This window comes from Delphinus delphis, chromosome 2, assembly GCF_949987515.2.
Source record: "Delphinus delphis chromosome 2, mDelDel1.2, whole genome shotgun sequence".
NCBI classification, from domain to species: Eukaryota; Metazoa; Chordata; class Mammalia; order Artiodactyla; family Delphinidae; genus Delphinus; species Delphinus delphis.
The window spans coordinates 116,661,700-116,805,878 of record NC_082684.1 but is presented as its reverse complement, the minus strand read 5'-3'; positions in this window follow the sequence as shown (position 1 = coordinate 116,805,878).

Below are 144,179 nucleotides of genomic sequence, written 5' to 3'. Positions count from 1 at the left end.
GAAACAATGGATAGAGGGTTAAAGTAGAACATTGGAAACAACAACTAACAATCCAGAATTCCCTATCCAGCAAAAATGTCTGCCAAGAATAAAGTCAAAATTGACTTTTTTAGTAAAGTAAAAACTAAGAGAAATTATTGCCAAGAAAACTGCACTACTAAAAATGACAAAGGAAGTGTGTTAAAGTTGAAGGAAAACAGGACCAGATGACAACTCGGATCTTCTATAAAATGATGAAATTTTTGAAAAGGTAAAAAATTGGGTAAAAATTTAAAAAAAAAAACAACTTTCTCTCCTCTGAATTTCTTTAAAATACATAGGGCTGTTTAAAACAAATATTCTTATACAGTATTCTGGAACTTACAATGCATGTAAATGAAAACTATAGCATAAAGGACAGAAAGGGGTGGTCAATGAAGCTATGTCATTGCAAGGATTCCACATTTTCTATGATGTGGCATAATATCAAATCTTAAAGATGTAGCATGTAATCCATAGAAAATTTACTAAAAATTAGTGCCAAGATGTATACCTAAGGATGTATCCAATACACATATTAAAATGAAATTTTTTAAAATATGCAATTAATCCAAAATAAAGCAGGAAAGGAGGAAAAAAAGAATAAAACTTTTTTTAAAAAACAGGAAACAATGAAAACAAATGGTAAAATAAAATTAAATATTCATTAAAAATAACAGACTAAACAATCTAATTAAAATGGACAGAAAATGAAGACCTAACTAGAGGTTTTTTACAACAAATGCATTATAAACATAAACACAGAGATAGATTGAAAGTAAACAGATGGGAAAATACACAATCTAAACAATAAACATTAGGAGGTTGAAGTGGCTATGTAAAATATCAAATAAGCTAGATTTCAAGACATAAGTGGGTTATCAGAGATAGAGTGGTACAGTTCATATTGAGAAAAGGGTCAATTTTCACAAATGTATATGCACATAGCAGCAAGACTTCAAAATACTGAAATAAAAATTAACAGAATTAATGGGAGAAACAGAAAATTCCATACTCATATTTAACAATTTCCTTTCAGTAGAACAAATGGACTACAATACTGTAAATAAAAGATGTGAATAATAATATCAACTATCTTAACATATTTAAAATTTAAGAATACTATATATCAAGACTACTACACATGTACACAAACACACATACATATTTAAAACTCACAAGGACTATTCCCAAGATAGACTACATTCTATATACTGGGCCACAAAATAGCTCTAAACAAATTGAAATCATACAAAATATGCTCTACAACCACAATCTAGGAAAATGCTTAGTATTGAAAACTAAAATAAGTAAATAACCAAAATAAAATATCAAAATAAACCCATAAGTTAACAAAAAATTGCAAAAGAAGTTATAAAAAATCTTGAACTAAATTTATAAAAATACACAAGTCAAAATTTATGAGATGCGACAAAAACAGCACCTCAAGAAAAATTTATATATAAATGGTTATGTTAGGAAAGGACACAGTTTTAAAGTCAACAATCTCATGTTCCATCTTAAAAGAATAGAAAAAGTAAAGTAAAACTCAAGTAAGTAAAAAAAGGAAATGATGAAGAATAGAACAGAAATCAGTGAGAGAGAAAATAGATTTTACAGAATAGAAAATAAACAATGAAAACAATAGAACACATTGGAAACATGTTAAAAACTTTATACCATAAAATTCAACAAATGTTGAACAAAATTCAACAAATTAACAGGGCAAATTATCATAGTGACAAATGATAAAATATAAAAAGTGAATATTTCTAAATCTATTTAAAATTAGTTTGTTATCAAAATCTTTTCCAATAACTGCAACATGAAGAAATACTCAGGCCCAGGTGGTGGTTTCATTAGTGAAGTCTATGATATATTTAAGGAAGTAAAAACACCAATCTTATGCAAACTCTTACAGAAAGTAGATGAGGAAAGAATATTTCATTTGTTGTTTTATGATGCCTATATAATCCTAATCCCCAAACTATACAAAGATATTACAAAAAAAAATACACTCATACACTCATTAAACCTCATATATTATATTGGCTAAAAATTAACAATATTAGAAAATCAATTAAGGAGTATATAAAGATAATGCATCATGACCACTGAATATACAAGTTGTGCAAGCCAGGTGTAACATTCAGCAATCAATAAACATAACATATAAACATTAACAAAATAAAATTTTAAATAGTCAGATGAACGCACTTAACAACATTTAATGCCAATTCAAGATAAAAATTCTCTTCAAATTAGGAATAAAAATGTTCTTGGCATTACAAAAGACTCAACCAACAAAATACCCTACAGGTAACATTATATATAATAGTGTAATATTAAATGCTTTACCCCTAACTTCTGGAAAAAGGCAAGAACATTCATTTACATTTCTACCTAATCCTTTTCTTATAACAAGTTTATTGAGATAATTTATATGTCATAAAATTCACTCTTAAAAGAGTATATAAAGATAATGCATCATGATCATACATATTGTGTGTCTGGTGTAACATTCAGAGTTACACCATAAAGACTATATAATTCATAGGATTTTGTACATTCACAGAAGTGTGCAACCATCACCTCTACCTAATTTTAGAACGTTCTCATCATTTCAGAAAGAAACTTTGTGTTAGTTTACTAAGTTTTCCATAACAAAATACCACATTGGGCGGCTTAAGCAACAAAAAGTTATTTTCTCATAGTCTGGAAACTAGAAATGCAAGATAAAGGTGTCAGCAGGTTTGGTGTCCTCTGATGTGTCTCTCCTTGGCTTGCAGGTGTTACTTTCTCACTGTGTCTTCACATGGTATTTTCCTCTGTGTACAAGCATCCCTAATGTCTCTCAGTATGTACAAATTTCCTCCTCTTATAAGGACACCAGTCAGACAGAATTAGGGCCACCCTAACAGCCTCATTTTAACTTAGTCACCTTTTAAAGACTATATTTCCAAATACGGTCACATTCTGAGGTCCTGGGGATTAGGATATCAACATTATGAATTTTGAGAGGGACAGAATTCAGCCGATAACAAATCTTCATAACTAATTAGTATCTTTCTTGATTCTGGTTTTCCTTCAGTCCCTGGAATCCACAAATTTATATTTTGACTCTATAGATTTGTCAAATCTAGGCATTTCATATAAATGGAATCATGGAATCTGTAGTCTTTTGTGTGTGGCTTTTTTCACTTAGCACCGTGTTTTCAGGGTTTATCCCTGTAGTAACACATATCAGTATTTTATTCCTTTTTTAGGGCTTAACAACCCATTGAATGGATACAGTACAATTTATTTATCCATTCATCAGTTGATAGATATTTGAATTGCTTCTATCTTTTGGTTATTAAGAATAATGGTCTTCTGAATAGTCATGATTTTTGTGTGGACATGCATTTTTTATTCTCTTTATATGTTAATTCCTTGGTCTTACGTTTAATATTTTGAGGAATTGCCAAACTGTATTCTAAAGCAATTACACCATCTACATTCTCACCAGCAATACATGAGGGTTTTAATTACTCCACATCATTACCAATACTTGTTATTGTTTGTCTTTTTAATTACAGCCATCCTATTGGGCATGTGTGAAGTGGTGTCTCACTGTGGTCTTGATCTGCACTTCCCTAATGACTAATGATGCTACACATACTTTCATGAATTATTAGTCATTTATTTATCTTCTCCAAAGAAATGTCTGTTTAAATATTTAGCTCATTTTTAAGTTAGGTTGTCTGGTTATTTTTCAGTTGTAAGACTTCCAGTAGTTTGGATGCAAGTCCTTTATGAGATATATGATCTCCAAATATTTTCTCCCATTCTATGCGTTGTCTTTTCACTTTCTTATCATGTCCTTTAAAGTAGAAAAGCTTTTAGTTTTGAAGTCCAATTTGTCTGTTTTTTCTTTTGTCATTTATGTTTCTGATCTAGGAAACCAGTGTTTACCCCAAGGCTCAAAGACTTACTGCTCTATTTTCTTCTATGAGTTGCATAAATCTTGCCCTTAAACTTAGGTCTATGATCCATTTTGAGCTGATTTTTTAAAATATAATGTGAGGTAGGTGTTTGGTTTCAAACTTTGTCACATCGATATCCAATTTTCCTAGCACCATTTGTTGAAAAGACTTATTACTTTGCCTTCAATTGTCTAGGCTCCCATGGAAAAATAAATGTAAGAGTTTATTTTCATGCCATTTATCTCTGTGTGTGTCCTTATTCCAGTATCATACTGCATCAACTGCCACAGTTTTTGTAGTAAGTTTTGAAAACAAGAAGCATGAATTTTTTAAAAATTATTTTGGCTATTCTTGGTGCTTTTCATTTCCATATGAATTTTAGGAACAACTTGCCAGTTTATACAAAGAGCATAGCTGGGGTAAGAGTAGCCTCATAGGACGAGTTTCAAACTGCTTCATCATATCCTAATTTTTGAAAGAGATTCTGAAGGATTTGAATTAACTATTCTTTAAACATTTGTTAGAATTCAACAGTGAAGGCATTTGTGCATGCGTTTTTCTCAATGGGAAGATTTTTTCTTTTATTACTAATTCAGAAATAATTTTAGAGGTAAATACTATGTTCTTCTATTTCTTCATCAGGCAATTTTAGTAGTTGTGTCTTTCTAGGAAGTCCAATTTTTCTGGCTATCTAATTTATTGTAAACAATGGTTCACCATATTCCTTTATAATTATTATTATTTCTATAAGGTTGGTAGTGACTTCCCACTTTTATTCCTAATTTTGTAATTTAAGATCACTTTATTTTTTCTTAGTAAATCTAGCTAAACTTTTGTCAATTCTGCAAATGTTTTCAAAAAATAACTTGATTTTGTTGAATTTTTCTGTTGGTTTTCTATTTTGTCTGTTAATTTTCATTTTACTCTTTATTATTCTCTTCCTTCTGCTTGCTTTGCATTTAGTTTGCTTTTATTTTTTCATATCAGAAGGTAAAAGTTTAAGTTAATGGCTTGAGGCCTTTCTTCTTTTTATATTTGGTGTTTACAGGTGCAAATTCACTTCTAAACCCTGCTTTAGCTGAATCCCATAAGTTTTGGTATGTTGTCTTGTTTTCTTTCACCTCGAAATGTTATCTAATTACTCTTCTAATTTCTTCTTTGACCCATTTGTTTTTCAGGAGAGTGTTGTTTAATTTCCACACCCTTAAGAAATTTTCAAATTTCCTTGTTATTGATTTCTAATTTTATTACATTGTAATCAGAGAATAAAATGCTTTGTATGATTTCATCTTTTAAATGTACTGAGATATTTTATGGCCTAAAATATGGTTTATTTCGGATAATATTTCATGTCTACCTGAGAAGAGTGTGTTTTTGATGTGTGGAATGTGTTATAGATGACTGCTAGGTCTGGTTGATTTATAGTACTTCTCGAGTCTTCTATTTTCTGTTTCATCTGCTGCATAATTGTTCTGTCCATCATTAAAAGTGGGGTATTTTAGTCTCCAACTATTATTGTTGAATTGCCTATATATCCCTTAAATTCTATCAGTTTTGCTTTATGTAGTTTGGGTTTCTTTTTATTTATGTATACATATAATTGTTATATCTTTCCAGTGGAATGATCATTTATCATTATAAAATGTCCTTTTTTTTTTCTATTCACAATTTTTCTCTTAAAGTCTACTTTGTCAATTAGTATAGATACTATAGACCAGCTGTCCCCAACTTTTTTGGCACCATGGACCGGTTTCATGGAAGACAATTTTTCCACAGACCGGGGTGGGGTGGGGCGGGGGGATGGTTTCAGGATGATTCAAGCACATTACATCTGTTGTGCACTTTATTTGTATTATTATTACATTGTAATATATAATGAAATGATTATATAACTCAGCATAATGCTGACAGGAGACGGAGCTCAGGTGGTAATGCAAGTGATAGGGAGCAGCTGTAAATACAGATGAAGCTTTGCTCACTTGCCCACAGCTCACCTCTTGCTGTGTGGCCCGGTTCCTAACAGGTCACGGACCGGTACCAGTCCATGGCCTGGGAATTAGAGACTCCTTCTGTAGACTATCTCTGTGACTTGGAGGAAGGCAAAGTTTTCTTAGGACAAAATAACAATTTAGACTTTACCATAGTTAAAAAATTCTGGTCATCAAAAGACACCACAAAAAGAATGAAGCAGAAAGACAAATTTGAAGAAAATATTTGCAAAATAAATATCTGACAGAAAAAGTCTTGAGTGTATATGTTACTGTTATAAGTCACTAATAAGAAAGCAAACGTCCAAATAAAAATAGGTAAAATATGTTAGCAGATACCACACAAAGGAAGATATATGAATTAGATTGCAAGAAAATGAAAATGAGTTCAACATCGTTAGTCATCAGAGAATTTCAAATTAAAACTATAAAAGATTTCAGTACAGGGCTTCCCTGGTGGTTCCCAGTGGTTGAGGGTCCGCCTGCCAGTGCAGGGAACGCAAGTTCGTGCCCCCGTCCGGGAGGATCCCACATGCTGCAGAGTGGCTGGGTCCGTGAGCCGTGGCCGCTGAGCCTGCGCGTCCGGAGCCTGTGCTCTGCAACGGGAGAGGCCACAGCAGTGAGAGGCCTGCGTTCCGCAAAAAACAAAAAAAAGATTTCAGTACACAACCAGCATATTGCCAAAATGTAAAAATCACTGACAATGCCAAATTATGGAGAATATCTTGAACATGACAGGAGTAAAAGGATAGACCCACGTTGGAAAAATTTGTCAGTTTCTTTTAAAGCTAAGCATTCATCTATCCTATTCTCAGGAATCCCATTTCTAATTATTCATCCAAGGAAAAAATATATAACTATGGAAAAAAAAAAACTTTTTAAAAGAAGGTTCGTATCAGCTTTATTGGCAATAACAAAAACAGTTCAGATGTCCATCAAAAGGGGAATGCATAAACAAAAAAGGAAAAAAAAAATGTTGCAACATGCAATGACATGCATATATCTGAAAAATAGAGAATAAAACAGAGAGACACTGAAGAGTTCCTACTGGGTAAAGATCCTGGAACTGAAAAAAGAAATATTGTCAGAGTAGAAAAAAAGCAGAATAGTAGTTCCCTCTAAAGGAGATAGAGTGGTATGTATGAAATTTCTCTGGTGATAATATCCTGTATCATAGGTGTCTTGTTTGCATAGGTGAATGTACTAGTCAGAACTCATCAAATGGTATGCTTAAGATTTGTGGGTTTTAATATATGTAATTTTTACCTCAAAGAAACTTAAAGAAATATTGAACTGTAGTTATCACATGATGAATTGTATAGGATGAAGTTTATTGATCAAAAACTTACTTTAAAATGCATGAAAATGACAGATGGGTTAATGAATGGAAGGAGGAATGAATAGATGTATAGATATGTAGCAAAACAAGTACCATGTTAAATGTAGAATCACATTAAGGTATATAGGTATTCACTGTAAAATTATTTTAATTTTTCTGTATTTAAAGTTTTTATAATATTTTGAAGATAAAAGAAAATACAGATCAGAATTTAAATTGCTCACAATATAGAAATATAGACTTCCAACAGAATAACTATAATAAAGTGATAAATGCAGAAACAGAAGTGTGTTCATTGCACAGTGTTGGCACAGAAGAGAAAGTTACTGCAGTTATAAGATTCCAGGTCTGGTTAGAGATGTGTGGAGTTCAGACAAGGTGTTAAAGAGTTTAGACTCTTATTCTCTGGTGATGCAGAGGAATTGAAGGACAACAAATCTTTCTTGGAATCCTCTCTTCTCCCTGAATCAGGCTTCTCTGGAGGACTGGGATATGACTATATGGCAGTCTCGCTTCTGCAGGCATGCATATATCTGTCCTGAAATTGGATTTGCTCACTGGATTATTTGGGGTTTCTGGAAAGGATCAGCTAACTACTCCAAAGCATATTCTAGGTGATGATTCCATTGACGGGGCTTGACCAGAACCACAAGGGTGTCCCGCTGCCTCTCAGCAGGACTAGGAACTAGTCTTCCCCATCATATGGAGAGAAGAGCAGTGGACATTGCTTCAGCATTATGATTGTTTCTGATTTTCCCAAAATTTTCACCATTTCCTCAAAACCTTTCCAGGATGGCTTACTAGTTACTTTTTGAAAAGTTTAGGCAAATGACATTGAAGGAGTGCTAACATTTTCAAACAGAGCACTCAAATTCTTAAATTAAAGAGAAACTCCATGATAAATTATGTAAGATCATTTTACATTCACCTGGATGAAGGACTAAATTAGGAACACACATCATGAAGAATGTGGCTTTAAACTGTTAAGTCCATTTAGGGAAAAAACATTTTTTTACCATGTGATTTAAAGTACAATAAATTTCAGAATGAAAACATGTGACTGTCATATACCATCAGGTGAAACATGGGTTATTCAGAGTCTAATGATATGTAAATATCCAAATGTGAATTAGAGCTCGATTAAGTACTTCCTTTAATTTTTCTAGAGTTAAGGAGGCAATGGTTTTTGGCATTCCTACTCTTTCAGGAAGAATAATGGAGGCATAGAAAAATACATAATGTGACAGTGACACTGAGGATTAATTTTGAGGTGACAAAATTAATGAAGTGACCTAATAACATATCCCAGGAAACACCCTGCTGTGTAATATTGTTTTTAGGCAATTCCAGAAAACATACCCATATTATACAAGGGAATAACTTACACTGTCTATGATTCCCAAGCCTTCAGCACTATTTGCAATCAATTTTGAAGACTCACTCATATATACAATATATTCACCAGTATACTGTGAATCCTGCCTGGGTTTCAGTGGCCTTTCTGATTTCCAAATAAATTCATTAAAATAACTAATATAAAATACATATAAAATATTAATTAGTGTTCTATTATTTAGTAAATCATCCCTAGCTATGAAACAAATGTGTGTGTTTCTTTAAAATATGTGGAACTCAATTGCTATTTCAACAACAGTGTAGGAGGGACTGAAGTGACCATAGCCCCTACAGATCTGAATGTGCGCTTGACTAAGGGGAAGACTGTAAACCATATGAGCCATCTCCTTGGAAATGCATCTTCCCTTGGGGGCTGATTCCTACATACATACTTAGGAGTTAATCATTTGCCATTGGCAAGAAACAAACGCAGCCATTTTCACACTGACATATAGTGTCTACAGCTCTATAGATTTTTCAAAGGAAATATATTCAAGCTCTATCAGACTGAAGACTGAGAAAATAATAATCATAGATTCTTCTCTTTAAAGCCATTTGTCCTCTTGCTCCTGATTTTCATCAATTCTCTGTAATTTTCACCCACTCTGTCTCAGGATCATGAGTTATCACTGGTTGCCACCGGAACACTTCAGGGCAATTTGTCTTATTGAAACATGGGTTGGCCTCATGGCTGTGAATAATCATTCACTCTCTAATATATCATATATTTTCTAAAATTCTCTCCCACCCTAAGAACGACATAATGCTGTCCTGGAACTGATGAAGCCAGGGATTAATTGTTTTTTGGTGGTTTGAAAAGTGCTTTAGTTATTTTAACATGTTGCTTTTTTACAAATTTGCACCAGATTAAAGGCATTTTCTGAAAACTGAATAGTTAAACTATGCTCTGTGTATGAATAAGCATCACTTTGGTGCAGATAGGAGGCAGCACAGGTCTGGAAGTGGCATTTGAGTAGACAAAGCTCCTGAATTGGATATGGCTACCTTTTCCTTTTTTTTTTTTTTCTGATGGATCTAGTTTTGCTGAGAATGAGTTGATTTGAAGGACTGTCACTTTGTTGATTCTATAAAGGTACAATGTGTTTTCTGTTCTGCTAACACTTTTATATTTAAGCAGTGAAACACCAGAGTTCTTAGTATGCTTTAAATGGCATTCCCTTATTTTCAATATATGAAAACAATTCCAATTTCAATAGTAAGAACACTGTATGATAGTGGGGGAGATCCTAGCCAAGTCTGAGGTACATTACAAAGTTTTGATAGTGCAAAATACATTTACAACATAATAGTGTTTTCTTCTGATTAATTAACTTTTCTTGGAAGATAGCATCTTAAAAGGCAAAACACTTGTAAAATATATTTAAAGGCCTTTGGACATCAATATAATTTCTTTAAGGCAACTGGTGAGTTAAATGCAAACACATCAGAAACATATGGATTGAATATTCCTCAAAGCTCACACGGGCTCAAGAGTGCTAGTGTCTAGCAAAACCCAAGACTGGTTTTGCCAAACACAAAACATTTGCAAAGTAGTCTGATATATTTTCAGCAACACTAATTACTAGATAACAATGGAAAAGCCCATTTTGATTATGAAACACACTACCACATTAATGGTAGGCAAATTCCGTTCAACATATATTTCTAATCAGCATGATATTTATCAGAATCAACTGCTGACATTATATAGATACATCTCCTTGTCACTAATAAGAACCACCAGTAGGACTGTAGGGCCACAATAATCAATGTAATTTGCAATGGGCAGAGGTAGCTAACAGTTGCAATGACTTTCAGATTCTCATCGGAAGACCTCGCCTTCACACTGAGGGTGTTAGAAGAGCCAGAAGCAGTGTACAACTGCAGTGGCTACTCCTTGATGGGGTAACCAAGCAGAAAGATGAACACAAGTGCTTCTATTTGGAGTACTATATTTAATGTTGTATCAGATTAAGTATTATTTAAACACTGATCTATAACTTTTAATTGTCATTATGAAGTACATAAAATCAGATAAGTTTTTCATATCAGAAAAAATTCAAAACCTGAATCTTCTGATTTTGAGCTGTGTATCCTTGTGAAAGTTACTTAACTTCTATGAGTTTCAGTTAATTTGCTACCAAATAAGGTTAATAATCCATGTAGAACACAGTTTTTCAAGGTTTAGCAATGACATCTGAGCTGTGCCTACCAGGGTGCCAAGGAACATGAGAGATTGCTCAGTCAATGGCTGCTCATGTCATTAGATGAGCTAACTTCCTAGGCATTAAAAATGAGTACACTCATTTTAAATTGGTTAAATTTGATAAATTATTTAAATTATCAGTACTCAATTACATATGGATATAATAGAGATTATCAACAAAATAGTAGTAATTATACTGTGTAAATTAAAGTCATTTAGACTGTTTTAAGTATTTAAAATTGCATAACAAAATTATTGCAATAATTATCTAATAACATTTTTGAGATTGTCATTTTAATAGGGTTCTATTTTTCAGCCCCATCAATGAAAATGGGTAAATATGCCACATCAGGTATTTACTACTGGAGATGAAAAAGGGAGGTGAGTTTATAATGTTTTCAAATATTACTATTGAAGTCATAGATTTTCCCTGGATCCTTTATGTTATTTTTATATTTAGATACAGTTATATGTTATATAACTTCAACTTGTCAGGCAATCATTAATTCAAATAAGCCCTTAATCTCTACAATGCAATATTGGCACAATACTCTCTCTCTCTCACACACACACACACACACACACACACACACACACACAACTTCATTTCCGCTGTTTGGCGTCCTCACTGACATACCAATTAAACAGCTCTTACAGTGATTTAAAATATACATGAAGTGAGCTGAAGAGAATACTTACTCTTCCAACCAACGTTCACATGACTCCTGTATTACTGCATTTTTTGTTCCTGAGAAATAGCTAAAGAAATTATTTTTAACTCCCAGGAAGTTTTACATGTGAATTATACCGGGGTTGTAATTTACTTATTATAGCACTCTTTTCTCATCTGAAATCTCCGATCAATAAAATGTTTTGATCCATGGTGGCTAATTTATAGCTTTTAAAAGAGAAGAAAACAAGAGAGTGAAAATGACATCTTAGAATTTTTTTCATTCACTCAGTTGGGAACCAGTTGATTCAGATGCAATTGAACTGAATACACAAATGAACTGGGCCTAACATGGCCTATAGGAGTGCATTTAAAAAAATGTGTCTCAGTGTATTGAAAACCTTTTAGTGCAAGGTAGGGGGTTCTCTGCCTTTTTCAAACCATGACCCCACATTCAGGCACACACAAGCAGCTCTCTTTAGATGTGCCGAAGAATCTTTTGTTCTCCCGGCTTCTCCAAAGACCTGTTCACAGAATCCTACAGTGAGACACAGAGGATGTCATGGGAATTAGCACAAAGGTTATGGGGTGCTCCTGGCACATGAAGAGGTCCTCACTGCAAGTGACAGAACAAATCCACTTCAACAGAAGGGAGGTCAGTGCCTGGGAATGGGTTTCAGCCCTGTGACACCCCTCACCCTGATAAGTTGCAACCCAAGGACCCTGAGATTGAGAATCTCCATGTCAGTGGCACCAGTTCCCTGGTTCTGACCCCTGTGATGGTCCCACAGTATGTGCTTAATTGCTGTTTGAGAAACACTTTGCAGCTGGCAACACAAAGTGTATGGAGTGATCCTCTATTCTCTTGTATTAACTATCTTCAGATTCTGAAGAGAAGTAAGCTTGGGCCTAATGTGAATATGGCCCCGATGTGTAAATGTGCGTGATAGAGGCAGCCCAGGCCTGTGTTTGGGTTTCCTGTCTTCTTTCATTTATGTATGTATGTGTATGTGTATTTATTCATTTTCTTTTCTAAATAGAATTTCTCCTGAGAATTAAGTCTAGCATCTGTTGGTGTCTCAGTATTTCAACAGGATGTGTGGGAGTGATCAGGACTCAGGCAGTAGGAGTGGGAGGTCAGCTCCAAATGCTTTTTCTGCAGGTTTGACTGCACATAAGATCACCCCAGGTTGCATCTTCGCTGTACTTACTTCTAACCCAGTCATTTTATGGAGGTGTTAAAAACATGTCTTCATGTTAACCGGGGCTGGTAAAGCAGAAAACCTGTCTTGGAGTCATTCTGTTTATGTAGTCAAAGCAGGTCATTACTTGGTGGTTAAAGCAAACCATTTTATTTCCCATATAGTTTATACTTTATACTGAGGGTTTATTTCTCACTTTTATTTCCATAACAAAATTGTACCTTTTATCTTCTTAAGAGTTAGGGCTAAAGCCTCCTTATAGTTGGGATGTGACTGGAAAGAAAGTTTTTTTTCAAACCTAACAATTTTACATTAGGACTGTGACTCCATAGAGCAGTCTGAGAAAGGAATGTAGTTGTATTGGAGAAATGTTCTTGCTCCTCATTGTGGAAGGCATGAAAACAGCTTTAAAAATCCATTTTGTATGCATGTACAGATTAGTACCCACATTGCTTTTTTCATCTGATTCTTGGCTATTTCCTAGTAATGTTAGATGTTTGTGTTTCTCTATACTCTGGAATCTTTTTTTTTTTTTGATACGTATTATTTCTTTCTTTATGGTAATAAATATATTGAGTATGGAAATATTAAACCTGTTCATCATGACACACACACTCTGAGCAAAGTTCTTTCCTCAAGGCATGACACTTGGGGAGAGGAGAAATCCCTGGGATTTGCTTTATATGTGAATATCTGTGCTGTTATCAGTGGAAGTAAAATAGTGGGCAGACCACATAGAGACATACTTACCTAGATAAGACAAAGGAAGGAACCAATGAAGAGTCGAGATTATTAAGAGATTACTGTGGTGCAGGCAATACTCTGAATTCAGAAGCAAACAAAGAATTACTAAAGAACATTCTTATATTTTGCAGTTTGTCTTTTGTCTTTACGTTGTGACTACATTCATACCTTATGAAAAACAAAAATTTTTTTGGTAGTCCTCTTTTCTTAACAAAAAATAAGCATTAAAAAGAAATATGCGGGGGGCTTCACTGGTGGCGCAGTGGTTGATAGTCGGCCTGCCGATGCAGGGGACACAGGTTTGTGCCCCGGTCCTGGAGGATTCCACATGCCGTGGAGCAGCTGGGCCCATGAGCCATAGCCACTGAGCCTGCGCGTCCGGAGCCTATGCTCCTCAACAGGAGAGGCCACGACAGTGAGAGGCCCACGTACCACAAAAAAAAAAAAAAAAAAAAAAAAAAATGTAGGTTCTGATGAGAACCTACTGTATAGCACAGGGAACTCTACTCAATGCTCTGTGGTGACCTGACTGAGAAGGAAATACAAAAAGAGGGGGATATATGTATATATATAGCTGATTCACTTTGCTGTACAGTATAAACTAGCACAACATTGTAAAGCAACTATACGCCAATAAAAATAAGTAAATAAATAATAAAATAAAAAAGAAATATGGTTTACATGCCAAGTTATTCAGTGACTGAATGTAAGTGAGACTTAGCTAAGAGTCTACAGAAGTGGAGGTGGGATGGGATCTCTTTAAGGTCTTCATTTACTAGTAGGTATGTATTGAAAGTAATATTCTTAATGCATATTGAGGCTCCAGTATTAAGGTGTATGTTCAAATCATTCTACATTCTTTCTATAGAATCTAGTATCCAAATCCAAGTCCTTGGAATTTTAACTTAGAAGTGGGGCTACTTTGTAAAAATGAAAAACGAATCAAAGCAAAATGTGAAGAGATACACAAATACAATCATCATCATTACCATCATCATTGCTATTGTTTATTTCTCCTCAATTACAAAGCCCTTTTCTATGAATGTTTTCTTCCTTAGTAATTATTTACTTGATAAAATGATTTTGGGATTTGTGTTTGCAGTCAAGAGGGAGGAACTCAGATCAGACTGATTCTCTCTCCCCATAAACCAAAAATAATAATTGAATAAATAAATAAATGCAAACTACTTTTAGCAATGGTTTTCAAGACATTGGACATCAGGCAAAAAGGACATTTACCCCTGAGAAATGGTAAGCAAAGGAGGTGAGCCCTATAATTGCTCAAGATCACTGACTTGAGAGAGTTTAGGCTGTGGCAAGGGGTGGTAGATTCCCTAAGTTAAGGAGAAGGACCTTAGAGTTCAGGGAAAACAGTATAGTTAGAATTTTGAGAATCAAGTACTTAACGGAGTATCCTTGAATATTCAGCAAAGTGCTGATCTGCCCATAAAACCAGGAGAAGATCCCTCCAAAGAGATTATAAGAAATAGATCATGGTGCCTAAACAGGGCTGGGAGTAGTTCCTATTTCCGTCAGCTACACAGGGCATTGGGTAGAGTATTCAAAAAGATCTTTACTCAGTAATGGGAAATAATTAAGCACAGACTGATAAAACTCTGATCCCACCTAACAAATGTTAAAATTAAGACCAAAAGGATCAAATGATTTCCAAATAACTTAACTGCATCCCACGGTAAAGCTCAAGAAGTTTATAAAAAGAAAAAAATATATATAAAGTACGAATAAAGGTAAAGTTTATAATGCTTGGCATCCAAACAAAGTTTACCAGTCATACAAAGAAATAGGAAACTATGGCCTAATAAAGAGAAAAAACAATCAGCTGAAACTGACCAAGAACTGATGCAGATGTTAGAATTAGTGTACAAGAACACAAAACAGCTATTTTAGCTGTATTCCATATGCTCAGAAGGTTAAGTAGAAACATTAAAATATAAATAAAACACCCAAATCAAACATCTAGTGGTGAAAACTGGAAGTGAGATTAAAAGTATGCTGTATAGTATTAACAACTGATTAGACATGGCAGAAAAAAAGAATAGTGAACTTGAAGGCAGAACAATAGAAACAATCCAAAAGGAAATTCAGAGAAAAATACAATGAAAAATTTAAAAATAGCATCTCTAGCTGTGGGTCAACTTCAAGCAGCCTAGCACACATCTAATTGGAAACTTCTATAGAAGAGAAGTAGGGGAGCCTAAAAAGATATCCAAAGAAACAATGGCAGAAATTTTTCTAAATATGATAAAAGTTATAAACCCATAAATGCAAGAAGCTTAAAAATTACCAAGCACAGGAAACATGAAGAAAACGACACCAAATCACGTCATATTCAAATTGCTGAAAATCAGTAAAGAAAGAAAATCTTAAAGTATTTAGAGAAGAAGTCACTTTAACTTCATAAGCATATGGATAAGAATTACACCAGATTTCTCCTCAGGCAAAATGCAAGCATGTAGATAGTGGAGAATCAAAGTACTGAAAGATAAAACAAATGAAAAAAGACCAATTCAGGCCCTTTCAGAGTTATACACAATAAACCAATAGAGAAAATAAAGTTGAATTGAAAAACACACAAATCACACACAAGAAGGCAATGAAAGAAAAAAAAAAGAATTAAAAGAGACCAATATAAATATAGTGAGATAATAGACTTAATCTAAACATGTCAATAATTAGATAAGTATAAGTGGTTTACCCATCCCGCTAAAAGGAACAATGTGTGAATGGATCAAAAAGTAAGGCAAGTATATGCTGACTGTAAGAAACATACTTTAAACATAAAGACACAAATAGTTAAAAGTTTAAAGAATAAAAAAGACATACTATTCTAACACTAAGAAAAAGAAATCTACAGTGATTATGTTACTATCAGATTAAGTAGACTTCAGAGCAAAGAGTATTACCAGGGAAAAAGAAAGCCATTTCATAATGATAAAGAGGTTAATTTGTCAGGAAAACATTACAATCATAAATATCTATGCACCTAATAATGACATTTTAAATAATCAAAGCAAAAACTTATAAAACTGCAAAGAGAAATAGACATCCAAAATAATGGCTAGAGATCTCAATAGCCTTCTCTCAGTTATTAATAGAACTAGATTTGCAGTCAAACTCTCTATCCCTGAGCTATACCCCTGTGGCCTAAAATAGATAGCTAGTGGGAAGCAGCTGCAGAGCACAGGGAGATCAGCTTGGTGCTTTGTGACCACCTAGAGGGGTGGGATAGGGAGGGAGGGAGGGAAATGCAAGAGAGAGGGGATATGGCAATATATGTGTATGTATAGCTGATTCACTTTGTTATAAAGCAGAAACTAACACACCACTGTAAAGCAATTATACTCCAATAAAGATGTTAAAAAAAAAAAACAAACCTCCCAGTGAAGCTCCAACCCCACCCCCCCAAAAAAAGAACAACTAGAGAGAAACCAGTAAGGATAGAAATAGAACCAAATTATCAACCCACGTATCCTAATTGATACTTTAACAGTAAAATACACATTATTTTCAAACACATGGAACATTTGTCAAGGTAGGCTATATTTTGAGCCTTAAAGATCTAAATAAATTTAAAATAATTCAATGCTAACAAAGTATTCTCTTTGACCATTGCTGGATTAAATCAGAAATAAATAACACAAAGATCTCTGGAAAATCTACCAAATATTTGGAAACCAAATAACACACTTCTAAGTTACTCATGGTTAAAAAGAAATCAAAGGGGAAATGAGAAAGTATTTTTAATTAAATGAAAATAAAAACACAACACAACATTTTTTTAGATGTTGCTAAATCAGTACTTATGGGGAAATTTGTATCACTAAATTCCTAATGTAGTGTTTAATGATTAATTATGAATGATTAAATACTAAATGCTTCTCACTAAGACCAGGAACAAAACGTTTTTCATTCTTACCACTTCTATTCAACATTTGACTAGAGGGTCTTGCTAGTGTAGTAATGTAAAAAAATAAATAAATAATGAACATCCAGACTGAAAGGGAAGAAATAAAATTCATTTTACTAAGCAATTAGATGAACAACTCTGTAGAAAATTCAATGGAACCTATAAAATAAAGTACTAAAACTAATAATTGTGTTTAGCAAAGTTGCAAAATACAACATTGTTATATAAAAATCAGTTTTATTTCTATATGCTATTCTATTTAAAGTTGAAATTAAAAAAAAAAAAAACACCATTTACAATAGCAAAACTCCAAGCAAAATCCTTAAGGATAAAATGTGACAAAGATGTGCAAAATCTATATACTAAAGAATACAAAACTCTGCTAAGAGAAATTAAAGAACAAATGGAAAATCAAGTTGTACACCTTAAATATATACAATAAAAGAAAAAATAGATGGGGACACATAAAATTGGGTCTGAAGACTCAAAATTATTAAGATGCTACTTCTCCCCAAGTTGATCTTTAAATTCAACACAATCTCATTCAAAATTCTAGCAGATTAGTTTTTGGTAGAAATTGGCAAAGTGGTTCCAAATTTATAGGGAAATTTAAAAGATCTAAAACATCTGAAAAATTTTGAAAAAAAAAGAAGTTGGAAGATTAACACTACCTGGTTTAAGACTTATTATAATGCAGTGGTAATTAAGACAGTGTAGTATAGGTATAAAGATAAACAGATACACCAATGGAACAGAATATCATCCAGAAATATATCACACATATATAGGGACAGCTGGTTTTTACAAAGATGCAAAGATAATTCAGTGAAGAAAATATAGGTTTTTCAACAAATGATTCTGGAGCAACTGGATATCTATGTGTAACAATAAATAATACAATATGTATAATATACCTAAATGTAAAACCTAAAACAACAATACTTCTAGACAAAACCAAAGGATGAGGGATTTAGTGGAGAGTGTTGTAAACCAGAAATTACAAAGTGCATGAGGAAATTATAAAGAATAATTATATTTTGTATTAGTCAATATAGATTTATGCAATTACCAGTGAGAGACTATAGCATGTTTACCCTTCAAATATATTGACACACTTTTCAAAGAAATTTAATTTAAGATAATGTTTGGTAGTGAAAATTCCAGGAAAAGCAAAGTGTGTTAGAATCTTTCATGATCCTCTTTGGATAATGGTGAAGTTTGTTATTATTTACTTTTTTTCTTTTTCTTTCTGTTTTGCAATTTAGTATTTAAAGGTGTCTGGGAAAATGGTTGCCCATGTTAGAGGTAGAAAGTTTTTATGATATATCGAAAAACCAATGAGTTTAGTGTTCCTTCTCCTTCAAGACTGAGGAGACTAATGTTGAATTAAAGCGAAAAAACAAATCTTGCATGAGCCATCCTTCCTTCTCTCTATCTATGTGTATATCAAACCACAAGTCCCAGTTTGGGATTTGAGGAGCTGAGAACCAACCCTAAAGATTTTCCAAGCTGCTTGCTCTAGGGAGACCTGAAATGTCAAAATGTATGTCATCTCAACTGTCGTAGCACATCTTGCTACAGACCATGTAACCTATGAGGACTTGCTGCCATGAAAGCCCATAAATGCTCCTTCTCTATGAATAACATCTCTCCAATTAAAGCCATCTTTACTAAGCCTGCTCATTTTCAGACAGAAATATCGATTAACTCACCTATAGTCAGTACACAGAAACATTCCTTAATGAGAATTATAATGACCTCTGAACTCTGCTCTTTAACCTTGTAATATACTCTCTCAATTTTTGGTTAAGCGGTCCAGTAGCATATCACCAGAGACAGAAAGACACTCTAGTTCTTTATTGTTGACAGAACACAGAATGCACAGAAGACATGCTCAAAGCCTCATTTTAATGGGGATAGAGTTGGGAGTGGTGAGTAAAAAGGTCACTTCTACGGAATGCTTTCTCCTTGTTTGACAGGGTCCTACTAATCAACTGAACATTATAGGGGGGCACTTGTCTATCAAATAATATGGTCACTAAGGAGAAATACTATCAAGAAACCACAGATTGAACTTTCAGGTTAACAGTTATTTAAGTTGCATAATTCTCTATTACAATGAATATATTATTTACAGTAAACCCCAGAATAACTTCCAGCTGCCAGGTATAACCTTAGATTACTGTTAGGGAACTGGATGCCATGCCAATAAATTAACACTGAAAATTCATGCACTGGACAATTAAGTTAGTACATCAACCCACTGCATCCTTCTCTCATTTCACTTATTTCAAATTTGATCACCATTTGATATATAAGGCATTGCTGACACAGGTTGCTATGATGCCAGTTTACCAAAGAGATCAGAAAATTTGTTTAGAGAGTGTACACACTTCTTCAAAGATAAATGCACACCAGAGAAAATCCTAACAGCTTTTAATTTCCATGCTTTTCAGTTTTATTGTTGTAAATGCAACTGTTTATAGGACTAATGACACAGGCTGGCTCTGTCAAGTCAATTACACCAGTAGGCAGTTGGATCAGATTCTTAACTCATGTTCCATTTACACTATGTGGATGTCTGATATTTGACTAAATTGAATTGCACCAGAGTACCATGGTGCTTTCCGTTCTCTGCATCTCTGAGCACTTTATAGAACAATGAAATAAATGATAATATGCTAGATTCAGGGTGGTGAGTGTGCACAAGCACGTGTGGATAGAGCTACACAGTGAGTAATAGTCAATGGACAGCTCGGTCTGTTATATTAGATGCCTCAACTACAGCAATATTCCATGGGAGGAACCTTATCAATGCGTGTGTCTGTGTGTGCACGTGCGCACACGCATGCCCTTTGATTTTTAGTTTATTATTGTTTTGCTTGTTTTTATAGGGTAGAGAGGAAGTGGGGTCAGTGAACAGAGAAAAAGGAGAGATTTGTGATGTCAAATGCTCATATTAGTGACAGTACAACAGGACTCTGGTAACGTCTGGGCAGATGCTGAGCCAGCTCCCCACGTACTCCTAAATGCCAAAGCACTTTGCTGCTTACTCACATCTAAGCATGCAATTCTGGCAATGAGACACCCAATGTGCAGAGATCTTGATGGTCCCAACTGATGCCAAACTGTGGGAAGATGCACAGTGCAGGGAGGGTTCCTTAGGAGCCTGCCTGTAGCTTGCTCACTTATTGCCTTCAGAAAATGTGCCATGATATTGTTACCAGGTATTGAAGTCTGAAATGTGGACCAGAAATGCTATGTAAATTATGTCCCTTAATCCCAACAGGAAACCTCAAGCAAGCAGTAACATTCACCATAATACATAAAGAACTGGAGATTCTGGGATATTCATTTACTTGCTGTAGAGCACCTGGCATTAGAACTTGAACCCAGATCTGTCTAAATCAAATCATATTCTTTTACCACTCTTGTCACTCAGCTTCTCCTACAAGCGTATCATCGCTCAGAACGTGGTTGTTTTTTAGGGCCAGAGTGCTTACAAAACTCACAACATCATTTTTAAACAAATATTCATTACCTTTGTTATTTTATTATATCAATGCAAATTAGATCTTATTTTTAAATTCTTTTTCTTCCAGTTTGTTGAGATAAAATTGACATACAGCACTGTGTAAGTTTTAGGAGTACAGCATCATGGTTTGACTTGCATACATCAGGAAATAATTACCACAATAAGTTTAGTGAGCATCCATAATAATTTTATTCTTTAAAGAGTACAGCATCTCTGCCCTAAAGTATAGTCAAAGAACAACTCGTTAAACCATGGTAAAATATATCCTAACTTATATCTTGGAAATAATTAGATAATCTAGACTCAATTGGAAAGATCTCATTTGGGAACTGAAATTCAATGATCAATTTGGAATTAATACTACTAATTGGAAGAAGTCACTCTTTTTTTTTTTTTTTTTTAATAGAATTACCATACGACCCAGCAATCCCACTACTGGGCATGTACCCTGAGAAAACCATAATTCAAAAAGAGTCATGTACCACAATGTTCACTGCAGCACTATTTACAGTAGCCAGGACATGGAAGCAACCTAAGTGTCCATCAACAGATGAATAGATAAAGAAGATGTGGCACATATATACAATGGAATATTACTCAGCCCTAAAAAGAAATGAAATTGAGTTATTTGTAGTGAGGTGGATGGACCTAGAGTCTGTCATACAGAGTGAAGTAAGTCAGAAAGAGAAAAACAAATACCGTATGCTAACACATATATATGGAATCTAAAAAAAAAAAAAAATGGTTATGAAGAACCTAGGGGCAGGACAGGAATAAAGATGCAGACGTAGAGAATGGATTTGAGGATACAGGGAGGGGGAAGGGTAAGCTGGGACGAAGTGAGAGAGGGGCATGGACATATATACACTACCAAATGTAAAATAGAGAGTCAGTGGGAAGCAGCCGCATAGCACAGGGAGATCAGCTCAGTGCTTTTTGACCACCTAGAGGGGTGGGATAGGGAAGGTGGGAGGGAGATGCAAGAGGGAGGGGATATGGGGATATATGTATAGGTATGGCTGATTCACTTTGTTGTAAAGCAGAAACTAACACACCATTGTAAAGCAATTATACTCCAATAAAGATGTTAAAAAAAGTATTGAAAAAGAATAGATACATGTATAGTATAACTGAATCACTCTGCTGTACACCTGAAACTAACACAACATTGTTAATCAACTATACTACAATATAAAATAAAAACTTAAAAAAAAGTCACTTATTAAGTTTTCAGCGTTTTATAATCCTAAGTATGTATGTAACTAGGTCATCAAGGTAAATGGACAAAATGCTAATTCTGTGTGTGTTCATCAATCTTGGGTTATAATTTATCTATTAGTTTGAACTAAAGGAAGAACAGCACAATCATTTTTAACAATAATAAAAGAAAACCAAAGATATTTTTTTCACTCTGTTTCATAAGCAAACAAGTGGTGTGACCTTGCTCCTTTCCCATTTCTATCTATTTGAGACCTTGCCAACTTTCTTTCTCCAGTGTATTTCACCGTCTTCCATGTATTTCCAGGAGACAATGATACTGGAAATTACCTGCCAAAAAGAGGAAGCAGTTTGGACCAGACTTGTCAGGCCCAGGATGAGCACATGTAGGGCGACACTTTCAGTGCCCACCCCCATCACCTTAAAAATAAGCTCAGCCTGGGGGACCTCACTTCAGACTAAACTTTTTTCCTCTTTGTTGACCTATCAGTTAAAGTTTTACATGAGGAAAATTTTAGACGGCCATGACAGCAGCAGTAGGTCTGTGTTGGGCCCTTACAAGGAATAATGTGTCGATAGTCATTTTAATACAACTCCTGAGGAAGTTGAGTTAAGAGCTACAGTTTTTGCACGTTAATAGCATGGTGGAAAAAGTGTGTTTTAAATAAACACAAGATTTATCACCACTAAATTTTCAAAGGTATATAAAGATGTGATTTGATGTGGGTTGGTATATTTTATTATTTTATTTTTTGCAGTACGCGGGCCTCTCACTGTTTTGGCCTCTCCCATTGTGGAGCACAGGCTCCGGATGCGCAGGCTTAGCGGCCATGGCTCACGGGCCCAGCCGCTCCGCGGCATGTGGGATCTTCCCGGACGGGGGCACGAACTCGTGTCCCCTGCATCGGCGGGCGGACTCTCAACCACTGTGCCACCAGGGAAGCCCGGTATATTTTAATAACCACTTTCTCCAGTTTCCAACTGGAGAGTGATAGACAAAATATATAAAGCATATCTGAATTTTAATCTTCTGCAGTAAACTGCTGAGTAAATCTGTGATTGTGGCTTTATCTCTTTGCTTTCATTTTTCTGTCTCCCAGACTTAACACGGTTTGTGGAAGCTTCAAGATAGGTTAGAAACATAAACAAAAACAAAAAACAAAAAACCTCCAGTAAAAACTCTAGTAAAATTTCTAAATAGTAAAGCAATGTCTCAAATGCATTGTCATTAATCCTCAAGACCTGTTGCTCCTTAATAATTGTCTCAGATATTAAGACAATCTGGGAAAAAATTCAAAACGCTTTTTTTTTTTTTCTTTTTTGTGGTACGCGGGCCTCTCACCGCTGTGGCCTCTCCCGTTGCGGAGCACAGGCTCCGGACGCGCAGGCTCAGCGGCCATGGCTCACGGGCCCAGCCGCTCCGCGGAATGTGGGATTTTCCCGGACCAGGGCACGAACCCGTGTCCCCTGCATCGGTAGGCAGACTCTCAACCACTGTGCTACCAGGGAAGCCAAAAAATGCTTTTTTAAAGGCATTATGACAATTATGAACATCAATAATTTTAAATATTTTTTGAGTTCACAAAACAAAGACATGTAGAATAATATAAGATCTGAATAAAGCTGAGCAACTTGTCCTGAGTTCATAGAAGCCATGGAATTCAATAACATTGATGACAAAACAACCACCAATAGAAATTGAGAACTGGCTTGGAGCCAAGCACCGTATCACGGCAACTCTGAAAAGGGAGCATTTCATTATTTTACAGATGAAGAGGTTGGGTTTAGAGAGGCAAAGTACCTTCTCCAAGATCATTTGACTAGTAAATTTAGGAGAAAGAATTTCTCTTACTCATTCCAAGCCCATGTTATCTGTTCATTCATTCCATCCTCAAAAAAATGTATCTTCTCTATCTAAAAATTAATCAGTTTTGTTTCTTTGAAAAAGCATATAAATAAAACTTATGATCCAGGTTTCACCTCTAGTTAGTCTTACTGATGTCTCTCGGTTCCTGCGAGTAAAAGCATGGTGCATCTTTGCTCTTTCCAATATATTGAGGATGGAGTACTGACTCCTGTTCAAGCCAGTAGGCGCTGGGTTCAGATTGTCTGAAGTCAAATGTTGGTTTTACCACTTACTAGCTGTGTCATGTTGAGCAACTTACTTAACCTCTCTGTGCTTGGACTACCATATCTGTAAAAAGGGGGTCATAATAATTCTTACTCTATAAGATCATTATGCAGTTTGGATGAGTTGAACTTACACACACACACACACACACACAGTAACTACTCAATAAATGTCAATAAAATTATTATGGATATCAATAGCTGAACAAACAGGGAGACATATGTTAGCAAAGAAGATTCCCACCTCAAAGTTTTCATCTTATTCTTTACTTTCCAAGCATTCGTGCTTTCTTCCACAAATATATATCTTTTAGGTTTTTACTTTCTTGATGTATGATCCTGGTGATTTTTTCAACTCAGTGGAAATAGTATTTTGGAATAGTTTTGACTATCATCAGTCAGCTATGTGAGACAGGGAGTGTCAATCACCCTTAAAGACACCCAGGTATTATCTGCCTTGTCATTCTCACCAGGGCACTTGATGGCACCCTAGCACCCCAATACAATTGTTTTTATCATAAGGTGAGCCTGATGTGTGGATCTGAGGGAAATTCACTCACCTGATCTTCCATTAGCACTGCTTCACAAACCAGAACATGTGTTATTTTTAGTGAAATGATGACCCTGCTCCAAAATGCAGACACATTAAAGATGCCTAATTATGTACGATGGTCCTGTTTAGTTGCTAATGGGAGTAAAACACGATAAGAATTTGTTAAGCTAAACTACCAAATAACAGGCAAATTTTTTGTTCAGGTAACTTGTGATTTAAATATAAGCGATGACAAAAATTCAAACACACAATCATTTTAGGAAATTATTTTATGAAAGAACTAGAATTTCACATACATCTGGCACATTCTCAGCTAAATTGACCTAATATATTTCCAGGAATATGTCAATTAAAAATGTGCCCTTTGGAGGTGAGAGAAGGAGTACAGATTCCAGGATAATACATACTGGGGGAAAAGCAGGATATTGGCTTCCAGATTGCATAGCAGAAGTGGTTATAACTGAAAAATAAAACCGGGATTAGGCAGCCATTCAGTGTAGTCAAGTTGCTACTGTCCTAGCACTAGACCAGGATGCCTCAAGATTCAACTTTCATCAGTTTGTTACATCTGTGGTCCCTATACTGCTATAAAAGAACCCTCCTCCCATCTCTGTGTTTTCTTTATAAATGTCAGTTGCCTTTCTAGCCTTCAGTAAAGATCACATTTTTTTCTTTTTCTGATCCAGATTTTTGAAGATTATTTTATGTGCCTCTTCACTAAAAGTCTATCAGGATGACAAAGTGAGAGTTAAGAAGCAAAAACCAATCCAATTGCTTCATGCTTAGTACTAAGATGTGCATACTCTAGATTCTACAACAATTTGACAAAAGAAACTGGATTTGAAGTAGGTATTCATAAAGAAAAATCTCTCAAACACATACATCATTCTGATTTTAAGACTGCACTGGGAATTCCCTGGTGGTCCAGTGGTAAAGAATCTACCTTCCAATGCAGGGGACGTGGGTTCGATCCCTGGTCAGGAACTAAGATCCCACATGCCGCGGGGCAACTAAGCCTGCGTGCCACAACTACTGAGCTCATGCACCTCAATTGGAGAGCCTGTATGACGCAAATTACAGAGCCCATGTGCCCTGGAACCCGTGCGCCACAGCTAGAGAGAGAAAACCCCCATGCCACACCTAGAGAGAAGCCCGTGTGCCGCAAAGAAAGATCCCACATGCCTCAAAATGACGCGACACAGACAAAAATAAATAAAATAATTAAATCTTTAAAAAAAAAAAAAAGGACTGCTATTCACCCTCTGGAGGACCAGGGCCTCTGTGGGCTTCTTTCTTTAACCTTACCATCTGTCATCAGGGTTTTAAAGAGAAGTCGCTTTGGGATCTTTATTTGTCTACTTACTCGCTTAATGCATGTACATTTATTTTAGAGACAAGAATAAAAGTTAAATTTTATCTTAGCCGGTGCTATTTTGAAATAAAGCATCTGGATGGCTGAGAAAGGCTATGGTGCCATATTGTTTTATAACTTAGAAGGTGCTGAACTCCATTATGAAGGAATTAAATACTCATGGGGTAGTTTGCTGGTGCTCTCTTTCTGGGAAATCATCATCCCTAGCACTCTGCTTCATTTTCCACCAAAATTGCTTCTTCACCAAATGAAGTCAGGGGAACTCAAAAAGCCAGTGTTACAGAAACAAAGACTCCAATCTGCAGCGTGGACCGTAATCTCATTGTGTCAGAAACTCTGAATTGGATCTGCTTGCTAAATTCCCTCTGTAATTTTGTCAGAGGGAATGCTGCTGTACATCTGCAGCTCTGTCTCTGTATCACCGTATTTTGACCATTCAAACAAACACTGTGTGTCCTGTTATTCTTTTCTTTCTTCCTTTTTTCCCTTCTTGTCTTTCTTTCCCTGTTCTCTTTATTTTTTCTTTTCTTTCCTGTGTCTTTTCTTCTACTGGCAGCTGTTTCCCCTGACTTCTTACATCTAAAATGGCTGGGCTGTGTAGTTTCAGCCTACCTCATGGGGCTCCTGCAGAAATTGTCTTGTTTACCATCTCAAAGAAACACTGATTTGTCAATAGATCACACATAATGACAGTGATGATGCTAGAAGCTTCCTCCATACACTTGACCATCTTCCTTCCAAGGATGGAAGGCACCTGAGGAGGCAATTTTTTTTTCCCTATGATATTGAATAATATAATTTCTATTCACATCTCAACTATCTGCACTTTACTTCCAGAAGCACCCTGCTCCATTTTGAAATTTGGTTCATTCATGTGTTGGGGATGGAGTTAGCTTTTGTAAAGGGAACAGTTTGCATTTATGGGTCTTGCTGAAAGGGATGATGGTCTCCTTATTGCTGTCTCCTGTTAAAATGAGAGGCTTTTGAAAGCAAGCAGAGTTCTCCAGAACTCTGTGTTTTTAGGAAACAGATTTCTCACCATCTTGTGCTGAACAGAGCAATGCTCACCCTGCCTGACAAGGCTGAGTTGTGGCCACTTCTCCAGAGGAGACAGAACACTGTTTTCACTGTAACAAGATAAGGCAGCCAAGCTGTATCTCTTAAAACACGCTTTATTTTTTTTTTTGCCGCTGCCCTCTCGCCTCTGGTTGCCTCTCCCTGGTCTGCCCTGGATGCCCTCCTGAGAAGCACACACACTCGTGACTGTACTCCTTTTTGTGAATTAGAGCTTCCCTAATGTCTCAGCCACGGGAGAGCCAGTGAGGGGCCACAGAAACAGCAAGGCCATTTCCTGCACTGCTTAGTCTGTGAGGTGACCTGATGGGAGAGGCATTTCATTCCATTCCAACCAATGCCATCTTCCAGAAAGGGAGACATTCTGTTAATTTTACTGAAGGCAAATATTTTATTTTCTTAACATAGTCCTGCAATTTTTTGATACAGTAATTTTATTTTTTTACCATTTGAGCCTTCACTGAAACCATTCACTGCAGTCAGAATATTAAATACAGTGCAGCAGATGTATATTTGTACCCTTAAATTTTTAATTGATCAAAGACTTGATTTTTATCAGTCTTTCTCCTCAACTAGCATCACTTTAGTCCTTAAAAATTGAGGAAGTCTCCTTAATTATTATTTTTTATGGTTAAGCAAGGTAGGTTGATAAGAAATTTTTAAGTAGACAAAGGATCTAATAAAATGTAGTATTTGTGTTAAAACATAATCAGGGTTGGGGTGAGAAACCCAAAGGGACTGTTTTCTACATTTATCTCTATTTCTTTAACAGAAGAGGTAAGGAGCAAGGAATTTACAAACAATTTTTTATCTTTTTCCAGAATTCACATTTCCCTTGATCATTTTTTAATGTAGCAGTTTGCTCATTCATCACAAGAATAGATAAGTTGGTACCTAGTTTTAATTTCAGATATCCAAAAGTGTGTAGTAAGCTAAGCTGTTTGTTTCCAATTCTGCCAGGAGAGGATGCAATTCTTTTAGAGGGTTATGGATGAAAATAAGCCACATTCAAAGGAACAGCCAATCCTAAAACTTGGCATTCTCCAGCTCTGCAGTAAAACCCTCTTACCACTTCCTCAAAGGGTTAATGGTGCCACTATACAGGGGACAATTCATTCTCCTGCTAAACGCAATGACAAATAACCATTATTTTTTCCAACTGCACTGATAATCGGGACAGCTTAAACATTTTCACCAGTATAAGTGAAACCATTAATCCTCTTGGATTTCATGATAAGTGGTGACTGGAAAATAATGACTGTGTCATTGAAGGCAAGAAAAAATGTTAACAATTAAAACGAGTTAGCCATTATCTTACCGGGTACTGAATCGCTTTCACATTTCATTAGCAATATTGTAAATGATATGTACCTTATTAAAAAGCTCTTATTATCCAAGAAACCTAATTAGTCAAAAATTCTCAGTCACCACTATCATTTTCTAATGATACAAATGCTACCATGGGTATTGCAATGTGGGGAATGTTTCTGTTTATCCATAAAAGATCGACAATATGTAATCGTTTCCCCAGAAATATCATAGAGCACAGGTATAACTCATTTTTTTAGAATATAATGACAGTTTATTTTAAGTGATCTACTCGGCTATTATTGGACAAAGTCCAAAATCTCTTTCTTAGCTATTTAAGCCAAACATTAAGCTTTTTGCCAAAAAATTATAAAAATTTAAGAAAATAACAATTACAATTTTATATGGTGCTTTGAACATGTTTTTTCCTCTCCTCATGTTCAATCCTTAAACAATGAAACTGATGAACTGACCCTGAGAATTGCTAAACTGACATGCCTGAAAGGAGGAGTCCCTACATTTCTCAAAAGAAATACCCAAGATCAAGTTTAAATCCAATAGCTTTATTCTCTAGACCTACAAAATCATGAAAGCAATACAACATTTCTGTGGGCAAGAGTATGAATACAGAAAGAGGTATCTGGATATTATTTACATGTGTACTAGAATGAATTAAGCATTCTCAGTCAGAATAATTCTACATTCAAACATGACGATATGTTTTTTTCTTTGAAAGTCAAATTAGAAAGGGGGGATGTATGCAATGTATGATACATATGGTATGTCATGCAGCACATTAACATATCTAATACTAATTGAAATGATTCATGTCAAGCACTTAGAATACCTGACATTTATAGGTGTTCAATAAATGGTAGCTATTTTATACTCATCAATATGTCAGATTACTTCAGGAATATCAAATGGAACACTTCTGCATGTATCTATCTGAATACGTAACAGACGTAAACGGCCTCTCTTACGGAATATGTGTCATGATAGAAATGACAGAAGTCAAAAGGCTTCTTTCTGGAGTCAAATTCTGCAATTGTGTGTATCACCTATCACTTTACGGCATTTTAAAATCTTGCTTTATTTCCTCTTTCAGTTTAAATTGCTTATTTAGTACTTAGTTTGTGCCCAGCTCTGTATTTGGCACAAGAGGGAGGGGAGAATAAAATAAAACCTCATATGTGGCCCTTACCCTCAATATAGCTTTTATTTATTTCATGGAATTTCCCCTAGGAGTCTTGTGTTTAAAAGTCTATAAAATTTTGTGCAGATATTTTTAAAAATTCTATAGTTTTAAAGATTCTGTATAAAATAGCTAGAACCATTGAAAGAAGTGGGAAGGTGAATGCAGGATGAAGGTGGGTGGAAAGAAAGAAAGAGGAAATTCAAGAAAGAGGAAGAAAGGCGAAAGGGAGGGAGGAGAGAAAGAAAGAAGGAAAGTGTTTATGCTGAGTGTTTGTGTATTATGCCATCTAGATGGGCCCTTAAAATCTGTGAAGATAGCATTATTACCTCCATTTTACAGGTGAAAGTAAATGCCTATGCTGTTCTCTTTACATCTGAGATGTGTTTTAAAATTAGTCAATTACTTGACTTTATTATATCAGTTCCAGTTGAGGTGATGCTAAGGTGATATCAAAGACTAAGTTCAAATTCAACAGAGGGCCTCCAATGAACCTACAAAAGCCTGTTGTGATGTTTTGAAGCCCAGGAATTGAGAATGGATCTGACCACCTGTTGCAATAATGGTGAACATTGTTCACATTTGCTCTTGAGTAAGGGGTTCTAGATCTTCTGCCTCTAATCACCTTGAGACAAGTTCCCTTGTCTCCTTGATTCCCTAGGCTCCTGCTTTCTTTCTACCAGCACAAGAACTCACGCTGCTTCCCTATTAATTGTTACCTGCACACTCAATGCCTAAAGCCAGCTTAGAAAGACAATAATTTTTAAAACTATATATCAAGGCAAAAAAAAATGTATAACCTGGAATATCAAATAACAGAGTGAGAGTGAAAATAATTCTATCAAGAACTCTTGACTTAGGAAATCTACAAAAGTTGAAGATGCACTTTGGAGCTTCCTAGTGCTGAGAGCAAACATGGAACCAATGCCATCTAGACCTTCTGATCAGATTTTCTCTCCTTTGCTGCTGCCAGGATGTAGAATGTCCCAGGTGACTCCTCTCTCCCTTCTCCAGAGAATCAGCTGACCATTTGGCAAATTCCAAAGTGTTCAGTCCTTTGATGATAACAGTAAATATAATGGAAGAAAGTTTCCATTCTCTTGCCTATCCTTCTTTTCTCTCCTTTTAAAATTTAGATCATGCCAGTGATGGGTCTTCCAGGAGTTAAAAGACCACTGTAAATGAAGTCAATATCATGTATGTTTCATAAAAACCAACTGGTCTCACTGCCCTGGCTCCTCTGTCATAGAAATGGGGTGGGAAAAGGGGTCTGTATGGCTTGAATTGTGTCTCCTAAAATTCATGTTAATGCCCTAATGCCCAATATGACTCCATTTGGAGAAAGGACCTTTAAAGATGTAATTAAGGTTAAATGAGGCCATAAGCGTGAGACTCTAATCCAACATGACTGGTGTTCTTAAAAGAGGAAGAGACAACAGAGACCCCACACACAGAGGAAAGAACATGTGAGAACACAGGGAGAAGGGCACCATCTGCAAGCCAAAGAGTGAGGCCTCAGGATAAACCATGTCTTATGGCACCTTAATTTTGGACTCTCAACCTCCAGAAATGTGAGAAAATAAATTTCTGTTGCTTAAGTCGCCAAGTCTACGGTATTTTGTTATGGCAACTCTATCAGACTAACCTAGGGCCTCTTGCATAAAAGGAAAGAAGCTGCAATGGTGATGGTGATGCTCGAAAGAAGCAGTGATGCGAGGAAGAGGCCGTGTTTCCCAAACTGCATTCCTCAGACTCTCTTTTCCCAGGATGTTAACAAGGATACAGGAAACGTGACATCAAAGGAGTTCGACAAACAGTGAGTTGCACATAGTTTGCCATATTTCTTTACTATAGTCATTTCCCAGAGTTTTGAATAAGCTAACTTGCACTGGTGTCCCCAGGATGAGGATATCATGGACAGAGTTTCCCAGAGTGTAAGGAAACTAAGGACTGATTTTCCTTGTAATATATTTGCATACCTTTAGTGTGCAGGTGGGAAAGAATGAGAGAGAAAGCAACAGCAATTGGTGGATTTGGAGAGAGTCACTTTTATTTTCTCTCCCATGCTTGCCTTCACCATCATGAAGACTTGATCTGGGAACATCTCTAAGAAGTGAGACCAAGGCAATGAAAGGGATGTGGATAATGTTCCAAGCAATTATTTAGGGAGGGAACTGAAGGTAGGGGTTGAGAACCTGGCTTTGGAATCAGCCATGGCCTTGACTGACTGCATCATGTTTTCTATGCAATCATTCAATTCTGTGTCATCGAGCAAGGAACTGAGCCTTGACTTCTTATTTTAAAAATGCAGATATCAGGGGCTTCCCTGGTGGCACAGTGGTTGAGAGCCCGCCTGCCGATGCAGGGGACGCGGGTTCATGCCTCGGTCCGGGAAGATCCCACATTCCGCGGAGCGGCTGGGTCTGTGAGCCATGGCCGCTGAGCCTGTGCGTCCAGAGCCTGTACTCCGCAACGGGAGAGGCTACAACAGTGAGAGGCCAGCATACCGAAACAAACAAACAAAAAAATGCAGATATCAATACCTTAGACATATTAATGTGCTCAAACCTTCCACCTGCTGTTTTGTCTTCCTGGAACTGCCATACCTCCATAACCTTCCACCTGCTGTTGGAACTGCCTCCTCCATGTGCCCTCTTCATCTGACACCTTCCTACTCTGCCTCCACGTCTTCACTCAAGCATCACCTCTTCTCCAAGGCATTGGAAGTCCAGGTAAGGTCTGACACGGTTCTCCCACTCTATTCTTCATCAGGTGCCCTCCCTGAGCACGTCTTCTTGTAACCTAATTTCCATCCTGTCTCTCCAATGCTGGACACACACAAGACAACATGGAAACATGAAGAACGCCTTGTGCTCCATGTCCTTGGGGGTACTCTGTGCACGTAACAGACATCTGTTGAGCAGAGAGAATAAAGTGATTTTTCTTTTTAAACCTCTAACTGGATTGTGTGATTTTTCTGATATATCCTTGTATCTATTTAAAAAACAAAAACAAAAACTCCCCAAAGCTATGCATGTTGAACCAGAGCTAGTTACGTATTTGATAAAAGTCTTCATTGAAAAGAATGTATTATCTAAAATCAGACCTGTGTTGGTTTCAGGTGGCCATTTGTACAACATGTGGCAACATTGCCCTGTCATATGTAATGCAACTTAGTTCCGACCTTACCGTGCCCGCACTACACCCTCCTATTGTCTGAAAGCCTGAGATGGGGTTCTGCCACAGATAAAAACAGAGTGTAACAAGGCCTTTAAAGGAAACAGGCTTGTCAGTGTTAACAGCAATTGACTATTCCCTCATATCCACGTTCCCTATGGAACCAATTTCCCTTAGATCCATCTTATAATTTAAGGCATCTGAGATCATGCAGAAGCCCAGACATAAATCCTACTAATGGCTTCATCCCTAGAGAATCCCTCCAGTGGTCCACTGAGAATACTTCCTCCTTTCTTCTCACAAGTAGCCCTGAAGTAACCCTTTTCTGTAGCAATAACTTTCAAGCTCACCAGGCCCCTGGGGGTCCCGCAAGTTGCCTCCCCTATTTCCCACAGCCTCAGTCACCCTGAAGACAAAAGGTTGGTCTGATAAGACCACATGGTAGTCATGGTCAAACTGTCTGTGGGCAGAACCACTCCTGAGAAGCGTCCCATATTTCAAATCATCATGGCTCTCTATTGATCCTTTTAAATTTATTTTCAGAAGAAATGTTCACTGTTTTACTTTTTAAAACTTTGATCATAAAAACTTTCAGGAAATTCATAATTCCCTATATCAGTATATTGATTTAGAAATAACAAAGCACTTCTAAATCCAGGCCTCATGTAACACTCATGACTATATATGAGGATGGATTCCACTGATGAGGAAGTCAAGGTTCAGAAAGATTAAGGTATTTGTCAAAGTCACATGTCTGGAAAGGGGTAAAACTTTAATGCAAACATAGCATCTTTGATTCTGATTCTGGTTTTATTATTACTGAACACTTTTTTTTTCCCCTACTTTTCAGATGCAGTTCAAGGGCAAAACTGGAAATGAATACTGGAGAAGACTCCTGTCGAAGGATGTTTCCACTGAATCACTTGCTTTGGAAATATCTGCCGTCATTTTTTAATAGGCCTGTGAAGTGAAATGAAGATTATAATTGCTCTTTCTGCTTATCTGTTAACTCGCTTACCAGAACTATCTATTAGTCTGGGCAGTGGAAATCTTCAGACTCTGGCACATAAGTAAGCATCGACTATAATATCTTCCTGCCAAGTCTGTGTCAGTGTCAGAGTCCGAGCCCAAATGAGAAGTTAGAGTATGATCGCAAATGTATGTAACATTGCTATGCAGCCAGTGATATGCTTGGGGAGCCGTTAACAAAATAGATGTGAACTGATCAACTCATATACAGAAAGGACTTCACTCTAAAGAAACTTACTTAACCTACAAGCATCTGGGAATGCAGCCTGAGAGTCAAAGTGTGCCATGTTGCTGCAGAAATGCCAAAAGGAAAGATTCCCTGGGCTTTTCCTACCTCACCCCTTGCCAGGTCTGCATTATGTTCAATTCAATTTGCTCTGGCCTTTCTTATTTTATTTTATTTTTTTTTAAATTTATTTAATTTATTTTATTTTTGGCTGTGTTGGGTCTTCGCTGCTGCTCATGGGCTTTTCTCTACTTGCAATGAGCGGGGGCTACTCTTCATTGCGGTTGCGCGGGCTTCTTATTGCGGTGGCTTCTCTTGTCGCAGAGCACGGGCTCTAGGTGCGCAGGCTTCAGTAATTGTGGCACGCGGGCTCAGTAGTTGTGGCTCGTGGGCTCTAGAGCGGAGGCTCAGTAGTTGTGGTGCACGGGCTCAGTTGCTCCGCGGCATGTGGGATCTTCCCGGACCAGGGCTCGAACCCGTGTTCCCTGAATCGGCAGGCGGATTCTCAACCACTGCGCCACCCGGGAAGCCCGCCTTTCTTATTTTTTAAGAGCAAGTAATACATACATGTAATTCTTTCCTTGAGGGTAGACTGCTCAAAGAACAAGCAGTCATTCATGCAAAAGCAGCCCCCATGAAGGCAAACATTTCAGGAAAAGACATGTAACCAGAGGCCCAGAGCTGTGGATTGTAAACCAACATGTTGCTTCATGACAGGTCGAATAGAGTGAGAGTCAGATCCTGGCTCTGCCTTGGAGTCCCCAGTTTATCAGAGCCCGCCTCAGGTCGTTACTCCTGAGGTAAGTGTCTTATAACTAAGGAGATGCTACAGGCAAGTGGGCCCTGTCGTGTTCCATCTACTCTCTGGGCCTCAGCCTGTGTCTGCAGGTGTTTCTCTGTATTGAATCTCCCTGGGGAATCCTTGGCTTCACAGCAAAAGCCGGCTGAAGTGAAAGTGATTTGATTTGGATCCTATTACAGGCACTTTACCTCTTCTATTTCCGTGATAATAGCAGATTGGAGTCGATTATTGTACTGGGAGGGGAGTTAATGTGATGTCGAGAAACACTGGGAAAACTGGCAAGGGGAGAGGGGGATAGATAAAAACTTTAGTACAGATTGAAATCTGCAGCCCAGGCCAGTGCGGCAACCGCAAGCTGTGTGATGTTTTGCAGAGGGTTGGGGTCATTTCCCTTGTTGGTGCTGGTTAAAAGACAACGAGCGCTTTGGCTACTCAGCTTAATGGAACATGCCCTCCTAATCCTTTGCCCCTTCCTCTGCAGCTTTCCCCTGGCCATGCTGCCCATTGGCCCAGGGGCTGCAGGAACCCCAGCCCTGGTGGCCTCTAGTTCTTTTCCCAGGAGGGCAGGAGGTGCCAGCCTTAAGCAACTCACCTCTGATGGTCACACAAGCCACAAATAAATCTAGGCTTATATTACAAGTACTGCTTTATGTTTGTTCCTCAAAGAGAGTGACAAATCTCCAAATACTCCTGCTTAGTATCCAGGCTGCATCTGCAGGGATGCCTATCAACCCTCCCCCGCTGTGGTCCGAAAACCGAGTGTCCAACATCAGAAGGAAGCAACTGTGGGTTAGAAAAATATTATGCAGCAGATCAGTCATCCCTAATAGAATGAAAGAACAATGCTGGACCAGCTGAAAAGTGAATTTGTCAAACAGTAAGTAAATATCCCAGTATGATTTATCCCTTGCATTATGATACCTATCTCTATTTATCCCTTGCATTACAATGATATATCACCATCATCACAATGATCTTATATTGAACACGGTCAAATATATTGTCTTAGACTTGATTTTCACTCCTGAAAAGTACCCACTTGTAATCTTGCTTTCTGAGTGTGTCATCAGAAATGTGCCATAAGATGCATTGTGCATTTGAGACTAGATTTCCATGTTTCTGCAGTTCTATAAAAGGGATATGGCAAATGTCATTTCAAAGGGTAATAGAATAAGGTGGTTAAAGAGAATCTTTTTCACTTTTGCTTTTTTTTCTTGTTTAACTTTGAAGTATGATATACGTACAGAAGAGCCCACATTTCACATGTTTATAAACTAACCATACCCAGATCAAGAAAGAGAAGTAGGCAAGCATTCCAGAAGCCACCCTCCCACTACTTGCCTCCACCACCAAAGTCAGTCTCTGTCTTAACGTCAAACAGCGCAGGTTAGTTTCGTCTGTTTTTGAATGGAATCATACAACATGCATTCTTTTTGTGTGTGGCTTCCTGCACACACTTGTTTATAATATTCATACATGTTGTTACATATAATTGTGGGTTGTTCATCCCCACTGCTTACAGTGTCCATTATGTAAATATGTCACAAGTTATTTATCCATTCTAATGTTTTGGGCATTTGGGTAGTGTCCAACGTCTGGCTACAGTAAATAGTGCTGTCTTTGGACAAACTTACATAAACATTCATTTTTAAAAAAAAAATTATTATAGTTGATTTACAATGTTGCATTAGTTTCTGCTATACAGCAAATTGTATCAGTTATACATATACATATAGCCACTCTTTTTTTAGATTCTTTTCCCATATAGGTCATTACAGAATGTTGAGAAGAGTTCCCTGTGCTATATGGTAGGTCCTTATTAGTTATCTAATTTTATATATAGTAGTGTGTATTTGTCAGTCTCCCAGTTTATCCCTCCCCCCACTCCCCCTGTAACCATAAGCTTGTTTTCTACATCTGTGACTAAAATTATCTTTTGTAAGTAAGTTCCCTTGTACCATTTTTTTAGATTCCACATATAGGCAGAACATGGAAGCAACCTAAATGTCCATTGACAGAGGAATGGATAAATAATTTGTGATACATATGTACAATGGAATATTACTCAGCCACAAAAAAGAATGAAATAATGCCATTTGCAGCAACATGGATGAACCTAGAAACTGTCATACTGAGTGAAGTAAGTCAGAGAAAGACAAATATCATATGATATCACTTATATAAGCATTCTTATTGGGCATATTCTTAGCAGGTAATTGCTCTTTCACACACGGTAGGCATATGTACAGCTTTAATAGCTACTGCTAAACAGTTATCCAAAGTCATTGTACCAGTTTAACTTTCACCAGCAGTATCTGGTAGATAGCCTTGGTTATTCCATATCATCACTAATATTTAGTATTTTCTGCCTTTGTAACTTTTGCTATTTATTCTTGGTGTGTAGGGTATCTTGTGTGGAATTAATTCCTATTTCCCCTGATGACTAAAAATTTGTGTACATTTTTGAAATGTTTACTAGCTATTTGGGTATCCTCTTTTGATAAATATATATTCAACTACTTTATCAATCTTTCATATTGAATTGTCTCTCATTTATTTGTAGGAGTTCTGTATATATTCTGGATATGAGTTTTTTTGTGAAATATGTATATTGAAAATATATTCCTCCACAATTTTGGGTTCATTTTATTCACTTAATGGTGGTCTTTAATTAATAGACACTCTTGATTTTAATATAATACAATATATCATGCTTTTCCTTATGGTTACACTTTGTATTCTGTTTAAGAAAGCTTTGCTTATACCAAAAGATTATATTTCTACACAAATTATCTTGTAGTAATAAATAGGGTGAACTTTTCTTTTTCTCCCCTAGTTTTGGCTGTTGACTATAGCACAAACCAGTTTTATTAGGCAAGCAAGAAATCTTACACAGATTTCCCACATAGTAACATGTACCCATTTTACTGATCTTGAAAGGGAATATACCATAGAACATGTCAACAATTTTTAGCAGACTGAAAAAAGACAGAAGTGAGAAAAGGGACTTTTGACTTTAATCCTGCACCAGCTTCACTACAAATTACATACTTAAGTTTTCAGGCATATATACCCTAGATAAACTTCAACTCTCCCACTTCTAACAGGAGAATAATAATAGCAATTACCTCATTGAGCCATTGTTAGGAATTAATTTAGAAAATGCATAGCACTTTGCAGAGCATCTGGTTTAAGTAAACTCAATAACTTTGGGCTTTATTATTAGCATTGAAAATAATATACGTAACTAGTGCTTTATAATTTGCAAAGTAAAAACTAATTTAATTGGAAACTCAGACAGTCCTGTGAGTGGGCAGCTATTTTATTTTGTCTCTGGAATTTCATGGAATATATTAAACCAGTATTTATTGAGCTCCTACAAAGTGTCAGTCACTGTACTAACACTTGGAGTCCAGCAGACAAAAGATAAACAGCAGTCCCTGTTTGCATGGGAGTTTTATTCTAGTGAGGAGAGACAGAATTAATCAAATAAATAAGATGAGTATTGTGTGTTAGGAGGTAAGTGCTCTCAAGAAAAAATAAAGCAGAGAATGAAGATACAGAATGATGAAGGAGGGATTGCAATTTAACAAAGTAGAGAGGGACATTTCCATGAGGCTTAAGGAAGAACAGGAATAAGCAAGAGTGAAGGAATAGATAGAAGGAAAGAAGGAAGGAAGAAAGGAAGGGAGAAGTGGATAAGATCCAAGAGGACAAAGGGAGTAGATTAGGTATACACGGGGGAGGGGGGTCAGAGTATGGAGTTCTAGTTTATACTTTGAGGAGAGGAATGTTTTGGAAAGATAACTCTGGCAGTTGTGTTGAGAAATGACAGTAGAGTCGAGTGTCCACCTGGAGAGACCAATCAGCAGGCAACTGTAATAGCCTAGGTGAGAGTTGATGAGGGTGGCATTGGAGGGGGTAAGACATAGTCAGACACTAGATAAATCTTGAAGGGACCAAGAACAGTATTTCCTGAGGTACTGGAGGTGGGATGTGAGAGAAGAAGAATACTCAGAGATAACTGAGAGAATGTGAACCTGAGTACCGAAAGCATAGAATTTCTGAGATAGGGTGACTGTGGAAAAATGGATTCAAGAGGAAGGATCCAGAGACCAGCTTTTGATATTACTACTACTCTGTGCTCCCTGAGATTGAGTCTTAATTCCCTAACATCAGTCTCTAAAGGTTTTCTTCTACTTTCTGATTAATATTCTTTGTCTCCAAATCCAAAACTAGCATTGTCTCTATTACACAAAAGCCACACACCAAATACAAGATGACCATTTCTCTTGAACCTTCCAGAATTGATGAATTCCTCTGCTTATTCACTTGTAAATGTGAGAAGCTAGGAAATGCCATGCGATCTATATAAAGAATCGAAGATTAGTGAGGTGACTAAAGATACTAATAATTGCGGTATGGACTATTAGATAAAACACTCCAAAAGTGATAAAATCCAAGTTGATCATAATGTTTCTTAATTGTTACAGCTTTCCCCCATCTACCTATAGAGAGAAATGTAAATGGCAGGATGTTCCATTTATTTAAAATACTATGAATCAGTATTTTTAGAGCGAGATGGCTTTGTCTCCTTCAGTAGATGCATAATCTAGTTGCTGTCTTATTTCCTAATTCAATAATTTCTTTGAAAATGTATCAGTGTGGTACAAAGATGTTGCTCATTTCTAATCAGCTTTCAAATATTTTCCATAACTAGGGTTGAATAAAGAATAATGCATTACCACGCAACGTGTGCATATGTACGTGTCCCTGAGTGTGGTATTGCTCTATGTGACTATCTTTGCTGGGTAGGATATACTTGAATGTGGAGAGTGTGACAGAGGCTGTCTAGATGTTCACTAATTATCATTCCTTCCTGATCCTCCTACAGGACATGAGAAGACTTCATTTTCCAGCCTCCATTGCAGTATTCTTGGGTCATACGGCTGGGTCCTGGCCAGTGGAATTGGAAAGAACTAATGTGTACTTCTTACTTCCAGTCAAGTCATTATTGTAATATAGATTGAACTGTTATTTTTGAGCCAGACCTAGTGAATGGATTGTTGGATAGGCCACTCCCCATTTTTAAGGAGCCCCAACTCCCATATAGACAGTCACACTTCATAACTATAGACAAAATACATTGTCCAGGGCTACAGCTGCCCTGTAGGTGTATAAAGAGCTATAGGACCCTTAGAGAGATATGAATTATTTTCCTTTGTAATTAAAGAATTGGAGAAGTAAAGAAATTTTACAGAAATGAATGATACCTGGGTAAGAAGCTAGCAGGTGGAAATGGAGAGGTAGGACATTGCAGGCAGAGAAATGGGTGATAAGTAAGTAAGGTATCAACTGACTTGATAAAGTTGGAGCTGTGTGCAGAAGGAGTGCCTGGCTTTAGGTGGTGGATATAATCATGAAGCATGGCTTTGTTTCTGCTGTGGTGCTATAGCTTCCAATAAGATCTCTAGAAGAGGGAACAATGGCCAAAAAGAGAAAAGGAGTCAGTGAAGGGACAGGGATAGAGCCCAGAATTACTCAAGGCCAATTCATCATTAGGAGACGATTAAAAGGACAAGTTGGCAAATGCCTATATAGGGCTCGGCTACAAGCCTGGGATAATGAATGGCTAAGGATGACTCCATGGGACTTCTTAAAATTAATTCAGCTGTCAAAGAAGAGGCAGGATGATGTAAGCTGTAGGAATGAGGTAATTTATGAGATTTCAGAGAGTTTTTAGCTTGATTTTTCAGTAATATCTTTAAAGAAGGTCAAAGACAAAAACTCTATACATGTAATTTTTAAAATTAAATGGTTTCTTAAAAAAGCAGACAGTCATGGTTGTTATAAATCAGCTGAGCAGCATATTGGCATGATGTGGGGTGCGTTCAGGGCATATAAATAAATTTACTGAAATTCATGCTTAAATTTTGACTGGGTTCTATAGCATGTGATTGTGTTACAGTTAAACACTTCTCAGCAAGGAGCCTTTTTAAACTTCTATCACTGAACTTGTTTTTTCCCATTTTACAGAGTAGTTGTGCATCTTCAATGCATAGGACACTGTGACCACTTTATGAACATCACATTCTAACATGGATAAAAGAGAAAGATTGGCCAAGTTAATATACCTTTAAGCATTTGGTAAAATAAATACTATAAGCAGCAAAGTCAAAAGGCATATGACAAATCCAGGAAAATATTTTTAATATGAGAAATTTTTAACAGTGGTTACTTCTTGGAATCAGGGATGGAGATGAAGAAGAAAGAGACATTTGTTTTTAAATGCATCTCTCTGTATCATTTCAATTTTCAATATAAACCTGTTTTACTTTTCTAATTAAAAAATATTAATAGGTAGTTTGAAAAAATTGTAAAAAATTATGTAAAAAGTGCATCATGGGATTTCCAAGAGACATAGTGCTTTTGGCTTTGAGAACCAGAAACACTTTTATGGAATAGACAGTGTTCAGTCTGTGTTTTGCAGAATGGATAAAGTTAGATAGTCAAGTATATGGCAAATAAAAGTCTCTGAAGAAAATGGAAACTTCAGGACAAGCAAGGCTCCTGAGATGGATAGATGTATGGCATATAGAAGAAATCGGTTGTGAGTGATAGAAGTAGCTCAAGCAGGGCTACAGGAGCCTGTTATAGAATCCAAACTGCGCAGGTCCTGACTATGAGAGGACATTAGTCAGGAGACAATTTTAGTTGCCCAAGTGAAAGCTAAAATTGATGTGGACAGGGTGTAATAGTAGGTATGTTTCAAAGGGCTCAGGATATATATTTGTTGACAGAGTGGATATGGACTGTAAAGAGTGAGATGAGTCAAGAATGACTCAAATTATTTTGGACAAAACAACTGGATAAAAGTTTATTTATTTATTGAGAAGAGGGTCACTAAGGGTTAAGCATATTACCTGAGGGAAATCAAAGGGTCAATACTGGAACCTTAAGTTTGACATGACTCTTGGGCAAATGAGTGAAGATGCTGCATCTGGATTTAGACAGGAATTCAAAAAATTCAGGACCAGGAGGAAGAATTTGAAAATTATCAGCTTATACATGCTATTGAAGACTTGGGAATAGACAAGTTCATCTAGGGTGAGAGAATCTGGTCAGTGAGGTTCTGTGACCATATGAAGTACTAGAACTTACAGACCCTTATTGAGGTCCAGGTGACCACAGAGGAGAAAAAAATGGAGAAGAATATTTTTAGAAAGAACAAAATATACCCTAAACCAGTAACAATTAAAATGCCGTAAACCAGTAACAATTAAAATAGTTTAGTGACATGTACAGCAATGATGAGGAAACCGAGTGTCTGAAGAATTAAATAACTTTACCATTCTCACAACCAAGCCTCATACCAGATCTTTCTGACTCCAAATCTTAAACAGTCTTCAGTAACAGCAAGTTTTACCAAGGGATATGGGCAATTTCAAATTCTTTATCTTTCTTTATGACATATATGAGAATAAATATGAAAGAAAAAGAGTATAATAAAATAAGTCAACCAAAATTAGTTGCATATACAAGAATCAGCCCCAGATGGACTTAACGTGTAAATGCCAAAAACAGAGAATTCTAATTTCAGCTTGGACATGTAGAGAGCTAAAAAACAGAAATGCTTATCCTTGCAACAGGAAAAAGCTCATAGGGAGCAAATTAAAAACTTTTCAAGAATCTATCCAATAACTGAGGTCACCTCAACGGTTAATAAATGGCCTTTCCAAAACCTGAAAAAATAAAGGAGATGCAGGTGCCAAGCATAGCAAAAGAGCTCTTTAAGTAAAGCACAGAGAAAAGAAAAAGGACTGAAAGATTCTAAGGAGGATTTTGATGAAGTGAGGGATTATTAAATAGTGTTCAGCCATCCCCCCACATTATTTAATAATAGCAAGGAAAAAATAGGGAAAAATAGTAACTATATAATATGTAATGCAGAAATCAGATGACACATTGTCTGGGTGATATTATCTGGATATTATCTGTGTCCAGATGAACATATCTCTTATGTAAATCTCTGAACTGAAATGCATAACCTGAATCTGACCATGAGGAAACATCATACAAACCCTAAATGGAAAGCTTCTATTCTACAAAAGTACCAATGTCATATTAGACTAAGAAAAATCACAACATAAAACTTCCACTAATTTTATTAAGTATATATTTGTTCCCCTGTATAGATAAAATAAAGTTAAATTTAATTCATTTACTGCTTACATTAGAGGAAAGAATTTAGATTTGTAAAGTCTGAATGCTTAAAGCTTTATTGTTTGAAAAATTTCATGATATTACATTCTAACATAATCAAACCAACTTAAATGTACTGAAAGAAAAAATTAAATCAAGATCTTATTTACCTGAATCCTTTTAGTTCCATCTTGTGTGTTGTTCAGTCAACAATAGCATATTTTTTTCACCGTTATCTTGTTTATTTTTTCAAAGGTAGGATAGGTGCAGTTGGGAAAGCTGAGGTTAAAAATCATATGGCAAATTCTCATTTCAAGTAGTAGAAGAAAAGAAGATGGATATAACACAAATCACTATGTACAATTTATGGAAGAATTAAAGGTAATTTAATATTATTATGAAAAATACCTGTGAATAATTTGAGCTATTACAGCAGGTCTAGAAATATAAAATAATGTGAACAGAAAGTGATCTATTGTTGCAACCTTACATTACAAAGATATTACTGTGCCCCAGCCAATCATTTTTGTTCTAGCTAAATTTTAATAATGAATTAGAGACAATACATTCATTAATCATAATAGATAAATAACTCTAACAAAATTTATTTAAAACTAAAGAGCAACTACAAAGTGGATTTATTAAAAATAGGGTATTTCTGTGTATTTCCATGTATTACTGTGTAACTCAGTGGCTTCCCATCTGAATTTTTAACTTCATTCTAAATATGTTTGCTTTAGGTTACAAACTAGCAGAGTTATGTATCTAAGTTGTAGTTACAAAGAAGCGAATTTCCCTAAATCTTTTGTTATTATTTTTTTCCTAAAACAATATTCTTTAGAAAATTTACATGGATAATCTTTTATAAGGGATATACATAAGTGTTTTCATGCACATGTATTTATATAACCTATTTGAAATGTACAGAGTATTTATCAACATCAGTGTTTAAAATGCCTTGAGACACACATCTACTTTTCAGACTATGAGAATATTTTACAATAGTTCCTTCTTTTACTCATGAGTTGATATGTTTAAAAATATAGCTTTGCCATTTGAGATGCTGCATAATTTACAGTAAGCTGGAAGAAGAGTAGATTTGCCTGTGGTGTTCAGGGATTGGCTCACTTCCAGATACAAGCCACATCAACAAGGAAGCCTGTGCAGGATGCTGGCATTCTCCTCCCTATCCTGGAGGCAAAGAAGATTCCAGAGCTCTGCAGGAGGTCCCCCAGAGGTCAAGCTTCCCGTGTTGTTATGGGAACTGTTTCTCACAAAGGAAACCCAGAATGATAGTTTCTGAATTCAAAGAAAGAAAAATATGCTGTTTGCAAGCCAGGTATAGAAAGTTGCTTACTGGCTTACTTGGAATTGGAAGATGTTTGCAGAGCTAAGAAGTACTTATTTACCTTGAAGAAGTGGGAGTACCAGTTGGAAGTCAAAATGGTGTCATTTCTTTCCTACCTGCACTGAAATGTGAATGAATTATTTATTGCAATGACCTGGGGGTAATGTACCACATAGTGCTCAGAAGGGCATTATGGATTTGGAGGAATTCAATAGAAATATACCAGTTTCTCTCACCAACTCTTGGCTTCAGAATAACTGTCTTCAGTCTCTTGGATACCTTTCATGACCCCCTTCTCTGCCCTGTTTACTAGTCTTCTCACCTGGTAGGAAACCTTTCCTGACCTATTCATGATGTTCACTTTATTTCTTCCTTCGCTCCTGTCTTTAACACCAAACATTTTGTCCAGTTTTATTGGGATAGAACTGACATACAGCACTGAATAAGTTTAAGGTGCACAGCATAAAGATTTGACTTACATATACCTAGAAATAATGACAATAACTTTAGTTAACATCCATATCTCCTATAAGTACCATAAAAAGAAAAACAATATTTTTTTGCTTGTCATGAGAACTCAGGATTTACTCTCTCAACTTTCATATATATCATGCATCAGTGTTAGCTACAGTCATCATGTTGTACATCACATCCCTAGTACTTATTCATCTTATAACTGGAAGTTTGTACTTTTGACCACCTTTTTCCAATCGCCCTCCCCCCAACTCCCTGCCTCTGGTAACAACAAAACCTGATCTCTTTTTTCTATGAATTTGGAAACTTAACTCTTTCACAGAGATTTTGACAGCAGAAAGCAAATAAGATTTCTATTTATTTATTTGCTTGTTTGTTTGTCTTTAGCACACATCAGCTCAAATGACAATCTGCTCCCCTATGTCTCCCTCCTAATCAACTTCTTTAATTGATTTGGATGAAAATGTTCCTAGTGTGACTAATTTTGCTTTCTGCTGAGCATCTAATAATTTTGTTTCTATCCAAGTCTATTAAATAATAATGTTTATAGTTTTTAAAAGGTTGGATTAGCTTTGTGAGGTCAGACAATAATGTTTAGTTCAGGGAATGCGTGGAGAGAAATTGAATTCATTAATAAGCAAGGACTACCTCTGAAAGAATAGAAATTTACAGCAGGCTTCAAATCGTAGTAGAGAATCAGCAGGCTCTTCGTATTTGTTTGATGCCATCAACTTATACTTTTCTATAATAAAACCAACAATTAGAATTCATAATATAAAACACCCAAATCTGACATTTTTTTCAACTAAGTCCAAGTGAATAAATTTTTTTTCATATACAACAAATATTTTTCATGTACAAAAATATTTTTTCATATATTTTTTTCTGTGTCTACATCTTCACCTCTTATCAGCTGCCACAAACTTGTATGACCCTTATTTACAGTTAGAACTATTGAAAAATCCCATCAGCAGGCCTGGCCCCAGCTTAATTTCCTTTGGTAATATTAATTTTCACACCTATTTAATCAAAACATTTAATGAGCCCCGAATATATTCCAGACACTGTATAAGGCACTGAAAATAAACCAGTGAATATATCTGTCTCTCATGAAGCTTGCATTCTGATGGGAAAAGACATTAAATAAACAGGAAAACAAATATTTACATGAGTTTCCAGAAATGATCAATGCATGTGCTGTGAAGGAAATAAAACAGGCAATGTAAAAGATAAGGTGAATAGGGATAGCTACTTTTGATATGGAAATTAGGAAAAGGCTCTATAGATTACTTTGGCTTCCATGTGGGGAATTGTACATAAGAACAGCCAGAAGCAGCATGAGCAGGGTCAATGCAATAGTCCAAACAAGAGGTCTTGGTGGCATGACCAGGGTAGAAGGGATGGTAACGAGAAGTAGTCAGGATCTGGATGTATGTCAATGGAAGAGCCAACAGGATTTTCTGACTGGTTGGATGTGGGAGAGAAAAAAGTCATGACAAATTTCAAGGTTTTTTTCCTGGAAGAGATACATAGGGTGAGAAAGACTGTGAGAGCAGGAAACTGAAAGGTCAGGGGTATAAATCAAGAGTTCTTCTTAGAACATGCACATCTGCGATGCCAGTTACAGAAGTGGGTAGACTTGAGATAGATGTAAGAGTTGGTAATTACTAAAATGTGTGGGCTGAAAATGAGGGGAAAGTGGAGGAAGTGAAGAGAAGATGACACCCAGGTTTCTGCCTTAGTGGGCTGGGTGAAGGAAGGTGCCATTCACTGGTCTGAAGATCACAGGTGGAAGAGGAGGTGTGGACCAAGGGCAAGTGGGAAAAGCTCCATTTGGAATATGATGGGGTTGAGACATGTTTGATTTTCAGAAGAGGTTCAGAGGTAGGGATCTGAAGGCCTGGAGGATGCCGAGGCTGGAAGTAACAGATTTGGGTACCAGTAACATGTAGATGGGATCTCTAATCACTGTCTTATATCCCTTCTTGCACATATTGCCCAATTCCCTCAAAAAGTTGTACATACTCCTAGTTTTCATTTCCTAACCTTCCACTTGCTCCTTGATCCGCCATATGAATGGGGATATGAGTAATATCCCTTCACTTGGCAAAACAGATCTTCACCACAATGGCCACAGTGTTGCTAAATCCAGTGGATGATTTTCGGTCCTCATGTTGACGTCTCAGAGCATTTTTATACTCAACCACTCCCTCCTTTTCCTTTGATTTTTATGACACAACATTCTTCCAATTCTTCTCCTACTTCTTTTTTTTGCTGTACCATCACTGTCTCTTTTGCAGAATCATCCACCTCTACCCAGTCTTTACCATTTGGAGTCTCTCATCCTGTGCTTCTCACTTCTCTCTATTTTTTGCCTTTAAAGAATCTCATCTAAGTCCATGGCTTCAGTTATTAGAGATTCAAATGCCAATGGCTTTTTCAGTGTTGCTTAGCTTAATGTGTGACAACACCATGCATCCGGTTAGGCAAATGTAGAATTGCCCCTGAATTCTCTGCACCTCACCTCCAGAACTATCCAGTCCATTACCCAATCCTTTTTGTTTCACCTGTCAAATTATTATTGAGTCCATTTGTTTTTTCATTATCTCTACTCCCATTTCCAAGCTGCCACTCTCTCTTTCCTGCAACATTTGACTCCCATAGCCCATTTCTCCTGCAGCTCACATAATCTTTTCAAAGGACAAATATGATGCTGTGACCTCCATGCTTAACACTATTGAAAGGTATCTCATCATTCTTAGAGAAAGAACAAAATCTTCAAAATCCTTCACTTTTGTGTCGCATGGCCACTGCTCAACTTTCGCTGCATCCCAAACCTCCTACCTTCTCATTGTCTCTCCTCCAGCCTCAAAGTCTCTCTTTCTGGTCCTCTAATCAGATACTCTACTTTTTACGATCAGTACTTTACACATGCTCATCCTTTCTCAAACCCTCCCTCTCACCCCATCCAGTTTTCTTCTACCATCCTTTAGATCTTAAGCAGCTCAAACTACATGTGCTTCAGGAAAGCCTTCTTAGAATCCTTCCATCCCTAATTTACATAAAATTTTCATTATCTGTTCCCATAGAGCCATTTTTCTATTTGTTTTTGCTTCTAGATGCTTTTAGATGTTCATTACTGTGTTTATTTCATGAAGCTCTTTCTGCCCCACTAGAGTCTAAGCTACATTAGAACAGAGAGGTTGTCTGGTCACTACTGAATCCAAGCATCTATCCCACATCTTAGCACCTAGTATGTATTCATTAAATATGTGTTGAATAAATTAAGGAGCCCTGGAGTAAGTGTTTCGAAAAATAAAAGAGAACATTCTTTTCAACATGAGTAAGAGTTTTCTGGGCTTCTGTATTATTCCACAAAATAGTCATTATGAGAAGAAGTTAATTTTTGAGAATGAGATGTTAATAGTGATAGTCAGAAGTCATGCGATACCTTCAAGCTCCCCTAATAAAAGAATTGGCACACGCTCAATGACATCTGTACATGCTGAAACATCAGTAAAGCATTCAACAAAACCTGACTCAATGACCTCTTTCCTGACCCCATAGGTCATATATATTTGGCCTGTCTCTAATCCTTCCCTTTTGATCTTCTCATATTTTGGCTACCACATTTTAGATCTTAAAAGCCTATATCCCCGGCCAGCCTCAGGGTCTCATCCAGTGATATATGTGAGCTTCAGAGATGGGAGGATAGAAAGAAAGATTCTATTACTTTATAATATTTATAGGGGGCTTCTGCACAGTCCTTCTCCTGTCTAACTATATGTATAAATGTATTAATGGAACATATTAGAATAACAATTATGAAATCTCCTACTTTAACTCTTGCTTTTCAAAAGGTGCTAGATGAACATTTTTTTAGTCAAGATCTAATGGGTCATGGGAGGCACCATATAGGCATACAAAAAACAAAATACTATTTCATATTATAAAAAACCCATGTAAACCTCCAAATAAGTAGGTTATGCTATTTATTGAGAGCATATTATATTCTAAGCACTTTTCCTGCACTATTGTTGTCCTCAGAAAATTCTCATTAAAGAGATATTGCTATCATTCCTATTTTTACATATGGAAACAGAAGTTTAAAGAGGTTAAACACCTTACCCAAAGAGTATACAGCATTAGCAATTGAAAGTTGATTGAATCCAGTACTCTTAATCACTATACTGTAAGGCTACTAGGGAGAAAGCAAATGAAAAGAAAGAGCAGGCAGACTCCTTGTAGCCATAACTTTACTTCCAGAAAAGGCAGAGTCATATAAATGTCACTGAATTTTGAATCAGGAAAAAAATGGGTCTGAGTCTTCCCTCTAATCCTCATTAACTTTGAATTAATCACTTAGGCTTGGAAGGTCACTTTTCTCAAATGTAATAGTGTCCTTATTCAGGATGGTAGTGTGAATTATCACATGACCTGATGACATCACATGACATCTGTGACATCACCAAATCTTGCACTCATTACTTTGTCAACCTCAAAAGCATGATTTAAGCCTCAAAAGATAGTGTTATTAAATATTATACAGGCGTATATAGCTACATATGTATATAATATATGCATATTTATAGGAGAAATGCTTTATTAAATTCAAATGTCATGATTAGCTATATAACACAGCTCCCTCCTTGCTCAAAAAGAGAGCAAATTCCCCAGCCATTTGACCATCTGCAAAATGTTAAAGCTTCTGCCACACACTTCACAAGTCCAGTCTTTTTGTCCCTAAAGCCCACTTGCTCTGCCTGAAGTGGGCAGGCAGGCTACACACACAGCCCTGCAGAACGAAGGGTTCAGTGTGGCTACGGGAAAGCAGCCTGCAAAAACACTTAAGGAGAAAGCATTATGTCCAATCTCGAAAATTAATATTAACTTCAGATATTCAGATTTGAGTGGGGAAGGTCCTGGTCTACGTCAGACAGGATCCAGTTATCTCACTTAATAACACAGTTGTAAATATGAACAAAATTAAAAAGAGATCAAACCCTGTAGACAAATGGCTTTGGCTAAATGCCCTCTCTTGTGATCTGAATACCAACTACCGTGTTGTATAGTCATTTATAAAGGGGCTTGGAGGTAGGCAATAGTGTGTGGAAGGGGTCATTAATTTCAGCCCACCCAGAAAGGTGTTAACTATGCCCCATCCTTCTGGCTAGATGATAATTAGGCCTCCTCTTTTGTGCCTCCCCAGAGGAGGCATATATACTGTATTACTCTACAACACAGTTAGTGCAGTGCCATTGCAGTGAATCAAATCTTGTTTATCCTAAGGATGGGGCGGGCTCACCGAGCTAGGGGTTTTATTTTTAATTGGGGTTCACAGCAGAGTGAACACCCTCTTAGCTGAAAATTCTGGATAGCTCTGGGGCACGTATGTTTAACTCCCTCCCTGCCAATCTCTTAGAGATTGCTGAATATCATCCATACAAATACTTCCTCCAACAAAAGGTCTAGAAGGCTTCTCGTGTGACAGGAATTCTCTCAAGTCTTTCCCAAGAGCTTATAATATCCTCAAGAGACTGATTAGTCTTCACATATTACTTTTATACTTTGGGATCACAAATTAATTTTAGCATCTAAGACTGTATTAAGTATTTTCACATTCATTTTGCATACTACAATCCTGAAGCCTGGAGATGTTTCAACAACTTGTCCAGTAAAAGAGGTCAGTTAATTGGAAAGCAAAGTGTAGGATCTCCCCACACACGTGGGCTGAAATAACATGAACTCTGTCCTAGGGACCTCCGAGCAGTGGTTTTGTTGAAAAGAGAGACAGTGCCTTGGATTGCCTTTAATTTTGACCGAAGCCACAGTCTGGCCTTTCAATCATTGCCAGGCAGGCAAGTACAGTTTGGAGCTGCAGGGTGCTCTTTGCTTTGCTCCTAAGAACAACGAAAAGTAGGAGCAAGACCCCAAGTAGCCTCAAGACCCGGGAGACCTCTGCTTTGTAGTCCTACAAGGTGTCACCTGGTATGCCTGAGGCTTCCGTGTTTATTTGTTGAGTGGCTCATAAGTGATGCACAAGATCTGATTCAATTAAACTCCCTGAAACTCAGTTTTGTCATTTGGTAAATGAAGGTAAAATATAAATTTTAACAACTTGCAACGATGACTCAAACAAATAATGAATGGAAGATGCCTGGCACCTAACAGGTACTTTATTCATATCATTATTTTTTCATAAGTCTCTTTTTATGTGTGAATGTATACATTTTACCCCTTACTTGTCTGCAAGTATATAAATGCAGGGTGTGACAGATTCATCTTTGATGGTCCCCAGTGAGGAGCTCAGTGAGTGTTGACTGAATTAACACTAGCATTCTAAGTGATGTCTAAATAGCATTTCATTGGGAAAAGAAATTGCCAGAGTGCACCATATGCAATGAATAAGAGTCCAAGCCCAAGGCAGGGGTGACCATTCTTTATCAAAGTGGAGTTTAATGAATCCGCTTCAGAACTGAGAGGGTTAAGAGACCAGCTGAAAGAGAAATACAAAGTACTTATCAGGATGGAACTGGGAGTGGACTGAGAATCTAAGGTTTTACGTGGGACTAAAACAGAGGAGTGGTTGTTCTCTGGAGGAAAAATGTAGAGGAAAGTTTTGGAGGCTAAGGCAAAATAAAATGATGCTTACATGAACCATGGAGGAAAATGTGTGCTTTAAGTACATGTAATGTAATGTTCTACATCTCAGAGAGAAGGTTGTGAGATGCCCAAATGAGAGTGGGTTGACTGGTGAGAAATCCAATCCATCAACATTTCAAACTAGGTTCAGTGGGAGTATCCTTGCCAGCAGGACTGAAGTAGATGGACTCTAGAACCCTTATCCCCCATGCTCCTATCCCACCTCCTCTTCAATCAGACCAACTCACGTCTCATTTTGCCCCCTTCAAAATTGGCTTTCTACATCAGTTCGCATTAGGAAAAATAAAGACTTTATAGAAAACTGACCATCAAAATGACTGGAAGTGAGTAAAGAATTCGTACTTCTGCTGCAACGATGATAAGGTTTAAATTCAGTGCTTGGTATTTTTAAAAATTAAATGCTTGCATCTACCTGGCAGGTTTCAAAATACGTACATTTGAGCAAAACATCAACAACCACAAAACCTCTTAGGAGAAAGGAATGAGAAAGCAAATTCAAATCTGTGGGCCGGTGTTTCTTTGGGTAATGTGCTACCTGACACGGGGCATTAATATTTCAGATGCCAGAGAGGAACTTGCCTGTCACACAAGGAGACAGTGACCCAACTTCTAGTAGCTCCGTGCTCCGCAAAGGGCAACCAGGGAAAGGGGAAAGGAAGAGAAGGCCCTGAGGCAAGCTCAACATTTAACTGGCTCTAAACAAAAGGAAATCTATGTAGATCAAAGCAGAATTTAGAAGAAATTAACAAAGATAAATGTAAAGGAAATTTAAGTATTGCTTTTAGAAATAAATCAGCATGCTTCTCTGAGGGAAGATTCTTATGTGTCTCAACAACAATGCTGTGCCTTATTTCTTTAAAAATTTACATGAGAACAACTCCTTCAGTTGTAACAAAGTGAAGCCATAACAAAACACAAGGACAGTGAATACTCAAAACGAGAATAAGAATAAATTTAAAGATATTGAAATCTTTCTACTTTATTCAGTGTTGCAGTTTTTGCAAGTCCTACCCATATATCTAAATATAATTAAAACTGAGTCTAATATTCTCTTTGGACAAGCAGAAAAAAAAATATGTATTCATCCTCCCTAACCTAGACAGCAAATGCCATTTTGTTCAACTCAGACATAGCCTGTGTCTGTAGGACAAGTCTGGGCTAAATCTGGGCCAGAGAGGAAAAAAAATACCTTCATTTATCTTAGTTTTTTTTTTTTTTTTCTTAATTTTAAAAGGGGACTTTATATTCAGTTCTAAATTTTCTGGAACTCATACAGCACATAGAATATAATAGATTTTCAAAAAAAATTAATCATGGAAATATACATACCATAAAATTTACCATTTTAACCTCTTAAGTGTAGAGTTTAGTGGCATTAATTACATTCAAAATATTGTGCAACCATCACCAGCACCCAGAACTCCTTTCATTTTGGAAACTAAAACTCTGTATCCATTAAACACTAACTGCCCCCAGCACCCCACAACCACGCTGCACTTTCTGTCTCTGAGAACTTGCCTGCTGTAGGAATTCATATAAGTAGAGTCATACAGGATTTGTCCTTTTGTGTTCAGCTTATTTCATTTAGCATAATGTCCTCAAGATTCATCCATGTGGTAACAAGTATCAGAATTTCCTTCCTTTTTAAGGTTGAATAATATCCAGTTGGATGTATATACCACATTTTGATTATCCGTTCATTGGTCAATGTACATTTGGATTGTCAGACATATTTTTTGAATGAATGGAGGGACAAAGGAATGGATGAATAAACCAGTGAATGAGTGGAGTGGAAAGAACTTACACTTTGGAGGAAAACAGAGCTAGGTCAAGACCTGTTCTAACACTACTGACTCTGCAAACTTGGGTAAAGGACTGCACCTCCCTGAATCTCATTTCCTCATCTGTAAGGAAGGGAGGGGATTCAATGAGAAAGATAACCCTTGGAAAATGTTAGTTACCCTCTGTCTGTGAGGCACCAGGACCAGAAAGGCTGGTCATTCTCCCCTCAGCTACTCGCACTGAATGACAGCAGAGCTGGCCAGGTTGATCTCATCCTCTGCAGCAGAGAATGAAACAACTGTTAAGTCCCAGCATACACTATGCTCCCTTCGAAACCTCTTTCACCCACTGTGAGAAGAGAAGTAACCTATGAACCATTTGCACAAGAATAAAATTTTACGCATCAAATCCATGCACACCAGTACTTACCTGTCACTTGAAAATGTAGTGTTTGTAGAAGGATAATCTCAGGTAAACACACCAAAACTCCTAGACTAGTATTTCCATGGCAGTCCTTGCAGTGGTGCAACCTCCTGTTTTTCTCTAGAAAAGTCAAAGAGACCCTTCAAAGCTTATATAGAAAACCTATCTTACCTGGGGAACCCTATAATACCACCCTGTTTCTTAGGATGAGCATTTGTCTAGACATTGAGGGTATTCTGTGTCCAGGAAGATGTTCTTTGTGATGCTTAAATCTGTACCTATTTGAATAACCACATCCTACTGTCTTTCCCTTTTGGCCCCCAAGAGCACTCCAGCCATTGAAAAGAGGCCAAAGTAGGTTCCATTTTCCTGTGAATCAAGATGACTGCTCTCTCCCAAGTGAGGTGGACAAGTCAAGTGCTTCGGGTTTGGTTTCTAGTCAGCCTAGGCTCCTCTGGAAAAGGCAGAAGGGCCAGCTACCTCAGTTTCCAAATATGTCAAACGAAGTGCCAGCCTTTTGTGAAACAAGTGCCCCCCTGTACATAGATGAAAAATGCTCTGAGAGTGGCCATATTTCTTTTTATTATTACTTTGTCATCAGTGATTGCCAAAGCCCTCAAGTGCTTATGTGCTTGCCTAGAAGCAACAGTGCCCAGTCCCTGCTTGAAAGGGGTTGACAGTATGTAAGTAGTTAACCCTTGCCCTGTTGAGCAAGCCCAATGTGATCACACACATATAAACATTTTCTCCATGTGGACGAGCAAAGAGGAACAGCTATTTTTTGCTGGCGGATGCTGTGCAAGAGGTCAGCTCCACCTCAAAATCAAAGCCTCGCAGGTAGTTAGGTGAAAACCCCATGGAGAGAAAATAAAACTGGAGCTACAAAGCTGATCTCAGTTCACAGACGGTTTTAAAAAACTGGCCCCATCTTTTGAAAGGCCGGTTAATAGTACTCTTTTGCAAATTACCACTCATTTGGGTAGTGACCAGACAGATCAAGATCATTTCGATCCTGTTACATTGGGAAGTTGAGTACTTGAAATTCAAGATCATTCATTCTTGCTGCACGTGCTGAAGCCCCTGCACTTTGATTTTCTTTCGGCTTCTGAATGTCCAGCTGTCCCTAAGGCCAAATGGCTCGTAGGCTTATGTTTTTTTTAAATTTAAATCTAGGTGATGACCCAAATACAAAAATCACTAACGCCCCCCACCCAACACACACACACACAAACACAGTGCTGGATTATTGCATTTACCTCCCCTCTAATTAACTAGCATTGTCTAAGTCGACAAAAAAATTTTCTCAATATATTGGTTAAAAATTAAATAAACAAGGAGAAACTGAGAACTATAAAGGCAGTGTGAAAGAATTATCAAACCAGAGAGCAAATTTGCTCTGCTTAAACCAGATGAAAACTGAGCTTTAAATTTGATAATGGAAGATTTATACATATATATATATATATATATATATATATATATATATATGTGGTTTTTTTTGGATTTTGCAGCCTAATGTTTAAAAATGAAATATTCAGTTATTGGGGGGGGGTGGATGATTTTAGGCAAAAAGCTTTATAATTTAGTAATTGGAGAAATGAAAGATGCCTTTCCAACATGTCATTAAAACTCTCTAATAAAATAGGGAAAATGAAGGTCTAAGATGACAGTCTTTATCAAAGTGTTTATAGAGACATTATATGTCCCCGTAATTGTTTAGGCCAGTGAATTAATGAATCCTCTCTGTAAGTCTCCATTTGAAATGATTTTGATGGTGTCTGCTGCTCGGCTGCTTTGGAAAAGCCTGTTGTCTGCAGCTCGGGAGAAGGGCCTTGAACCCTGCCATTCAATCCCTTTCAGCCCATCAGCTGAGTCTAATTGCCAGAAAGCACACGAGACCCCCGAGCCTGATTGTTCCCCCACCTCCTTTGAGGTTTGGAGGCATGAAAAGCAAAAGGGAAAAAAAAGCTCCCTTTTGATCTTCTGTTTCTTTCTCTCTCCCTCTCCCTCTCCCTCTCTCTTCCTTTTTTTGTCTGCCCACTCTTACTCTGAGAATGACACATTTCTTTATAAGGCTTCTTCTCCTTCTTATAAAGACAATAATTAATAAGGCCTTTATAAAATGAGGCTTGAATTGGTGTCACCTCAGGGGTGGTCTGGAGCTCTGAAGTGAAACCTCGGTGGGCCCCGGCCTTGTCTGGCCTCTGCACAGGTCAGGTTTAAATACCCTGACCCCAATTTTCAGTCTCTTTCCCTAATGAGGCGATTCGCACAAGGATACAAAATTATACGAGAAGGGAAAGAAGACAAAAGAGCCAAGGTGTAGTTGACACCACACTAGCCACATTTTATTATTATCTTTGTGCCTGTGACATCACAGCTGTGTATGTCCTTAAAGCAAAGCGTTTTCCCCTGGTTCCCATGGTGAGCTGTGTGGAATGACTTCACAGACCCCCGTGAGCTTGACAAGAGGAGTGGCTGGCAAGAGCTAGTGACCAGTGCCCAGGCCTTCCCCGGCTACATGAGTATTACCAGGGGCGCTTTCTGAATTTCTGCACCATCGCTTTCTGTCAATGGCTTAGGTAAAACTGCATTATTTGTATCCATATAATTTTGCAGGCTTATCATGTTGACATCAAGAGTTTAAAATGTTCTCCCGTGCGTGTTATCTGTCCTGGATCTGGCTAAAAGCAGGCTGGCTTTGAACAGAGCAGGATGAGAATACGGCCTCTTGCCAGAATGTCTTAAAGGCTTTTAAAATAGCTGAGTAACCTTAGCAAATTATATGCTTACTTCGTCCAGAGTTGCTAATCATTGGGTGGGTGACTTGTATGAATTATGTCTTTTTGGCTCAAAACATTTTTTTCACTAATAAAATGATGTGATTGAGGTAAAGGAAGAAAGAGTAAAATGGGAGTTGTAGTAGTAAATATAAAGGTAAGTCTTTTTCTCCTTTGCTATTACTTATTGCATCTGATACTTTTCAATCAATTTGGAGGGGTTCTCAATTCAGAAACAAAAATAAACAGAAAGAAACCTACATTTAAAGAATATGGTGGAATCCCAATGTACAGCCAAGTTCCAAATTCTAAAAGACTATGGAGTCCAGAAAAAAAAAAAAATGTTGCAAAATAAATACTCTAAATCCAGTTATACAAAATGAAATGAATCGAGATGTTTTTGTTTCTAAATGATGTTTTTCTTTTTTGTTAAATGGGTAGATATCTTTCATTTCTGCTCATAAAGAATGGTATCAGATACTTCCAGATAGATTACAGAGAAACAATCACCATCCCCAAAGAATCACTACACACTGACTTCATACAAATATGAGTAATTAAATAAGACCACTGTCTCTGAATAATGAAGGAAAGGAAGTGTATCATAATAGTAGATTTTATTATGGTATGGCAGATCCTTAATAGCCTTTATCTAATAGGAAGTGTGGGCTATCAGTGTATTCTGGTAAATTGCTTTCATTTCAGAATTTTGTTCACTGGTGCCACAATGGTCTAGGATTTTTAAAAATTTTTTTTAGATATAGGCAAAAAGAAATGCCAGTGAACTTGAGGGGAGAAAAATCCCTTGAGTAAAAGGAATATAGGATGGTAAGACAGTTAAAAAAGAGAGGAGGAGGTCTCTGCCTCCCAGGCCCATGGTAGGAGTGAAACTCTTGGCACCCTTGTGAGAAGGTGGGTCCTGTGAAAAGTTCTGGCCAATGAGTTGTGACCAAAGTGATGTATGCCATTTCTGGATCAAACATTTCACTGCCAGGGCAAGACCCTCAGGAGACCTTTTCCCTGTGGTATGATGACTGACCAAGTTTAAGATGGCAATGCTCAGTCAATCTGGGTGTCCTACAAGTAGAGCATCTGTGTCACAGCTGCGACTTCGGGTGAGGAATTAACCTTAGCTATTTCAAGCCATTGACATTTTAGGACTGTGTGTTACTGCAGCATAACCTGTATGTTCTGGTTGGACTGGACAGATCCTACTCAACTGAGCTGAGGTAAAGTACACTGTCTCATCTTGGAGTAGGGGGACAACAAAAAGATGTGAAGGGGTCATATGTAGGATAGCTTTGCTACAGCTTGAAATTGTTGATCATCATATGATTTCACTTATATGCAGAAACTAATAAACAAAGCAAATGGACAAACAAAACAGAAACAGACTCATAGATACAGAGAATACACTGTTTTTACCAGAGTGGGGGCAGCTAAGGGGATGGATGAAATAGATGAAGGGGATTGAGATGTATAAACTTGCAGCTATGAAATAAATATGTCACAGGGAGGAATACACAGGAGGAATGTACACCTAGGGAATATAGTCAATAATATTATGACAACTTTGATGGTGAAAAATAGTAACTGGACTTACTGTGGTGATCATTTCATAATGTATAAAAATGTCGAATCACTATGTCATATACCTAAAACTAACATTATATTGTATGTTAACAATAACAATAAAATAGCTATCTAAGCATGTGTCAAGACTAAAGGATGTCAACTAACCAAATAACCCTTAAGCCACATAAATGTTACATTGATTACATTAGAATTGGAAAAATGTTGGAGAGCAGGAAATGAAAAAATAAATATCCATAATATTTTTGAAGAATCACTTTTGGTTTTTTTTGTTTGTTCTGTTTTGCTTTTAGGAAATATTGCACATGAAGTTGTAAGGATGAACATATCTGATAAATAATATAGTACTTTGGTTAGTAAAATTGAAATCATCAGTTATAAATTTAAATACTGGGGTGGGATCAATCAGATAACATAGATTTATGAATTATTCATCAGGAAACTATAAAACAATAGAGGTCATGCCTGTGGCAGCTGGAGAGACCTGCCATGCCTAAAGGTATTTAAAATAACAATAATAATAATAATAATAACAATGATAATGGAATTCAACAAGGGACACACCAAATGTGCGGTCTGAATTCAGCCCTTCTGACACCAGTTTTCTACCCCTAGGCAATGATGTCTTTGGATTGAAAGTATTTTCGAGACTCTCTCAAAAGCTTCGAGTATACATCACAGAATCCTTCATTAAAACAATATTTTACTATGAAATTGTTTCATAGTAGAAAGATTTTCATGATTGAAGATTGATTGTGGCTCATGTGTGAGACCTGAAGTGATACTTTCAAGTAAATTGTTGTCACATAGACCTGGGCTTTGATTCAGCTCTGCCATTTAGACTGATGTTACTTAGAGCACTAAACCTGAGTCCCATTTTTCTCCAGTGTAATGGTGTGGGGCTGGGGGTACACCAATTCTCAGAATAATAACACCTACACAATTGGAGAGCAACTGTAAATAAGGTGAGGGTCAGTGGTTCAAGCATTGGTCCACAGTCTCTGGGTTCATGGCCTGCAGGCTGGCTGGCTGGGAGTCAGAGTCACAGATGCACAGCTGCTAGTGGAAGAGAAACATCAAAGAGCTAGAGGTAGCGTCTGCAATGCAGAGGCTACCAGCTGAGGACAGCACTTTCTTCTGTGTGACTACAGGACCTTACAGATTGGAAAAATTTATCTTCTGATTGAAAACCCAAGTATTTAGGATCATAATAGGATGGTGTCCCCCTCCTTCAATAGTCTGGAGAAAGAAGAATCTTTAAGGATCAAGCCCCTTGTTCTGTGCTATTTCATCATGTGCACAGCAACTGGAAGGGAGCCTGACCTTTGGACTTATTAGCAGGGCACCAACCCAATGAGCCACCAGCTGCACCCCGAGAGTCCACAGGCAGTCACACCAGATATTTGCCTGATTTTTTATGAACTATTCTATTCTTCTTCCATCATTTGTCAATGTAGTAGTGTTCCTTGAAATAATTAGGAATATGGAAAATAAAACATGTTTTAGAGTAATTATTTATCCTGAGTGTCTTTGCAAGTCTTATTTACTTTTATGATTTTTGTCAAAATTTTTATTTAACTGGTTGTTTTCTAATTTGAGAACTGGATCTTTACGTCTCTACACATATCTTAACCCTTGATTTTTTTCAATAAGATTTATAGTGGAGAAGACAGATCATTGGATTTCTCAATGAATAACTTCTCACACTGTAATGTGCATTTACAGATTACCCAGAGATAATCGTTAAAATGCAGATTCCAACTCAGCAAATCTGCAGTGGGATCTGAGTTTCTACACTTCTAGCAAGTGCTTGGTGATGGTGAAGTTACTGGTCCCCAGACCACACTTTAAACAGTAGAGGTTTAGACATTTTCTCAATGTTTATTTACCAAATCTGTAAATGGATTTAATAGCACCCACTTTACAGGGTTTTGGGTAATATAAGCACAAGTTAAAATGTGGCTTATTTATAAATGTATATCAAGTAGATAAAATATAAAACCCAAGATTATCAGACCTAGCAGTGCTTTCTCAATAATAATCGAGGAGAGTACTGTATAAAACAATTTTTGAACAATAGAAGGGACTTTGGGGAGTAGTACTTACTACCAAATGACAAAGCTCACTGTAGCTTTAATCTTTCTGTTCACATAAGAGTAACAGGGAGAGAACAAGGCATGCTAAGAAAAATGAGGTTGCAACATCTGCTGTGCCCAAAGTGAAGGACTGGATCCCTCAACAGCCAGCACCTCAGAGGCCAGTGAAAGTGGAAATAACCACCTACCATTGTATGAAGGTCTGTGAAGACTGATCTCACAAGGATAATAGAGAGGTAGAAAGTCCTAGAAGTGAGTAACATGGGGTCAAGAAAATGGTCAGTCTAGCTTGGATCACTGGAGAAAAGATCTGGTTTGGGACAGAAAAGTAGTCCAAGGAATTTTCTTCTCTTTTCTTCTTTTTTAACATCTTTTTGGAGTATAATTGCTTTAAAATGGTGTGTTAGTTTCTGCTGTATAACAAAGTGAATCAGCTATACGTATCCATATATCCCCATATCCCCTCCCTCTTGCATCTCCCTCCCACCCTCCCTATCCCACCCCTCTAGGTGGTCACAAAGCGCTGAGCTGATCTCCCTGTGCTGTGTGTAGGCCAAGGACTTGACAGGTCAGTTCAGTGACTGAAGAGAGAAATTCCTGAAATAAAGGTCCATAAATGTTTATCTGAAACTCTCAGAGCCAGATGTGTTTCCGAATTCAGATTTTGGAAAAGGACATTACATGGTAGCCTCAGTGAGGTCTGGGGCAACCCCCCACTTCTCTACCATTATTCTAATGCAATATTTCTGATTAAAATACATGGCCAGTCACAGTAAGTTGGAGAAATAGAGATTGCAGTAGCCTTAGAGCAGTACACATCATGTTCTGTCAACAGATAAATTATGGAGAAAAAAACTTTTTGTTTTGGAGCTTTTTGGACTTTGAAATTACAGAGGAGAAATTGTATACCTCATTTATTGAGGTGGGCTTGATAGAGCTATATGATTGTAATTGGGTCAGTTTGTTACTCACCATTGCTTGCTCTCTCTCTCTCTCTCTCTGCCGTCCCTCCACATGAGTACGTTAACAATTTAGTAACCTGCTAGTACATTTCATAGAGTCACTGAGTTTGTAATGGATTCTCTTTCAAAAAAAGGTTTTAAAAAGAGTTTTCTCTTTTTAATTTCCCAAATGAATGTAGGGGAAATGGCAATACAGTCATAGATTGAAAGAAAATCCAACAATTAGGTACTCCTTTTTCTCTCTGACTGTGCTTGTTACCAACACAACAGAGATAATACTGAACTCTAGTTTGTGATTCTAATCTAGTTTTAAGTGCTTACATAACAATGCACTTTAATGAACCTGACACTGTCTCATTTGATATGAAATTTCATAAAAACAGTAAATGTTTAATTGTGTAGCATTTGCTTTTCATTGAGAAATTGAAATGATGACCCTCAAGGTAATATTCAGGACTATTGCAAATGTGTGTGTGTGTGTGTGTGTGTGTGTGTATATATATATATATATATATATATATATATATATATATATATATATATATATATACACATACATATATACAGTCACTTTTCATGTAAAAAATAGGATTTCTACCATTATGGTCACCCTCACAGAAATCAAAGTACTTATGACAAAGAAAAGCAAATCAACCTCTCAATTTCCACCACTTTATAAAAGCACATATTTAAAGTTATACCTGAAACTGCCAGAGCTAAAAACAGACAAGCACTTTTCAAAAGTAAAATTGCAGTAATAGGAAAAAAAACTTCATCACTTCATTTTATTTTCAAAATGAACACACGAATGCAATTCACAACTTAAAATATTCTGTGTTATTGGTGCAACAGTTTTACCCAGTGAAGAAGTTAAATCAGAATGAACTGATTCTCCAAACTTCAGCTTATTCTGCCTGGAACCTTATGATTGTTCTCACGATATGGAAATTGCTTGTCAAAGAGGGATGTTTAGTGGAAGAGTGCTCATGATCTGTTTATTCTGAGAGTATGTTTCTGGAAGCCCGCATCCTTCCTCCTAGAGTCAACACAGATTCTAAGAATCAGAGAAATCGCAATACCGCGTACCTCCTAGTGAGGTCACCCACCACTGATGAGCACAGTAATAAACACAGATTACGCATCAGCCCACTAATGCTCACCCGCCAGGGTCCCCTCCAGGGAAGATATTTAGACTAAAGCCTAATAAAGACATCTGTGCTTGTCTTCCCTAGATGCAATTCCTAAAGAAACAGACATTGGTAAGGATTCTTTCTTACATGCCATAATGTTCTTTCACATTTAAAAAACAAAGTCAACATATCTGTGGACTAAAATATTTGAACACTATATTCTCTGGGATGAGCCATTATTCCTTTGATGATATGATTTTTTATTTAATTCTCCCATGAACTTTCTTTATAAAGTATAAAACGCATCCTTCTCCCCAATAAGTAGTATTTGAGCAGAGAGTAATTCTTCCAGCCCCTGATTTTATCCATAAATAGAAAACAAAATGGGAATTTGGTACCACTGAAATATGTATCCTTCAAAATGTTGGCTTCAAACTTACCTTTGCACACTCGGAAAACTTTGCTTTAATTGTTGTACAGAATCAAAGACATACTTTCTCATACCCTGAGGTATAGGAAAAATCAAAGAATGCAATTTTAATTCTATTTACTAGGAAGACTGTCTAGAACTGTTTCCTCATAAAACATATGCTTGTAAACAATTTAATATGTAGATATACAATGTTTATGCAAATACTTACACAGAGAGATTATTTCAATGGCATTATGGGCTTATTTTATTGGGATTAATATATTCCAGATGTTTTTTCTTTCAACTTAAGCCATCACTATAGAAAATGGAAAAGTAGAGGCATTTCAGTTGAAATTCAATGGTCAGCCATCAGGTCGCAATTGAAATTGTGCTAGGTGCAAGGAGCAGGGGAGAGAGAAGGCAAATGCTGTACAGTTCATCAGCTCTGATCCCTGCTCTGTGGGGAAAGTAGGTAAATAAATAAATAAATAAAAAGCAGCTTAAGCAAAAGAGGGTCCCACTTTTAAGGCTCTACTCAGAAGAGTGATAGGGATCAATGAACATTATTTCTACTCCAAAAACTCTGAGAAAGATGTAAATTTTTACTAACAGTTTCCTTGAGGGCATAATAATGGAAAAGGGTTCATTCAACTAAGCACAGTAACACTTCCTAACAATTCTCTTTACTGGTCCCTCTCCCCAAAGTTACTCCTTGTGACTTAGGTCTCTCTGTCTCTTCAGAAATCCCATTCTCCTCCATTGCTTAACCTCATCATTTCTCATCTCTCCTCTTTCCTACCTCTTGCTTCCACGTCATCCTTTTCTCTCTTTCTACTATGCCTCTCATGCTCCACGTAAAGCAATTTTCCCTGCTCTCTTCAATTATTCATCTCTACCCATCACCATGATGAACTCAATAGAGACCAACAGCAGAGTAACAAAGGAAAGGCTGCAAACTGTGCTAAAGTCAGGCTTATCAAGGTGTAATTTACATAGAGTAAGACTCATCCTTTTGAGATGTAGAGTTTAATGAACTTTTGTAGACATGTATATTATGTACATATCTACCACTTCCATCAATAAATAAATGTTCATTATCCAAAAAGTTCCTTTATGCCTCCTTGTAGTAAATCCCCTCCTTCTATCCTCTCTGGAAGCCATTCATCTGATTTTTGTTTCTATAATTTTGCCTTTTCCAGAAGTCACCTGAATTAGTTTCCTAGGGCTGCTGTAACAAAGTACCACAAACTGGGTGGCTTAAACAATAGGCATTTGTTGTCTCAAAGTCCTAGAGGCTAGAAGCCTGAGATCAACTATCAGCAGGGTTGGTTCCTTCTGAGGGCAATGAGAGAAGAATCTGGTTCAAGCCTCTCTCCTTGGTGTGTAGATGGCCATCTTCTCCCTGTGTCTTCACATCACCTTACCTCTATGAATGTGTGTCTGTTCCCAGATTTCCACTTTTAATAAGTATACTAGTTATTGGATTAGGACCCACCCTAATCTGGGTGACCTCATTTAACTTGAATACCTCTGTAAAAATGCTTATCTCCAAATATGGTCACATCAGAGGTACTGGGGCTTAGGACTTCAATACATGATTTTGGGGAACACAATTCAATCATACATCATGTAAATGAAATAATACAATACATAGCCTTTTCCTTTGATCTTCTCTCATGTCACATATTACTTTTGAGATTTACCTTTTTACCATTTTATTGCATATGTCACAACTTTGTTCCCTCTTATTGCTAAGTAGTATTCCAATTTATGAATGTACCACAATTTTATGTTCATGTACTAGTTGATGGATAGTGCAATTATCTCTAGTTTGGGGTTATTATTAATAAGCTACTATAAACTTCTGCATATAGATCGTTGTGTATATATATGCTTTTACTAGGTAACATCTAAGAGTGGAATTGCTGGGTCATATAAATGAGTGTTTAATTTTATAAGAATCTGTCAAACTATTTTCCAAAGTATCTGCAGTATTTTTCCTTCTTATCAGCAACGTAAGGTATTCCAATTCCTCCACGTCTTCATCATCACTTTGTATTGTCCATTTCCTTTACTCTCACTATTTTAGTAGATATATTGTGATATGGTTTTAGTTTTCATGAGCACTTTGTGATGTGCTTGTCCTTTTGTCCTATTTTTATTGCACTGTTGTCTCTTTTATTGGGTTGTACATGTTGTCTATAAAATCTGAATATAAGACTTTTAAAGATGTATGCTTTGCAAATACTTCCCCATGATCTGTGATTTGTCTTTTCATTTTCTTAATCATGTTTTTCAAAGAGAAGAGCAACCAGTCCTCTTTTAATATTTTGATCTTGTCACAGAAACAACTAGAAGAGAGACAAAGTCTGAATGAGTGTTAACAAAAAATGTTTACTAATGTCACATATTGAATAAATGTTTAGTGAGAAAAAGTGAGAATTTTTTTATGATAGCTCCTTCTTCCTCGGGATTCTTCCAGTTCCTCAAAGGTTTTACCCGCTGCTCATTCGTTGTCTGCTGCATTAATACTACTCATGCTATATCTTTGGTGATTTTAGTATCCATGTAGTTGATTGCAGATTTGGCATAGTTTGTCTCTCCTTTTTTCTGCTCTCCTCCAAGTCTGCTGGCTTCACCTGAACACTCTGCTCAAAATCCTACTCAGCTCCTTGACTCCTAAGCTTAAAGAGCACCAGGTCTCAGCTTTGTGTTTGTTTCCTTTCTATCTACACTCATTCTCTAGGGACAAGCAGTCACTCATGGATATAATACTATCTATAAAAAATGTGACTCCCAAATCTCCTCCCCGTTATTCATATAATTTTCAGGCAGCAAAAGCTATTATACTTTTCAAATAGAGTGTGGCCATTCCATGTTTTGCCTAAGTCCAGAATACAATGAGAACTTATGTAACAGCTTGAATAAAGCCCCCCAAAGATATTAGGACCTAATATCTATAATGTTATTTTGAAAGGGAAAGACAAAGCAGATGTGAATGAGACCTTGACTTGGGAAGATTATTCTGGGTTATCAGGTTAGGCCTAAATGCAATCTCAAGTATCCTTATAAGAGAAAGACGGAGGTACATTTGAACACACACAAAGGATGATGCAATGAGAAGACAGGGGCAGAGATTTGAGTGATGTGGCCACAAGCCAAAGAATACAGAAGCCACCAGAATTTAGGACATGCAAGGTTTATTCCCTAGAGCCTTGAGAAGGAGTACAACCAACCTTGCCAACACCTTGATTTCAGCTCAGTGATACTGATTTTTGACTTCTGGACTCCAGAACGGTAAGAGAATGAATCTCTGCTTTCTTAAGCCATCCAGTTTGTCATCAGTTGTTACAACAGCCACAGAAAGTGAATACAACTTACCCTGGACATCATTGGCACATCAATGAAGATTGGGCACAGATGTGGATGACCTGGCAGACTGAGGATCTGTTATTCCCTGATTGACAATGACTATCCTAACAGAGATTAGAGATGACACTAGAACATCAGGGTGAAGAACTTTCAAGAAACCTGAGATCCCTCTTTGATTCTTTGACACTTGCTGTGTCACTTTGGACTTGTCACTTAACAACTCTTGGATATCTACCTCACCTGGAAAACTCAATCCTAACTATAAATATTTCCAACTCTAACAATTTATGATTTCATCTAAATATTTTCACAATTGCTTATGCCTATTACTTTCAAGATGTATTTTCTTCATAAACAGGCTTTGTCTCAGTATCCCCCAATCAGGGGTTCCTGTCACTTCTCTCACTCTGGCTTTTCTACCTTTGGCCAAAGCTGAGCTACTCTCAGGAGCCTGCCTTGTGGAGAAAGTGGAATCCCATTGAATTGTCTTATTCCTGACCCCAGGGTCTGAGTAACATTTCCACCTGGTCCTAGTTTTCACATTAATCTCAGATGAGCAAGATTCTCTTCTGGTTTTTAGATGCCATAAAACTCTCATATTGAGTTTCCCCATCACCTCCTGACAGAATTTGGATAATTCCCAGAGGGTTAATTATGTCTACAAGAGTTAATTTGTGTAGGTTAATTACACTCTATTTCTGTTAAAGTCAGCATTGAGATGTAAGTCATCCTAACTCTGATATCTGATACTTTTGTAGTTTTTATAATATTTTAAATACTCTCTCTCTCATTCTTAGTACACATAAGCATTTTCTTTCTCTCTGTCATTCTCTCTCTCCCTCTCTCTTCTCTAACACTCTCAATCAAAACAAATTTCAATATAAAATATTTACACATGAATTATCCCCAAATTGAAATACTGTATTTACATTCATATCAGAAATGTCCCCAATATACCTTCACTGATTCTTTTTTTTTGTCTTCTGTTCTTGTCAGAAGTACTGGATAGTCCTTTGCCTTCTGTGAGAAACCCACTTTCCCTTTGAAGATTCCATTAAGCTGCTCTGTTCTCTCACAAGAATGAAACAGGTTCTCAACAGAAACTTATTTAAACACATACCTTGTCCATATATATTAATAGACAGAACAAAACAAATACATACAACTGAATAATGGTTCAGAAGGATCATGATATATACCCACCATGTCCTCACAAGGGCAATAATAACTCAGGATTTTTCAGACAGCAGAAAGCACAGAGCAGAGATATAGGTTAGATCTACTGGATTTTTGGATGCCATTAATGGGATAAAGTGTGAGGAAGAAGTTGATTACCCAACAGTGGAGATCAGAGAGACCAATAACACTCATAGTTTATGGAGACTCTAGCCCTGGGCACTGCCATGTTTGGCATGAGGCAGATAGATTGACTCTCAGAGAGAGGAAAAAGAATATGTTCAAAATAGAGTTTTGAGAAGTAGAACAAAGATGTGGGAAGAAGAAGTTCTTACCGTGATGCCTTAACACAGCAAACCCTCCATAGACATCATTGTTAGTGACAGCAGCAGCAATAGCTCTTATCATGCACCAAGTGGGGGTCTGGAGGTTAGGTGTTGTACAGGAGTGGGAGGGGACAACAGGAGGGTAGACTCACCAGGGTTAATGTAAAGCATGCAGATAAGAGAGTAATGAAATTCAGACATCTTGAAGAAGACCATTGTGTTTTGAGATGACTCTAATTGTTTAAATCTCCATTTTTAGAAAGACTGAAGTCCACATTACTAAATTTCAAACTTCTGGTTCAAATGATCTTCTTTGAAACAACCAGAACCAAATAACACTATCCTGAATTTATCCAAGAGCCACAGCAATTTGACAATATCCCTCAAGAGCTCTAAAGAAGTTTTATACTATGACATTATTATCCCACTTCTAGGATTTTTTCATCAAAAAATGTTCAAGATATAAAGATATCTAAAAAATGTTTATCTCAGCACTCTTTGCTATAGAGAAATATATAAACTACTTTTTTATAGAGAAAACTACTTCATTATAGAGAAAAACTAAAAACTACCTAAATAGCCCACAATAGAGAAATGATTGTTAGTTGTGATATAGTCATAATAAATTATTTTATGTCTATTTTTAAAATTTTAGACATAAAAAAGAAATATGTACATAGAAGTATACATGTTCATATTATATCAATCACTGCTCAATTTTGGATTGTGTAAACTTGGGTAACATCTGCTTTATTTTATATATATATATATATATATATATATATATATATATATATATATACTAAATATTTGTATTTCCAAAGGTTCTTTCATGATAATGCATTTGTTTTATAAGTGATATCAATTATATAAATAAGTTAAAACTGTAGAGCCACGTTATAAATTATGAAGTGGTCAATTAATGTGTGTTTTGATGTTTATTGAGTACCTACTATGATCCAGTCCCTGGGAATACCAAAATATATAAGGCATTTTAAACATTAGCCGAGAGAGTAAGAAAATAACCCAGAGAGTAATAAAACTTCATTTAAAAGTTTTATTCATTTAGTCACATATGTTACCAGTGCACATCTGTATAGTCTCAGTATTCACCTTAGGTCCTTGACAAAATCCACACTTCTGACAGAAAGAAAAAACATCATCAGCATCAATCATTAAGAAACTGATGATGAACAAAACTGAGTACACAATAATTATTTTAAATTCATCTGCATTGAAAAAGACAATGAAGAATGCTTCAAGTGGCAAATATAAATGTTTTTACAAAAAATTATGGAAAATATCATTTAAAATTTTTGCTAACAATGAGATCCAATTACTAAATGTATTGAAGAATTCTCTAAGATGCATTAATGTGTATGATCTAGAGTTCATTCCTATGAATATCTTCATTTCAGACATATTAATTCAATTTTCCTGTATTTCTGGATATAAAATGCATTTAATCGATACACTTTGATATCAAATTAGCAAAACTTTCATTTTTATTCTGAAAGATTATGTTATGTATTTTAAATTTTAATTATTATATATTTCTTATGTTTCTCATTTATAAACCTTGTGATTGTTTTGTTTAATATAGCCAAAGGTCAAAGAGAAAGAGCCATGAAATTATTCATGCAAAATATGTGCACCACAAAAGATTCTCATAGAATTAGACATAGGGTCTGAAGATGAGTTGGATTTTATTCCTTACCATGGTGCCAATTTTAATAGAGCAAAATGAATAGTTTTGGAAAAGTTTGCTCACATTAATAAATTGTTGGGTGTTTTGTTCTTCTGCTCAGTGAAGCTATTTCAGAAAAAAAAGGGAAGCAGGATTCTGAAACATGGTAACATGAACATGATCTCCTCTCCTCTCACTTCCAACTTCCCTAAAACAAACAGCTGCTGAAGCCCATACACGGGCTCAGCTGAAGTCCTAGTCTGTGTTTTATCTTCTGCAGTAAAAATCAGTGTAAGAACCTTCTCTCTCCCACGAGATCACCAAGATAGCTTAGGAAACCAATCTTAGAAAGCCCTAACAGATGAACTTCTGTTATAGCACCCTGAGGAGTAATGCAGAATAGCTCCCAAATAAAACTGGTAAAAATTGTAAGTGTGACAATTTTAAAAATGAGAATTTAAAATCTCTGAAAATGGTCCTAAGGACATACAGCCAATGAAGAAATATTTAATTGAGAAAACCTACTAAAACTAAAGTAAAAACAGTGAGTCTGTGGCATTTGAACCATGGCCCATTCCCTCCATCTTCCATCCCAGCTCAGTGTTATGGAAACTCTACTCCAGACAGGTGCAACCTAGCATACAATGATTCCTCTTCAACAGCTGTCAGTCAAAGGGCTATGGTATCTTTCCAGGAGAGGCAAGGCATCAACATTTCCAATCATGCTTCAGTTAGCTGTTGCAGAGACTATGTTCTAGGGAAACACAGTCAAGAGTCAGTTCTTATGTCCAGTTCCTACTTGTGGGATAGAGGCTCTATCTTGAGTGAAGCAAATTAAGAATACTGGGGCCCAGATAACCTATACTTCAGTTTGTTTGCCCTGTTTTATAAGAAGCAAGTGGAGAAGACCAGAGGTTACAACCTAGTCTATAACCCTCCATCCCCAGTGGAATGCTTACTTGATAATGGATATCTCTCAGAGAGAAGTATATCTTTGTCCCCATCCCCAACTCCAGGGCCTTAACAGACATTTTGCTTCAGGGTAGAGGCAGTCCATAAAACAGAGAGCTTTGAATCTCTTCCCAAGGAACTGACTCAATTGAAACGGAGTGTGGGGGATTAAACCCAAGCAAATTTTCAAAACAATGAAAAGTATGGTGAAAAGTAATTAAAAGGAAACTGGTAGATTCCTTAGAAATATAAGCTACACTATTTTATGACTAATTTTCCAGGGGAAAAAAAAAAAAAAAAAAACAGGGAAAGAGACCAAAACAATTTCAAATACAGACCTCAAAAACTATCCTTGTAGGGCTTCCCTGGTGGTGCACTGGTTGAGAGTCCACCTGCCAATGCAGGGGACACGGCTTCATGCCCCAGTCCGAGAAGATCCCACATGCCGCAGAGTGGCTGGGCCTGTGAACCATGGATGCTGAGCCTGCATGTCCGGAGCCTGTGCTCTGCAATGGGAGAGGCCACAGCAGTGAGAGGCCTGCGTACCAAAAAAAAAAAAAAAAAAAATCAACAAAACCAAAAATTGGTTATTTGAAGAGATCAACAAAATGGCAAAACTTTCATTAGATTGACAAAGAAAATAAGAGAGAAGACTCAATGAAAGGAAACAGAAATAAAAGAGCATATATTCCTACTGATTCTACTAAATTTAAAAGGAATATGAAAAACTGTATGACAATACATAAGATAACTTAGAAGAAATGTACAAATTCCTGGAAAAACAAAAATAAGCAAAGCTGAATCCAGAAAAAATAGAGAATCTGAATAGTCATTTAACAAGTGAAGTGTTTTAATTACTAATGAATAAACTACCAACAACAACAACAAAAAGTCCAAGCTGATATGGTTTCCCTGGTGAATTTTATCAAACATGTAAAAAATTAATACTCTTCCTTCAAAAACTATCAAAAAAAATAGAAGTTAGGGAACCCTTCCAAATTCATTTTATAAGGCCAATATTACCCAGATATCAAAACAGATGAAAATATAATAAAAAAATAAATCTACAGAATAGTTATCTATTATAAATATAGATGCTGGAGTGCTCAAAACAATACTAGCAAATCAAATCCAACAACATATAATATAGGCAAATTTATAGAGACAGAAAGTAGAATACTGCTTGCCTAGGGCTTGGGGTATGGGTGACTGGCAGTGAGGTGATAGTTAAAGTGTATGAGGGGGTAGCTTCAAGACGGCAGAAGAGTAAGACATGGAGATCACCTTCCTCCCCACAAATACATCAGAAATATAACTACGTGTGGAACAACTCCTACAGAACACCTACTGAACGTTGGCAGAAGACCTCAGACCACCCAAAAGGTAAGAAACTCCCCACGTGCCTGGGTAGGGCAAAAGAAAAAAGAAAAAACAGAGACAAAAGAATAGGGAAGGGATCTGCACCAGCGGGAGGGAGCTGTGAAGGAGGAAAGTTTTCCACACACTAGGAAGGCCCTTTGCAGGCAGAGACTGTGGATGGTGGAGGGGGGAAGCTTCAGAGCCACGGAGGAGAGTGCAGCAACAGGGGTGCAGAGGGCAAAGCGGAGAGATTGCCGCACAGAGGATCGGTGCCAACCGGCACTCACCAGCCCGAGAGGCTTGTCTGCTCACCCGCCGGGAGGGGTTGGGTCTGGGAGCTGAGGCTCCGGCTTCGGATGGATCCCAGGGAGAAGACTGAGGTTGGCTGCGTGAACACAGCCTGAAGGGGGCTACTGCACCACAGCTAGCCAGGAGGGAGTCCAGGAAAAAGTCTGGAGCTGCCGAAGAGTCAAGAGAGGAGAGAAGATTAAGAGCACCACATAAAGGACCTCCAGAGACAGGCGCAAGCCACGGCTATCAGTGTGGACCACAGAAATGGGCATGAGATGCCAAGGCTGCTGCTGCAGCCACCAAGAAGCCTGTGTGCAAGCACAGGTCACTATCCACACCTCCCCTCCCGGGACCCTGTGCAGTCCACCACTGCCAGGGTCCCATGATTCAGGAACAACTTCCCCAGGAGAACGCATGGCGAGCCTCAGGCTAGTGCAACGTCACACCGGCCTCTGCCACTGAAGTCTTTTCCTGCACTCTGAACCCATCCCTCCCCCCAGCCTGAGTGAGCCAGAGCCCCCAAATCAGCTGCTTCTTTAACCCAGTCCTATCTGAGCAAAGAACAGACGACCTCAGGCAACCTACATGCAGAGGAGGGGCCAAACACAAAGCTGAGCCCCAGGAGTTGTGCCAACAAAGAAGAGAAAGGGAAATCTCTCCCAGCAGCCTCAGGAGCAGTGTATTAAAGCTCCACAATCAACTTGATGTACCCTGCATCTGTGGAATACCTGAATAGACAATAGATCATCCCTAATACTGGAGGTGTACTTTGGAAGCAACGATATATGTTTTTTTTTTCTCTTTTTGTGAGTGTGTATATGTATGCTTATTTGTATGATTTTGTCTGTACAGCTATGCTTTTACCACTTGTCTTAGGGTTCTGTCTGTGCGTTTTTGTTTTTTCTTTTTTAGTATAGTTTTTAGTGCTGGTTATCATTGGTGGATTTGTTTTTCAGTTTGGCTGCTCTTTTTTCTTTCATTTTTTTAAATTACTTTTAAAAGTTTTTTAATAATTACTTCTGATTCTAATAACTTTTATTTTATTTCATTTTATTTATTTTATTTTATTTATTTATTTATTTATTTATTTATTTCATTTTTCTTCTCCCTTTTATTCTGAGCTGTGTGGATGACAGGCTCTTGGTGCTACAGCCAGGTGTCAGGGCTGTGATATGAGGTGGGAGAGCGAAGTTCAGGACATTGGTCCACCAGAGACATCCCAGCTCCATTTAATATCAAATGGTGAAAATCTCCCAGACGTCTCCATCTCAACACCAAGGCCCAGCTCGACTCAACCAGGAAGCTACAGTGCAGGACACCCTATGCCAAACAACTCGCAAGACAGAAACACAACCCCACCCATTAGCAAAGAGGCTGCCTAAAATCAAAACAAGGTCACAGACACCCCAAAACACACCACCAGACCTGGACATGCCCACCAGAAAGAAAAGATACAGCCTCATCCACCAGAACCCAGGAACTACTCCTCTCCACCAGGAAACCTACACAACCCACTGAACAAACTTTAGGCACTGGAGGCAGACACCAAAAACAATGGGAACTACGAACCTGCAGCCTGCGAAAAGGAGACCCCAAACACAGTAAGTTAAGCAAAATGAGACGACAAGGAAACACACAGCAGATGAAGGAGCAAGGTAAGAATGCATCAGACCTAACAAATGGAGAGGAAATAGGAGGTCTACCTGAAAAAGAATTCAGAATAATGATAGTAAAGATGATCCAAAATCTTGGAAATAGAATAGAGAAAATACAAGAAAGGTTTAACGAGGACCTAGAAGAGCAAAAGTGCAAACAACCTATGGTGAACAACACAATAAATGAAATTAAAAATTCTCTAGAAGGGATCAATAGCAGAATAACTGAGGCAGAAGAACGGATAAGTGACCTGGAAGATAAAATAGTGGAAACTACAACTGCAGAGCAGAATAAAGAAAAAAGAATGAAAAAAATTGAGGGTAGTCTCATAGACCTCAGGGACAACATTAAATGCACCACATTCGAATTATAAGGGTCCCAGAAGAAGAAGAAAAAAAGAAAGGGACTGAGAAAATATTTGAAGGGATTATAGTTTAAAACTTCCCTAATATGGGAAAGGAAATAATAATCAAGTCCAAGAAGAACAGAGAGTCCCATACACGATAAATGCAAGAAGAAACACGCCAAGACACATATAATCAAACTATCAAAAATTAAATACAAAGAAAAAATATTAAAAGCAACAAGCGAAAAACAACAAATAACATACAAGGGAATCCCCATAAGGTTAACAGCTGATCTTTCAGCAGAAACTCTGCAAGCCAGGTGGGAGTGACAACACATATTTAAAGTGATGAAGGAGAAAAACCTACAACCAAGCTTACTCTACCCAGCAAGGATCTCATTCAGATTTGATGGAGAAATTAAAATCTTTACAGACAAGAAAAAGCTAAGAGAATTCAGCACCACCAAACCAGCTTTATAACAAATGCTAAAGGAAATTCTCTAGGCAGGAAACACAAGAGAAGGAAAACAATAATGAACACAAAACAATTAAGAAAATGCTAATAGGAACATACATATCAATAATTACCTTAAATATAAATGGATTAAATGCTCCAACCAAAAGACACAGATTGGCTGAATGGATACAAAAACACAACCCATATATATACTATCTACAAGAGACCCACTTCAGACCTAGGGACATAAACAGAATGAAAGTGAGGGGATGGAAAAAGATATTCCATGTGAACTGTAAATCAATAGAAAGCTGGAGTAGCAATTCTCATATCAGAAAAAATAAACTTTAAAATAAAGATTATTACAAGAGACAAAGAAGGACACTACGTAATTATCAAGGGATCAATCCAAGAAGAAGATATAAAAATTGTAAATATTTATGCACTCAACATAGGAGAACCTCAATACATAAGGCAAATACTAACAGCCATAAAAGGGGAAATCAACAGTAACACAATCACAGTAGGGGACATTAACACCCCACTTCACCAAAGGACAGATTATGTAAAATGAAAATAAATAAGGAAACAGAAGCTTTAAATGACACATTAAATAAGACAGACTTAATTGATATTTATAGGACATTCCATCCAAAAACAAGAACATTTTTTCTTCTCAAGTGCTCATTGAACATTCTCCAGGATAGATCATATCTTGGGTCAGAAATCAAGCCTTGGTAAATTTAAGAAAATTGAAATTGAAATCATATCAAGTATCTTTTCTGACCACAACATTATGAGACTAGATATCAATTACAGGAAAAAAAAAATCTGTTAAAAAATACAAACACATGGAGGCTAAACAATCCCACTTAATAACCAAGGTATCACTGAAGAAATCAAGGAGGAAATAAAAAAAAATACCTAGAAACAAATGACAATGACAACACGATAACCAAAAACCTATGGGATGCAGCAAAAGCAGTTCTAAGTGGGAAGTTTATAGCAATACAATCCTACCTCAAGAAACAACAGACATATCAAATAAACAACCTAACCTTACACCTAAAGCAATTGAGAAAGAAGAAGAAAAAACCCAAAGTTAGCAGAAGGAAAGATCATAAATATCAGATCAGAAATAAATGAAATAGAAATGAAGGAAACAATAGCAAAGATCAATAAAACTAAAAGCTGGTTCTTTGAGAAGATAAACAAAATTGATAATCCATTAGCCAGACTCATCAAGAAAAAAAGGGAGAAGACTCAAATCAACAGAATTAGAAATGAAAATGGAGAAGTAACAACTGACACTGCAGAAATACAAAGGATCATGAGAGATTACTGCAAGCAACTCTATGTCAATAAAATGGACAACCTGGAAGAAATGGACAAATTCTTAGAATTGCATAACGTCCTGAGACTGAACAAGGAAGAAATAGAAAATATGAACAGACCAATCACAAGCACTGAAATTGAAATTGTGATTAAAAATCTTCCAACAAACAAAACATAGATGGCTTCACAGTCTAATTCTATCAAACATTTAGAGAAGAGCTAACACGTATCATTATCAAACTCTTGTAAAATACAGCAGAGGGAGGAACACTTCCAAACTCATTCTATGAGGTCACCGTCACCCTGATACCAAAACCAGACAAAGATGTCACAAAGAAAGAAAACTACAGGCCAATGTTACTGATGAACATAGATGCAAAAATCCTCAACAAAATACTAGCAAACAGAATCCAACATCACACTAAAAGGATCATACACCATGATCAAGTGGGTTTTATCTCAGGGTTGCAAGGATTCTTCAGTATACGCAAATCAATAAACGTGATACACCATATTAACAAATTGAAGGAGAACAACCATATGATCATCTCAATAGATGCAGAGAAATCTTTCAACAAAATTCAACACCCATTTATGATAAATACCCTCCAGAAAGCAGACATAGAGGGAACTTACCTCAACATAATAAAGGCCATATATGACAAACCCACAGCCAACATCGTCCTCAATGGTGAAAAACTGAAACCATTTCCACTATGATCAAGAACAAGACAAGGTTGCCCAGTATCACTAATATTATTCAGCATAGTTTTGGAAGCTTTAGCCACAGCAATCAGAGAAGAAAAAGAAAAAAAAGGAATCCAAATTGGAAAAGAAGAAGTAAAGCTCTCACTGTTTGTAGATGAAGTGATACTATTCATAAAGAATCCTAAAGATGCTACCAGAAAACTACTAGAGGTAATTGATGAATTTGGTGAAGTAGTGGGATACAAAACTAATGCATAGAAATCTCTTACATTCCTATACACTAATGATGAAAAATCTGAAAGTGAAATTAAGGAAACACTCACATTTACCATTACAACAAAAATAATAAAATACCTAGGAATAAACCTACCTAGAGAGACAAAAGACTTGCATGCAGAAAACTATAAGACACTGAAGAAAGAAATTAAAGATGGTACAAATAGATGGAGAGATATACCATGTTCTTGGATTGGAAGCACCAAGATTGAGAAAATGACTCTATTACTCAAAGCAATCTACAGATTCAATGCAATCCCTATTAAACTACCACTGGCCTTTTTCACAGAACTAGAACAAAAATTTCACAGTTTGTATGGAAACACAAAAGACCTTGAATAGCTAAAACAATCTTGAGAAAGAAAAATGGAGGTGAAAGTATGAGGCTCCCTGACTTCAGACTGTACTACAAAGCTACAGTAAGCAAGACAGTATGGTATTGGCACAAAAACAGAAATATAGATCAATGGAACAAGATAGAAAACCCAGAGATAAACCCACGCACATATGGTCACCTTATCTTTGATAAAGGAGGTAAGAATATACAATGGAGAAAAGACAGCCTCCTCAATAAATGGTGCTGGGAAAACTGGACAGTTACATGTAAAAGAATGAAATTAGAACACTCCCTAACACCATACACAAAAACAATCTCAAAATAGATTAAAGACCTAAATGTAAGGCCAGACACTATCAAACTCTTAGAGGAAAACATAGGCAGAACACTCTATGACATAAATCACAGCAATATTCTTTTTGACCCACCTCCTAGAGAAATGGAAATAAAAACAAAAATAAACAAATGGGACCTAAGAAAACTTTAAAGCTTTGGCACAGCAAAGGAAACCATAAACAAGACGAAATGCCAACCCTCAGAATGGGAGAAAATATTTGTAAATGAAGCAACTGACAAAGGATTAATCTCCAAAATTTACAAGCAGCTTATACAGTTCAATATCAGAAAAACAAACAACCCAATCCAAAAATGGGCAGAAGACCTAAATAGACATTTCTCCAAAGAAGATATACAGATTGCCAACAAACACATGAAAGAATGCTCAACATCATTACTCATTAGAGAAATGCAAATCAAAACTACAATGAGATATCGTCTCTTACCAGTCAGAATGGCCATCACCAAAAAATCTACAAACAATAAATGCTGGAGACGGTGTGGAGAAAATGGAACCCTCTTGCACTGTTGGTGGGTATGTAAATTGATACAGCCTCTATGGAGAACAGTATGGAGGTTCCTTAGAAAACTAAAAGTAGAACTACCATACGACCCAGCAATCTCACTACTGAGCATATACCCTGAGAAAACCGTAATTCAAAAAGAGTCATGTACCGCAATGTTCATTGCAGCTCTATTTACAATAGCCAGGACATGGAAGCAACCTAAGTGTCCATTGATACATGAATGGATAAAGAAGATGTGGCCCATGTATACAATGGAATATGACTCAGCCATAAAAAGAAATGAAATGGAGTTATTTGTAGTGAGTTGGATAGATCTAGATTCTGTCATACAGAGTCAAGTAAGTCAGAAAGAGAAAAACAAATACCATATGCTAACAAATATATATGGAATCTAAAAAAACAAACAAAAAAATTGTCATGAACAACCTAGGGGCAAGATGGGAATAAAGGCGCAGACTTACCAGTGAGTGGACTTGAGGACACGGGGAAGGATAAGGGCAAGCTGGGACAAAGTGAGAGAGTGGCATGTACATATATACACTACCAAATGTAAAATAGATAGCTAGTGGGAAGCAGCCGCATAGCACAGGGAGATCAGCTCAGTGCTTTGTGACCACCTAGAGGGGTGGGATAGGGAGGGTGGGAGGGAGGGAGATGCAAGAGGGAAGAGATATGGGGATATATGTATATGTATGACTGATTCACTTTGTTATAAAGCAGAAACTAACACAACATTGTAAAGCAATTATACTCCAATAAAGGTGTTGAAAAAACTAAAATAAAGTGTATGAGGTTTATGTTTTGAGGTGATGAATGTATTCTATAAATGATCTTGGTAGCGATCAGTAACTTTATGAATATGCTCAAAAACACTGAATTGTACAAGTTAAGAGGTTATGTGAATTATATCTCAAAACTGATGTAACCAAAATAGATACTCTACTGTATAATAAATAAGCTACATTTGTCAAAAGCTTTTTTTATATCTATTGAGATGATCGTATGGCTTTTAGTCTTCAATTTGTTAATGTGATGTATCACATTGATGGATTTGTGAATATTGAAAAATACTTGTGCCACTGGTATTAATCCCACTGGGTCATGGTTTATGATCCTTGTAATGTATTGTTTCATTCAGACTGCTAATATTTTGTTGAGGATTTTTGCATCTACATTCATCAGTGATATTGGCCTGTAAGTTTCTTTATTTTTGATATCTTTTTCTGGTTTTGGTATCAGGGTGATGTGTTCAGAAGTGTTCCTTCTTCTGCTATTTTTTGGAAGTTTTAGAAGGATAGATGTTAACTCTAAGTATTTGGTAGAATGCCCCTGTGAAGCTATCTGGTCTGGACTTTTGTTTGTTGGAAGTTTTCAAAGAACTGATTCAATTTCGTTACTGGTAATTGGTCTCTTCATATTTTCTATTTCTTCCTGGTTCAGTCATGGAAGATTGTACATTTCTAAGAAGTTTTCCATTTCTTCTAGGTTGTCCATTTTACTGGCATAGAATTTTTTGTAGTAGTCTCTTATGATCCTTTGTGTTTTTGTGGTATAGATTGTAACTTTTCCATTTTTTGTTAATGAGTCTGGCTAAAGGCATTAATTTTATTTATCTTTTCAAAGAACCAGCTTTCTGTTTCATTTATCTTTTCTATTGTTTTCTTCATCTCTATTTCATTTATTTCTGACTTTTATGATTTCTTTCCTTCTTCTAACTTTAGGTTTTGTTTGTTCTTCTTTCTCTAGTTGCTTTAGGTGTAAGGTGAGGTTGTTTATTTGAGATTTTTCTTATTTCCTGAGGTAAGATTGTGTCACTATAAACTTCCCTCTTAGAAATGCTTTTGCCGTGTCCCGCAGGTTTTGAATCATCATGTTTTCACTTTCATTTGTCTCCAGGTATTTTCTTTTATCTCCTGTTTGATTTTTTCAGTGATTCATTGGTTGCATATTGTTTAGCCTCCACGTTTTTGGGTTTTTTGCAGTTTTTTTCTTGTTGTTGATTTCCAGTCTCATAACATTGTGGTCAGAAAAGATGCTTGATATAATTTCAATTTTCTTAAATTTACTGAGGATTGCTTTGTGGCCAGCATGTGTTCTTCCTGGAGAAGGTTCCATGTGTAACTGAAAAGAATGTGTATTCTGCTGCTTTCATATAGAATGCTCTACAAATATCAATTAAGTTCATTTGGTCTCATGTGTCATTTTTAAAATTAATTTTATTGGAGTATAGTTGATTTACAATATTATGTCAGTTTCTGCTGTACAGCAAAATGAATCAATTTTATATATATATATATATATATAAACTCTTTTTTAGATTCTTTTCCCATATAGGTCATTACAGAGTATTGAGTAGAGTTCCCTGTGCTATACAGTAGGTTCTCATTAGTTATCTATTTTATATATAGTAGTGTGTATATGTCATTCCCAGTTGCCCAATTTATTCCTCGCCCCCCCCCTTTCCCCCTTGGTAACCATAGCTTGCTTTCTACATCTGTGACTCTATTTCATAAATAAGTTCATTTGTACCATTATTTTTTTAGATTTCACATGTAAGCAATATCATATCATATTTCTCTTTCTCTGTCTGACTTACTTCACTTAGTATGACAATCTCTAGGTCCATTCATGTTGCTGCAAATAGCTTATTTCATTCTTTTTTATGACTGAGTAATATTCCATTGTATATATGCACCATATATAAATATATATATATATTTTTTTTGCGGTACATGGGCCTCTCACTGTTGTGGCCTCTCCCGTTGTGGAGCACAGGCTCCGGATGCACCATGGCTCACAGGCCTAGCTGCTCCATGGCATGTGGGATCTTCCCGGACTGGGGCATGAACCCATGTCCCCTGAATCGGCAGGCGGACTCTCAACCATTACACCACCAGGGAAGCCCCCATATATTCTTTGTTCATTCCTCCACCTATGGACATTTAGGTGGCTTCCATGTCCTGGCTATTGTAAATCATGCTGCAATGAACATACGGGTACATGTATCTTTTCAAATTATGGTTTTCTCTGGATATGTGAACAGGAGTGGGATTGCTGGATCATATGGTAACTCTATTTTCAGTATTTTAAGGAGCCTCCATATTGTTCTCCATAATGGCTGCTCCAATTTACATTCCCATGAACAGTGTGGGAGGGTTCCCTTTTCTTCACACCCTCTCCAGCATTTATTGTTTGTAGATTTTTTGATGATGGTCATTCTGACCAGTGTGAGGTGATACCTCATTATAGTTTTGATTTGCATTTCTCTAGTAATTAGTGATGCTGAGTATGTTTTCATGTACTTTTTGGCCACCTGCATGTCTTTTCGGAGAATTGTCTAATTAGATCTTCTGCCCACTTTTTGATTGGGTTATTTGGGTTTTTTTTGATATTGAGCTGCATGAGCTATTCTCATATTTTGGAGATTAATCCCTTTTTGCTTGCTTCATTTCTCCCATTCTGATGGTTGTCTTTTTGTTTTAGTTATTGTGTCCTTTGCTGTGCAAAAGATTTTAAGTTCAATTGGGTCCCATTTGTTGATTTTTGTTTTTATTTTTATCTCTCTAGGGGATGGATCAAAAAAAAAATCTTGCTGCAGTTTATGTCAATGTGTGTTTTGCCTATGTTTTCTAAGAATTTTATAGTATCTGGACTTAAATTTAGGTCTTTAATCCATTTTGAGTTTATTTTTGTTTATGGTGTTAGGAAGTGTTCTAATTTCATTCATTTACATGTAACTGTCCAGTTTTCCCAGTGGTAACTTTTTGAAGAAACTATCTTTTCTCCACTGTATATTCTTGCCTCCTTTGTCATAGATTAGGTGACCATTACCATAGTTCATGGGTTTATCTCTGAACTTTCTATCCTGGTCCATTGATCTATGATTTCTGTTTTTGTGCCACTATCATTCTGTTTTGATTACAGTAGCTTTGTACTATAGTCTGAAGTCAGGGAGCCTGATTCCTCTAGCTCCATTTTTTTTCTCAAAATTTCTTTTGCTATTCATGGTCTTTTGTGTTTCCATACTATATGATTTTACTTATATGTGGATTCTAAATAACAAAGCAAACATATATACATGACAAAACAGAAACAGATTCATAGATACAGAGAATAAACTGGTGGTTGCCAGAGGGGAGGGCAGTAAGGATGGGTGAAATTGTTGGAGAGGATTAAGAAGTACAAACTGCCAGCCATAAAATGTCAAAAGGATGTAATGCACAGCATAGGGAATATAGTCAATAATATTTTCACAATTTTGTATGGTGATAGTTGGTAACTAGAATTCATGGGGTAATCATTTTGTAATGTATAAAAATATCAAATCACTATGTTGTACACCTAAAATAATATAATATTGTAAGTCAATTATACTTCAATTAAAACAATTTTTAATGAAATCCAACATATTTATTTATTTCTGTCATGAATTGTACTGTGTTTCCTATCTAAAAGTTCATCACCAAGTCCAAAGTCACTAAAATTTTCTCCTGTATTTTCTATATTCATATACTTATTTCAGAACCTCATTATGTTGATTATTATAGATTTACAGCACATTTAAAATTGAAAAATATGAGTCCTCCAATTTTGTTGTCTTCCAATACATATTTTGTCTGTTCTGGATCATCTACATTTTAATATAAATTTTTGAAAAGTCTTACCAAGTTTTACAACACGCATGCCAGAATTTTATAGGGAATTTATTGAGCCTGTAGAGATTACTTTAGAGTAAATTGCCACATTATAACTCTAAAATATTAATGACTTAACACAACAAATATTTCTCTCTCACTTTACATGTTATCTTGGCATAACAACAGGTTAGTAACATTGTCTCTGCTCTAGAGAGCTCATAGTCTATTGAAGGACATCAGAAATAGAAATTAATAATTGCATCTCAATATGTTTGTATGGTACTGACTCTTAATAAAGTCATGTGTATACTCCAATTTTTCACAAGGGGTGGGAGTGGCCAACTCTACCTTGTAGTGGAGAAAGGGTAGATGACAATCAGATGGAGTTTGCAGGAGTGATGACCAAACCAGTATTGAAAGATTAATGTGAATTTCACAACACGTAATGCATGGCAGAGGTGGTACTTGGGTGGTGGGAGCAGCAAGAAGGTATGGTAAATGGCCAAATCATGAAGAATTTGTATCCCATGCAAAGGAGTTTGAACATTTATTCATAAAATACAGGAAGCTATTGGAACATGTCAAGGCATGATCAGATTTGGTAGAGGTACTGAAAGACTAATTCAATTTGGAGAGTGAAGAATGGGCCAGAGGGTAGGGTGGGGTAAAAAGGGAGAAGAGTAGATAAGAGGGTACATAAAGAATAACCTATCAAGTAAGTGAAGTTTACCTTACATGACTCATTTCTTTGACACTTAAGATCATTGCTTCCCTTTTGATAATTGCTTCCAGAACTTTCCTCAGCAGTGACACCACACCAACTTCTCTAGACCTTGCAGATCATCCCCCTTCATATTTTTGTTTTTGCATATTTCAGTTTTGCATCCAGCTTTTCACCTCCGCATAAAAAACAACATGTACTTTCTTGATTTTGATCACCTAATTCTCTTAATAGACTTTATTGTTATTTTTCTGGACCAGATATTTGAAATGTAAATTTTAGAAAATGCTTTGTTTGAAATTATTTTTAACGAGGATTTTCTGAAAATTATCTTATAATAATGGGATTTAATTTTCTTTTACCAATGTTTTCTCTACCTGTTCTGATCAAATATGTTGTCTCTTCTCATTATAAATAAATAAATAAGAAGAGAAAAAAGATAGAAAACAACTTATTAAGGTTGGCTTTAATTCGAGTAAAGCCAAAATATTCCAACCCTAACCCTGATTAAGTCGGAACAATTGTGCATATTATTTCAGAGGAAAAGAATCTATTGGAAGAAAAAAAAAATGTCGTGACAACTTCTTTGTAATTACTTGTTGGTATACTTTCATGAAGAGTTCAAATGATATTTCCTAAATTTTCACCAATAGACACAGCAGATATTTGAGCAAGTTTGCATCTGAAAAGTTATCAAAATAGATTTGCCTAAGTTGAACTGATTTTTTTCTTTTTTTTTTTTTTTTTTTTGTGGTACGCGGGTCTCTCACTGTTGCAGCATCTCCCGTTGCGGAGCACAGGCTCCGGATGTGCAGGCTCCGGATGCGCAGGCTCAGCAGCCATGGCTCACGGGCCCAGCCGCTCCGCAACATGTGGGATCTTCCCGGACCAGGGCACGAACCTGTGTCCCCTGCATCGGCAGGTGGACTCTCAACCACTGCGCCACCAGGGAAGCCCCTGAACTGATTTTAATGTTTTAATATTCTCAAATTTTCCTCTTGACTCAGGTTTTGATATCAAGGAGGACTGTATGATATGTGTAAAGAATTTAGAAGGAAAAACGCCTAGTATACTAGAAGGAAACAAAGATCCAAATCCTACTCTATCTAAAAAGTCTAAACATAAACCTTCTCCAGCACCCATATGTCAATCTTTGTTCATCTTAGAGAGTTCAAGTAGCTTTCTATAACCTATAAACAACTCCTACTGGAATATCTTCAGAGAGGGGTTAACATATTGATAAATACACTTGAGCTCAGCTACAGGAATTTGGGACTAATGTAGTTCCAGAAGGAAATAAGGGACCTGGAGAAAGGTTCAACCATACCAATATGCCAATCATAGCAAACGGATGCACAGGGTGGTAAATGGGGATTACTCACTCAGCAGTGAGCTGTCTCAAGTTATCCAAGTGCCATAACTGGATATAATAATCACACACTTGTCTTGATTTGTCACAATCTTAACAGGAGAAACCACTGTCCACTTCAAATGGAGACAGTCAGGCAAACCTGATCAGATTATTGCTGTCATTATTTCAAGCAAATTAACAGGTTACAAGATTGCTCACCTTATCTGACACCATTGTGAAGTTTGACAGCCTGGGCATCAAATGAGAAAATACATCAGACTGATTTGCAAAGAGCTCACCTAAGATGACTCATTCAGTCCAAAGGGTCTTTACTTGGATGAATCGTTAGCAGTGAGACACTTCCCTGGGGTCAGTTTAGCAGTTTAGCACTAAACACAGTTGCCATTTCTTCCAGAAGTCCCTGGAATAGTTGGGTTCTGGGGTAAGGCTTTTGAAAAGGGAAGCCTGACCATTCAAACCCAGTACAGTTACACTCTGTATCAGGGCTTTCTCCCTGGAAGTCATGGCTTCCCAAGCATCACCAGGGAACCACAGATATATCTACAGGAAAAAAAGTTTTGAGTGTCATTTATTAATGCTGTCACAATTTAACACAAGGGGAAAACTCGGTCAGTGAGTGTTTGAAGGGCAAGAACCCTCTTTAACACACAGTTATTTCCTCTGTATCAGAGCACAATTAACATAACGCTACACTGTCCTGGCTCCCTCATTTTCTTTTAACTGTGTCTCAGCTACGTATGTCCAGAATCTTTGGTGTATGTCAGTGTGTGTACATGTGTGCCTACACGTGTAGGGAGCACTGATACCATGCTTTCTGTAGCCTCCAGTTATTCCCAGAGGCTGTTTCCCATCCATTCCTAATCATAAGCCTGTCTGTCTTAGCTTAATATGTCACGTCATTCAGGATGCAAAAAAGGAGGGGTGGATGGCCCCAACCTCCCACCTTCTACTAAGTCTGGGGTAATTGATTTTTCTTTCACATTGTTGATCAGTGCTAATGGAGTTCTGTCTCCTTTTTAATTTATTTGCTTAAAATTCCCAAATTCCTTTAAAAAAATCCCCAACATACTAAATTTTCTTTACTATGTCATCAAAGCTGCTGAATACTACATGTCTCTAATTCTGGAGCAAAAGAAATCATTATGCAGAAGTTCCAAGGAATCACTCAAAATTCTCATTACCTGGACCTAGGAAAACCTTGAATGAAAAACTTTATTATTAAAATATTTCGGAGTCTCTCCCAGACTGTATTTGTCTGGCTGCCTACATTATACATTCCCATTTGTTGGACATTGGGAAGCAGGACAATGTGTTCAAAGGATCACAGGATTTGAAAGCATATCCTTTTGTGCTTGAAATCTGCCTTGGCTGTTTAATTGCTTTGTGACCTTATGTCATCACATTAGCTGAGTTGACACCTGTATTGGTACCTGTATCAATCAGGTTTCCAGAGGAAACATACGGTGCATTCAAACTGGGTCATTTCAAGACAATTTAAAGAAAGGACTATGGACTTCCCTGGTGGCGCAGTAGTTGAGAGTCTGCCTGCCGATGCAAGGGACATGGGTTCGTGACCCGGTCTGGGAAGATCCCACATGCCGCGGAGCGGCTGGGCCCATGAGCCATGGGTGCTGAGCCTGCGCATCTGGAGACTGTGCTCCACAATGGGAGAGGCCACAATAGTGAGAGGCCCGCGTACCGCAAAAAAAAAAAAAAAAAAAAGAAAGGACTATTTATAAAAATTTCGAGTGATTGTTTTATCACTGGCTACTTTATTAAAATCGCAAACATATCTGGTGAGTTTTCCTTTAATTCTTTTTAAATTAAAAAAAAATCTGGCTATACACTAATTTTAAGAGCACAGCTAAAACAATGTATTATTTTTTTTTAAAAAGCTGTTATGTCAATATTAAATAGACTTTAAGGCAAAATTCATCACTATGTATAGTTAGTATCATTAAATAGTGATAAAAGAACAAATCTGAAATGACAGAAATAACGAGCCTATGTGCATCTACCAAAATAGCATCAAAAATTATCAAAAACTATTGACAGAATTTCCAGGAAAAATGGACAAGTAAACAGCCATGTTGCAAGATTTTAAGACCTCTTTTTCAAAACTGAAAATCAAGTGAACAAAAATTATTAACAATGTTGAAGAATTGAGAAATAAATTGAACAAAAGTGGATGCAAAGCAAGTCTCAACAGATATTAAAAGATCCTGTTATTATAAGACCACATTTTTCAGACTATAATTAATGGTCAATCAAGAGGTAATAATTAGCATTTAAAACTGTATAGAACTAAGTGCATAAGGAAAATTCATGCTGCTAAAACTGGTATCTAAAGGAAAATTTATAGTATGAAAAGCATATATTAGAAAACAAGAAAGAATATGAATTAATCTAAGTGCTCAACTCACAAAGTTAGGAACACCATGAAAAACTGACAGAGAAAATACAGAAATATTAGGGAAGAAAATTTAAAAATAAAAGCAAAAACTTAATAAAATGTTAATAGTAACATACTTTCTAATATGTGAATATTAATTGTCATTACTGATATACCTGATTGTTTTATTCCATTCCACCTATTTTCCCTGTATTTTTATGCACATTTTTTTAACTTTCATTTTCTCCTTTCTGCCCTCCATTAGATTTGTGATATATTATTGATTCTCATTTTTCTCTTCTACTGATTTCAAAATTTTTCTCCTCTATTGTTTTGAAAACTATTCTCCACTCTTGATTGGAAACTGAGAATCAATACAATTAGAATTTGATTCTTAAAAAAAAAAATTAAACTCTCAGATAAACAGGCTAGACTTATCAGCAAATAAGATATAGTACAAAAGAAAATAATATTAAAAGTAAAGAAGGCAACATAACCAAATATATATATATATATATATATATATACACAAAGCTATACCAGGATATAACTTGGCCCATCAAAATAATCTTGTACTTTTAAAGATTTAAGTTAGTTCATTAGCAAAACTGGAGGGGATTTGTAGAGTAAAAAAGACTCTTTAATTTTTTGTTGCTGCTTACTAATGCTACTCCCTGTAGTCCTATATGTCTGTTGCTCTCAGACCTGTGTGAAGAACTGTAAAGTGCCTGGGGTGTTTATGCTACTTGAATGCTAACAAGTTAACCTGCCTCCAGTTTTATAATGCTGGTAGAAGACACAAGACTCCTAGGTCAGAGACAAAAGACTTCATTACTTACAGCACAGCAGGCATTCTGAGCTTCAATTTCATGGCAGGTGCAATAGTCCACCAAATCCCAAGGGGACAATAAGCACATAGAACTAGAAGGATGCTGTATACACAGTGTTGTGCATCATGACTGAGGAATTTTGAGCTCAGGAAACCCTATTAAGTTATAAGAGGATGCTAGAAAACCTGTCCAAACCTTGACCCAGGAGAAGACATAATCTTTATTATACTGAATAACAAACAAATATTCCCTCTGCTTTCTGGAAGAAGAAATTATCTCCATCTTCCAAGGCTGTCTTTTATACAAACATCTTTGAAAAGATAGTTTGGAACAAAAATTGTCAGTGACTCTACTCACAAGATGTATAGAAGCATGAGAGATCCAATGGAAAGTTGTCTCTCAAAACTTATTTCTGCTGCTACTGCTGCCACTGTATTGGAGTTAAAATATGTGTAATTTCTCCCTGGGCCTTTCCTACATCTCCCTGTGATGTCCTGAATATAGGAAACAGCACTTAGAAAACTCATCATTCCTCTTCAAACAATACCTCTCATGGGGGGTAGGGTTTTGGGGGCAAAAACAAAATAATTGCTCCAAAGAGTTAATCATGACACTTAATACCTGGGTAAACTTTCATCTTAAATTTCCCAAATTGTTTCAATCTATTCATAGTAGTATGTTCTTGGCTAACATTTCTGGAGTAGGAAAATAGTATGGGTACACTCATATTTCCATCTAAGACCTACCTCTGCAAATCATCTTGCAGATGATGAGATGTGGAATATAAATATTGTTAAAAATATATAAAGAATGCATATATGTCCATTATTGATTTAATGGCAGCTTTCTTAAAATGTTCCATACCTTCTACAAATGCTAATGTTGGACTTACTTCTTGCTAACCTCAATACCTATCCTCTTGAGCAAACAATTTTGGCTATAAACTATTCATTTCTTAACTCTGTGGTTCCCATGTATTTCCTGACATATTAAAGACAACATTACAAATAAAGGCATGGTGAAAGATAATAGTTGCTGTGACTTTTGTTTCAAAAAATACTAGACTCAACTGTGGTTTCTAAAAGTGTTACACAGAAGAATACATTTGAGGAGTTAATAATTCTTTTCCATGAACCCACAAACCTGATTGCATCATGTACTGAATGGTCTTATGCTTTTAATTTTCTTTTTACTAAAATTAGTAGCAATTTTCTACATTTTAAATATATTGTACATGAATTTTTCCTGCTATGTCCCACAGTCTCCTGAAGAATTATTCAAAAGTGCCAAGCCCTTTTAAAATATCTTTTGTGACTATTCAAATCTCTGATCTTTAAACTGAAATTGATGAACTAAGATCTGCAAATCTGCAGTTTTAATTCAAGTTACATTTTATGTTAAAAGTAATAAAAACCATGACTATGTTTGATATGGTTGATGATGTTACCAGGACAGACATTCAAGCCAGTTAATTTTATTTCAGGCAATTGTTAGCAACTGTTTTATTTATGCTACAGACAGACTACCTCTTATACAGACCAGTGGTATATTTTTCCCATTACCAGAAACAGAGTGTGTTATTTATATGGGGTATGCTAGAAAACCTATCCAAACTATGCACCAGAAAGAGACATTTTCTTTATTATATTTAATCATTTAACAGACATTTAACCAAATAAATGAACAATATTTTTTAAAAATAAAGTTATGAATGATTCTATAAATGCATATATATGAATCGTAATTGTGTGTGGTTTCATCTAACTTTAATTACCTCCTTAAAAGCCCTTTTTCCAAATATATCCACTTTAAGGATTAGGATCTTAACATACAAATTGAGAGGGAGTACAACTCAGTTCATAACTAAGAGGTAATTTTGGGATTCAGTAAGAATTTCCAGTAAGTATACATGGGGTCTAAGGCAAAGGATAATTTCCATCTATCTACCTTCAAAGTATACCCCCTAACACAGAGTTACAGTCTTTCACAAATCAAATAAAGGATCCACACTCCCATTATCTGAAAAGACATTGACCCAAAGATTTCACATTATTTTCTCTACAGGTGGTTTTCAGTCCAATAACATTTCAGAGTATTATTGGAAACCAGAATTTTTGTGCCCCTTTGAAGGACTGTAAGTACTCACAATAACTTCCATGTTTGGCAACAGTTGCAAAGCTCTCACTAGGACCATGACCAGTGTCTCACAGGGTCTATAAAGGTGTTCACAGTTAGCCTGGTCTTCACTCACCAGGTGCCACCTCAGTGCTCTGCTACAGCTTGAATAGAAACACTTATTGCCCAGAACACTATATTTTATATCATCAAAAAAGAAAAGCTTTTTTTTCATGAGTACTATACACAGAACTTTTCTTAGGCAACATATCAACCTCCTACTAGCAGTAAGTATCCAACTTTACACAGAATTGGAAAACTTATGACCCCCTTCAGCTAAATGTTGGGAAAACCTTACCATGTCATGAAGTATCCTCAGTGCTGGCTCTCCTATGTGAGCTTGAGCACATGGATGTTCCTTAATAATCCACACTAGATACCATCTCTGCCATGGCAACATGGCCAGCCACAGAAATTTGTATTTTATTTTATTTATTATTATTATTATTTTTTATTTTTTTTTTGTGTGGTATGCAGGCCTCTCACTGCTGTGGCCTCTCCCATTGCAGAGCACAGGCTCCGGACACACAGGCTCAGCAGCCACGGCTCACGGGCCCAGCTGCTCCGCGGCATGTGGGATCTTCCCAGACCGGGGCACGAACCCGTGTCCCCTGCATTGGCAGGCGGACTCTCAACCACTGCGCCACCAGGGTAGCCCATAAATTTGTATTTTAAAATAATATTTTCTGAGGTAAGAAATAGGAAAGAGTTGAGTCTGTAAAAAATCACTTGAGAGGTCATCTCTGAAGCTTTCACTTTTTCATTCATTATTTCTGGCAAAGGAAGAACTATTGGCTGCTTTAGCTTTTCAAGATATAAGTCCAAATCTTCAAGAGCTGGACAACCAGGCAGCTCCCTCCACTGGCCAAGATATTCATACAAATAAATGACTGCTGAACAAAAAATCCTTGGCTGGGAGATTCACACATTAGGCAAGCTGAAACTCCTGATTGAAGAAGAAGATTGTGAAAGGACTTAGGTGGAAAATAAGGCACTGACAAGCCAATTCACTGAATGCATGTGTGTATTTAGTCTATGTTTACAATAAAATACAAGAAAATTCAAAAGACAAAGTCTTGGGCTTCCCTGGTGGCTCAGTGGTTGAGAGTCTGCCTGTCGATGCGGGGGACACGGGTTCGTGCCCTGGTCCAGGAAGATCCCACATGCTGTGGAGTGACTGGGCGCGTGAGCCATGGCCGCTGAGCCTGTGCGTCCGGGGCCTGTGCTCCCCAACGGGAGAGGCCACAAGAGTGAGAGGCCCACGTACCGAAAAAAAAAAAAAAAAAGACAAAGTCTTTGATATTAGAGGTAATAATATAAAAAGAAATCTAATCAAGATGAAAAGCACTGGTTGAAGGTGGGTGATAAGAAAAATAATGATACAAAATAAGAAATACAGAACAGAGTCAACATGGCAGAAAATAGTAATGTAATTAAAATTTTTGAAAATTTTCACAGAAAAAAAAGCACAAAAATTTTATCCATTAGGACCTTTTTCTATTTAAGTCATAGAAAGTTGTCCTTGACTGGTTTAGTAATAAGTAATGTCAGAAGTGGGTCAGTTCCAAGACCGTTAAATTCAGTGGCTCTACAATATTCTCAAAGACCCAGATTCTTTCCATATTTTTCCTGTGTCATCATTAGAATTATAATAAATATTTTAAACTGTTGTGTAACACATTACAAAACTTGAAGTTTTAGGGTCAGTTGAAGAGACAGAACAGTTTTAAACACATTAACAATAAGATGCAACTTTGAAGATCTCTGCTAGAAATGTTATGAAAAAATTAAAAATAATAAAATAATTTCAAAATATATTCTTTATAAAAAATACCAATAGGATAGTATTAGAAACAGATATAAGTAAGAAATTTATTACAACTAATGAATAAATACCAAAAATAATTACTTATGTTTTTAATGTTCTGTTAATCAATAATTATATGCATATGAATTTATATTATTTTCATTTTTTGAGAAATAATTTTATTTTTGAAAATGGTTTTTGAATAGAAGACTTTTATATGTCTACTCATATAATAAAACATTTATGTATATCAGTCAATAAGTAATTTTTAAAATTATATAGTTTCAATTACTTTTAGGTTCCCCTTCCACTGTCAAAAGTGTGTCCATTTAAACAATACATTATATGTTAATTTTATAATTAAAATTTTAAAATTAAAGTGAGAGACTCTATAGTCTATAGTCTCTATAGAGAATCTGTACCCTATGAAGATTGACTATAGAGGAAAAGAGGTGGAGGTCCAAGCAATTATCCTGAAAAGAATTTCAATTTAAACCTTAAGATGTCAAGGAGATGAGCAAGAATCAACAAAGGAGATAGGAGACTGAGAGCCCAGAGGATAAAAAAGTAAAATAAAATAAAACAAGAAAGCAAACAAATATGAGAGTATGAAGTTTGGGAAACTAAGTGAAGAAACTCACTTAAGGAAAAAAAGTGGTCAATTGTGTCAAATGTTTCTCTTAGTTCATGTAGGATCAGGACTGATGATCCCATATTGGATTTAGCAACATGGAGGATATTGGTGATCTCAAAGACAGTGATTTTGGTGGGTGTAGGCTGAGGGAAATGTTACCAAACCAAACTTGGGTCTGCTTGCCTGCTGGCAGTAAAACCAATCTACCAATACTGGGTTGTGGTGAAAGCAAGTGCAGCATTTATTGCAAGGCGCCCAGCAAGGAGTCCAGGCAGTTAGTATTCAAAAGTTTTGGCTCTGGGAATGAGTACCTGGTGCAGGGTGGAGAGTAAGACTTACTGAAAAAGAGGAGATCAAGAGAATGAGAAGCCAGGATAGTAGATGGATCATCTATATGGATAACAAAATCAGCAAGAAGTTTCACAATGGTGTAAGAGGGAAGGATTATGGGCCAGAAATGAAAGTCTCAAAGGAAAAATTGGGGGACCCAGCACTCGATAGATGGCTGCAAACAAGAGGGTAGTGGGTGGTATAATCTGATGACCTGAGATTCATACTGAGAAGAGGGAGGGAAAGAGCAATGTAGAGCAAGAAAGACCTCTATCCCACCTCCAGACCAAATTATTAAAAGTGATAAATGGAATATTGCCTGCAATATCAGTAAACAAAGAATGGCACTGTCATCTGAGATTGTAGCCACCACCTATGGTGAACTGGTGAGCCCGGAAGGAACTCAGGAAGGAAAAGAATACATGCCATCTAGCAGCCATAAGACTACAGCCTCTACTGACTGTGAGCTCCTGAGGAAACTCAGGATGTCAAAACACAGAATACTGGCCCCAGATAGCTGAGATGCATATCAAAGGAATGATGTCAGTGAGCCCAGACTCTTGCATCTCCCATACATAGAAAAGGGCTAAATTCCTTAACTTGTGATTTCTAGTTTTCTTTAATTAACAGTATTGTTTTTGTTCTTACTATCTGCCTTTTGTTGCAAAACTCCTATATATCCTAGCTGCCCCCCTTTGTCTCCTTGGAGCAGTTCTCTCAGGATTACTTGAGATTCTGCATCCCTGGGGTTGAAGTCCTAAAAATTCCCACTGAATAAAACATAACTCTCAACTTTTAGGTTGTGAATATATTTTTTTAGTCGACAAAGGTGTATGGAAGAAAAAAATATCTACCCCTTAAGTCAGTGGAGATGGAGTGAGAAAAGGAAACCACAGTAAGCCAGGAAAATGGGAGTAGATAACTGGCCCTGAATGAGTCAAGGAAGATAATGAGTGAGGCTGTAGAATGCTTTAGAAAGGCGCATAAGATCGGGAACATCTTTTCAGGAGACAGGGTTCTGAGGGCCTCTTTTCACTCCTGCCCATGGCACTGTTGGACCTGAGTGGGGGAATCTTATTCAGACACACAAAGCTCTAAGGATTCCTCTTTCTCTCCCTTTTAATTAAACAGTAAAAACCAATAGAACAGTAGAATAGTCATGTGTATGACTTGGCGTTCCATACACACCAGAAATGGTGAGTTTTCATAAGCTGAAAACACCCATGTAACCAGCACGCACATCAAGGATCAGAGCATCACCAGCTCCCTTTGTGTTCCCTTTTCAGTCACTATCAGGCTCCAAAACAACCACTACCCCATTTCTCACACCACAGATGAATTTTTGGGGTTCCCTTCAGACATCTGTTAATGGAGGCAAGAGGTAAGGTGAAGATGGTCTTACCATGAGTTGGCAGTACTCTGTGTCTCCATTTTGGTATATTGATTGCTAGCATAAAGGCCATGGTCCGGGCAGAGTTAGCCATAAAGCCTGGACCCATCTGGAAAATCAATCGTTTCTTCCCTGTATTCTTATAGCATTTTGTGCCCACCCCAATAATAGCATGTTTAGTACAATATTGTAATTATATGTTGAACACACTCCCCTTAATTCTTTGAGATATCAAGTTTTATTATTTTTTTTATTCCCATGCGTCTTTAACATGGTAGATGTTTAAAAAATGTGTTAGTTAGAAATAAGTGTATATCTCTGCCATTGATACTAAAACCAAGTGAAAAACAGAAATTCTCAGAAAAAGGTTGTGTGTATGCTGATCCTTGTATATGACTGCATATATACACAATTTACAAAGCTGTAGGTCCATCATCTTGAAGAAGTCTTTAAAATTAGTTGATTTTAAATATTTCTCATTACCGACTATATTAATTCTCTGAACTGACTTTGTGAAGTATAGAATTGTAGGAATGATGTTTTACAATGAATTAGGACAAACTTTATCTGATTTCTCACCTGAAATACTTCAACTGGTGTCACAAAAGTATCAATTAAGGGTCTTTTGTGTACAGAGAGCTACTTTATAATGTTCTAGGAATAAAATGAGAGCTAGAAGACATGATTCCTACATCAACATTTGATTTTGGCAATATCCCACTGAAAAGAGAAGCGAGGAAGCTACAGCTCATAATATTTGCAGATGAAGGAGCCAAGTCACAAGAAGGTTCAATGGCCTCCCCATGACAATGTGAATTAAATCCAGAAGTCTTTTATTCTAGTCCATATTTTACACTGTTTACAGCTTATCAATGCCTGGAACTTCACTATCAGAGATTTGTTCCTTGGAGTAACTGTCTTCTGTGAAAATAAAACATACTCTCAAGATTCACAAATACCTCTTAGTTTGAAGAAGGTGGTTTTGGTAGAGGTATGGGGGAGAACTCATGCTGGAAGCATCAGAGAGAGACTCCAAGAGACTAGTAACATAAATGTGAAGGGTCCATGGCCTTAAAGAAAAAGACTTTCGTCTTCACAGATCTCAAGTAAAGTTGATTTTTTAGTTCTGAAGAAAATTCAGTCCATTCGCTTCATGATGTTAAAAAAATACATAAGTTGGGGCTTCCCTGGTGGCGCAGTGGTTGAGAGTCCGCCTGCCAATGCAGGAGATGCGGGTTCGTGCCCCGGTCTGGGAAGATCCCACATGCCGCGGAGCGGCTGGGCCCGTGAGCCATGGCAGCTGGCTGAGCCTGCGCGTCCGGAGCCTGTGCTCCGCAATGGGAGAGGCCACGACAGTGAGAGGCCCGCGTACCGCAAAAAAAAAAAAAAAAAATACATAAGTTGGTCCTGTTGGAGTGGCCAGTAATTTGACATCAATGCACCTTTCTCCCAAATTCAATGATTGAGTCCCTTTAGTTGATAATTACCGAGGGTCTACCTGACAGGCACTTATCTATGTATGAGGGATACAGCAATGAAGAAAACGGAATCTTTGCTCTCAACGAGTTTACATTCTAATGCAGAAGTTACTGTGCTTGAAAAATAGCTAATTTTAGCTACTGACTATCTGTGATAAATTTTACCTCTTTAGCTCCAAGTTATGTGTCAGATATACCTATATTTCCACCTATTTCAATGTGTCCAGAAGAAAGCTCATTATCTTCATTTTTTAATTACTTAAGTATAGTTGATATACAATGTTGTGTTAATTTCTGCTGTACAGCAAAGTGATTAAGTTATACATATTATACATTCTTTTTCATATTCTTTTCTTTTATGGTTTATCGCAGGATATTGAATATAGTTCTCTGTGCTATATACAGTAGGACCTTGTATCTTCGTTTCTGATAGCTCACATTTCCAATGATGACACCATCCTCTATGCTGTCACTCAAGTTGGAAACCTAAGGATTATTCTTGGTCACTCGCCAGTCCCAACACTCTCAGTAATCAGTCTTCCAGACTCAGTGACTCTCCCACATAAAGAATTGTTCCCTCCCTCCATCTTCATCAGCCATCATCATTTCCTCCTGCCTAGGCCACTGTCATCTCCTCCAGGGAGGTTCCTTGTTCCTCATCACTCTGCCCTCCAACGACGGCATTCACTGCTCACGGAGTGATCTTTCAAAGCCTAAAATCTCATCATGACAAGCTTCTGAATAAAAGCTTTTCAGCGAAAGTTCAAAATTCATAGACTTAGCCTACCTTCCCAGACGAATCTTCCCCCAAATAAGCAACAAATCACTCAATATTTTCTTGCTTCTCTGTTTTTCAAACACTGACCCTTTGCTTCTTGCTATCTGTGCCTCCAGGCCTTTTCCCTCTGTCTTTGCAGGACAGTCTCCCTTTCATATACTAGGCATCTTTTCAAATATCATCTCTTCAGAGATGTCTTCTCTAGCCATCTTATAAAATACTTTTCTTCTACACGTCTCTGTCCCCAACCAGATCACTCTCATTATTTTCAAAAGTTATCACTATCTAAGATCACCTGAGGAATTTATTTGGTTAGGGATTATTTTCTCACTATCCTCTATATCAGAGAGTAGATCCTGATGTCCCACACCTGAAATCAGTGCCTGGCACAGAGGAGATTTTTCAGGATTACTTACACAAGGGCCAGCACCTTCTCTCCAGAATTTTCCTAACCATTTTGAGATTTTAACAACTTCGAACCATAAATTGTCCATTTTTGTGTGAAACTGCAACACTTTTATGTATTTATTTTTATAATTCTCACTTTATATTATAATTATTGGTAGAGCAGGTTAAAAATAATATGTTGCATCTTTCACCACATTCAACTTCTAAGGATGATGAACAGTTGTTAATTTCATCATCTTAAGCAGTAAAAGAGAAAATGTTAGGAGTTGAAGGATATATATGTAGAAGAGAAAATGAAGGAGAAAATAAGTTGACAGCAGGTTATGTTTATCAATAATGCAACACATCTCTTTTCAGGACAACCTAGGAGTTTAATAAAATGTACTAATACTTACAAAACCTCAGAGAGATGGATTTTGTCTTGGAAAATGTGCACTTTCTGGGAAATTTTAGAAATCATTGAAAAAGTTTATACTTTCAAAATTATGGAATTCAAGCAATTGGAGATTTTAGAGCAATCACAGATGACATCTGGGCTACCTTGATTCATGTAGTGTGTGCACACACATACGCAGATGAAATTATCTACATAATACTGTGCATGGTGATAATAAAGATAACTGTGAGCTATAAAGAACATTCCACATACCTCATATTCTATCTCTAAACAAACTTGTGAACCAGGCAAATGTGGTTAAGCTCGTTTTGCAGAAAAGGACAATTATTCTCAGAAAACTCTGCCATGGATCAGCAGATTAGGGCTCTTTCCTGACCACTGTCTCAGTACATCTGCTTTTTGGCCTTGAAATAGTCATTTTTCCACTATTATGTTTCTTTTTCTCATTTCCAAAGACATATGATAAAAATCTAGCAATTTTTAACATACAACCCCCATTTTTTTTTTTTTTTTTTTTTTGCATAAGGATCATTGAGAACTACATGAAATCTATGGACTCTCTTCACCGAATATTTCACATACACATGAAACTAGATCTTTTAATGATCAATAGAAGTCATACTAAGAACTTCTGTGCAGGCTCTAAAATTATTCTATTATTCATATGAAGGTTATCTTAAGTTTCTAACTGAATGTTATCAGCAAAGGTTGAACTTCTGGAGAGCTTCTTAAATTAACCCATGGGAGTCTTCATAAGCACTAAATTCTTTATTCTCCAATTGTGTAGAATTTCTGAATTGCATTGCAAGCTTTAATTTAAACCAAATTGTAGAAGGTTTAAGAATTACATTTTCCTCTTTGAGATGCAGTTAGCAACCATTTTTTTCAGGTTGCCAATACCAGGCAAACGGGCCAAAGCATTGTTGCCCATTCCCTGGAAGATCCCTGGACTGGAAATGCACAGCTAATTGTAGAGCATGTGTTAGTGCCTTGTCAACAGAGATTAACAGAGCTGCTCTCCCACTAATAGAGCAGGTTGTCCGCAGGGGAGCTGATAAGTAAGCAGATGACTGTAATTTTAAAAGGCATGTGTCCCTAACTTGAGAGATCCTGGTCTCATTCTGCATTCTGTAAACAGTCACAGTCTTACGGACTCTGAATAAGCGAGATCCCCAAAGACCACACTCCCTGTGAGTAAGTTCGCATCTGTAGAAGTAGCATTGTCTTTTCCAGTTCTGAAAGGTGTCCTGACGCATGGACTCATCCTTAAAGAGAAGCTTATATCATAAAAGAACCCAGCTCAGTGTCTTACATACGAACTTAGTAAAAAAAAAAAAAAAAAAAGAACAACAACAAAAACAATAATAAGGGACAAACAATGTTTGCAAAATATTCAAGAACAGTGGGAAAAGTCTAGGTAGAAAATTAAATTGATGTTAATGAGCAAAACTGGTGTGTGTCCAGTTGTCCTTTTTTTAAATAAGAGAAACAAAGAATTTCACTGTGTATAAGTTACTAACTTTCATCTTCAGTTGTGCATTTGAGGGAATTTGAGAGAGCACTCTAATTCATTCCACAAATATTACTGAGCCCCTACTATGTCCTAAGAACCTAACACATGTTAAGGAATAAAACAGAAATACTTGCCTTCTTGGAGCTTACATTCTAGTTGGGGGAAGTGTAAGAGTGGTAAGAGTTGGCTTCCAGGATAAAGGAATAAATAATCATTGTATAAGTAAATTATATTACATGTTAGAAGGAGAAGAGTACTGTGGACAAAAGGAAAAATTGAGCTGGGTGTGGAAAGTAGGAATTCTATATGGTAAGCTATATGGCCAGTTTTTAGAAATGTCTGAGTAAGTGTCTTTTTGAATGCTTGCCATGTGCCTCACCCTCTCCAAGAATCCCTGTTATGGGGCAGGGATTTCTGTCTCCAGAAATCATCTATTAAAGTGTAGTTAGATTAGCCAGTGATCAGGCTGGAAGGCAGGCTATATTGTCCTGGGGCCTTAGCCTCCTCACTCCTCCCAATAGATGATTTCCTTCCCAGTAGACACCCAGAATCCTTATGTTCCCTCCAACCTCTTTTCTGATACCTGCTCTTGCAAGTCTTCTTTCATGGTGGGGAAGGATGTATACCTTAATCAATGTGCTCTACAAGATCTTCAGAAGAGGGAAATGTCTTACACACATACTATTAATGAGGATAGAGTCTAGGTGAGATGTCAGGGAAGAAAACATGATGGTGGAGTTCCAAGTGTTGACAATCAGGTAGTGGGTAAAAGGGAACTGATGTGTCAGAAGGTAGTGACAAACTTCACATCCAGCATAGAATTCTCTACACCCCATGGCTTACCTCAATGCACATGGTGAGTTACAGGAGGTCCATGCACATGCATCCTCCCAGTGAAATCATTTTATAATGATTGAATGAAACAGATTGGTATAATTTTAAAACCAACTGACCTTAAAGGATGTATTCAGTTGCTCTCCCAATAGGGGGTATGTTTTGGAGTCAAATTGAATTAGTTTTTTTTTTTATGATTTGAACAAAAGTTCATTCTCTGCAAAACTATAGTCACAACTACAAAAATTTGGTACATTCCCTTGTTTATTTGCTTGTTTGAAATGAACGATGTTGTCTACTGCAACATTCATATTTCATTGAGAAGGTTTAGAAAGTTAGGAGTTAAATGAATGATTCCTATTCTACTGTTTCTAAACCACAACTTTCTTACTTGTAAGAGATACAAAACAATATTCCCTAAATCTCACCATTTCACATATAGTGGCTTGTGATTATTGCTGAACACATACATTCACAGGTGGAAATTTAACAGAATTATAATAACATAGCAAATAAAAAAAAATCCATGACTTTGATGCTAAAAGTTAAACAAACAAACAAATAAAAAGGAGTGAAGGGAAAGCTCTTTTCTACAGTAAAAAGTTACTAAGTGACAAATATTGGAGGAAAAACAGGGTTAGAAAATCACCACTTTACAACTACCATTGTCATAATTAATATAGGCAAGAATTATCAATGGATCCTAAAACTCTTGTGTGAAATTTTGTTAAAGAATAGTGTATCTACCAAGGCTGCTGAAGAGGGTGTGGAGAAAAGGGAACCCTCTTGCACTGTTGGTAGGAATGTAAATTGATACAGCCACTATGGAGGATAGTATGGAGGTTCCTTAAAAAACTAAAAATAGAATTACCATATGACCCAGTAATCTCACTACTCAGCATATACCCTGAGAAAACCATAATTCAAAAAGACACATGCACCCCAATGTTGACTGCAGCACATTTACAATAGCCAGGTCATGGAAGCAACCTAAATGCCCATTGACAGACGAATGGATAAAGAAGATGTGGTACATATATACAATGGAATATTACTCAGCCATAAAAAGGAATGAAATTGGGTCATTTGTAGAGACGTGGATGGATCTAGAGACTGTCATACAGAGTGAAATAAGTCAGAAAGAGAAAAACAAGTATTGTATATTAACACATATATGTGGAACCTAGAAAATGGTACAGATGAACCAGTTTGCAGCGCATAAATAGAGACACGGATGTAGAGAACAAATGTATGGACACCAAGGGGGGAAAGTGGCAGGGCGGTGGTGGTGGTGGGATGAACTGGAAGATTGGGATTGACATATATACACTAATATGTATAAAATAGATAACTAATAGGAACCTGCTGTATAAAATATAAAGTAAAATTCAAAAAAAAAAAGAATAGTGTATCCACACAGTCTAGAAGTATCTCCATATGGGTTTCTTATTAATTATAAAGGAAAAAATATGAGAACTTTACAATAGAAAATAGTGTATAAACAACCTAAATCAAGGTATCACGTGCTTCCTGATATGGTTCACAGAGAAGGAAATGGCAAAACTTATACAGTAATCCTGCCAGAAAATGCATAACCTGAATCAAATCATTAGGGAACAATCAGACAACCCCAAATTGGGGAACTTCTTAAATAAACACTTGGTCTATACTCTTCCCAACTGTCAACTTCATAAGAGAAAAGAATAAAACTAAGAAACAGTTTCTGTTTAAAGAAAGTAATGAGGCATAACAACTGAGAGAAAAGATTACAACCAAGGAATGGTTTCTGTTTAAAGATAGTAATAAGATGTAACAACTAAGTGAAATGTGTGATTTTAGATTGGAACTTGAAAGGAAAAAATTGAGACAACTACAAAATATTGAATTTGGACTACATATTAGGTAATACTATTTTATGTGTGTTCCATTTCCTTAGTTTTAATAAATGCATTTTAAATGTTGTATTCTACTATGAGAATATCCTTGTTCTTATAAGAGATACATGTGGAAACACTTAGGAGTTTGTATCTTATATTATATGGTTCAGCAAAATAATATTTCTGTATAATAAAGAAATTAGCTGGCCTTTGTCCCTGGATCCTGGGAGGTATACTACAAACACTTGGAATTTCCTGTCTTTGGGATTGTCTCTTTTCAGGCTTGGGATTATCTGTCTTTGTTACTCTTGGTGGTCCCCTTGGACCACATCAGATCATTTATGCTAACCAAGTGACTCATGGTGGGTCCCTAGATAGTTTGTGTTAATAAAATTACTCAAGATGGAAGATGGTCATGCTCAAAAGACCAATCATGTGATTACAGGGTGGGGCTTTGAGCCTCTCAGTACCCACCCAAACTTTGAGCAGAGAAGAGGGCATGGATGTTAAGTCATATAGCCAATGATTTAAGTGATGATGTCTATTTAATGAAGCCCCAATAAACACTATGGACACTAAAGCCTGGGCAAGCTTGCCTGGTCGTTAATCCTCTGTATTGTCACGTACTGATGTCAGTGGATAGCATGACCCCAAAGACAAAGGCAGCTTTACATATGGGACTCTCTCAGCCTGCCCTTTGGCTATTTCTGATTTGCATCCTTTTCCTATTAAAAAAAAAAAAACACTGTAATCATAAGTAAAGAGCTCTCCTGAATTCTGTGATTGAGTTGAGGAGATTATCAAACCTGAGCAGCTCAAGGGAACCCCTAAATTTGATCAGAAGTGAGAATATCCTGGGGATGCCTTAACTTACAACTGGTGCCAGAAATGAGAAGGATTGGGAAGTTTGACCTAATTCTGGGAAGATGACAGTTGCAGATTCATTCATTCATTCATTGTAGATTTATTTTACTATTTTTTTACAAATTTCTTATATGTTCAGTGTTTAAAAAAATATTAGTAAAAACAAAACTGTATGGCTCTTACATAACTTCAGGAAGTGGGGAAAATAATCTGAAGACAACGTTCAATAGACCACCAGTGTGCCTCTATGGTCATGTCACAGAAAACACTGAACTTTATCTGGTTAGGTGAACAATTAGATTGTTAGATGAATTTTTCTCCAGAAGTTAGTTTGTTTAGATTGAAAAAGACTGTTTTTAAGCCAGTTTGATTTTATGTGCTTAAAAATGCCCCAAACTAAATATTAAATGCTAAACCCATGCCATTACTAGCATGAAAATGAAAACACTTTCCTGGTAGACTTGGGGAAAAATTCAAATGGAAATCTTAAGACCATGCTGAAAACAGTATTCTTCTAAACAACGGAGTATATTCAACTGATAGAGATTTTTAGCCATCCAAAGACATTTTAAAAATCTGTGCCTGGCTCATAGTGGATGCTCAATGAATAGTTATAGTAATAAATATCAGACAAGAAATATGAGGGATTTGAGGAAATGGTGATATCAATGATTACCTCTTTTGGTAAGGCACTTTTCATTCTTTGAGCTAAAAAAGTTTATGCAGCATATTGTTACCAAGCTGGAGTGGGATACTGGGTAGACAGTTTGAATTATCATTGTGATACTACAGAGATCATGAAAACTAATAGATTCTCAAGGTCGTAGACTGCAAAGTACCAGCCAGTTCAGTCTCTTTTCTCACCATGTCACAGAAGTGTCCAAATTGAGGACTTTGATGACTCTTCTTATAGAATTCAAGAGACAGAGATAGACAGACAGAGAAGACAAAGGGAGAGAGAGACAGAGACAGAAATAGAGACAGAGAGAGGCAGAGAAACAAAGATAACAGACACAGAGAGAGTCAGAGACAGAGGGCAGAGTCAGAGACGACAGAGACAGAGAGAGAAATAGAGAGAGAGGGGGGAGGGAGGGAGGAAGGAAGGAAGAAGGAAGAAAAAAAGAAGGGAAGGAAGGAAGGAAGGGAAAGAACCAACCCTTTTCCTTGTTCAAAATGTATCACATTGACAATTAAACATAGAACTTCAATTTTCATTTCTTTCAACATTCTATACTTCTGTGGTTCCACTGTTCAACAGCAACCTGTTTTCTCCTGTATAATGAGTTTTGTCCTCCGTTACGCCTTCATTGTCTACATCAATATCTCAGACAAAAGCTTTTAAAATAAATTTCATAAAATCTTGAACATGTTGCTTGTAAGTTCTATAGCAGTAATACAATGTATTTGAAAATGCATATTAATTCAGTTGCAACCAACTTACATGAATGCAGGAGAAATAATTGACTCTGTATCATTCTCTTTCTTCCTCTCTCTCATCTGCACACATTATATATCTTACATGTTGCATTTTGCAGCACTGCATTTTTATGTGGCTGTCATTCTGAGTTGGTCTAGCAAGTAAAATCAATTCTTTTTTTCCCAGTAAGATAGTCAAGTGTCTGACACCTGCTTTCTTTTCTCAGCTATATGAAACAGCTTAAAGCATCAGAATACTTCAGCTAGACTTTTTAATTATATATCTTAGCAGTCCAATGTATTCAGGAACCGTATTTAAATATTCAACCTGAAATGGACTGTGTATTAAATTAAGTAAACTACTAACTAAAGCAACTTTGCTTGGTGTATCTGCGATCAGAAGTGACAATTCATCTAATTAGTTTGTAATACTGGATATGTTCTAAATTATTTCCCTCTGTTTTTTTTTTTTTTTGTCTTCATGGCCACTGTGCATGTATGGTCCACAGACATACTTGATTTCTATTAAAGGATGACTTCCACCAACCAACACATTAATTAATATTTGTTCTGTGCCTAATGATATGTATAAGGTGTACTATTGAGTGTGCGGATGACCCAACAAATAGCAATGATCTATTGTGGAGTGTTATGACACATCTCAGATATCTAACACCAGCCAGTGGTTAACCTTAAGTGACCTATGAGTTCTCCAAGACAAGCTTCAAGGAAGGTGCAATTAAGGGTGTGTGGCCCCACCCCTTTCTATTATTCTTAGAACTATATCAGTGTACCAGTGAAAGACTAAAAAGATTAAGGATAACCTTGAACTTTCAGTCTCAATTGACCAGTTGATAATCATCAATATTCATCACCCCAATTATCATCTTAGAAAAACAAATCATTGGCAAACTTTGGAAGTTCAGCTGCTTTTGGCAGCAAATGTCCCATTGTCTCATAATCTGACTCATAACCAATGTAAGGCAGTGCTCCACTGTGACCCACTGGGTCAGACCATTTCCAGTGGCTCCCAGAGGGGCTGAAATTGGCACCAGATCTTGAAGGGTGGGGAGGACTTAAAGGAGCAAAGAAAGGCCAAGAGTTGTATGTGTCTAAGATGAAGGGCAAGTGGAACAGTATGGAGAAGGCTCGACACAACAAAAGAGCAATAATGGAGGTTGGGACTCAGGGCAGGGGCATAGCAACAGGGGAGAGGCTAAAGAGATGTGGTTGAAGCCAACTGAATGAGACTAAAGTGCTAGACTTTTATTCCTTAGGCCAAGTAGTGGGTTTTCATTTAAACTTTTCTGTTTCAATTCTATCACATAATACATATTTTAAGTTCTATTTTAATTTTTTGTTTGTTTGTTTTGGTTTATTTGGAGGGAGATGAGAAGTATGAGGAGACGTGTGCCTGGTAAAGATTCAGACCATATCAATAACTTTACTTAGCAGGCAACAACAAAAAATAAGAATTGGAAAAATAGGGTCTGCTGAGCCCTTGTGTTATTTACCACTTAATGGAATGTTGGCTGAAAACAATAAAATAAATATTTCATTTTACCCAGCATCACTTAAAAAGTAAATAAGACACAGAGTCCTTCTAAGACAACTGCTGTGGCAGTATGGAGTAGATATAATGTGATTCAAGCTGCATAAAGTTTAATATAATATTCTTGGGCTTAGGAGTTTATATCTTCCTTTCCCCTCAAACAGTCCCCTATATGATTCCCATAGGTAAAATCATCTCAGTGGGTTTCGCAAACCAGTGTAAATAAGTGTAGGTTTGCATTAAAGCTCTGGCTACATATTAAAGCCGAATCAACAGCCTTTACTAATAGAGATATTCAAAAAAGATAAAACATCTCAAAGCACAGGCGCTGGGTTTGTGCTGCTATTTCATGTCAAGGCAATTACAGTGATGGTATTAGGGAAGATGAGGGCGGGAGTGGTGTTGTCATCCAGGGGGAAGGGAACGAAAGCCTTTAAGCAATCATGTAGAGCATGCAGAACATCTTAGAGCTGGGGAAGCAACAAAGCTCCGCGCTGTCGGAGTATCGATCCGTTCCAGAAGGTGCAGGGAGCCGCCAGACCGTGATTGCCTTCCCCACTGTGTTTAGAGAGGTCTGAAAGAATACAGTATTGATCTGGCCCCGTTCCTGAGAAGTAACTTAGAGATAAGCCCTGACTGGAGGCCACCAACCTTGAGAACAAAACTGTTGCAAAGACGTCCTCTTTGCCATGCGTCCAACATCAGTGCTAATGCTGTGTGGGTGATGATGAGAACACACTTAAACCCCGTCCGGGAGAAGCTATCCACGTGCTTTCTTCCCCTCCTCGATCCCCGGAGTCTCCAAAGGCTGAAACTGTCAGATCAATGTTATGAGTGGAGAGGAGGGGAGGGCACAGCTGAAGTCCCATTTGTGAAGTTGTGTTTTGTCAAGGACGAAAGATTTGTGTTTCTGAAGCATTGTGTGAATTTCTGAAGTTTTGAGTGTTTGTTCGAACCTTCTCCAAACTTCATTTACCACATCTTCTAAATGGAACTAATAATGCCAATTTTGCAGATTGTGGTCTTAATTCAATGCGATAAAAGAATGTATTCAGGAAGTGATAGCTCGTAATTGTCAGGCTCATGTCTGGGGGGCAGTGAGGAATCCACTACCATCTCCTCCCTGCTTTCTCTCAGCCACCAACTTCTATGAATCCATCAAACAAACAAACAAAAATCCCCAACAACAGACAACATCAATGAAAACACTTTTCAGGGGAAAAGATACTTTCAAATTTTCTACTTCCAGAGCTGTGTGTAGAACTAGTTTGCCACTTTAATCCTTGTGCACTACCAAACCTCAAGTTTCAACTTGGAAATAAAAATAAAGCCGACTGAAACTTCTTAATTTGCATACCACTCAGTGTGTCCTGGTTTCCTGGTGGAAATTACTGTAACCACAGGATTTCGCATGGTTTCAACCTCCAGCCACAAGTTAAAATTGGCCAGATGTTACTGAGAAGTTGGGGAACTAGACTGTTGGCTGGGGATTCATCCTGATGTATAACTAGATCCAAATACACATTCATTTGGACTGGGGTTTTAGGGTACAGCAACTTTATTTCTCCCGTTTGCTAAGGAATATGGCTCCAAGTTTGTCACTCCTTGGGGCAAGCTAGTCCAATAATTTTGCCGTGGTACTATAAATCCTGGATCACCTCCTCAGCCTGTGAGGGGCAATGTTATCTCCCTGGTTTATGTTGTGTGTAAAATGGGGTACATCCTTACATCCTCGGTACCAAGGATTTTATGAGTCACACGTAAAAAGACTTGGTGTTCTGTGTGATTTTTCTTCCTAAATCAGTATCAGTTCACCGTAGCTATAATGACATTGTTTCATCAATTTCTGAATTGAGTGTGTTGGATGAACAGCCACTTCTCAGACTATTTAAACAAAAATGAATTTTGTAGTTTTGTCATATTTGAGCTCAGTTCAATAAGATACAGGTAGATGAGAGACAAAGTCCCATCTCTCAGATTACTTTCTCCAGCAGTGAAGGGAACTAAAGCAAACTTGCCAGGAACATGTCTTGTGGATTTAAAGATCATAATTTTAATAACAATAACACCTCACCATTTTCAAAGTGCTTCCCGTGCATTGTCTATTTTTTATCGTCCTCGAGGCTTCTGGAGGTCAACGTGCACATTCATCCCGGCTTCATTTGATCCACCTCCGCTTGACCACTGCCGGACTTTTTCCCAGGCAAAAGGAGAACACCCGGGAGGGTGCACAGACTGGACAAAGAGGCTGCAGAGGTGATTTGATTTCACCACAATCATTTCATCTGTCTTAGCAGAAATCCCCTGGGCTGCCTTCCCGTATACAAACTTGCCTTTGTTCACACAGCTCAAAAAGAAAGCTTCTCCTTCAAAATTTAACGGCCTCCCTGAAACATTTAAAGGAAATGTGGCCTATAACTGTTCAACGTGAAATGCAAGCTCGTCGATCCTTTGTCCAAAGGCTAATATTTAATCTTTTAAAGCTCCTAGGAAGTGTCTTTGAAGCTCTGATTTTATTTGTCAAGCCAAATACAAATAATGCTAAATACTTATGTGCTTTATAAAATACATGAAGTATTTATCTGCATTTTCAGCACACCCTTAGTCAGTCCTATACCCTAATTTATCACCATGCAGAGGGTATTAAGATCATTGATTTTCTGAAATGTATCCATAATTGAAAAATCCTTTTAATTGTCTTTTCCGACCACAACTTTCAAAAATAACACATTTTGTGACCAAGATCCCCGACCTCAAGAGGTAGAATCATGTAGCAGCTTAAAAATTCCCTGCACATGAAAAGGGCCAAATGGGTTGTAAAGAGGGATCCCTTATGGAGCGAGCCCGCCGCCCACACACCCTCTGACATGCCCACCTCTGTGAGCACAATAATTACCCATGTGATAAGAGTACCAAGGGTCTTTGTTATCTCTTTCAGCCCTCCTTTTTTCTTCCTTTCCTAGTTTTTCAGTTCTAAGAGAAGTCAAGGTGAAGGGTTTAATGCTTCTGAAGCTGGGGCAAGAAAACAAAATTGCCTTTTCCTGTGGTCAGTGCAGAATACAGGGAACAGTTAAAACAGATCCACTGAAGTGAACAACCTTGATGCGACCAAGGGAGAAACACCCCCTTTAGGTGCTCCCCACAGGGTTCCCTTTCAGTTGCTGGGCCAGGAAGGTCGGCCCATCTCTATGACTCCCTTTCAAGTGCACTGGCTGACCGTCAGAAACGGGTTCCGCATGACTGCTGGTGCTCAGACAGACTCCTCAGAGAGAGACCCCTGACCCACCAGAGGGGAGGAACCAAAGCAGGGATCAGGCAGTTTATTTCAAGTGTGTGTGTGTTTGTGTGTGAGAGAGCACAGGCTACAAAGGTGAAGGAAGCCTTTCAAATCTGGACTCCACTACACACACACACACACACACACACACACACACACACACATACACACACACACTAGGCAGAAGAAAAATAGGAAATAGAAATAAGAGAGACTGTCTTTCAGACGTAAACAACTTAGAAGACGCCGAGACTATTGGTGGCACTGCAGAGTTAGAAATTTCTATTTTAATTCTACCCCACTGGTTTGAAGGAACAGAGTGAATATAGTGGTATTTATATACTTTTGCACAAAATGTACTATTCTGCAGCTAAGGTCTTCTGTCTAGGTAGATGTCCTTCCATCATTTGTTGATACATGAAAAGTCAAACATACAAATTGGTAGAAAATTCCACTCTTGTTATCTAGTAAAGGATTTTCTCTGCTACAGATGCACAGGGCTGTGGTCTTTTGGTTGCCTGGTACATCCTTGGATGCTCACACAGTAATTAATAAGCAGAGTTAGCAACATAACCACACTCATAGGTGGCACTGGCAAGTTCTGGAAGAAGCCAGAGATCCTTTGGCCTAAATTTTTCTCATTTGCAAATTGGAGGTGATTTTGTTTCCTCACAAGCATCCTTGCTCGTGAGCCAATGACTGATGGGTATTCTCACACTATCAAGCAGCTCTTGAAACTTCCTGTAAGATACTGGAGATGTTAAGTGTAGTACTGGGCACTTTTGTTACCTTCCATTTCTCCTTCTATTGAGAGTCTCTGGGTTGGAAACCTAGAGTCTTGAGTGTCACAGCAAGTCATGGGCTAGAATAGGAGACCCAGGAGTTGAGGTGATTGCACTTAGGCTGGAGAATCCTTGTGGTGGGAATACGGCAGAGGAGGCTCAAGCATAATTCCTACATTCAGCAAATTTTATTGAGATCCTATTTTATTTCAGGGCTAGAGATACTTAAATACTGATGGACACAGCCAGTTCTTGTGAAGCCCACCCCCTAGGAAGGATGGCAAAAAGGGACAGGTAATTCTACTTGTGTTAAGTCACATGAAGAAGTGATGAATTCTGATGGGGGATATAAGAGAAGCAAACTTAGGGTGAGGAATGGGGAAGGGTTTCTGGAGAACAGGATGCTTGCATGATAAGGGAAGAAAGTTAATGCACATGTGACTTATAAGACCTGATTTTACAGATTGTCTGTTGTGACTATCACATGTATCTACAATAATTTTCAGATACACTCTCTCCTTTCCAATCCCACTCTTGTTTACCTCCCTTCAGCTATCACAACACACTAGTTAGATTTGAAAACTCTCTTTTGGAAAGTTTAATTTGGACATTTCAGCAGGGAAACAATCTCAGTAGCCTATCTAATGAATAGAAAAAGAATTGTATTTTGACATCTATAATAAAACCACATAAAATAGCCCCAACTGATTTTAAAACTCATATTTCAACCATACATTAAATGTTTATTTTCAAAAGCACTACCTCTGCATTGCCTTACATCTTGCTATCATTTCATAATTTATTGTCCTTAGAAAATTCTGTGACTATTATGAAACTTAAGGCACAGGTTTTAAGCAGAAATGGGATTTCTTTTCCCACAAAATTTAGGATATTAAATTCTCCCTTTATTGAACTAACAAAAAAGATATCCAATTTTGCGTAGGTAGGGCTTAAGGTAGCTGCAGGTATAGTCCTTTTGGAAGAGAGAATAAGACTTTTAAAATGTGGAATTTGAAGATAAACTATGAAATGTTGACTTGCCAACTTGCAGCATATCAAAATGTCAGCTCAGCACCTTAAAGAGTCTAAAGGGATTATTCAGCCCAATTTTCTCTGTGCTTAATGCCATATCCTGGCTTAGAGTCAGGCTCTTCTGGAAGAACATTTAACTCTTTCTGCACACCATGGCCTCATTTCATGCAATAAGGTTGCCATTTCCTAAATGAGATTCTAATAGTATGAAATATTTCCCTCAGCTTTGAAAGGATCCTTGCTTTGAGGATATAGCTTACATACTGCGATAACCTCAATCATTCCCTGGCAAGAATATACCAAAATCACACTTATGCTTCCATTAGTAGGGCCTAACAAGAATGATAATAAGAATATTCTTAGCATTATCCCAAGAAGGGACAGTGGCTTGAATCTTATGACAACCTCCTTTAAGCCTGTGAGGATTGTGTGATGGCTTTAATGAAACAGCATAAATCTTCAACCATGACATTCAACCTCTGAAGGAATAGATATGTCACATAACATTTGGAAGGGACCTCAGAGGTGGACAAGTCTATTTTCTGTATGATTCATGAATCCCTTCTGTCATTCTTCTGACAGATGGACACAAGGACTCTGAGTCCTTTGCTCTCAAAGACTCCCCAGAAAGCAGCCTATTACTTTGTTTGATGGGTCCAGTTGAATTTTTTCTTTATACTTTGTTGTAATTAGCCTTCAAAAACTTTAACCACTTGAGTTATTTCTGTACTAAAGGATCTCATAGAGTAGAGCCATTATTTTCACACAGGACATCCCTACTTGTATTTTACTTAAAAATCACTTCTTTATGTATTCACCCATTTACTGGGCACCCACTATGAGTTGCACCCATCGAGTTTTGATATTGCAGTAAACAAAACTGACAAATTAATTCTCCTCTTGGGACTCACATTCTGGATTGGGTGTAGAGGGAGAAGATAAGCAAACAAACAAGCAAAAATGGAAAATGTCAGGTAGAGAAAAATTAGATAGAGGAGAAAGCTAGGGCATGCAGGGTGAGGAGAGGAGCTCTGAGTTTGTATCAGGTGGTCAGGGAAGAACTCACTTACAAGGTGATATGTGTGTAGATGGAGACCTGAGAGAGAGAGCCAGGAGGAGACCTACGGGGGTTCCCAAGCCCTCGCACTCTGCACTGGCAAATGGATGTCACCTCTCCTATTGGTTCTGATTGGTTGGTGATGCTGTCCAGATCTCCACACTTAAGGCTGGATCCTTGATAGTGTAAAAGGGAGCATTATTTAACAGTATCTGCCATGGATGCCAGACAGGGATTGGGCAGTAAATATTCACTATATGCATGTTGTAGACCTATGATACTTGCTGCAACTCCTTATAACCTTCTCTTCTCTAGCTTGTATATCTTCATTGTTTTAAGTAAATCTCTCATTTTATGCTTTTTTTTCCCCCCATCTTTGCCATGTTTGCTCTTTCTCTAGAATAAGTGTTAATATGTTTCTTAAAGGGCCAAAGTCAGGGCTGTGCATAGTAATGCAGGTGTGGTCTGGCGAGCAGAGAGAAGATCTAGAATCTCAGTATCCTTGTTCTGGACTCCACACTCAGACATATGCAGTGTAATTTCTTATTATTTGGTTTGGGAGGGACTTTTCATTACATCTGTGTGTTTAGTGCTAAGTGATGCCAGTATGACAGGCACAGGACAGGTACTTTTCTCTTTCCTTCTTTCCTTGGCTAAAAACTTAACATGCTGTTTAAAGAAAGAAATGCACATGGAAGGAGTACCATTTGTCAAAACAGACTTCAGTCACATCAATTTGCAAGTCCCAGCACAGAGCATAAAACGACAGTTTCATGTTGCCCATTCTTAACAAAAGGTTAATGCTTTAAGCTTTAAAAAAATTTGGATCTGTTGGTTGGTAATTGGAATAAACATTCAAATTTGAGCATCAAATTTCTCATTAGTCTCACATCAATACCTGTGCTGCAACTATGGATCAGTGAACTGGGCTACTCGCTGCCCAAGTGAGTTCATTAATCACTCTCCCCTAAGATGGCTGTGTGAGTACACAGCTGTTCTAAGCAGCTGTCTCCTGGTACACTCCTCTCCTACAGACGATGGGAAGCTTTTTGCATGAGTCCGCTGTTGTTTTAGCTGGAAGCCCCACTTGTAGTGACAGGTCCAGAAGCAACCGGGTCTCAGGTCAGTAAAGCATTCCAATTTGTAAATGGTCACTTTATGGTCACAGATAGAAAGGTTTAAAACCATTAAGGCTAAGTTTCCGTATCTTATCTGACTTATCACCAGCAAAAAGAAATACGAAGCTATGCATTTCAAGACTACACCGTATTTGGTGAAAAGCCACAAACCCAAATTGAACTCTCATGACCCTTTTTCTCCTGCCCAAAACGATAGGGGCTGGTACCTTAGCTCTCTGGCTCTTCCAGATATAGATAGTTAACTTTATTTTCATATTTTCGGATACACTTGGCTGCTTCAAGAGATCAGAATCCACACACAGCTCCAATTCTCCATTATATTGAAGCTAGGACTCCAGTAATTGGAGCTTATCCTGTTTTAATATATGCAATCAGGAAATTTGAAGCGGCCTTGATGGCCCCTATAATATTTCCCTTAGATGCTCTCAGATATGTCAGCGTCTACAAGTTCATCCACACAGCAATGACCTCATGTGGCAACCTTTTTCCATCCACTAGAACACTTAGTAGTAACATGAGAACCTGATTATCTTCTCTTAGGAAAAAAAAAAAGAGAGAGGAGTAAAGACTAAGAAAAACAACACACATAAATACAAATTAAAGAGGTATCTTTCTCTTGTAAACAGAACCATCAGGAGAAATAGACACGCTGGAGAAAATAAGAATCACATAATCCAAATAATTGCTTTGTGGAAAGGAGGTAGGTGGGAGTTTGTTGGGAATCAAGGCCTTCTGGGCATATCTATTTCCTAGAGATGTATTTAGTCTTTTCATATTAAAGAAAAGAGAAGATTTCAAAAGTTCAACTCATGAAAACCTTCCTTTCTCTCATTAACTGTAATCAGGAAATAAATAAAAGAAAGGGGGAAGGGAAATAATGAATTTTTCCTGGGTACTTCTTAGGCAAAACATTTAAAATTAGATTTTCCTATTGTGTGTTTGGGACAGCTCTGAGGTAGGCAATGCCACCCCCAAGTGCAATAAGGCAACTGAAGGTCATTTATTCATTCATTCATTTGATAATCCTGTAACAAATATGGACTAAGAAACTATTATGTGCAAGGTTCTGTTCTAGGCCTTGGGAATAGAGGTAAACAAGGTAGCACAGGGAACTATATTCAATATTCTGTAATAAACCATAATGGAAAAGAATATGAAAAAAATATATATATATATGTGTGTGTGTGTGTGTGTGTGTGTGTATATATATATATATATACACACACACACACACACACATGTGAAACTGAGGGAGACAGGGATAAATTATGAGATTGACATATACACACTACTATACATAAAATAGATAACTAATAAGGACCTACTATATAGCATAGGAAGCTCTTCTCAATACTCTGTAATGACATATATGGGAAAGGAATCTAAAAAAGAGTGGATATATATATATATAACTGATTCATTTTTCTGTAACTAACATGACATTTTAAATCAACTATAATAAAAATTTAAAATTATAAAATAAAAATAGTAAAAAAAGAACTGAATCACTTTGCTATACACCAAAAACTAACACAACATTGTAAATCAACTATACTTCAATTAATAAACAAACAAACAAAAAAACAAGGTAGAAAAGAGCCTTGTTTTTACAAAGCTTACATTCTAGTGAGCAGAGACAGGAAACAAACAAGAAAATATCAGTCCGTAATAATTTCATGGATAAAAATAAAGTAGAATCCTATCATAAAGAGAGATTGGAAGTTATTTAAGATTGAATGGTGTCGGAAGACCTCACTGGTGGGGGAGGGTATTGAACTTGAGGCCTATAAAACAAGAGCTAGTGTTGCAGAAGCTGGGAAAGTCCTTCCCCCAAGACTACACAGCTGGCCCAAGATGCAGGATATTCAAACCCACTCCTGTATATGTGCAAAGACCAAGCTTTCCCCCAACATCCTATTTAATGGGTCATTGTGAAATATTTGACTAGTTTTATTATCTATATAATCAAGAAGATAGCTGGCAATTACATGTAAAATGGAAGTTATGAAAATGGTATAATCAGATAATTAAATTATACATTTTCTGTCTCTGTTTGGGTCTCTCCAAATTGTTTATCTATCCAGCCTCATTTCTCTGAATAATCGTCTAGGCTAAACTATTTTGGAAGTAGCTTTACCTTGAATGCATTGTTTCTGGACATTTCCTCATCCTTAAAATTAACATATTTCCCCATTATGGAAATACTGTGCCTTTGTCCTCATTGTTCTCTGATTCTTACCCTTTTAACATCCAATTTAGCCTAGTGTAGCTTAAAATTACATTGGCTGTGGCATGGCATATTTTGGGACCAGAACTTTGTATTCAAGCCAATGAGGGAATGCAGCAAGAAGCAGGATGTAAAAATGATTTCTAAAACATTTAAAAATACTACGTGAAAAGGCATGCCCAGAAAGCCTTGGAGAGTTGAGACATCTATGCCCAGTGGGGTCTATTAATGGAAATTGTTTAATGAGTGTCTTTTAAAGTAATTACCTATTAAAATACTAAATACTTGAGTGGAAACTTTGGTCTCTAATAATCTTGGAACATTTTGTAGACTCTCGACTCCAGGGATGTTTTCGCTCACTACTGATTTGCAGCCCCTCCTGAGGTTGATTATTTCAACTCCTCCAACATGCCCATCAGCAGAGCGATCTTTTATAAATCCAGCTAGCTGAAGAGTAACCCAAGTGTCAAACCAAAGTTGATAACCTCCAACCTTTGAGATTTTTACAGACCTGTTGACATAAAAACCAATATTTATACTTTTCCCTTTTCCTTTTATGTCCTTATCAACTTGTTTATATAATTGGTACTAGGAGCTCATCAGATAAAACTGTCTTTGTTTTATGACATACATGGAGGAAATTGCTAGGCAATAAATATTATTATAAAAAGTATTAATACGGCTCAGATTTTGAAATATGTTCACTAATATTTTACTCATAAAAATGAATTACATTATTTTCCTGGAATGTTCCTCCCTGTTCCTGTTTTTGATGAAATTCCAAATATGGATCCAATTTCTCCTTTATATTTGAGTTGTATTTCATTCCATTTTCTTCCAACTTCAAGGATTGAATTAAAGGGAATTCTATGTACTTTATATTGTTGAATAAAACAATAATCCAGAATGATTTGTATAAACGATCCTAGTGAGAAAATAAGTACAGACACATAAATCACTTGTATATGTAATTTTTATAGCTATGAACTTTGCAAAATATGTTATTTACCACATTATCATTTCTGACAGTTGTATCTCAGGTGTGAGAACATTGAGCTACAAGAAACTGTCACAGATGCATGAAATTGAGAGCTAAAAGAAACTTGAATAGACATCTGGTTTAATTCCTTCTCTTTAAAAATGTAGAAATCAAGATCCAGAAATGTTATGGGCCTTGTTTCCAGTCACATAACTAGTTAAGGGTAGAGCCCAGACCCTCTGACTGCATGTTTGAACAGCAACAAGGAGAACTTTCTTCAAGCTGTTGGTGTGAAGCTTCTTTGATCTAATTATACAATCTTATTTGAGACTTAGTGAGATATTTATCTAAAGAATGTCTTATTAAGAAAAACTTCTACTAACTAGGAAACTGTATGTTGTGGACTGGATGTTTGTTTCCCACCCCCTCCATTACCACCAAATTCCTATGCTGAGTCTTTAATCTCCAGTGTGGCTGTATTTGGAGAAGGGGGCTCAAAGGAAATAATTAAGGTTAAATGAGGTCATGAGGGTGGGGCCCTGATCAAATAGGATTAGTGTCTTTATTAGGAGACCTGCCAAAGAAAACTCTCTCTTCCTCTCTCCTTCTCCCCATTCCTCTCCCCAGTCTCCTCCTCTCCCCACAAATGCACAAAGAAGTGATATGAGCACACAGAGATGGCAGCCACCTACTAGCCAAAAGAAGAGGCCTCAGGAAAATACTTTACCACCACCTTGATCTTGGATTTCCCAGCCTCCAGACCTGTGAGAAAGAAATTCTGTTGTTTAAGCCACTCAGTCTATTGTATTTTGTTATGGCAGCTCAAGCAGGCTAATACACCATAATAATTCAAGTGAGATTTACTTAATTTCCCATTTTGTACTTAATATGGATAATTGATTTGCTTAACAAGTACATGGTATTAAATGAAAGAAAAAAAGATAGTTGTTAAGACAGTGATTCTCTATATTAGAGAACATAATAGAACATAATAATTAGTTTGGAAAAGCATATTCTAACATTATTGCTTCTGTGATAACTATTCCTATAGGTAAAATTCTACAGATCTTTGATAATTTTCTTAGAAAAATTATTGAAATTGGAATTGCTGGGTCAAAGTATGCATGTACTAAGGCTTTTAAAATTCTCACAGAAATATAAACGGCATAGTATACTACTCTCCAATAATTCACTTTGCAAAATAGGCCGGCATGTTGATGGATAAGAGGTAGTGAAGAGGGCTGTTCTGTATAAATCCTTTTCATAGATAGCTGCCTTTCACATGTAAGGAACTCTGCTTAGACTGATTCCAAAGAACACTTGGGAATCTATGAGGGAGTGAGATACCAGGAGGAGAGGGAGTTTGCTTTCACTTTTGTTTATTAAAGACAAATTACCACATTACCAGGACTTAAGGACACACAGCTGGCTAAAAATTAGCACCAATAAACAAAGAAAGAATTCTGTGACCTAATTTAAACGAAAGTCTCCTGTAAGAATAAAGATAAGCAGGACCCAAGTGTGAGTCTGAACCTAACACCAGTTACCAGGACATTGATTCAAACCATTCTTCAACTTTCTTTTTCTTACTTCCTTTTTTTTTTTTTTTTTAATTTGAGAGTTCGAGATTTGTTTTCTACAGGATACAATTGGCATCTCCCTGGCCACCCTGGAGGGTAGTACAAAACACACTCCAACTCAGTCATTAATGACCGACAAGAGTGTTACATTTTATGTAGCTTCATATCAAGAAATTCTTCTAAATGATAACCGATGCAGTAACCCTCCCAGAAAATGAAGAGTCTGGAGGATTTTGTGAAGAAAACTAGTCATCTTTTGAAAATCTCTAGTAGCCACATGGGGATTTTTGAACTGAGGAGGTGAGCTTTGCTTGCTTGCGCCTTGACCCCACCTCAGTCTGAGGTGCAGAAATTGAAGGCTGTATCATTTCTTTTGAAATAGCTACCTTATGTGGAGCAAGAACAATCAAAAAATTGAGCTATGGTCTAATAAGTGTAAAAATAAATATTCTATCTTACAGGAATATCTCCTATTAATGTACTTTGAAACCAGATGTTCAAACACATGTCCACATGTAGGCACGCCCTCCCATCCACTTTGCACTACTTATATCTGAACATAGTAAGAAAAGTTAAAATTTTAAAAGGAAAGAAAGTATATCATAAAGATATACTAACCCTCGAATTCCTCAGAGGAGTGAATAACCTTTTCTCTTGATACAGGAACCAAGCATTGATCTGTCACACTGTTTGTTCTAGTAGACTCCCAGAGGCACATTCAGTTTGAAACGTTAAGGCTAGTTCATTAGGCGTCCCTAGCTCGTTTCTCCGAGAGAATCAAGATAACGCTGTGGTTAGTTAATGGCTTTCTCTTGTTTCCCCCAGAGCCTGCCTGTTTGAAGCCTGCAGCCTCGAGAAGCTTCTTCCCCCCTTCTCTTTGCTATTAGTCACAGCTGGTAAGGCTCACAGGAGCCGAGCTTGTTTGAAAACAGTCGGATCACGAAAATGTTTTGAGTCTTTCTGCTGCAAGCAACAGACTTGGCCCGGGGTTCCAGGAGGAGATGGAGTGGGAGTGGGGCTGGGGCAGGGATGCACCAGGAAGGAAGGAAGAAAGGGAAATTGCTAACCACCTCACTTCAAAATCCCCTCGGAGGGAGCCGCGTTGGGCAGCCTTGCTGGGAAGGTGGGAGGACTAACTAACTTTAAAATGAAGTGATGCCTCTTGGGGCTCATGTCTTCTGCCTGGTACCCATTGTGCTCCCTTGTATTCTGGTAATGGGTTGGGGGCGGGGGGCTAATGATAAGACCCTAGATGTAGTGAACGGACCTTTGGCTCTTGCAGTTCTCCAAGACCCACCCACCCAACCCCATCCCCCTTCCTTCTATACGTACTTTTCATAGAACCAGAGCAGAAGGAAAGAAAGAAAATAAGAACTTAAATATAGTAGGTACATTCAAATTCCAAAACTAGACCCATAAGGATCTCTTAACATCCTGGGGTTGAACTGCCGAAAAGAAAACACGGCGCCTCACAAGAATGGCTTGATTTCTAACAGCCCTGTAATTTGGTTGTTCAGTAATTCCTCCTCACAAAACTGGCCCTAGAAATGCTGAATAATTTAATCTTTTGCCTCTGATAGAGCCCCCGTGAACTGCTACCAGGGCCCACGCGTCTGCTGTTCCCTAGGGTGGCGGGTGTGGACTGCTGCGCAAAGGGATGCTCAGACGTCTCCCACGATGATGTAGGTGATAAAAATAATGTCATCGCCGGTGACAAATTACCCTTTGTCACAACCCCTAATCTTGATTCATGAATGCTTCGGTTGCATTAGGTTTATGAGGCCAATAAACATACATGCTTTGGGGCCGAGTTTAAATACAAGCCGGAAAGGTTTCATTTCGCTTTCTGGGTGTTTCAAGGATTCATATTGTACTGAGAAATCACAGAGGAAAGTTTTACAAGGGATCAGGTCAAGCCCATAAAAGTAATGCGGTTCTTCACGTCACCTCTTTCAGGGCAGTCTGAACGGGCTCCTTATCTAGTTGGGGTTTTTCAGACCACATCCCTGCCTCTTCTTAAATGGTTTGAGGAAATGTAGTTTCTTCCTCTGAATTTGGAACATGCTAGTGCCTTATAAGAGATAATAAACCCAGGAGTGTATGTTGACTTTCAAATTCAAACTTGATGAAAAACCAAATGAAAAACATTGAAACAGATTCTTAATTTCTCTCCAAAATGGAAATATGTATGTAATATTTCTAATTAACAAGCAATTATCTAATTCTCTCACAATTATGTTTTAGGTTTTAATCTCTGTTCAGAGGTCATAGATAGAAGATAAAGAAAGACCAATGGGAAGACAGAAAATTAGAGATCCACTAGAACTTGTCTGGATTGCCCACTACAGCTCTTGTCATACAGTAGAAAGATCGTCACTAATAGATAGTTAGCTATTTTATCTTAATGTTTACTATTGGAAAGATACGGCTACCATGCAATGTTTCTAAAAACATACTAATGTTTCCTATACTAATCTTTCAAATATGAATATTTTTAATCATCCAGGTTAAAGAAAGACTACTATATCATGAAATAAGAATCAAGTCATACCTTATACAAAGATTTTACTTAGACTTACAATTTGGGGGATTTTATCTAATGTCTAATGTTGGACATTGGCTGATTGCATACTATTATCTAGCAACTTATCCTGGAGGTTAAAATATCTCTGGGTATGCACTAAGTAACATTAGTGTTGTTCATTTATTCATCAGGCACCAGTAAAGACTGCATTAGTTAATACAACTCATTCTCCATACTTCTGCTCCTGACAGCTTCATCCTCCTGAATCTTCTCTTTCTGCCTGACCCTTCTCTAGTGTGTCTTCTTTTTCACATGCCCTGCACATTGATTGTTCATGGCCTTGGCCCTTGGTTCTAATTGATCCATATTTTTCTCCTCAGAGAAAGGAAGACTGTGTCTAGTCACAAAGGCAGCATCGGATCCCACTCTAGTTTGCCTTCACTGAACACCAACTATATACCTGACATTTTTTTCTAGTCACTGCAGGGAATATAAAGGTAAGTCTCATTATCTGCTATCTTGGCAGATGAGATAATAATCCTATTCATAATAAGTAAAATCACATATCTGGTACTTATTATATGTCAAGCATTGTTCAAAGTGCTCTATACATAAACTCTCTTAACCTTCGAAGAATCCTTTGAGGGAAGTACTATCAGTATTTCCATTATACAGAGAAGTCAATAAAGACATGGAAGGGTTATTGCCCAATGTTGTAGAACAAGAGTACAAATCACCATGGGGCAAAGGGGAATTGGAAAAGTAGTAGACAGGAGACACAAACAAAATCCCATGGAGTCTCAACCAATGGGGATTAAAAAAAAACAAACAAATAAACAAATAAAAAACATACACAAATAAGCCAGATTTCCTGAAAAGCTGACCTTTGAAAGGAGAACTTTAACACAAATTTTAAAGACTTGCTGTATTTCAGGAACTTATACCAAGTACTTTGCTTCATATAATCTGCACCAAATCCCCGTTTCACAGATAAATAGATACCTAGAGAGGACACAGGTTGTCTAATTTTGAAAAATGGTAAAATGCAAGGCCAGAAATTAAACCCAGGTCTGCCTTAACTCAGCACCCATGCTTTTAGCCATTTTACTAAACTGCCTATATCTTTGCTGTGGGAGATGCTGAGGGGTGAGTGAGATCTTGAAAGCCAGAACTGAGAGGATAGGAAAGTGCAGTGAGAGGATAAGTATGAGTAAAGAGGCAGGTATGGATTCTGAGGAAAGAAGGGATATCTTACCTTTGTTCTTCCCTCTGCAACAGGAATGCATGACACTCATACACCTGGCCCACAGCAGGCACACACCCATATTTTACAGGCTCTGGGGAGGTAAGAGAGGCCATGAGAGTGATACCTGGTATGAAATGGAAAAGTAAGGCTGCCATGCTTTGTGTAGAGAAATCTGGGAACAGAGATTGGAAAGTAAGGTTGGGGATGTATCACAAAGGGCCAAGATGAGAAGTGTTAACTCTGGATGTCATGCAGTGGGTAGCTATTTATAATTTTTAAAAGACTACATGATTGGAATTAAGCTTTAGTAACATTAATTAGACAATGAGATATATTTGGATGAAAAGATCATTTTGGAGACCCTTGAAAATAATTCAAAAAATCGATGAGTGTCTAAACAATAATGTGGAGAATAATAATCAAAAAGTCCCTGTGGATATAGAATACACATTTGGCAACTGATGTCAATGGGATTAGAGAAAGGGAAGAAGGACTGATGATTGTCAAGTTTCCAGACTTGCAGACCTTTAAAATAATTGTGTGTCATGATTTTATTTTTATTTTATTATTTTACTTTATTTATTACTATCTATGAGAGATAAAAAAAAATTAAGAAACCCAGCTGATGTGATGATTAACATGATGAGTTTGGATATTTGGACAACTTGATTTGAGGTACCCATAGAACATTCCATTGGAACAGTCCAGCAGGTATTTAAAAATGTGGATCTGTGCTCAGAAAAGGAGTTGAACTTGAAAATATAATTTTTAAATAAAATTTATTCTTAGAATCTTTTTAGATTTATATAAAATTTGTGTAGATATTGTAGAGGGTTTTCATAGACCTTACACCCAATTTCTCCTATGATTAACATTTTGTATAAGTATGGTACATTTGGTAAAATTAATGAGCTAATATTAATACTTCATTATTAACTAAAATCCATAGTTTATTCAGGTTTGCTTCAGTTTTACTTAACGTAAAGCTTAATATTCTTTTTCTGTTCTGGGATCATAATCAGGACACCACATTCCATTTAGACATCATGTCTCCTTAGGTTCCTCCTGGCTGTTACAGATTCTCAGACTTCCCTTATTTTCAATGACCTTGACAGTCTGAGGAGTACCAGTCATGTATTTTGTAGAATGTCACTCTGTTGGGATGTGTCTGATGTTTTTCTCATGATTATTTTCTCGGGTCATGAGTCTTTGGAAGGAAGACCACCATGCCACTCTCATCCTATCATATCAATGGTACATATTGTCAACATGACTTATGACTGTGACTGTTGACTCTGATGACCTGGCTGAGATAGGGTTTGTCAGATTTCTCCATTATAAAGTTACTCTTCCTCCTGCCCCTTTCCATTCTGTACTTTCGGAAGGAAGTCATTTAGGTGCCGCCCACACTTAAGGACTGGGAATTATGTTACCCTCCTTGAGAGTGAAGTATCTACATAAATTATTTGGAATTCTGCACAGAATACATCTCTTTTCTACAATTATTTACTTTTATAAATAATTATTTTTCTTTCATTGATTTATAACAGTGTTGACATACAGATATTTATGTTATACTTTGAATTATAGCACAATATTAATTTACTTATTTTCTTGCTCAAATTATTACAGTTTAGGCCATTGGGAACTCTTTCTTTCAGTGCCTGTGTCCCTTTGACATGCTTCATCATTTTGTGTGAGGTTTTTTGGTGTGGTATCAGAATTGTTAGCCCATATGGCACCATGGGAGACAATTTCCTCAACTAGAGTACAGTGCTCATTTACAGTTTCTTTCCACTTTAGTTTTATAGACTCTACTAATTTCCAAAGTCTCTTAGGTAAGCACCTATTTCCTCTACCAGAATACATATTTGAAATGCATAATTTGCACAAACATGATGGCTAATGGCAAGAGTTTAGAAGAGTTTGCTGAGGAGGTATAGGGTCAATGGTGCATCTTAAAGAAATGCCACTGTGTTTGGAACTGTAGGAGAAGATGGAACAAGTGACAGTGATAATAAAGAAAATTAGATGGAGAATGAAATGAATACATTGGTACAGATCAAAGTGGCAAGAAAAGAAGAGTTAGTTGGTTGGGTGATATGGAGCATAAGGATGAAGACAAAGAGCTCACATCTATAGACCAAATGTGGGCTCCTTACTCAGGACCATTCTTTTTTGTTTTTACAAATGTCCTCTAGAGACATTCCCTCTTTGGGTGCCAGTGGGACTTTCTTAACGAAAGTCCTCATGTCACCCCCAGTAACTTCTCCCTCCAGACTCTTCTCCTTCCTCCTTTTTCCTTCCCTTCCTCCTCCCTCTAGGCATCACATTTGGTAGCCCCAGTGTTGGAAGCTATATAAGGTAACGCCTAGTCTAATCTAACTTAATTTTATCTTTCATTAATAATTCTCCAAGCCTCAAACAGCATTTCTTTCAGAAAGCCCCTCTTGAACTTGCCTCCACCAGAAGTTAGATGCTTCTGTTATGAACTCCCATCACAGTACTTTCCCTGCTTTGTCATCATTTCTTGTTAATTTCTTGGCATTCCCTTGCTAACCTATCAACTACATGAGAAGAAGACAATATTTATTTCAGTCACTACTGTGTATGAAAATAGAGTGTGTGACATCTGGTAAGTTCTTGATAAATCTTTGGTACATGAACTCATCTACTGAAAGAACCCTTAGCTCTTATCATGTCAGCCTGATCTGCAAATGATATATTCCTTGTCATCTTTGAAATCTATTCATTCCATTCTTCCCTTTTCTTCTCCTCCTCAACCAAAACTTATGCTCATTATTCAGCTTCCCAGTGATTTCTTTTGCTCCCCAGTTTGTAAAATATTCCATTTTATGTCATTCAGTTGCTCACTTTGATTTTCCATCACTTAACTTTGTCATGAGTCCTTGTTTATGGCATCTGCTAGATGGCAAATTTTCTGAGAACAGAGGATGAAATCTCTGTTTAACTGTAACAAATATTTATTGAACACCAAGTGTATACATGGAGGGAGAAGACTTGACCTCTGTCCTTTAGGAATTTATAATGTAGCTACAAGACAAGACAAAACATGAAATGATGAGGGAGTATTTGCAAAATAATGTAGAAGAGTTTGTGAGAGAGTACAGACTGGATTAGTAATTGCAGGAAGCAAGTAAAACCCAGCTTGGAGTAGAAATTGTCAGGGAAGGTATGGTAAAATTGATGAGTCTGGAGAACTTTTGGACAAATGTGGGGCACTTGCACCTCTTCTTGTCCCTTTTGCAACCCCGTTTCAGAGGCAGAGGGAAAAAATGCAAAGGTGGTGTCAGAAAGTCTGATTTCAAACAAGCCTTGGGTCCACTGTTGACTGGTTGTATAACCCTGGGCTAGTCACATAAATCCACTGACCATGAGTCACCCTTCTGTAAGGTAGTGTTTTACATTTAGCCTACTGCTGATTGATAAGATTTGGAGGCAAGTGGGTAAGGGTAAAAGAATAATCAAAACAGACTTCTAGGTTTCTATGGAAATAGTAATGTCATTAATTGAGATGGGGAAAACAGGAAGAGAGGGAGGTTTAGAAGGAAGAGAAAACTAGGCAGTTAGACAATCAGCAAGCTGTTTTTGACAAGTCTCACTTGCAATACCTATTAGTGACCTGTTCCTGCACTTCTTCCAGATCTCTTTCCCCCCATCCCATCAACCCAAAAGAGCATGTTCAATCACTGTCTGCTTCTACTCTGACTTGATTTCTTATGTAGTATATATTCCTTTTTGAAATTATGTTAGATTTCTCCTTTTTTTGTTCACTGTCTATATCCTTCTCTACAATATAAATGCTAAAAGGAGAAGTAATTTCTGTTGCTCACTATAGAACATCTAATGACTTATATAGTGGCTGTCATATTGCCAACACTCAACAATGAATGAACAAATGAGTAAATAAATGAATAAATGAATGAGTGAATCTAAGTAGCTATCTCAATAAAACTGTTCAGTAAAGGTGTTTGGGAATCACAAGTCAGAGTTAAAAATACAAATAACTAATCATCTGCAATCAGATAGAATTTAAAGCCATGGGAATACGGATGAAGAAGAGTCAAGAAAAAGATGAGGAAATGCCAGCAAAAAGAGATTGCTGATGCCCTAGAATGTATGCAAATTAGCTGGGTTTAAACTTAGTTGCTTGTTGCCTCCAGAGCTGAGACTTTGGAGCACTGTCCTGCTCTGCCTCTCCCCACGGGGGGAGGAATCCTTGCTCAGACCCCACCTCTCCAGCCTCCAGTAAAATCTCCCTCATTCACGTCCTCCACCAGCCCTTGAAACAGATCTGAAGCAGCTTCAGATTGTGAAGCAGTCACATTAGCGACTGAGAGTGGCTTGTAGGACTTAAAAGATGTTTACATTTGCATTAAGAAAACAATCTGTAATTTAAAAGAAGTTATTTTATATATATATATATATATATATATATATATATATATTTAACCCAGCAATCCCACTACTGGGCATATACCCTGAGAAAACCATAATTCAAAAATGCTCAACATCATTAATCATTAGAGAAATGCAAATCAAAACTACAATGTGACATCATCTCACACTGGTCAGAATGGCCAGCATCAAAAAATCTACAAACAATAAATGCTGGAGAGGGTGTGGAGAAAAGGGAACCCTCTTGCACTGTTGGTGGAAATATAAATTGATACAGCCACTATGGAGAACAGTATGGAAGTTCCTTAAAAAACTAAAAATAGAACTACCATATGACCCAGCAACCCCACTACTGGGCATATACCCTGAGAAAACCATAAATCAAAGAGAGTCATGTACCACAATGTTCATTGCACCTCTATGTACAATAGCCAGGACATGGAAGCAACCTAAGTGTCCGCTGACAGATGAATGGATAAAAAAGATGTGGCTCATATATACAATGGAATATTAGTCAGCCATAGAAAGAAACAAAATTGAGTTATTTGTAGTAAGGTGGATAGACCTAGAGTCTGTCATACAGAGTGAAGTAAGTCAGAAAGAGAAAAACAAATACTGTATGCTAACGCATATATAATAATTTATTTTTTTATTTTATTTTATTTTTTTTTTGCGGTACGTGGGCCTCTCACTGTTGTGGCCTCTCCTGTTGCGGAGTACAGGCTCCGGACGCGCAGGCTCAGCGGCCATGGCTCACGGGCCCAGCCGCTCCACGGCATGTGGGATCTTCCCGGACCGGGGCACGAACCCACGTCCCCTGCATCGGCAGGCGGACTCTCAACCACTGCGCCACCAGGGAAGCCCAATAATTTATTTTTAACAGCAAAATTTTAGGCTTCAGCTGCAGATCATTCTCAGAGATCATTAAGTAAAAGCCCTTAGGTGTATGTCTAGTCTCAGTGGATAGTTTCCTGTTAACACTTGAATATAAAAAATCCTGCTCCCAGAAGATTGGTGATCAGAAAAATATTTAATATCCCATCCCAGTTTTTCTACTTAAAGAATTACCCAGCCTCTTTCTATGAGTGATAACTCACACCCCCCAAAAATGCCAAAATTGTGTCTTTTGCTATTGTTTTTCTACCTAACTAAAGAAAGAGAAAGAGAGAGATGGGCTCTGTGTTCCATGCCAAGTATTTAAGTAGAAAGCCATCTGCACCTTTTCATCATTAAGTACAAAGTCCCTGGTTAAGATCTTGCAGCCTCCTCCTTTTGAAAGTCACAGCAATTCATGAATATAGACTGATTTTGGTTCAGCTGGTTATAATGTGTTCGCTCTTAAGTTTGAAATGCTTGCAAGTAAGAAACAAACATGCTGTCAGGAAATCAGTGCTTCTTTAAGGGTGAAAAAATAGAACATCTTTTTCATTTGCTTCAGGGGACAAGCAACCTAACACAGTATTTTTCCTACAGTCTGTGATCAAGAGTTTTAGGAGATCTGAATTCAAGACAAAATTAAGAAAGCAAAGAGTTCAGAACATTCAATCTGCTCAGCAATTCACTCTTTGATGCTCTTCTGTGGTTTAATCAGTGCTGAAACTTGTCTCAGAATACGAAGGAAGAAGGACATGGCTTGTGTCTTCTTTAGAGGAATGAGGCCTTCTAGCTGAATATCCATTTATAATTTCTTCTCTTAAAATAGTATTTTTCTGGGCAGAAGATTTTATTAAAGAAATTAACATTCATAGAAAATATCATTTTCATTAAAAATTTAAATAATAATAATAAAAGCAGCTTTGCAAACCAAAACCTATGTGTGTGTTCCTACTCTTTGGAAAGACAATTTTTGATCTTCTGGTTTAGGTAGAAATTAACATGTCTTCATGTCAACATTGTATATCAAAACTATGGTTAGACCTCATTATTAAGTGCCATAAATTAGAGAATAATGGAGATATTTTTTGTTTTAAATATGATCAAATATTGTGGAACCAAAGTTGAGTTACACACAGAATAATTTCAATGGAGTAGTTCTACAATAGTGAACTGAGGAGGATTAAGCTTGACAAATCCTTTCATTTGAACTCTTTATACTCAAGTATTCTCAGACACTGGGTAAATCAAGATGGCAACAGCCAATTTGAAGCAACAATGAAAAATTCTAACCTTAGACATCCATGAAGGCTTTAATTTTGCTCCCTGATGAATCTCCCACAAAGTTTCTAAATCCATCTTTCCCCCTTTTGGTTAGTGCAGCAGTGTACTAAACATACTGTTTAGCACCGAGGTTACTCTAAGATGTCATTAAAGTCGGTCTTCAATAATGTATTTATATTTGCTTTTGGGGATGGGGATGGTAGTGGGTTGTATGCAAACTTGTAAAATAAAACTTAGAGTGTCTGAAAGAACTTCATTTCACATATGACCTTTTACAATAATTGGATCTGAATTATAATCAGTCACCTGAATCCTGAAATAGATAAAATAGTTTTTTAATGTTAAAAAGTTTTTAGCCCTTCGTTGATTATCTATCAGTGCTTACAGTCCTGTGAAAATAAGATAAATGAGAAATTTGGTCTCTAATTAGACTTCACTAGATTTACAGCTTTTAATTTATACGCCAATGCAGCTCAAGCCAGCACTAACGCAGATAGAGATGGAGCCACAGTTTTCAATTGATTTAACAATTTAATTGCAGCATTAACATCCATTAACATTTAACTAACCTTTTAAACTAACCTCAGGCACAACCTTAAAGACTAAATGAAGTAAAATTGCATATAAAAAGGTACTAACATCCAGCTGTAAGGAGCCAAAGTGAATCTTGAGGGAGATTTAGCTTCACTTCCTCACATCAGCAGGAGGGAGTCTGTTTTCCTTCTTGCAAAATTCAGTAGGAAAGCATGCTCTGATTTATAGGAAAAGGAAATAGGCACCTTTGATGGTTATTAACTAGCATTTGTGTCTTCTTGTCTATGGTGGTAGCTAAAAGACACAACAACCCTTACAATGGTGCAGAGCTAATGGTCAAATGCTAAGGAATGTACAGATCTCAAAAAGAGGACCACCTCAGAACCAAATGCAAATTTGATCAGAAGCTGAAATATAATACACTTCAAACCCTACTGTACTCATGAAACGTGGAGAATACATGCATTAAATCCAGTTAGCCAAACCAGCCCTATACATTTTTGGTTTGTTTGTTTGGATTTGGGGTTGGGTTGTTTGGTCAGTGTTTCTCTTTAAAATTTTTTTCAGCTTTCTTTGCTCTTTTTTCAATTGAATGAGAAAATTATAATTGAGCAATATATTTTAAATTTTCAGGAAAATTCAGGGTTGTAGCTGTAAGCTTGGTTTTAAGATAGGAAAGATGAAGAGAGAAGCTTTAAGATATCATTCTCTGCCTTCAAAAACAAATACTAAACTGTAAACATCTGGTTTCACACATGTGAGATATTTTCTAAACAAGCACAGTCACTTGAGATAGCTTTGCTAATTTAACTGTAGAGTTTCCTTAAATGTTGGTTTTAGAGCATTTCTGCAAAGCAACACTTGGGATGACTAAACAAAGTAATGCTGAGGTCCTTGTGGTTCTCAGGAAGCTGTCCTGCAGCATCAGCTTAGGGGTTGGTCCCACACACAGACCCAAGGCACTGGGACACCTGAGACTGTTCCCTCTAATGCCTTAGACTGAGAAGGCTGAGGAAGCAGGAAGACCTTCCAGCCAACAGAGCCACACTGCTCCCGGACTGGTACTATACATCATGTATATAGTAGTTCAATGATCCGGATATTAAAAGCCCATAGTTGTAAGCATTGACACAGTATATTGTCACTCTGCTGTTTTTCATGCTTCCTGGCACTTCAGTTCCAATTTATGTTGCAGGACTCTGAGGATATATTACATTAACACTGTGCTCATCCAGGAAATGTGGGAGTATTGTAGACATGCTTGCCTTAGAAACTCTCCTGTAGCACCTCACAAGAAAGAACTGTAATTAACCTTAGTAAACAGGAAGAAAAAGTGATCTGAGAAACCACTAGTGTGATAATATGTTATAATCAGCCTTTTCTGTTCACATTTGGTTTAGTAATGCTTTATATACAAATACCACTGATGTGTCTAATTTATCTTATTATAGAGAGTTATACATCCCAATTCAGTACAGGGTAAGGGGGCTGTGAAGTCAGGCTGTATGAGTTTGTATCCTGCCTTCACCCCTTGCTTGTTTTATGTCGAAAGCTTGTTCTTAAAACTCTCTAGGTCTCTATTTCTTTTTCTTAAAAAAAGAAAAAAATAAAATAGGTCCTTCCCCATAGGATGGTTTTGAATATTAAATAAGTACTCAACATGGAATGCATTTTTAGTACAGTGGGCAGCAGAGGATTTTTATTCAATAACTGTTGGAGAAAGACAGAGAGAGAGAGAGAAAAAAAAGCATGAAAATGAGATTCAAATAAATTTGCAAACATAAAAATTACATATCAAAAATACTATTAATATAGCTATTGTTATATGGTGCTAAATGAAATCAAATAGATAAAAAATACTAAAGTTTTGAGTGAGTGATTCTGAAAAACAAACTAACAACTTACGACCTTGGACTTAAAATAGACTGTATTAAAATGTAAAATGATAAAGTTTTTAGAAAAGAAAATAGGACAAAATCTTCAGGATGTGTTTCTGAGACTTGATACCAAAAGCACAAGCAATAACAGCAAAAATTGATAAGCTGGACCTCCTCAAAAAAAAAAAAAAACAAAAAAAAAACAACTTTGATTCTGCAAAAGATTTGGTTAAAAGGATAAACAATCAAACTACTGATTGGGGGAATATATTTTCAAACCACATATTCAACAATACAGTAGTATTTGGAATATATAAAGGAATCTCAGATCTGAAAAAATAGGAAATCAAACAATTAAATTAGAAAAAAGGGAATAAAAAGACAAAAACATTCCATTGAAGAGGATATGCAGATAGTAAACAAGCATATGGAAAGACACTTAATATCTTTACTTGTTAGGGAATTACAAATTAAAACCATGAGATATCACTATAGAGCTAACAAAATGGCTAAAATAAAAATAGTGAAATCCCAAGCATTGACAAGGATGCAGAGAAACTGGATCATCCAAACATCACTGGTGGGAATGTAAAATGGTACAACCACCATAGAAAACAGGTTGACAATGTCTTATAAAAGTAAATATGTGATTGCCATACAACCCAGAGATTGCACCCTTGGGTTTTGGGTTTTTTTTTTTGCAGTACGCAGGCCTCTCACTGTTGTGGCCTCTCCTGTTGAGGAGCACAGGCTCCGGACTCACAGGCTCAGTGGCCATGGCTCACGGGCCCAGCTGCTCTGTGGCATGTGAGATATTCCTGGACCAGGGCACGAACCCGTGTCCCCTGCATTGGCAGGCAGACTCTCAACCACTGCACCACCAGGGAAGACCCCACCCTTGGGTTTTCATCCTAGAGAAATAAAAACTTATTTTCATACAAAAAACCATGAATGTTCACAATAGCTTTATTCACAATAGCCCTGAACTGGAAACAATCCAAATTTTATTCAACAGGCAAATGGTTAAAAAATTATAGTTCATTGATATTATGGAATACCACTTAGCTATAAAAAAGAACAAAAACTGATACATGCTACAACTTTGATTGGTCCCAATTTAATTACCTTGAGTGAAAATGTCAATCCCATAAATTTGCACACTGTAAAATTTAATTTATATAATATTCTTGAAATGAAAATGAACAGATTAGTGGTTCTCAGGGGTTAGAAATGGGGGCTATAATTACAGAACAGCAGCACAAGGAATCCTGATAATGATGAACTGTTCTAATCTTGATGATAGAATTGAAATACACAAATACTCACATGATGAAATCACATAGAATAAATACACACACAAACAAATGAGTATGTAAAACTGGTTGAAATACAAATAAGATCAGTAGGTTATATCAATGTCAATTTCCTGGTTATGGTATTGTTTTGTACTATAATTATGGAAGTTGTTACTTTTGGGGAAAACTGGATGAAGCGTATACATGATCCCTCTGTATTGTTCCTAACAGTTGCATGTGAATCTACAATTATCTCAAAATAAAATGTTTATTTAAAAAATAAAGAAGAGAGACTGGAAATAATTGAAACCTACAAAGAAGCTTGGATCTCAATAATTTATGGGTGAGAATAAGGTTAAGAAATCTGTTCAGCCTCCAAAGTATACATACACTCCAATATTCACTTCAAATCTAGCCAAGAAAAATAAAGAACAGAAAAATCTCAGAGGGTGGAGCCCAGGTCCATAGGTTAGCATGGAAAATGGAAGAGGCCTTGAGAAGGAACATCAGCACCAGATCAGGGTATTCAAAAATGTCATCCCAGAAGGATTTCAGTGTTTGCTGTGTCTCCCTCCTTTCCTCTTTCCAAATGGGGATTTACTGTGGTTGTACTGTCCTTTTATCTCACTTTATATTGGGTGTTGGGTGAAAGGTACATTGTCTTTCTAGTTCATGTCTGGATCAAGAGGAGTCACATTTCACCTTGTAAGACTACCATGTGTCACCCCACAATGAAGAGACTTTTATAAGCCACTGAATGATCCTGGATTACTGAATAGGATCTTTGAATTGACTCTATTGAATATGGAAGAAGTAGATTCCCTACTGGAAGAATAGTTAGCTTGATTTTGGTGACTAGACAGGTAGACAGGGTAGTCATTAGGGCTAGTTCCATTATTCCAGTTCTCATCCTTTCAGGCCTATGATAGAGTTGCATTTGTCTGCCTCTTTGAAATAGGGTACAATCATTTGACTTGTTTTAGCTAATGAAATGTGAGTAAAAGTGACACCTATGGAAACGTTTAAAAGCCATTGTCCAACTCACCATATTTCCTTCTATTTTGCTATTATAACCACAACATCCCAAATGCTAGAGGCTACACCAGCTTCCATTCCAGAGTAAGGACAACACAGCACATATTCCCTGCCAACCTGCAATGGATATGTATGGTGAGCGATAAATAAACCTCTGTTAGCTTAAAACTCGAAGAGCTGGGAATGTTTGTTGTTATAGCAGTACCTAACCCATCCTGACCAATGCAGCTTTCCTGAATTACACAGAGTAGCCCAGAAGAAAAAGGTTGTAATGGATCCATGTTTTACTTTTTCTGCCCAGAGTGAGAATGTCTTTCCTAAATCTGGATAAAAGCCAGAGCATGCTTCTCTCCAAAGTAATCTGAAGACACTAGATATATGCTTGACCATCTTCTCTTATAGCTCAGACCTGACAAATGAAATGAATGTAGCCTGTACTCTGAGTCTGGAGCTACTTTCACAGGGGCTGTAGAGAGTCTACTGTGGTGGTAGTGGTTATGGTGGCAGCAGCATCCACTTACATGGGACCAGCCCTCTTAATGAGGCTAGCAATAGACTCCAGTGCCAAATGACCATGGCATCCACTGGTTGGCAGAGATGGCCTTGGTGTTCTCACTACCCTGCTGTGATATAAACTATGGTTCTTACTATTACCCAGCCTCTCTTTTCCTAAGCCTGATTCTACAGCCTTCCCAGAAATTCTGTGAATTACCCAATATTCTTTCAAGGAATCCCTCTGATGCTTACAACAAACAGTGTTAGTATCTATTTCTGGCAGTTAAGAGCTCTGAGAGTTACAGACTGATGCAGACCTCATTTCCTGACATTAATAATACTGAGACAATATGAATGATGCAAAACCCTCTTTAAATTCTGCATGTTTCATTCTCAGTAGATATCTACTACTATGAACTACTCGAATATAATTGTTTGACAAAAGCAAAGTAAAAATCATCCCAAAAGAACAAAGAATGACCAAATATCACAAATGCTCAAAACTATTTTTTTAAACCAGAGAAATCATTCAGGGGTAACTTTTCAAGTGTCTTAAGTAGAGTTACCTAGTGTTGAATACATATCCTAGGGCCAAGCTGAAAGGTAGAGTCTATGTTAAAGAACACTTGGAGAAGACCTTAATCCCACTATTTCTTCTGAGAACAAAAATACATGAGAGAAAAAGGTTTTTTAACATTTGAATCAAGTTTTATATGTTTTAATACAAGGGTGTGGGTTTTAGTTGTTGATTTTGGTAGTAAAAAATATAGGAATGTCTGTGTCATAAGCTTTTCTCAGTGTAAATCACAATAATTACTGTGGCCCACAGTACTTTCCAAAGATGTTTACAGAAATATCTCTTATGCCATAAGTTCTCTGGAAGCTTGTCACTCCCCAGTTGAGAAGTGGAGTCTATGTCCCCTCCTCTCACACAATTGAGTGACACTATGGCTTCTGAGACTGAGTCATAAATGTCCTTCACTTCTGCCTTGCTCTTTTAGAACACTTGCTCTTGGAACACAGCTACCACATTGAGAGGAAGCTCAAGCAGCCCCGGGGAAGCCCACATAGAGAAGAACCACAGCCCTGGCTGAGCTCCCATCTGACAGCCAGCATCAACTTTCCAGTCATGTCTTCAACATGGATCCTCTCAGCCCTAGTGAGCCACCCCAACTGATGTGGGTGGAGCAGAGATAAGACATGCCCCCTCATCCCAAGCATTGCTGCCCCCATTGTGAGAAAAATATTTTTTAATCCACTAAATTTTGGGGTGGTTTTTTACACAGGAAAAGGTAACTAATATAATAGTATCTAGATTAACCTTTATGATACAGGTCCAGAAGGAAAAGGACTCATGTTTCAGTTCATTGCACTTCCATCTAGACATTAGCAGAATCACAATACTATGATGGCAACGTTAAGATAAAAAATTGGCTTCAACTGACAGGACACAGTTCTGTGAGCTGAAAAGCATCAGCAGTGTATGAGAACTGACCTGCCAACTGGGTGAAATATTCTGCACAAGAGCTCTGTGGTTGAAAAAGAAGCTCTCAAAAGCTCCTGAGAACTCTCAAATTATTTACAAAGACCCAGCTCTTCTCAGTTCTCAGCCTGGCCATTCACTGTGCTCCTCAGGCATGAACCCCATTTTATCTGACCCTTTCCACAGCAGCAAAGTTATCTTAAAGTCTCCACCATCACCAGAGAGAGCATTTAACAGTAGCTATCAAACCATCAGAACCTGAGTTGCTTTATCACTCCCTCCTACTCATCCCCAAGGTATATGATTTTGAGTAAGAACACTTAGGGTCCTCTTAGACAACTCAAAAGGAAAAAAGAAGGAAAAGATTTTATTTACTTAAAAATTGCAGACACACAGTCCATCTCTGTCTCTCTGTCTCATCTCTCTGTCTCTATCTATCTATATGTGTATATATATATAATCTTGTGTCTTAAAAGAAAATTCAGTAGTAAAGATAGAAGGGAGAAAATTTAATTTGCATCTTTTCTTTTAAGAACTTTATAGTTTTTCTGATACAAGATTCTCTGGAGGGGAACCAGTGATATACTATTGAAGTTAAACAGGAGAAGCCATGAAACTACTCACTAATAGAAAGATGAAGATAGTCCAAGGAAGAACTTGGAGTAATAATAATATTAAATTGTACCATCTTCTCTCTTCTTATTGTCATTTATTCATTCATTCTGTGAATAGTTTGTACTTGCCACCTGCTGAGCACCTCCTTTAGTATAATGTCTTTTCTGTTGATAGACCTTAGATACAATGGATATTAGTAACTTTCACTGCTCTGTGCTGAATTTGCAGTGGAAGTAGCTGTTAGTCTTAGGTATTTTTTCCTCCTAGAATAGTGTTTCCTTAGACACAATGTGTTGCCTTCACTATAAAAGCCCTCTGAAAAATCTGTAGTTCCAAGCCATCGTATTCATTGAGCAAAACATGTATGCCCGTTCTTAAACCTTGGAAGAAAAATCCAGTGATTCATCCACCTAGTCACCTTCCCAGGGAATAAAGGGCTTAGGAAGAAGGCTCTAGCCTACTAAGAAGAGGGTAAGTCAAAACTGACACACTATAGACTGATATTATGCTCAAAACTTAGGTCATACCCAAGCAGGAGAAGGGCAAATTTGACCAGGGTGTATCCAGCAGTAGGAAACAGTTCACTGGGATTAGGGCTCCAGTGGATTTGAGGTCAGGGGTAAATCAAAGGTTTGGATCCAGGAAGTTGGCAAGGTGAGAGTACATAAAGAAGGGGACTTGTGCAAGAGACGAGACAGCATCCAAGAGGAGACTCATGCAAGAGAGGAGACAGCATCCAAGCCAGGGAGTTTGAGGCCAATTCTAGTCCCCAGTAGATGTCAAAATGTGAACCAATATCTGCCATATCCCAAAATTCTTGCTCTTAACAATTAAGCTAAACTATATTAGTATTTAGAAATTAATAGATTTGAAATCAGCATTGTGCTAAACTAGGTATCCAAATAATCAGTAGTCATTTTTTTATTATGACAAATCTGGAATTTCCTTGACTTCTTCAAACTCTCAACCAAGAGTTCAACCTACTTAGGATATTTTTATAGAAGAGAAAATAAATTGGGCCTAATAGAAATCCTATTAACAAAATCCTGCTATCAAAAGGCACTCTGAAAGCCAAATGTCAATCAGGCTGGAAGTCCAGAATACATTGAATGCATATCTACTTGCTGTCCAGGGTCCTTCCTGTTCAGACTAAATCAGACCATCTTTGTCATAGATGTATAGCTCAGTGGTTTGGGTCGAGAGATGTAGAGACCATGAGATGGAAGATATCTACTGAGAAGGTAAAGTGGCTTTGGTGGACATTGATGGAGTTAATGCAAATTTTGGCATAATAGTAGACATTTCTTTCCAGATATGCATGCTTAAAATCAGTTTCATAAAATGCTCCCAAAAGGTTTTCATGAATTTCAAATTATTTTTCTGCTAAATGATTACATATAATATAAAGAGAAGAATCTTGGACATTTGGAAGAGAGAACATTCAAAAAAAATAGTTTGTAAAAATATGTGATTATTCCTGTATGTGTCATTACTACTGATGAACAAAGAGAAGTCAGGACCAGAGGCGTCTTTATTCTTAGCCTCAGAGCCAAGTACAGTACATGGCACACAGTACACATTTGACCCATATTTGTTAAATGAGAGAAAGATTCTAGATGGCTCAGATGGTTAGACTTCTTCCTTTTGATTCTGAACACCTTTATGAATGTAGCCCACTTAAGGAACTTTCCAGCTCTTTCCATTTTTACTATCTAAATTATAGATATGCTTTCATAGAAATGATTTAAAAATAGTTAATTCCAGCACAGCCCTGATGTTTGTGGGAGATTGCTCTTGTGAACTCTGGGCATTGCCTCTGCTACAATCAGGTTCCTAGACAAGGTAAATGTGCCAGAATCTGAGTGAGCACAGTGTGGAAATGTGCCCCCACTTAGCATGGTTCACCACATGTCTGTGTTTCCTCACCAGCTGAGCTGGGCTGCTGCTAGTGACGAGATAGCTTATGACAAGAGCAGGTAAAGGGAAGAAATACGCCTTGGGAGGCAGCGGGGTGGGTTCTTCCCCTCTGGAGACTCTATCTTGCCCCCTTTTTTCTCTCACATCTAATCAGTGCCAAAAGGGCCAAACACAACCTTTTTTTCCCCCGTTTCCCACAAAAGAGACAAAGGAAAAATAGTATAACTATAGAGCACTATAGAAACATTAGCCGTTATTTGCACTTTGCAAGTTGATAAACTTAACCCATGGAACCCAAAGGCATATTGTAGGATCTGAAGATTATAGTTTGGGTTTGAAGTTACTCTTTTGCTGGGGTTTACTCTTTTATCCAAATAGAGAGTTCATTCAGTTGTTTTCTTCTTCCGTATTTGCAGGTTTAACTCTTTTTGCCTCCCCTTTGTTGAAGGCAAGAACTTTTATAACTTTTTAAACTTTTATCACTTTTATAATATGCTACTGAGCCCTATCTGATACTTTGATTTTAGTATAGCTGCAAATAAACAAAGTCTTTAAAATAATCAAAACTTAAATGCAAAGGGAATCTGGGAAGTAAATAATTGAATGTACTGTGATGGAATCTCTAATACATAACATTTACAAAGACATTTTGAGGTAAACTATTTGGTAAAGGGTAATACAAATGGCCTTGTTCAGTCTTACTAGTGAATTTTAAACATTAAAAAATAATTGGAGAAATATTTTTTAAAATCTAAAAATAATGCGTGCTAGTGAGGATAAGGCAAAGAGGGTATTATAGAAATGTAAATTGATCCAATATTTTGAAAAGCCATTTGTCAATGTGAACCAAATGTTCTTAAAATGTTCAAGTTAGTGCACTTTTTGGAATACTGACTAAGGGAACTGAAGAAAAAGTATTGTGTGTAAATTATAATTTCTGTGCTATACAAAATTGTGAAAAATTGAAAACATAGGCAATTTGAAATCAAAAGATTATGTAAATATGGTACAGTTATTAAACAAAGTTTTATAATAACATAATAAAAGCTTTCAATGGGTTTTGAGTTAAAAAAAAACTATAACAGATTGTACATATCACACATGATAGAGTAAGAGAAGGGGGGGCATCTAGTGATATGTTTATGTTCATAGTGACTAGTTTGTGTTCAGTTCCTTACCTTCCCTTTTTTTTGCTTTCACCAATAGACATTTATTTTATGTGTATACACACACATACACACACATAAATAGAATTTTAAACCTATTAGATTGTAACGAGAAGCATAATGGTATTTAGAATACAATTTGTCATCTAGGATATTGCCTTTCTCTATAATAAACACAAGGACAGGATGAATACCACCGTTTATTCTAAGAATGTGTGAGTTGAAAAGAAAACAAGAGAAAACCCCTATAAAAATCTACCTCCTACCCCCTCTTCTGCCTTTGCTTTGAATTTCATCAAGTATACTTCCATTTTTCAAGGAGAGCTCTAATCAGGGCGAAGGGGTGGAGTGTATGAAATTGTTGGCTATTTACCAGAAGTGAACACTGAAATCACATCCGTGCCCTGAAGCATTATGGGGCCTTTCAAACAGCCTCTGAGATGGCCACCTATAAATCTCTGTTCCTGTCATGTTTAACTAAAACCCAATACCCACTGAATAAGAAATTCATCAATGTTATAAAGAAAACAATGACAAAGCACTCTCCTTTGTGTCAAGGAAAACTGACAGTTCCACAAGAAAAAAAGAAATCATTCTCTAATCCTTTCTACTTCTCTCCTCATTTTTTCTCCCTTTGCTCTTCTAATATATTGTGCTCGTGTCCCTCTCTCTCTCTCTCTCTCTTTCTCTCCATTTCTCTGGCAAGCATCCATTCCAGCTGGGCCAAAGGAAGCAGTTTTCAGTGAGAGGGAAATATTTTAGTTTACAAAAATTTGAAACCACAAATTATCTTCCCAAACTTACAACTGCAGCCCATGATAATACATGAGGCACCTCAAGCGTCGATTCATTCTGAAGTCCTATGTGAAGAAGAGAGTCACGTGGCTCAAGTCCTTTGTATTCCAGCTGCACATTGCTATTCTATCTGGAGTGGTGTTTCATTCTTACAGTCATAATCATCTGTTACTCCCCTATGATCCTGCTCAGTCTTCCTTTTTTTTTTTGCGGTTACGCGGGCTTCTCACTGTTGTGGCCTCTCCCGTTGCAGAGCACAGACTCCGGACGCGCAGGCTCAGCGGCCATGGCTCATGGGCCCAACCGCTCCGCGGCATGTGGGATCTTCCCGGACCAGGGCACGAACCCGTGTCCCCTGCATCGGCAGGCGGACTCTCAACCACTGCGCCACCAGGGAAGCCTCAGTCTTCCTTTTAATTGTCTTGGGAAAAATCACTAGGAGTTAGGGAGAACTGTGAGTCCAAGAAGGGCATGAGACTTAATTTGATGCTATGAGCTTATGTACTTTGTCTTCTCTTGTATCTTACAATCATGGCAGTAGATGAATTAGAAGACTATGTAATATTTGGAAAAATAATGTTAACCTGCTGATAAGGTTTAAATTGGGTTTTGAACATACACTTTGGCATGTGCGTTGATCATGTTTCAGATTTTTTTTTTTTTCTCTTAGGGAATCTAGAAGGTAGTGTAAAGACACATCCTGTCTCAACTGATACACTCAATCCATTGGCTCTGAAACTGTTCCATATCCTGGTAGGAGGAACTCCTACTGGACCCTATCTCAGATCTCCCTCATCCCCTGTAGATTCTGCCCCAAGGAGACCCCACACAGGGAGGAAGATAGGTCCTGGGACCATCACAGGCCTTCACTGCATCCTTTCCTTCCACTCAGGGCCGTTCAACTTTTTATCACTGTAATACCAAATCTTATTAATTTACAGTATGAAATCTATTCTTAAAAGTGGATATTTAAATAAGCATTTTTAAAATTGATTTTAAATTATTTTAAATGTATTTTTTAGCTTTTAATCCAAGTATCCTATGTTCATCTCATTATTTCATCTGCTATTGGTAATGTCGTCAATTCTGCATAATATCAAGAACCAAATTACATGATCTATACACACCTAACTTACAGAGTACAGTCCATAAATTTAATTTTATTACCAATTAATTACTATTAATGCTATTATTATTTTTAGTATTTTATTAATAGTATACAAGATTAAAACTTTAGAGATTATAAATATTTTAACAGAGATATTTCCATTATAGCTTTAAAATAATTTTATAAAGAAAACAAAGATGATGTGATTCCCATTACATTGATGAAGAAATTGAGCTTTTAAGTGCAGAGTATTTCTCAATGTCTCACAACAAGTGACCATTTTGGAATTCTAACAAAAATGTTTTTGCTTCTTATATCTAGAGATCAAGCCAAGTTGTAATATTCAGGGTGTCTAATTCTTATAATATTACTACTTGGGGCTCATTGGCTATACTATCTCTCTCATTGCATTTACTTGATTAATGGAGAGGTCAGCTACTTGCCCTATGCACTTGGTCAGCAGAGTCCCAAACTAATAAACATAACCAGTGAATTTGTAAATTGTGAGAAATCACATATGATAGAAATCTCAACTATTGATAAAGACAACCCAAGCTCATTTTTAATGATGAAAGATATGGTTAGAACTTTCTCTTGGTATTGAAATGATAATCTGCACTAAAACCTTCTCTAATGAGTCAATAATGATGCTAAGACTTTGTCACTATGGGCATGAATCCCCCAGTTTTGCCCACCCCTCATTGGCACTTTCCTCCATGTTCTCAGCCCAGATGCCCATGCTGACATGCATCTGGTCCACAGAAAAATAGACACATTTTCAGCACATCTACTCTATGTTAATATTCCCCATTCCTCTAAAACATCAGTACAAATGTGTCTAATATCCACAGCTATCACTTTTTGTTATAAGGATATATTTGCAGCATATTTTTCTTGCAGCAAATTTCTATCACCATTTAAGGTGTCTGGATTGGCTCTCTCAACTGAAAAGAAATATTCTGCCACTTCTCTTTCTCTAGGCAAGAAGAAAGCCAGAGGTGGCATGAGAAGCCCTTAAACATTATGCAAAGCTGCCTGACCTTATGCTGGGAAGTAAAGTACAGGTAAGCTGGTATATTTGAGATGGTGGCCCCATCTTTAGACAAATGGCCTGACACTCCATACGTGAAAGTAAACCTGGCATCCTGGGTTAGGTTTTCCTGTGGGCATCTGAAGCTAGACTGAACGACAGGCTCTGAAGATTGAAGAGCCAAGAATGTGATACATAACTTGTTTTCATGCTTCTGCAATGTCTAGTTTGAGCTTATTAATATGTGCCTTTTATCCAATCACCTAGAAAAGTATTTTAAGGTTACAATAAAGAGATAATCCTGGTTAAGTAATCTTTGGGAATATTAAATGTCTAATCAAGTCAGAGTGGAAATATTTCATTGGTACAATATGTAAATTTCTCAATCTTTCCTTTATAGCGAATGCCCCAAAACCAAAGATAAATTTGTCTCCCCACCATCACAACAACAACAACAATTTTGAATATAGAATTAAAAATTAATCAGTACTTCTTATTTCTCCCTTTAAATTGTGAGGAAGAGTGAAGCTTTTTTATTATAACTATTTTAAGGAATATCAAAATTATCAAGGGATATTAGCAAACAATTTCTTTCTTTATGCAAAAGAAACAAAAGAAAGGAAAGAATGGAGGGGGAGAGCAAGAAATAGAGGGAGAAAGAATGGGAAAAAATGAGAGGGGAAGAGGTTGGATGATGGGTGCAGAGTGAGAGGGAGGAAGTCCAATAACTATTTAGTGATGATTCTACTATAAAGCCAATTATTTTGCACTGAACAAGCTTTGTTCTTCTAGAAAAATTGTGTTAGCTGGCCATGAATATTGTGATTCTCTATATAAGGTCAAAATACTTAATGCTACGAATATACCCTTCCAGATTTAGTTATTTAATTTACTTTAATTGGTAAATTTATGCTTAGCTGAGCAGTACTATGAAATTGATTAATAAATTACATTCTACTGTCAGTGTTCTAGGATTTCTTACTAGTAATATTTGAAGCAGAGTTGACAGTAATTAAATAATAATTTCATCACCGATAACAAATATATTCAACTGAATGAATCACTTTTGTAAGATATTGAAAATCCTATTCTTATAGTATTACATTGATTGAAGGATGGATGAAGAGGACAATTTTCTTAAAGAAACTGTAGATTAAGACATTCCTTCCCATTATAAAGATATCAAAATATAATCTTTTCCTTTTTTTTTTTTTTTTTCTTTAACAAATGGAAAGCTGTCAATTTGACTCATTTGAAGCCAATAGTAACCATCATCCCCAACCCCAAATGGTGTGATTTGGAATACTGGCAATAAAATATATTTTGGGAGGGGTGCAAAATAAATGAAAGTCTCATCAATAGAAGATTTGCATTTTTTCATGTTGTAATGCATACTACAACTGAAGGTGTGCCATAACTTAATGGGGAGTATTTTTATCTTTTAGGTGTATATAAGACAACTCTATATCTTAAAATCTTTGGGTGGACATATGTTTTTGTTTTTTCCTGAGTGAAATTATGGTATATTAAAGTCTATGCTTAATTTTGTAATAAACTATTAAACTATTTTCCATTGTGTCTGTACCATTTTACATTCCCAGGAGCAATGTGTGAAGGTCCTAGTTTCTCTATACCCTCATCAACACCTGGTATTGTCAACCGATTTGAATGTAGCCATTCTAGCAGAGAGGTAGCCGTACTGCACTGTAGATTGAATTTTCATTTCTTTAACAAGTTATGATGTTGGGCATGTTTTCATGTATGAACAAGTTTTTGTACATCTTTTTTGGTGAAATAACGTTGTCCATTTTTATTAGCTTTGTATTCTTATTGAGCTCTATAAGTTTTTCATATATTATGAACAAAAGTCCTTTATCAGATACATGAGTAGCAAATACTTTCTCCCACTCTGTGGACTTTTCCTTTTCAAGAGCAGTGTAATTTTTTAACAAGCAAGCAAGCAAGCTTTATTTATTTATTTATTTGTTTGTTTGTTTGTTTATTTATGGCTGTTTCAGATCTTAGTTGTGGGCACATGGGCTCTTCACTGCGGCACCTGGGCTTCTCTCTAGTTGTGGTGTGCAGGCTCCAGAGTGCGTGGGCTCTGTAGTTTGCAGCACGCAGGCTCTCTAGATGAGGCACCAGGCTTAGTTGCCCCACGGTATGTGGGATCTTAGCTCCCCATCCAGGGATTGAACCACGTCCCCTGCATCAGAAAGCAGATTCTTAAGCACTGGACGACCAGGGAAATCCCCAAGAGCAGCATTTTTTTTATTCACTGATGTTAAATTTATTATTTTTTTTAAGTTTAGGAATTATAGTTTTGTTGTCATAGCTAAGAAATTTTTGCTTAATTTAAATCCAACACCCTATTCTATTTTGTTCTAAAAGTATTATGATTTGTGATATTTTACATTTGGGTCTATGATCCATTTTGAGTTAAAGTTTGTATATTATGTTACATGAAATAGCAACCCATGTTTTGGGGGGTGGGTTCTGTTCTTTCTTTTTTTTTGTTTTTGGTCAAATTTCTCAGAAAAAATGAGTTGAAAAACCTACCCCTTTCCTCAAGGAATTGTCTTAGAAATGTTGAAAAAAATCAGTTGAATGTCTGAATAACTCAGAATTTGCCTGTAATCTCAATTCTGTTCTATTAATATATATGTTCATCCTTTTGCTAATGTCACACCGTTCTGATTACTGTACTTTAAGGTTGAAATCAGTTAGTGTGGGAACTCCAAACTTCTTCTTATATATAATTATTGTGGGTCCTTTGAATTTCTATAAAGTTTTTGGCTCAGCTTGTCAATTTCTCCAAAAAAAAGCTTTCTGAGTTTTGATAGGGATTGCCTATTTTACATACATGATCATGTCATCTGCAAATAAAGATAATTTATTTCTTTTCACATTTATATAACATTTTTTA